Source organism: Emys orbicularis, chromosome 12 (assembly GCF_028017835.1).
Source record: "Emys orbicularis isolate rEmyOrb1 chromosome 12, rEmyOrb1.hap1, whole genome shotgun sequence".
Taxonomy (NCBI): Eukaryota; Metazoa; Chordata; order Testudines; family Emydidae; genus Emys; species Emys orbicularis.
Window position 1 is genome coordinate 28,884,725 of NC_088694.1, and position 121,896 is coordinate 29,006,620.

General features: G+C 51.4%; 1 protein-coding gene across 1 annotated transcript; it reads left to right on the forward strand.

Annotated features, from left to right (window-relative positions):
• The first annotated feature begins 56,424 nt into the window (after positions 1-56,424).
• Positions 56,425-119,163, forward strand: SNTA1 (syntrophin alpha 1). Its single transcript, XM_065414611.1, has 8 exons — positions 56,425-56,692; positions 61,794-61,979; positions 105,491-105,692; positions 108,352-108,559; positions 111,198-111,328; positions 116,179-116,375; positions 117,552-117,739; positions 119,071-119,163. Exons 1-8 carry the CDS (start codon positions 56,425-56,427, stop codon positions 119,161-119,163), a joined length of 1,473 nt encoding a protein of 490 aa, XP_065270683.1.
• The last annotated feature ends 2,733 nt before the right edge of the window (positions 119,164-121,896 follow it).

Here is a 121,896-nt window from a genome sequence, read left to right on the forward strand (position 1 = left end):
ACAACCTGCCATGCCCCCACCATTCTCAAAAGCCTGACGTCAGGCCAGCTGGTCCTGCCAGCTGAGGAAGATTGGCTCTGTTCTACTTCCATGCCATTCCGAAGGGGACACGCAGCACTTGCTGTGTGCCGCTGCCCGTGCCTGCCAAACGGAAGCAACACACCACATGTGAGCAAATCAACATCTACCTGGAGAAATATCCCCAGGTTACAAGGCCAGAGCAGAGTATAAATACGCTGAAGGCACCAGCTGAACTAAACCTTGCGTCCAGCAAGCAGGAAAGGGGAGCTCGTGTCTTGATCTCAGCAGGTAGTTAATATGTTATCAAAATTCAAGCTATGAAGGATGACAGCACTTGCCAAGGCACAGGATGCCACATGGGATAAAGAGCACAGGGTGCCAGCCAGGATAGAGGGCACAGGGTGCTGGGGGGATAAAGGGAACAAGATGCCATGTAGGATAGAAGGCACAGGGTGCAAGGGGGGATAAAGGGCACAGGGTAATAGGCAGGATAGAGGGCACAGGGTACCGGGGGGATAGAGGACACAGGGTATCAAGGGGGATAAAGGGCACAGGGTATCAGAGGGGATAAAGGGCACAGGGTACCGGGGGGATAGAGGGCACAGGGTGCCAGGCAGGATAGAGGGCACAGGGTACCAGGGGGATAGAGGGCACAGGGTGCCAGGCAGGATAGAAAGCCAAGCATTGCCCATTGTGGGAGCGGGGTGTTTGCGATGTGAAAACCCCTCCCCTGGGAAATGGCCAGAGACCACCACTTTCCTTGCACCTTCTTAAATTTGGCCCTGCAGGAACTACTCCAGGCACACCATGGGCAGCACCGACTGCCATCGTCCAGCAAGCCTGGGGGAAACCCTCTGTTTTGGGAAGCACCTCATATTTTAGCTGCTTGTCTCCAATATCTCGGCCCCTCCTCGGAGGGGAAGTGAGCCTGGCAATCTCAGAGGGCGATCAGAGCACCGGCTTCCCCTTCCTAGCCGCAGCAGTCAGAAATACCATGAGAACAGCCGGTTCATGGCTGGGCAAAGGGTCACCTCAGGTGCGGTTTGAGAGTCACTCTAAGGTTTGGTCAGTTATGTTTGTATCTGGCAGGGCAGCTTTGGCCAAGCTGTCATGTTTGACCCACTGTGCACTGCATGGGACAGAGTGAAAACGCTGCAAACAGAACATCCTACCGGCGGTATCTGCAAAACCCGTTTACAAGAACAGAGCCAACAGGGATAAAGCCGCGCAGTGTTTTCATTTGGCAAAGGCCATATCAGAAATGATCTCCTGTCAAACAGGGCAACTTCTTGTCTGTTCTCCACACCAGCCATCTGATCTCCATTATTACAATTACAAACAACCCCCAGTAACTCCCCAGCTGGGCAGCTCCATCCTAACACAACTGCAGCTATTCAAGCATGCCATATGGTACAAGAGTTTCCAAAACAGGATTGTCAATCAGCCTTATTAATTTCTGAGTCCATTTCTTTTACTTTTCAAGAATTTTTTTTAATGTGTATATATAGGACAGAGACACTGTCTGAATCTCTTTCTCACAGGCCTGTGTGTGTGTGTGTGTATCTTGAGAAATTTTGTAGTGTGCAAACTTTGCCACCTTATTGTTTACCCCTTTTTCCAGATCATAAATGAATATGTTGAACAGCACTGGGCCCAGTACAGATCCCTGGGGGATCCTGCCCTATCCATTCTGAAAACTCACCATTTTCTTCTGCCCTTTCCAGTCTTTTAACCAGTTACCAATCCATGAGAGGACCTTCCCTGTTATCCCATGACAGCTTACTTTGCTTAAGAGAATTTGGTGAGGGACTTCGTCAAAGGCTTTCTGAAAATCTAAGTACACTATATCCACTGGAAGAATCACCCTTGTCCACATGTTTGTTGACCGCCCTCAAAGAATTCTAGTAGATTGGTGAGGCATGATTTCCCTTTACAAAAGCCACGTTGACTCTTCCCCAACAAATCATGTTCATTTATGTGTCTGATAATTCTGTTCTTTATTATAGTTTCAACCAATCTGCCTGATACTGAAGTTAGGCTTACAGGCCTATAATTGCCAGGATCACCTCTGGAGCCTTCTTTCAAAATTGGTGTTGCATTAGTTATTTTACAGTCATCTGGTACAGAGGCTGATTTAAGCAATAGGTTACATACCACAGTTAGTAGTTCTGCAATTTCATATTTGAGTTCCTTTAGCATTATAACCCAATCAGTGTTTATTAGCTTTACATGCCGGAGATCAGGAGGTGATTCAGGTGCATGCAGCAGAATGCTAGCAGGGCCAGCTTCCTGTCTTCCTGATGAAACACTGCAAAAATAGAAACATGGAAATGGCAGGTGTTGGCACCACTGGCAAAGAAGAGACACTGCCCTCACTTTGATCCTGCTGTCAGGATGACCATGCTGGTGCTAGGAAGCCATTCTCACAAAGAATACACTGATCAAAATATATGGCAAAAATCTTTTTAATGGGGTCCAGGTGTCCTCCAAATTGACCTGATCCCAAAGAATTCATGTTGCTGTACAGATTTCCCCACAGCATGGGGCAAAGTCTCAGGAAATGGATTTTGTTTTTGTAAGTTGGGCTCACTCCAAGGAATTATCACAACTTGTTTTGCACGTCAGGTAACTGCCCATGTGAGTGGCTAATTATTGTTCTGTGTCTGAGTGTAAAGAGAGAGACACACAGAATAGTGCAATGTTCTGACTTTATTCCTTCCTCCACATACTCTGTTTTCTCCTATCAAGCACTTCCTGCAAGCAGAGTTCTCTAAGTGCCTATACATATTGGCACTGTGACAATGCACCTTTTCCATCATGTCAGGGCTCAGAGTTTCTCCCTCTGGCATGGAGGAGGCTGGGGGCAAATCTGTCTCACTCCAGAGGTTTAATACTTCACGCTCATTTAGTCACAATATTTACAGGGGAGACCTCAGGGTTGGCCTGAGGGCTTCTATAAATAAAACCAAAAAAATTACATTTCCTAACTTCCACTGAAGTACTGTCTCTTCTTATGCTGGCTACCAATCTCTAGCCACCCTCTCTAACCCACACAGGGCCCAGCTATGCAGGCCCCCTCCCCAAACAGACAAACACAAAATTTCCCCTTCTAGGGAAAAACAGCTCTTCACCTAGGAGAAGCCTTTTCCCCTTGCTGCACACAACCTTTCTGCAGCTTGCTTCTCATCCCTCCTCTCTCAGCCCTCTCTCCGGAAGAGGTGTTTAAAGGTCACCAGCTGCCCTTAATTAGACTCAGCTGTCCATAATTAACCTGAGGTAAGCTCTGTCAATTCATAGGGAAAAGGGCTTTAATCATTCTAAGGCTAATATACCTGCCTTCAGTCACCTTCCCAGAGCTGCCAGGTGTGACTGTCACAGCACATACTACAGTGCACCCTACTGGGAAGCTACCTATTGTACAATCCCTTTTGTCACATTTATCTGATAGCCAAACGAATCATGAATCCCACAACCTTACAACCTGAATGTTCTGTTATACCCCGTCAAGTCAGATATACCACTTAACACCAATTCCCTTTAAAAAATCTAACTAGAATTAACTTGCTTGGGAGCTAAGGTATTTTCCTCTGGGTTTAGGAGGGTTGTTCTTTCATGCCTTCATATTGGACAAACTTTGTATATACCTTGTGGGCAATTTGATGTTGCAGTGTGTGCGAGTCTTTCTTGTAGCGACAGAAGACTGCCTGGCGCTTGGTTCTTGTGGGTGGGGAGTGTTTTGTGCGTCTGGTCCAATACGTATGGGTTGCTTATTGGCCTATGTTCCTTCCATGTCCTGCTGATCGTCTCATCAGAGGGCAAGATTTCACCATCCTCCACATGCATGGTTTTATCTTGTGTTCATAAGAGGTGAATGTGTTCACACGTTTGGTGAAATATATGCCCCCTCGCCGCTACATGATATGAATGAGGATTTCTCTCTTCAACACACGTAGCTCGCTTCCAAGGGCATGATTTGTCTCGAGGAACCACTTTGATCCTGAAAGGGTCTCCCGGTTGTAGTGCTGGGAGGTTGTTAGCTTGTCAGTCATAATAGGCTTTGGCCTTTACTTGTCTCTCTCACTTTTTGTCCGTTACTCCTTCCAGTGCTGCTGAGTAGGAGCGGCTATAGGCACCAAGGGATGTGTGCATTTAGACATCAAGCTTTGTACTAGGCTGCTATTAAGGCCTCCTGTGGGAGTGTTTCTCCATTCTGCCATCTATTTACCTTGCTCTTTGCGAGCTATCTTTAATAGAGCCTTAACAATGTTACCTGCCAGCTCAGCTTTGCCATTTGACTGGCTGTGGTATGGCAGTGATGGGCTCTGCCTGAATTCCCATTCCCAAGTAAATTGCACAAACTCAATGCAAGTAAACAGAGGTCTGTTGCCTTAAGGGTGCCAAACCCAAGGTGGCATTGCTTTCTCTGTGATGGTCACTGCTGTTGTGTCTCATTCAGATAGTTCCCAGAGTCTGTCGGCAGTAATCGTTTGTGCGGTTTGCAGTGACAAGGTCCATTCCTGCTCCGCTTCAGGGTCTGGTGGAAATAGTGTATATTTTCATTGTCTCTTTCTGCTGCTTGGCCTGCATTTCCCCATGTGTATCACGACTCACCAGGTCTCAGATATCCTTGTCATGCTTGGCCAGGATGTGATGTCTCTGCCTTTCCAGATACAAATGGCTGCGATGGATTCATAAGAGAATTTCTGTACTCAGTGATCAAGGTGTTATGTATCAATGGTCTTTACATATGAACCTATCTCGGATGCTCAGCGTGTCTCTATAGGACCGGTATTCTTGAGAGGCAGGTGGGACTTCTTCTCTGATGTTTGGCCATCCTGACAGTATGATGGATGTGAGCACTTGCCAGTCTTTGTCTTGTATGATTTGTTCTCAGATTCTTTCCAGATCCTGCCTTGAAACTGCCACATAACTGGCTCAGGTGATGCTTTCTATGTCTTTCTGTGGTATCTATATTTCTAGCAGGGTGAAGGTCTCATATTCTTGTTCAGCTGCCGTATTTTCATGCTGCAAGGTTGCTCTGGATAAGAACTCAGCTACATACATCTCAGTCCCTTTCTTGTCATAGACATCTAAGCTGTAGTGTTGCAGTTTCAGTAGCATGAGCTGAAGGTGTTTTGGGGCTGCTAGCAGTGGCTTTTAAAAAATGCTGTCTGATGATTTATGATCACTTTCTACTCTCCGTCATTACTATTTTATTAGTTAGAACCTCCCCACTGGGCTATAACAAGTCAGAGTCTCTTTTTGTCTTGAAACCTTCCCAGTGAAACGGTTGTTGAAATCAAGATGTGTCCACAAAACATTTCAGTTTTGATTAAATGGCATTTTTCAACAGAACAAAGTTTTGCTGAAAATATTTCGACCAGCTCTGATTGTAACAATGATGGTCATCTGTGTGGAGGGTTGCCCAGTCTGCATGCACGCTAGTTGACCATGCAACTTAAAAAAAACCTGTCTTGATTTGAACACACAGTTTTGATTAAGCAATTAATTTTTACACAAACAGATGCATGCACACGAGCATACACATGCATATGTGCACATAGTACTGTCAGCTTCTTGATGGAAAAGAAATGTCAGTATTATTACCATTTTATTACTTAGAACAGCTTCCCATCATTCCCTGCTCCTGTCACAGACATTCAAGTGCAACTTGGAAAGATCTGAAAAATCTATACCAAGAAACAAACCTTTTTCTTGATCACCCGAACTCTGCATCCCTCTTTTTCTCATTCATCATTTATAGGAACATTTCTATAGGGAACATCAGGATCTTGCTGTCCCACGCAGGGCCGGCTCCAGGGTTTTGGCCACCCCAAGCAGCCAAAAAAAGAAGCCGCGATCGCGATCTGCGGCTGCAATTCGGCGGGAGGTCCTTCGCTCCGAGCGGGAGTGAGGGACCGTCCGCCGAATTGCCGCCGAATAGCTGGACGTGCCGCCCCTCTCCGGAGAGGCCGCCCCAAGCACCTGCTTGCCAGGCTGGTGCCTGGAGCCGGCCCTGGTCCCACATGTTTGTCTTCTCCTGCTGCTCATTGTCCAGCTAAAACCAAAATCCCTTATCTATGACATCACAATCGGCTGCTGTGGAAACAATTATGTTGTCACAAACAGGGTATTGGCCATTCAGGTGGGGTAAAAGCAACCAAAATAGGCTAGCTTTTAAATAGGAAAGATTATGATGTCATGCAAGGGGCCTAGTAACCCAGAAAGGGGAAGAGTAATACCGATAATGCAGTATGACATGTCTGCAGAATCCAAAGCTGGGGTCATGGGCATCAGTGGCTCTTCAAGCCAGGCTAGAATTGTCCTTCTGAACTGTCCATCCAGCCACAATCGTCTCTTTTCCTTTGAATCCTGCTGCAGAAGGTTCAAGACCTGCATTTCCTGCCGCAGAGCTGTGGAAATGCCTTTGTTATCAAATTGGGTCCAGATGTGAGTAATCCACAAATATATGTAGATTCCAGATTTGTTTTGGCAGCAACTTCCCTGGAAGATGTGTCAGAATCAGACTTTCCAGGCTGGCGGTCTCGGGCAGCTGGAGCAGGGCTACGTCGCTGTGTGGGTGTATTGGGGGAGGGGGAGAGGGCACTCTGCCTTTTAGGGTAACTCTCGGAGACCTGAGTCAGCTGGAGGAAATGCATGGCGCCCGTTGCTAGTTGCAGACAATCGACCCCAGGAAAACCATGGCTCCGGCTTGTTCTCAACTGTGGGATTCTGAGCTGAAGCAATTCACAAAGCAAGGATGCCTCTACAAAATGAAATTTCCATGTGGCTGATTCTTGGCTGTTATTTCAGATGCTCTTGCTTACCACTCTTCCTGACACCCTTCTCCAGGATCCTGCAGCGATACCTTACTGCTGTGGGCAGCACTGGCCTGGGAACAGAATCAAAAGTCTCGCTAGTCCAAAGAAACATCTTTTTTTCCCTACAAGCTTTCTCTTTTGACAGCTAGGACCCACCAGGCCTGTGAACGTGTCCTTTTACAAAGGTTTATTTTTGAAGCTCCTTTGCTTATAAATCTCTTTAAAACCAGTGGGCTGCCTCACTAGAGCCCAAGTGCATTTCCAACAACAAAACTTACTGCCAGCTAAATAAATCAAACAGACTGTGGGCCTGAATCTTATTGACAGTAAGGCCCTTAGTAGAAAGGAGGACTTAAAATAGGAGTAAACATTTTTAAGGTCACTTAACAGTCCCTTTAAACTGCTATTTATGCCCAACTGAAGGGCCCCTTTTCACTGCCAATCTGATGCTAAGAGGCCCTGCAAAAATGAGCGTCTGCCCCCATGTTTGCGGTATTCTCAGGGCCTGGGAATGACTTATTTAAATGGATGCAAAGGGCTTAGTAAATGTGTTGGATTCAAACGGGCTACTCTTCGTTTCCAAGTGTGGGGTTTCGGCTGCGTTGTGGTGTCTGAGCTGCAGCCCATCCTCGGCACTGTGCAGCAGTAGCAGGGCTGGAGGCCCGCTAGCTGACGCCTCCAGAACCTCGCAGAGTACCAGGGGGGTGCACAGCCCACAGCAGCCGCTGCTGTGCCTCTGGCAGTGCAGTGTGCAAAGCGCACTCCTCCCTGCTGGGCTGACTCAGCAACACTTGCTGCTGCAGAAGGGCCATCACCTGCCCTCATCCTTTCCCCTTGGGGAATCCAGCAGGGACACTCCCTGGCCTCATCCCCAAACAGCAAAGGGACTAGGCTTTTGGCAGACCCCTCTGCAGGGTCCAGGGGCTGCATTGCCCAGCCTCAAAGGGGTCCAAAAAAGAGTGTGTGTGGGCAGGTGTCAATCATTTCCTACAGAAATGAATGTGACATCACTTCTGCCTCTCCCTCTGACCCCACTTCTGCCCATCCCCCGCCCCACTCCTGCCCGTCCCCTCACCCCTGCTTCTGCCCATTCCCTGCCCCGCTTCTGCCCGTTCTCCCTGCCCCGCTTTTGCCTGACCTCCCACTAGGATTGCCAGGTGCCCGGTTTTCGACCTGAATGCCCGGTTGACAAAGGACCCTGATGGCTCCGGTCAGCACTGCTAAGGCAGGCTCCCTACCTGTGTAGCTCTGCACGGCTCCCGGAAGCAACGGCATGTCCCTGCTCTGGCTTCTAGGCGTAGGGGCAGCCAGGGGGCTCCGCATGCTGCCCCCACCCCAAGTGCCAGCTCTGCAGCTCCCTTTGGCTGGGAACTGCGGCCAATGGGAGCTGTGGGGCGGCGCCTGTGGACGGAGCACCGTGCAGAGTCGCCTGGCTGCGCCTCTCCATAGGAGTCAGAGGGGCGACATGCTGCTGCTTCCAGGAGCTGCCTGAGGTAAGCGCCGTCTGGAGCCTGCACCCCTGACCCCCCCGTGCGCCAACCCCCTGCCCCAGCCCTGATCCTCCTCCAGTCCTCTGAACCCCTCGGCCCCAGCCCGGAGCACCCTCTGCACCCCAAACCCCTCATCCCCAGCCACACCCCAGAGCCCGCACCCCCAGCTGTAGCACTCACACCCCCACGCCCCAACCCCCTGCCCTAGCCCCAGGGGTGGGGGCGGGGCAAGGGTGTTCAATTTTGTGCAAGTAGAAAGTTAGCAACCCTACCTCCCACCTGGCTTCTGCCTGAACCCACTCACCCCTGGCTTCTGCCTGTCCCCCTGCCCCGGCTTCTGCCCGTCCCCTACCTCCCATCACTTCTGCCCCCCCATCTGCCCCGCTCCAGCTCCAGGGGTGGTTCTCCCCCTGCCAGAGGGGTGCTGCAGCGAGGGGGTTTGCTCAGAGGAGGGGGTGGGGGGCAGAGCTGCTCTGGGCTCGTTAGCGCCCCCTCCTGTGAGAAGACTGCTGGGCCTGAGGGGAGAGGGAAAGCGCTGCCTGATTGGCTGCTTACATCCCAGGAGGCGGGGGAGTGGGGAGGGTGGCCAATCAGAGGGGGTTTCCCACAAGCAGGGCTGAAATGTGCACCCCCTCAGCTGCCAGGGCCTGCTCCCACCCCAGGAGCCTCCTTCACTTTCCTGAAGTTCTCTTCAGCCATGGCCGCACTGGCAGGGCACTTCCAAAGGACCGGCTGTGTCCAACACCTGGCTCAGCAGCCACATGCTGCATGAGAGAGCAACTCGGTCGTCCCTCCTACGTCACTGAGCCGGAGCCTTTTCCCACCCATAGCCACCGGCTGGGAGCTTGGCAGCACATTGCCACAGAAGTCTCCTGGAGGGCTGTGCCCTTGCCCGGTCTGTCACCCCCACGTCTCGTCTGCGGTCTCAGGCTGCAAGGCTTGGGGGAGCCACATCACCTTCCCCCTGGGACACGGAAGCCAAGAAGGAGCGAAGCGGCGATTCCTTAGTTCTATCCCGTTCCTGCCATCAGGCCATCTAACCCGCTCACAACAGCTCCTCTGCACACAATGGCTCAATGCTGGCAGCTGGTCTACACTACACTCCTCCCCACTGTAACTGTCACAGTGGAGCTGTCACGTGGGAGTGTTTAAGGAACAGGCCAGTGTAGATGAGGCTGCCCCTGCAGAGAATGTCACAGCAAACAGCCAGACCAGGGTTAGCGAGGCAGATATTATTACCTGTGTTGTGTTGCTGCCACAGGATAGATGTGTCCTACCCCAGAGGTGGCTGCCTTTAAGCAGCAGGGGAAGGGTTCCCCACACCACATGCAGACTCACAGACCCCTCGTCCTGGGAGAAGGTCTGACTCTGAATGATTGTCAGGCTGGGCTCCGTGACTTGCTGAGTCACGGAGAAGGTGCTGCAAGGGGAGGTAGGCTGGCTTTCATTGGGTCTGGGAACATGCCTTGCTTTGAAAACTCTCCAGTGTTCTGTGATAGAATCCATTTGGAGCAAATGCAGTTCCTGAGTACCTTGCCAAGCCCACAAGCATGTGTGTGTGCTGCAAAGCATTAGCAGGAGATAGGACCCTGCTCAGAGACGGATTCCCTGGCCTTGGGAGCCCACAGGCTTGTGATGGATGTGCTTTTGGTTTGAGCTCTCCTTGTGGACTCCTGCTGACTCTTTCCTCTCTGCCCTTCGGCAAGGCCTTTCCAGGCGCTGCTCAGTCGCAGGGGTTCCCTACAGGCTCCACGAGTTAGGACAAGTCTGTTTGGTGCCACTGGCACTGCTGTCTCCATCTGTCATGGGCTCCGTGACAGCCTCGCCGGGTGTCTGTGCCTCTGCTGCTTCAAGCCTTTCTTTCCTGCCTGTGACGAGGGTTCTCCGGCAAAGCTGGCCTCAGCCACGCGCTCCGTTCTGCTGATCCCTCCATGTTACAGCCCTGGCAGCGGAGGGGCCCCAGCTCCTGGAGAGTGTGGGGTGGGTTTGATCTGTTTCACTACAACGAGAATCCCCCGGCCTACTCAGGTGGCTGGAGTCTGCATTCCCCCGAAACCCTTCTTCAGCAACCTGTGACTGGACAGGAGAGATTCCCCCATAGGGGACTCCGGGGCTTCTGGCTATAAACAGGCTCAAGTGGGGTAGTGGTCAGAGCAGGGGCCTGGGGTCAGGACTGGAGATGTGCAAAACCCAGTGGCTTTGTTTTGCCAGAATTTGTACAAACTTTGTTTTCTGTTCCAGACCCAATTCCTGCCCCTCTTCCATGGTTTGTTCTGAGTCTGAACAAACCCAAAATCCCAACACAAGATTCAGCAAAAGCCAAGGCTTAAAAAGCCCCCAGAGTTTCTCACCACCTGGCATGAAATAGGGTCCTTGTCCATTCTGCAAAGAGCCCTGGATGAGACTTCGGAGTCTCAATCAGCAGAGTGTGTCATTTATTGAAACAGACCATAAAAATCACCATCTCATTCTGGAATCATCTATGGGAATAAACCCTGCCGAGGCTGCTCATCTGTAATGGTGTCTGTAATTCATCCTTGGTGTTTGCCTGTTAAATCTCGTCCAAGTGACTTTTACAGGATGTGGTAAGTACAGATCCCCAGCCCAGTTAAGAAGAGGTTAAAGACCTCGCCGGCACAATCAGCCCAACCCTGCGCACCTGAGGCTTGCCAAGCCCAGAGGGGGCGAGTCCTTAAAAGGCAGGATCCCAGCTCAGTTTAGGGTGGCAGGCTGCGCTGCAGGAGCAGGGCTGGAACTCTGAGCTACCCAGCCCCAGCTGTTGCTGACGGTGGGGCGCTGCTCGAAAGCCCTGGCTGCCCAGGTCCTCTTCTCTCTCGCTCCTGTTTCCCCCTTTTGTTTTCTGAAGGGTCTGGATTCTGCCATTTGTGGCCTGTGGAATAATCCTGATGTCTTCGTGTGGACTCCGGTAAGGAGGCAGATTTTTAAGCAGGAGGGCCGCGCTCAGGATGCTGGGACACCCCTCTGGCCCAGGGAGGGGCCTCTGAGATGCGTGATGCCTGCTGTCTCCCCAAGGAGGTGCTAGAGAGCTATAGCCTAATACCCAAGCGTAGCCTGGAGGAGGCGCCGTAGGGTACGCTGGACTTACTAGTTCTGTATAGCTCTGCTCCTCCTGAACAGCTATTGCTCCCTCATGGGGACAGCTAAGGCAGAAAGCATAAGTAACTTGACTAATATCAGAGAGAGGCAGCCTGAGAGCTGAGGTTAGACTGCAGGAGTCTCTGTTCCATGCTTCCATCACTAAACCATGCTGCATCTCCTGCCACTCAGCTGCATCCCTCGCTAATACACCCCAGCCAGCTCCCCAGCTGGTGTAAGTCAGCATAGCTCCATTAGCTCCAGGGGAGCCAGGCCAGCCTCCACCAGCTCAGGATCTTTCCCGCTGTGTCTAGCTCATCTCATTGCAGGCTCCCCTTGGAGTCTTGCCTCTGAGACTTTCTTGTGGGTGGCTCCTGTCAGAGTCTCAGATGCAGGGATGGCAGATGTATAGACAGCCCCACTGCCCACAGCTGCTTGGGTTGGCCTGTGGGACCGATGGGGGCTCAGTTCTGGGGAAAGACCCCAGGAGATTGATTATAATGTGGCGGGCAGTGCTGCTCTGGCTGCAGTAAGTGATGGCGCTGTGAGGCCGCCACAGGCTCCCTGCCAGCTGCCTGCCTGCCGTGGAACTGGTTCTTATGCTGAACAGCCTCTGGCCACAAGGGTGCAACTGAACTCAGAGGCAGCATGGTCTAGTGAGCTAAGCAGGGCAGGGAGAGCCAGCGACTCCAGTGTTCTCCTCCCAGCTCGCCTGCTGGGCCCTCAGCCAACTGTTTATGGCCTGGGCCTCAGCGGGGCTGAGAAGCCACAGCTTTGTGGAAGCCATGGGAGCTTGTCTCCTTGGAAAATCCACTCCTTGCGGCAGCGCCCCCAGCTGTGACATGGGGAGCCCCTCCCCAGGTGGGGCGCAGATTCATCAGTGTCTGGAAAGCAGTGCCACTGCACAAGTGTGGAAACGCAGCAGCAGCATGCGCCATGCTCCAGCGGCTAGTGGCCTCACGTCCCTTTGCGGAACCGTCCCTTGTTGCTGTGGATAGGGCGTCATTTATGGTCGTGGGGCGGGGGGTAAAGGAGGCCCAGCAGAAAACACCAAGGCCGGTTCTGCAGTGAGGTGAATTAAATGGATGATTCCTTAAGGAAAGGAGTGCGGCGGCAGCGCACATTCCTCCGGGGACAGTCACGCAGGCAGCTGGGCCCCCAGTGTGGCAAGGGTCTAGCTGGCCTCATAAACCCGTGTTAAGTGGCGATTGTAAATCTATCTCTGCCTCGGCAGGGAGATCACCATGAACTCTGATGTGGGGCCTGCTGGGACAAACGTCTCTCTCGGCCTCAGGCCGGCTGACAATTGACAGGGCCCTTTGAAGGGGGCCATTGCAGAATGCCGGGGAGGTTAATATCATTATCACCGAGGGCACGGGGTCTCTAACAGACAAGGGATTGTTGACCAGATGGGGAGACTTGTCTGTTTAATCATGTGATCTAGGGCCTATTAATCACTACAAAGGAGGCGCCCCTCGTAGCAGCTGGCCACAAGGCAGAGGTTAAAGAGACACGTGTCGGGGCAAAGCACTAGAGTGGGGGGACGGCTTTGGGCTTTGTCTCAAGGGTCATTTTCCATCTGACTAGAGAGCAGGTGGGGCCGGAGCTGAATCACAATACTCTGCTTACACCTAGGGATGCAGGCGAGGGGCAGGGGCGAGCGGATTCAATCTAACCCCTGAAAAGGGGGAGCAGACAGCCTCTGGGGGCGCAGGATCATCTGGGAAATCCCATTCAGTGCACAGGCTGCCTCTGCGGTTTTTGCAGATAATGAATAATTTTTGGTGAAAGGACCGAATCCTCCCCATTGTGCAAACAGGCACCGGTGGTGTGCAGCCGCGGCTGGCCAGCACCCTGGGACACAAACGCCGTTAAATAATGGTCACACGCATAATGCAGGGCACAGGCAGTCTCCCCCCAGGGTGGGATCTGCGGGGGCAGGGAAGAGAGGGATGAGATGGGACATCAGACTCTCCTGTTCTCCTTCAAGCTCATGGTAAAATTAGGTACAATTCAGTGAGATTTTTAAGAAAACAAATGAATAAACTCCAGCCAGGCCTGTTGGGAAACGCACCCTTGATGTGCCGGGACCGTAGTTCTGCGCTGCATTTGTCGAGTGCCTAGTACCTGGAGTCCTGGGCCGTGACCGCCACTCACAGGCACGATAGTAATATGAACAGGAATTACCAGGAGACTGTGGCTTTGCCACATGTCCTGAGCAACGGGCAGTATGCTGTTGCAGAAGTGGACTGGGCCTCCAAGTCCGATCGGGTTCCTGGCTCTCCCCTAGCCCTAGGAGGGGGTAACTGGCTCCAGACCTGTCTCAGGCACAGATTACTTCCCTGGCATGCCAGTACTGCTGCATTATGGGCACACTGTGAATGGGCAGAGACTGACTCAGCCAAGTGGATGCCCCTGCCCACCCACCAGCATGGGAGTGGGGGTAGCAACCCCACAGAAGCTGCGAGTGCAGAGGAATAAAGAGGCACCTTAAATACCTTGACTCCCCTGCCTGTGTGTGCAGGATGGGCTGCAATCTAGCCCTAAACAACTACAGCAGGTTGAATGCTCTAGACACCAAGGTTCAAGGACATTTGCTCCAGTACCAACCAGCTCTTTGGTTTGGTCCTTTAGAGTCCCATTTCATGAATGTTCCCTCCTGGCCGGGTTCTGTTTGCACCAATACTTTGCCCCCAGATGTGCAGGCGAGTTGAAACTCTTCCAGCAGGACGATTATCTGTTGGAAAATGCTGATTTGATGGAATCTGTGGGAACACGTTGACTCCATCAGAACTCTGAAGGAAGCAAGTCTAGCTGACTGGCTCCAGTGGCTGCTTGCTTAGCCAGCGGGGATGGGGGCTGCCCAGTCAGCTTGCTGGTTTCCAGCTGCCTCGAATTTTTTTTGAAATTTTCCATCTTATTTCATCCCAGAAGGAATTTTCCCCCCCCCCCCCCATGTTTGTGGAAAATGTCACCATGCCAACTCTTTATTCCGGCATGGGACAAACACACTAAATAGTGTCGCCAAATTTTCCACAAAGCAGATGGTTCCTGCACAGCTCTCCTGTTCGTTGTTCCTCATTTGTAGTTCTCTTGTCCAAAGAATTTCAGTCATCAAGTCAGGGAACAGAAACGATACCATGTGATTCAGGTGGCCAGTCACATGCCACAAATTGCCAGTGGCTAACAGGAAGCTTCAGACACACTGGAGATTGAAACTTGCTTGTCCAAGAGGTTTGGCCAATATTCATGTTTAACGAAATGGTTTGCAGAAGTCAGGATTGATTCATGAACAGAAAAAAAAGGACTAAGTTAATTGGCTAATCTAGTCACAACAAATAGTTCGACAAGCGTGAACAACAACCTCTTGTTTATTATAGACCCTTCCATACAGGAGGATCCCCGAGCACTTTACAAACCCCGTCAGTGGAGTTACAAACTACATGTAGGAATCCCTTTGCGTAGGAGTGAAGTGCAGCTGCCTCTGGGTGGGGCACCCATTCTGTTGGACAGCGCAGTCCTGCACTAAATGGCGGCTCAGGCCAGGCAGTGGAGGATACCGTAGTCAATTCAGGGGAATTTAGGGAGGTTAAAATGTAATCCCCCAAATGGAATTTAGCTAGGAACACGGGGTTAGCATCCTTGGAGCTGTGGGATTCTTACTGGCCGCAAGTAGCCAGAGCCTTCATTTTCTGTCTCCTCTTCAGCAGCACAAGTGTCTCCTAACTCAACATTATCGGCAGGAAAAGAAACCCGGGTTTTCAGCCTGTAATTGAATTAAATGAGCCAAACACAAGATTTAAGAACTAAAGCTGCTGCATGGCAGAAAATCCAAGCAGGTGATGTTATTAGTCTGTGAATGTTCACCTTTAAAATGGTAACTTGACCCCACGCTGAGCAACTTGCATTCTCAAGAGGGAGAGCTGCAAAGTGAACCCAGCCCTTATGCTGTACGTTCTCCAGAACTAAACCTCATGGCCTTGCTTGTATTTGGTTAGCAGAGTTAGGGTAGGTCTACGCTTAGGGCAGCATGCAGAGTACAGACCCTGCACGCCAACTGGCACTGCTAAGGTGAGTAGACACCTAGGGTATGTACCCTACACGGCTCTCTACACGCCCAAGCTGTGCCTCCCACATCTACGCTTCTATTTTGAGAACGGTAGTGTCTGCTGCATCCCCCTCCCAGAGCCTTTCCGTGCTGTGGGGAAAGGCTCGGGCACTGGGGAGGCAGCAGGGAAGGCTACAGCAGCTCCCCATGGGTGGAGCCTTTTCCCGCTGCCATCCCCGTGCCGGAGCCTCTCGCTGCCTCATGTAGTTACACGCCACAGTGAGTGTGGACACAGCCTGCCTTTCACTGTGGCGGGTAGCTACACGTCCACGACACACCACAGTGAATGTAGACGAGGCCATAGTGCTGGGGAAAGGAGCCAAGCCAAACCAAACGGGAAGCAGGTGTGGCACAGCCCCCACTGACCTGGACCACCTCTAGGAGTGACACGGCCCCTAGCTCCGTCTCTATCCTTGGCTTCTCTGCTGTGGTACACGTGTTGGGCCTGTTATGGGGGTGCTTGAGGTTCAGTGCTGGCACCTTCCCACCAGGAACTGAACCACAGTTCAGCAGCTCTCCCCCTCCCCCACTCCACCCAAAATGAACGTCTCTGCTTGGCACAAGAAGGGCAAAATCCCTGCACTTATTCCCGGGAACGTTTCCTTGGGCCCAGCTGTATCAAAGCCCAAGCCAGATCCCGGGCTGTACAACCCCAGGCACCATAGGGGATTGTCATAGCACTGCATGGACTGGACTGGGCCTGGGTTTTCACTTAGCTTCTCTGTGCCACATGAATTCTATTCATATCAAATAATGAGGTAATCGCTGTGATTGGGGGAAATGGCTAGGGAGTTGCGCTGGTCCTGGATGAGATTTAGCAACTGGAGGGCAGAGTAAAACACCTGATTAGACAGGACCAAAAGGCTATCTTTGATGGTGTGTTTTTTATGAGGCTTGATGGGTCAATGGTGCTGTCTCCAGGCTGTGCCCAGCCAGGCTCCCTGGGAAGAGATGGGCCTGGTTCAGTGCTCACTTCTTTGGGATGTAGGGTCACAGTGCCAGAGCTCTGTGCTGGGAGGGGCCCGCTCCTTGTTTCTGTGAAAGCAGCACACACTGTAACAGGACCCAACAGGTATCATTTCAGAGAGCTGGCTTAGGCCTCTCCCCCTTGCACAGCTTTCACATCCGACCCTTTCCCGCACATGGTTTTGGTTTGAAAGAATTGGCATTTTCTTGCCAAGAACCATTTTGTTGAAAAAATTCCCAAGCAGTTCTAGTGCCCATCTCCCTCATGTAGAGAATGCTCTCAGGGAACAGCAGCACAGAGCCACAACTCCTAACGCAACAGAGTCTGCTCACCAGCTAATCCAGCAGATGTGCATCAATGCTGTTGCCCGCAAGCCTCAGGCCGTCCATGACCTCATCAGCAATGAGGCTGTAGACTCATGCCTCCACTGCCAGGCCTCAAGCAGAGAGTGGCACCAGCAGAGGGATCTGTCCTGGATGACACAAATCTTTCCCCTTCTCCTTAAATCTGCTCCGTACAAGGAATGGGTAGCACCAGGCCCCTGGGTGCGTTGTAGGCAGCAGCGATTGACCCTAACACCACTGGCCTGGGTCTCTAGTGCCTGGGCTAGGGTTATAGAGGACTAGCTGGAGCCTTATGAGACAGACCTCTGACTGCCGTCTCTTTGGGAGGGTGCGGCCTTGGTGGGTGCTTCCCAGCTAAAGGAACAGTGTCCCAAGTCAGTATAAGACTGACTCCATGATGAAGCTAAGCAGCACTGCTAAAAACTGCAGGATGGTGTTAACTTAAAAACTCTCATCTGAAGCTGATTTCCAGGAGCTGCAAACAATCATCTTAAGGAACACAGCACAGACCTCAGCCTCATTAACTATTGAACAGCTCACAGTGTTCCTGCCAGTACATGCTGCTGTTAAGCCCCAGGCGCATCTTTGTAAAGGATGTTCCTCAAGCCTCCCATAAAATTCTCCTGCCTCAGTGGCTGTCGTTGGCATCCAGTGTGATGAAGGTTATGTTTCCTGGTGATCTAGTTCAGACTCTAGGAGATTTGCATCAACTCTCAAACACCTGGAGCATGGGATCCTTCAGCTTTTGTGGTCCCTCTCTTGACTGTCCATCACATCTCACAGCCCAACGAGGAACTGACCGTATTCCCAGAGGAAATTGGAGATAGTTGAATACAGGGTTTTTGAAAGTTGGGGGCCAAGATCTTCTTCCCTGGGTCTGCTGCTGCTGCTTTGTCCCCGGGGCTTGGTGCTGACGCAGCCTTGCTTTAGAACAGATCAGAAAGGGAAGAAAGGGTAGTCGTATTTGTACAAGCTCCACCCACTTGGCATGTCCGGTACGCATAGTGCGCTGAGCAGACATTCAAAACATGGCCACATGTAGTGTTTGGACTCCTTGGCTCCTTAGTCATGGCTCCCTCTCACTAGGTTCACGTACACCCTTGGGCTCTGCAGTTCTCCTTAATGGGGCTCAAATACCATGTGGGGCCTTGCTAAACTCCTTGGATTTGCCTCCTCTTTGATTGGGGGAAGGAAATAAGTGGTAGAGTCTCTCAAGGGCCACCCACTCATGATACCAAAATGAGCAGTCAGGCAGAAAAGTTTGTGCAGATCTTCTGTAATGTGATACTTCCTCCCCTATCTTACCTGCTTTGATTTAGCAGTGAAATAGTTACCAATGTTGCCATTTAAATTGCCGTCACTGGGCATCTCACTGAAATGAATAAGGCAGTTCACACCTCTCAGATCTACTCTTTCAGGCTGTCTGCAGACTCAGGCAGGTGTAATGGTGTCAGTGGCACCAAGGTCACGCTTTCAGGGTTTTCTCTGCAACCATAAAGGCTAGAGGTGGCATCTGAGCTTCTGGAGAATGAGATTGGCAATTTAAAAGAGGTGATAGTGTGCTGTGCTACTGCATGCCCACTCAGTTCGAACTCTGGGGGGACACTTGTTTTTTTTTAATTATCCTTTGGCTGCTTTTATCAGTTTCATGACTCCTGCCAAGGCTCAGTTCTTACCCATCATAGCACAGCTTTTTGACCCTCCTTGTAAAGCACAAATAAGCGATTTTTAGAAACAGATGCCTACAAATACGCTTAGGATTGTTTGCAGTTCCCTGGCCACAGCAAAACAATGGCATTGAAGGGACCTGCCAAAGGAGAGACAAGCCAGCTGCTCCTGGTCTCTAACTTTGTACCACCCATCCCCGTAGTAGCTGAGTGCATCTAGCTTGTAAGTTCCTTAGGGCAGGGGTCATATCTGCATCTGTGTCTGGAAAATGCCCGTGCTGCAGCAATAGATACAAGCAATGCTGGGAGAGGGGAGAGCACTCGTAATGCTTCAGGATGGGCCTGAGCTGGGCGAGCAGAATGAGGGACATTGGGAGACAACGTTGTGATCCACAAGGTAGAGCTCACAGATGGAGGAGCCGGCCCAGCTCTGCTCTGTACTGGCAGGGAGGAACCACCAGGGAGCAGGATCCTTGGAACAGAAAGTGGGAACCAGCGAGCTAGAACACAGCAGAGTAAGGAATGGGAGCTTGGCATGCAGCAGCATAAGGAGATTAGCTTGGGGGTTGTGCCTGGCCCCTGAGTAGGCACACAAGGTGACGCTGAGGGCACAAGGGGATCCCAGATTACATCTCCCTGCTGGCCACAGACTCTGTCCTTGCACTCACTGTAGCTATGAGACAGGGCCACACCCGATGTGTGCTCCAAATAGCTGTAACAGCAGCTGCACTCCTGGGACAAGGTGGTCCCCAAAGACAGCCAGTGCCTAATGGCGCAATGGAGCCGGCAGGGAGTAATGAGCAGGCAACATGAAATCCACCAGTGCCAGACTGCTCAGAGACCAGAGGTTCACAGACTGCACTAGAAGGGAAAAAGGGGAAGCAGCCAATTAAGAGTACAAAAGAATCAGGCCAGGATCACAGAGAAAAGATAAGTAGGCGCCTTCTGCTCTTGCTGATGTGACTTGGACCAGGCGCCTCCAGAGCTAAAGAGCCAAGCCCTGTAGCTAGGGGCTGTAACAGCTCATGGCCTCTGGGGACTGGCACAGAGGGGACCTGTACACACATGACTAGTGAGGTACACTTGTACCTGCAAAGTCAATGGAGCTGCACGGCTTTAAATAAGAACAGACTCTGGCCCAAGGGCAGCAGAAAGCCAGAATGTGTTCTGCTAGGCAGAGGGGATCCGCAAACCTTTCATGCTGTAACAGCCGGGAAGAGAGAAGTAGGCCATCTAAGAAGTGTGGAGGGGGCTGAAATGAATATGACTCCGAAACGGCAAGACACTGACCTCTTACAAGGAGGGGGAAAGCATGTCCAACTGGGGCATAAGGAAAACCCAGTAGAAATAGCTCCTTCTGCAGAGCAGAAGTGATGTGAACGTGGATAAATCACCTGGTGTGCATGATATGCATCACAAATTGTTAAGTGAATTGGCTAAGAAACTTCACTGTACCACTGGCAACTGTTCCTGGACAGCCATGGAGAACAGAGGCTGTACTGGGAGTACAATGCAAGTGTGCCGTGCTGCTGAATTTCAAAGCAGGAAATAAGATTGATCCTGGTAATGACCATTTCATAGGCTGGGCTTTTCAAAGGAGTCGAATGTAGTTAGGTACTTAGATCCTGGGAATTTCAGTGGGGGTGGCCACCCGACTCCTTTGAAAATTTTGGCTCAAATTTCTGTCCCTAACATAAAATAATGGAATAAATACCAGGAGAAAAATAAAATCGCTAGCTGGCTAAAGGATAATGACTTCCTGAGCAGTGAGTGGTCTGGGTTGATAAGGAATATATCCTACCAGTAGACGTTTGACAGCTTTGCTTGATAATATTGCAAAATGAACAGATGAAGGGGATGCAACAGATGTAATTGATTTGGATTTCAGCAAAGCATTTGATATTGTGTAGCAAAGTGTTTCTTGAAAACAATTCAGAGGGGCTTGGATAAGAACACTCCTGTAGACTGAAAAATAACGGGAAGAGCTAAACTAATGGCAATGCGAATGAGCATCAAAAGAGTTGGGGTTTGGGGAAGGGAGAGGGGTGTATGCCTAAAGGGGTACAGCAAGGATTCGTGTTCGGTCTGGTCATGTTGAGCATCCTCATTAATGAGGAGGAAGTGAAGAGCGTGTTAGAACTTCTCAGATGATATACATTGAAAGGAGAGGGAACCACCTGTGAGGACAGAGAGCGTCCAAAGGGATCAGGAAAATGAAACCTGATGCATCAGGGGAGCTATGAGCGGAGACATGCCTATTTGGTGGCAGGAAGAAACCTGGGCAGCACAGCTGGAAGAGACCTAGGGGGAGCGTGGGAGTTTGCCAAGTGAGACTAGCAAAAAGGGCTTGTTGAATTGTGTGCTTCACTGGCAGAAACGTTCCCCCACAGAGCAGCACAACCGTCTGGGAATGTGAGTGTGAACAGCTACCATTGCGCAGGCTAGCCAGGTCACTGCCAATGCAAATTAGCAGGGGGCATTTTTACATCCTGACAGAGTGTGCGGTGCTGGAAATCTGAGCCCCAAAGGCCTGCTCAGACAAACAGCTCAGGGAAACCTTCTGCAGTTTTCAAACCAGCTCAATCAACTCCTGAGGGTCAGGCAGGGAGGGAATGGGACCTACTGGTTCAGCAGACGCCAGCATGTTGGGGCTCCTTGGTTCTGTTCCTGACTCTGAGTCAAGCCCCTCAGTGCTACAGCTTTCCCACCTGTAAAATGGGGTCATGCCCCTCGCTCAAAGGGTGGGGTGGGGTGCGGTGCGATCAGGCACGGTGTACGTTCAATGTAGTCAGCGCAGAGAGACACACATTGGAGCGTTTGACACAATTCCAGCCCGTCTCCCTGATGGGCCCAACTCCAACTCTGGATGCAGGAACCCCCGATCAAGGGAATGTTTCTGACTTGAGAGCCTGATTGTGAGTGTCTGGTCAGGGATGTCCTCCCAGCTGAAACCAGCTCTTCGTGGCTGGGCCAAGGCAGGTTCTTTAGGGCTCACCCCTTAGAGCTGCTGCCTGCAATGCACCAGTTTCCCCATGTTCTCAGCTCCCCAGTGCATGGCACAGTCCTTGTGGGCACACCCACCTCTGGCCCCCAGAAGGGGACTCTGCCTGTTGGAGCCCACTCTGCAGTCTGTTCTCTATTGGGCACACATCCCTCAGATTCCTGTGAGCAGACGCTGCACAGCATTTGCAGGAGATGCCCAGCATCCTGCAGATGGCCCCGACTCCCAGGGTAACAAACACTCCGATGCAAACGCCAGGCCTTCTGCTCACCACAGAACAGCTCTTTGCTGGCACCTGCTGTCAGCTTTAAATTATGCATTCGCCTTTCCATAGTACATCAATAATAAATACATGTAGCTGGATTGTCCTTTGCCTGCTAATGCAGACAGAGCAAGTGCAGGATTCCTGGAGCTTCTGTCATCTGTGGCCTGTGGCAGGACATCTCCTGGACATTGCCAGAGGTTATACGGGCCAGACTTTTTTTTAACTTTAAAGTTGTAGGACTCATCCTTTGGCTTCCTGTGGCAGGGAGGCGGAGTGGTTTACAATAGTCCATCCCAGGGGTCGGCAACGTTCGGCACGCAGCTCGCCAGGGTAAGCACCCTGGCGGGCCGGGCCAGTTTATTTACCTGCTGATGCGGCAGGTTCGGCCGATCGCGGCCCACACTGGCCGCGGTTCGCCGTCCCGGGCCGATGGGGGCGGCGAGAAGCGGCGCGGGCGAGTGATGTGCTGTCCGTGGCTTCTCGCTGCCCCCATTGGCCCGGGACGGCGAACCGCGGCCAGTGGGGGCCGCGATCGGCCGAACCTGCCGGGTCAGCAGGTAAATAAAACTGGCCCGGCCCGCCAGGGTGCTTACCCTGGCGAGCCGCGTGCCGAATGTTGCCGACCCCTGGTCCATCCAGAACACTTTAGTGGCTGCTTTACTGCAATAAATGTCAGCAGCCATCTCCCAAGAGCAACCCTACAATAACAAACCACTGCGTGTACCCCAGCACCCAGGAGCAACCCTACAATAACAAACCAGTGTGTGTATCCCAGCACCCAGGAGCAACCCTACAATAAAAAACCACTGCGTGTACCCCAGCACCCAGGAGCAACCCTACAATAACAAACCAACGTGCAGAGCCCAGTCCACGCACTTTTCTCGTTGCTTCAGGCTCTGGCTGATATGCCCCCTGAAATACAAATTCAGGGACAACTGCCCTGCTCATTCCCTGGGCTCAGAGTCTTATTAGATTCCATATCGCTTCTGCCCAGGTCTTGCCAATGGCTTGTCCCATCTACACTTGCACAAAAGCCATTTCATACAGCTCCTGGCCCCAGCACACTTGTCTATGGCTTGGGCACCTCGAGACTGGATCGGTGCAAAGAGCTCTGTGTGGGTCTTCAGTAATGATCATTTTTAAAACTCCAGCTAATGCAGACTCTGGAGGCCCTACTGTATACATGGGCAACTGGCTCCAAATTCAGACCCCCGGGTAGCTGCCCTGAGGGAGATCCTAGTGCAGACAGGCAAAGCCATCCTTTGTACCAGGGCAACTCGCTCCTGCAGGGCAGCTCTGGAGTATAAATGGCTGTGTACCCTGCCCGCATGAGGGGCTGCACCAGTGGCTGAAATCAAGGCTACTTCACCATGAAGACAAGGTCTTAGTGGCCCTTCCAGCAGGCAGCCTCCGGGCTCGGCACTGCCTTCCAGTTCATTTACAGGTGCAGATGACGGTGTTGGTTTTAATCTCTAAAGCCCTAAATGCTATTGGTCCTGCGCCCGGCCTGCCTGCCAGAGAGACCCTCCTCCCCAGGGGAGCTCAGCAGTGATGCTCCAGGTAGCGGTCCCCTATTTTAACTAGGGAAAGGCTGGTGAGGGACTTTCTGCTCTGGAACACGCCTCACCCCATGGTCTGACCTGGCCAATGCCCATTTGTCCTGCCTGGCTCTTGAGAAGGGGCCAGGGTTATGCTGGGGCCAGCAGTGGTCGTTATTTATGAATCCTGGTGGGCACTGGGGGAAGAGAGTCCAGCCTGGGTCTGTTTGTGTGCTGGAGGAAAGGACCAGGGCGTGTCTTTAAAAATCCCCAACATAAATCATTCTGCTAAGAGCTGCTCCTTGTTCTGCATAGCGGGGAATGAGATGTGATCCCCAGAGGGGTAAGCTGGTTCTGAGCAACAGGAAATGGATCAGAATCAGGATCCAAGCCAACCAGGGCATAACAACCAGCCCTGCTAATTTAATCACCTAGATGAAAATTCCATGTGAAGTCCAAGCGGTTCTAGCCCATGACGAATCCCAGCTCGCTGGCTGGCTGCAGTTCAGGGTAATTATGCCCAACAGTTCCCCCCCTCTCCTCCCGACATAGGCAGTGCGCTTGTCTGAAAGGAGAACACACCAGCTAAAAGTGTGTAATTAACTTTATAAACGAATCCAAGCAGACATTAGCCAAGGTCTGAACAGTGGAGTGAGGGTGCGCTGCGTTGCCACTTCTCTGTTTCAAGGCTTTGCAGAGCTATTTAATGGAGTTTTTCATGCACTTATCACTGCAGCATCTGGGCCCATGTCATAAATCAGACTCCACATAAACACACACAAGGAGACAACGGGCAGCCAGATGCCCCCTCCTGTATCCACCCCAGTGACCCAGAATAAACACGTGCTCCAGCACCTGTTTGACCATGCTCTGAAATGCCAGAAACCTGGGGTTTTGCTCCCTGTGAGTGGATACTGAGTTTGAGAGCAAATGGTTCCTGCTTTCGTTACCTGGGATCTGGGGGTGAGATTTTCAGTCGGGCTAAACGAGAAGGAAGCTGTTGCTCAGGGGAAGTGAGGGGAGCAGATTCTGGCCCAAGATAAGATGGGTCTCATGACCATAGCTCAGGAGAGAAAGGTGTGAGGGTCACTGATGGAGAGGAGAGAGCAGGGTCTGCTTGAAGAGGTGGGTCTAAGAGGGGTTTGGAGGAGGAGAAAAGGGTGCACAGCAGATTGGACAGGGAGAGCGTTCCAGGATTGGGGGCAGCGTGGCAGAAGGCCTGGAGCTACACATGGGAGAGAAGTCATGGGGACAGCCTGGAGAGAGGTTAGGGAATAGGGCAGGAACTTGGAAGCATGGCCTTGTAGATCCTGCTAGGTCAGGATGAGGAGCTCGAATTTTCTGTAGTAACAGACAAGTGATGCTGAAGGGACCTCTCACTTGCCATGGGCACCTGGTGGTGCAACTCCACCCAGTCGTGAAGACAGCCCCTGTGTGCCAGGCTCCTGAGTGCCCCCACCTGCTGGTTACGGCTCTGGTGCGCACTGACTTGCAGTGGGCCTGCCTCGGTGGGAGGATGCACCTTCCCTGCTCTCCCCGGAGTCTGAGCACATGGAAATCCTTCATATCGCACAAATCTGTGGTGATAGATCCCACTTCACTTTGGGCCCATACGAAGCTTTCTTCCACGGCATACTGGTAGCTCCAGCCTACTCCTCTGGTTGCTTTCTCCATGAGATTCCTTGTTCTGCCCTGGGGATAAAAAGCTTTCCCCCAGGGGAGCAGGCAGCCGTTCACAGCTGATTGCTGTAACACTACAATTCTATGATGCTGCAGCTAATGTCAATGAGATCTAGGCACCACTCGGAAGAACCTTTTTTCTCTTGCATTTGCCTTTTCCCAGTGTCTGGTACAGGCAAGGCAGCAGGCGAAAGATGCTATATTTATCCTAGGAATGAGGCTCAGTTGGACGAGTCAAAAAGAACCAGTGACCATGAGCCTCAAGGCAGGTTCTGACAAGGGATGGCTGACGTTTCTCATGGTGTCCAAATCAAGCAAAAAGTGCAGGAAGCAAACAGTCTTTCCCACGCTTGCAACCAAACCAGCAAACCAGGTCTTTCTTTGACACCAGTGAAACAGGATGTTTAAAACAATTTTAAATACAAAACACCACCATGTGAATAAGAACATAAGAACGGCCATATTGGGTCAGGCCAATGTTCCATCTAGCACAGTGTCCTGTCTTCCGACAGTGGCCAGTGCCAGGTGCTTCAGAGGGAACGAACTGAACATGCAATCATTGAGTGATCCATGCCCTCTCATCCACTCCCAGTTTCTGGCAGTCAGAGGCTTAGGGACACCCAGAGCATGAGGTTGCCTCCCTAAATATCTTGGCTAACAGCCATTGATGGACCTGTCCTCCATGTACCAGTGAGGCTGCATAGCTACAATATAAGGTGTCAGGAAATGGATTTCTTTACAGTACCTTAATGAAGTATTTACAGGGCTTCAGCGTAGTTATAACAACACCGGTTGGTGCCCTTCTCACAGGCAAGGCCACACCACACTGTAACATGGTGCCCCAGCCCAATGCACTCTGCAGGACAGCCAGGGCAAAACACTTGGGGGAGGGAGGTTAGAGGGCTGGGCCAGTGTAACAAGATAGCTCTGTAATAGTTATGGCAGTGTTGTCTGAGTACTGGACTCTACATTTCTAGGAGTCTGCTGGAGGCAGTTACCAGGGAGATTTAGGTTGGATATTAGGAAAATCTTTTGAAGTATAAGGAATAGGTTACCTGGGGAGGCTGTGGAATCCCCATCATTGGAGGTTTTAAAGAACAGATTAGACAAACACCTGTCAGGGACAGTCTAGGACAGAGGTTCTCAACCTATTTACCATTGTGGGCCGCATATGCAGCTCTCTATGTGTTATGTGGGCCACAGCCACACAATATATATACTATCTGTATGGCCCTGAGGATGTCACATGATCCACAACCGTATGCTGATTGGATCGCAAGTGGCCCGTGGAGTGTGGGTTGAGAACCACTGGTCTAGGGATACTTGGTCCTATGTCAGTGTGGGGCTTGGATTAGATGACCTCTTGAGGTCCCTTCCAGCCCTACATTCCTATGATTGCATGATTTTGTATTCAGTTCAGTGCAGACGGTTTAGAAGAGATGCTCCCTCATGCTGTGCTCTCTTATGGAGACCTTATTTTTGTTCTTTCTTGCTCTGTTTTTTCCTTAATCCATACAAGCCATTCTAACTGAAAGGATATTTGCTCTTTGCAGATGGAAAACCCAAATGGCCAGGGGACACGGGGGTGAAGGTTGAAGAGCAATAGTTGGGCAAAGCCAAAATCCTGCCTCGCAACTTGCTTTCAAAAGTATATTTAACTGAGGAAAATACCCACTGCATGTTTTCACTGTGCAATCAGCAGATGCTGCTAGCTTTGGTAAACTGCAGCCAAACTTAGCACCACTCATACTTGCTATACAGGATAAGTATGTTCTCCTGGGTGTAGTGGTAGTGGGGTAGTTCTTTTTAAGTCAATAGGGCTATGGTCCACAGGAAACCTTTGCAGAATCGGGCTCTGGGTCCACGCCAGACAGTACATCTCGAGCATCAGTCAGCTTTGTTAAAAAAAAAAAAAGAAGCTTAGATTTCAGGATGTGAAGTCTATTTGATGCTCCCTAGTCTCATGAACTCCAAAACCATAGAGAGGTTTTAGCTGAAACTTTCCGCCTTCAGGCAGAGACATAACGTGGGAAATTCCAGCCCCCAGAAAGGGCATGAGCATATGAACAAAAGGGTTGTAAAGGAAGCTGGTTAGTAACTTTAACTGTAGGAGCCACTATTGTCACTTGCTCTGCTGAAAAACACAGGTGCAGAACAAACCAAAGTATTGTTAGGGGAATTTCATAGCCCAGACGGCTCTCTTGAAATAATGCACTGCCAACTCTCAGCCAGCAGAGGGAGCCTCAGAGCCACAATGAAAATGGGACATTGGGGTTGCCGAAAACTCCCAGGCAGGCCACCTGGCCGGGCAGAGAATATTTTGCCTCTAATTTAACAGTTTTCTCCCTTAGGTATTTTTAAATGGGTTTGTGGGGCTCGGCCGCTATTTCCCCTTCCCAGCTGTCTGCTTTGGGAACACTGCCACTGGGAGTGGGAGTTAAGGAGCGGGGAGAGCTTCGTTCCTCCTTCTGTTCCTTTCTTGTTAGGTTTGGAGAAAGTTGGAGCGGGTTCGTTTCCCAAAGGCAGAATTTGACTTGTCACCTTTCATGGAAATATCTCCAAATAATGCCCAGGATCAGCACAAACCGTCACAGCCTCTAGTGCGGAGGTGGGTATTTATGGAACTTGTTAAAAATGAACTTTGGACAATGAGGTTTTTAAACTGAGCCGTAAAGAAGCAGCCCGGGTGAGTCTCTGCCCGCACTCTCCTGTGGTCACGCAGACCTGTCGTATCCCAGCTGGAGAATTTCTAGCTCCACACAGCCTGATGTGTCCTGATATAGCTGCTGATCTAACTGGGATCCATGAGTCCAGACCACAAGCTCAGTGCTGGCCTGCGAGGGCTGGATGCAGCTGTCAAACTGTGAGGTCTCTGCTTTTCTGGGCACTGCACCTTAGCACTGCAGATGGGATGCCTTTGGAGAAGAAACAGCAGCCCTATTGTTCTCAGAGTTGTTGCAGCTTGCTACAGAAGGGCTACACTGTGCTCTCCCAGGGAGACTTTGCTTTTGTGCTTTCTTGGTCTGTTCCTTAAGCTAAAATAAGTCATTTCCCACTGAACGTGCATGATTGCCCTTTGTGTGTACAGAGAAACAGAGCACAACGGAGCTGGGATGGTGGTGAATGCTGCTCACACAGGGATCCCCTTTCACCAACGCTGTACAAGCCTCCTCTGGCCAATGGACTGTGCTAAGGGCTACATCCAGCCCTGCTTTGTGTTCGAGGAAACTGTGCCTTGGTTTCCCCAGGTGTGAAACAGGGGTTGACACTTGCCTGTTTCACAGAGGTGTTGTGAGGCTTCCTTTGTTAATAACTGTCTGATGCCACAGTGACGGGCGCCAGCAAAAAGCCTCGAAATAAATACATTAAACAAGAGGTGATCATTGAGGCTCCAAATGGGGCTTACAGCCCCTCCCTTCTTCTGGGAAAACGGGAAATGTGTTCCACTGTGTGTGATCACCTGCGCAGCAGCAGAATGGCCTGCCTAACCATGGCCCCAGGGGAAGGGGGCTCATGACAAGTGCAAGCTCTGTTCCCAGCCTCTGCCGCTGACTCACTGTGCAGACTCAGCCAAGTCACTTGGGCTGGATTTTAAAGCTAGTTAGGGGCCTGAAGATGCAGATAGTTAAAGGCTCCTTGGATGATCCTGCCCTGTCTCATGACGGGGTTGGCAGGGGTACAAGGATTAGTGCATTGGCTAAAGTAGATTGAAGCGGGGGGAGGGATCTCACTGCCCCAGCCAGAGTGGGGAGGGTGGTGGGGCGGTACTGCTCCCTTGAGATCACTGTAGGGCAGGGAGGGGCAGTGGGTGTCATGTAGGTTGCAGGGCTACTACCAGCAGGTCAGGCTGCTGTGTCAGATATGGACAGAACTTACTCCTCAGAGAGAGAGACACTAGCAGTGCCCACTATAAGATCCTTTAATGCTGTGCCAAGCATGGCTATAGTTGGTTTTAATGCAGTATTTTAAACACAGTGCCACCTAGTGGCTGAGCTGTATAACACAGTTCAGTATTCCATCCTCTTCCCCTCCTCCTACATTCCTACTGTTTACCATAAGAACGGCCATACTGGGTCAGACCAATGGTCCAACTAGTCCAGTATCCTGTCTTCTGACAATGGCTGGTGCCAGATGCTTCAGAGGGAATGAGCAGAACAGGGCAATTATTGAGTCATCCAGCCCCTGTCATCCAGTCCCAACATCTGGCAGTCAGAGGCTTAGGGACAACTATAGCATGGGGTTGCATCCTGACCATCTTGGCTAGCAGCCATTAATGGACCTAGCCTCCATGAACTTATCTAATTCTTTCTGGAACAGTTATATTTTTGGCCATCACAACATCCCCTGGCAACGAGTTCCACAGATAGACTGTGCGTTGTGTGAAGTACTTCTGTAGCAAGGGGGCGTGGCCTCCCTCAGACGCAGACATGGAGGGAGCACCACAAGCCACCTGGTGGGCGGAGCCAGGAGGGCCATGCCCAGCACGCCGGAAGCAGAGGGGTAGAACAGGAAGAGGAAGTATAAAAGGCCAGCCCAGCAGCGCAGTTCGGAGGGAGCTGCTGAAGGAGACAGATGCTTCTTCCCCGCTGCTGGAGTGGGATGCCATAGAGAACCGTTGCTGCCCTGGAAACCAGCCTGAGCTTCCAGAGAGCCCTGCAACTCACGACGCTGAGGAGCTGCTACCGCTACCCTTGGCAGAGTGTCCCGGGGAGACAGAGGACGACCCTGGATGCAGGTACACCCGAGGGGGAGAATAGAAAGCAGCTCTTGGAAACCAGGCAACAGTCTGGTTGAGAATTGGCCTGAAACAAGGTTAGCGTGTTGAGCCACTGTTAGGGCTCTGGGCTGGGATATGGTGGAGTTGGGTGGGCCCGCAACCCCCTGCCACCCTACCTTTGGGGTGACCATACTCCCCCTCCTTAGGCCAGGACACCTGTGCTCCTCGGGCATCCCTACTGGAGCCCCATGGACTGTGCATGGCCATCACCCCTGCTGGAGCCCCACAGACTGGGCTGGTGCTACAGCTCTGTCTGACTGCAGGCCAGAGCCTTGACTGTTTGCTGCCCCACCCTGCTTAACAGCTGGTTGAATAAACTGCTACAGTTCTGCCTGGTTGCAGGCCAGAGCCCAGACTGTTTACTGCCCTGCTTGAAGGCCGGAGCCCATTGAGAACCGCTAATTCTCCCCTTTTTTTTCTTTGTGTGGAGAAGACTCTAGCAGACCAAATTGCGAGGAGGCATGGCCTCCCTCAGACGCAGACACGGAGGGCTGACTGTGCCAGCTTACAACTTCCTTATATTAGTTTTAAACCCGCTACCTATTATGGATGACCTCTGGCCCTTATGTTATGCAAAGGGATGAAGAACACTTCCTTATTCACTTTTTCCACACCATTCATTATTTTATAGATCTCTATCATATCTCCCATTAGTCATCTCTTTTCTAAGTTGAACAGTCCCAGTTTTATTAATCTCTCCTCATGCAGAAACTGTTCCATTACCCTACCCATTTTTGATGCCCTTCTCTGTACTTTTTCCAATTCCAATATATCTTTTTTGAGATGGGGTGACCACATCTGCACGCAGTATTCAAGATGTGGGTGTACCATGGATTTATATAGAGGCAATATGATATTTTCTGTCTCATTTTCTATCCCTTTCCTAATGGTTCCTAACATTCTGTTAGCTTTTTTAACTGCCCACTGAGCAGATGTTTTCAAAGAACTATCCACAATGACTCCAAGATCTCTTTCTTGAGTGGTAACAGCTAATTTAGACCCTATCATTTTATATGTATAGTTGGGATTATGTTTTCCAATGTGCATAACTTTGCATTTATCAACACTGAATTTCATCTCCCACGTTGTTACCCAGTCACCCAAATTTTGTGAGATCCCTTTGTAACTCTTTGCAGTCAGCTTTGGACTTAACTATCTTGAGTAATTTTATATCATCTGCAAATTTTGCCACCTCACTATTTACACCTTATTCCAGATCATGTATGAATATGTTGAACAGTACAGATCCTTGGGGTACCCTGCTATTTATGTCTCTCCATTGTGAAAACTGATCATTTATTCCTACCCTTTGTTTCCTATCTTTTACTGTACATGAGAGGACCTTCCCTCTTATCCCATGACTGCTTACTTTGCTTAAGAGCCTTTAGCGTGGGACCTTGTCAAAGGCTTTCCGAAAGTCCAAGTACACTATATCCACTGGATCACTCTCATCCACATGCTTGTTGACACCCTCAGAGCAGGGCTGGCTCCAGGCACCAGCTCAGCAAGCAGGTGCTTGGGGCGGCCAATGGGAAGGGGCGGCAGGTCGGGCTCTTCGGCGGCAATTCGGCGGCGGGTACCTCGGTCCCTCTTGGAGGGAAGGACCTGCCGCTGAAGTACCGCCGAAGAAGAAAGTGATGCGGTGGAGCTGCCGCCGATCGCAATCGCGGCTTTTTTTTTTTCCCCCCGCCACTTGGGGTGGCAAAAACACTGGAGCTGGCCCTGCCTCAGAGAATTCTAATAGATTAGTGAGGCATGATTTCCCTCTACAAAGCTGTGTTGACTCTTCCCCAACATATTGTGTTCATCAATGTATCTGATAAATATGTTCTTTACTATAGTGTCAACCAATTTGCCTGGTACTAAAGTTAGACTTGCTGGCCTGTAATTGTCAAGAAGCCTTTTTTAAAAATTGGTTTTACATTAGCTATTTTACAATCACCTGGTACAGAGGCTGATTTAAACGATATGTTACAGACTATAGTTAGTAGTTCTGCAATTTCATATCTGAGTTCCTTCAGAACTTTTGGGTGAATGCCATCTAGTCCTGGTGATTTATTTTTGTTTAATTTGTCAATTTGTTCCAAAAGAACCTCCACTGACACCTTAATCTGGGAGAGTTCCTCATATTTGTCACCTAAAAAGAGTGGGAATTTTCCTAATATCCTATGCAGTAAAGACCGATGCAAAGAATTCATGTAGCTTTTCTGCAACGGCTTTTTCCTCGAGTGCTCCGTTAGCATCTTGATCATCCAATGGCCCCATTGATTGTTTGGCAGGCTACCTGCTTCTGAGGTACTTAAAACATTTTTTTTTTTTTGCTGTTAGTTTTTTGTTTCTTTTGCTAGTTGCTCATCAAATTCTTTTTTGGCCTTCCTAATTATACTTTTACACTTGACTAGCCAGAGTTTATTCTCCTTTCTAATCTCCTCAGTCAGATTTTACTTCCAATTTTTAAAGGATGTCTTTGTCTCTAACTGCCTCTTTTACTCTGCTGTTTAGCCATGGTGGCTTTTTTTTTTTTTGGTCCTCTTGATGTTTTTTATTACTTTGGGATTACATTTAGTTTGAGCCTCTATTATGGTGTTGTAAAAAATTTTCCATGCAGCTTCAAGGCATTTCACCCTTGTGACTGTTCCTTTTAATTTCCGTTTAACTAGCTTCCTCATTTTTGTGTAGTTCCCCTTTTTGAAGTTAAAATGCTACTATGGTGGGGTTTTTTTGGTATTTTGCCCCTACAAACATGTTAGATTTAATTACATTGTGGTTGCTATTACCAAATGGTTCAGCTATATTCACCTCTTGGACCAGATCCTGTGATCCACTTAGACTAAATCAAGAATTGCCTCTCCCCTTGTGGGTTCCAGGACTAGCTTCTCCAAGAAGCAGTCACTTACAGTGTCTAGAAATTTTATCTCTGCATCCTGTCCTGAGGTGACATGTACCCAGTCAATAGGGGGATAGTTGAAATACCCTGTTATTATTGGGTTTTCTGTTTTGTAGCCTCTGTAATCTCTCTGAGCATTTCACAGACACCATCACCATCCTGGTCAGTGATCAGTAGTATACCCCAACTATTATACTCTTGTTATTCAAGCATGAATCGTTACACTATCATGTTGTCTTTGACATCCAGTATATATCAGTCTGTTTAGTGTCTCTGAATCATATTGGTTTTCTAATTACACGTCTCAAACATGTAACAACTTGGTCACCTGGCTGTCCATTAGTTGCCATGACTGGGTGTGGTCGGTTTGGAATCCTTGAGTCATCTTCTCATCCTGCATCTCCATCTGTAGAACTGGCTCTGTTAATTGTTCTCTCTGAGGAACAAACTGTGGATTTTGATGGTTTCTGTTGAACTCTTCACCGTCGGTCTTGAGCACATATGATCTGGGCTCTGAATTATTTTTCTTTAGAACAGCTGGAATTGTCCATCCTTTTCTTCCATCCACTTTGACACGAACAGTCACCAGGTTCTAGATCCAGCAGTGCTCTAACTGAGTGATGTCTGTTGTAAAAGTGTTCAGAAGCTCATTAGCTCTTTTATCCGATTTGGTTACTCTCAATCATGTCTGGCCATGTTGAAGATAGATTCTTTTCCAAAGTTGGAACCATAGTTCTGAGTTGTCTTCCCATCAGGAGTTGTGCTGGACTAGATCCACTAGCTGCTGTTGGTGTTAATCTGTAAATCAAAAGAGCAAGGAATGGATTTTCCTACTGTAGGATTTTCATGGAATGTGACTTCTTAGACTGTGGGGGTCACTGAAACGTGTAGCAGCTCTGAGCGCAGGCTTGACCAGCGGCATAAGGCCTATGTTGCCCAAGTCACCATGGGAGGGTGCACTATGCCCAGGCTGGAGGACTCAGGATGCTCCCAAAGCCTCGTTCAAGGGTCCCTGCTTGACCTTAGCACCCTCCAATGTGACCGCCCCTTGAAGGTGATGTGTGTGCATGGGGATGTCCAGTTCTACCCCACGGCTTGGGTACAACTGAAGGTGGGTGATCATGAAGCAAAAATTCGGGTCGGCATAACAAAATGCCTTCCTTGAAGGTTATAATTGGGAGAGATTGGCAACAGTTCCCCTCCTTGCTCCTCCCCCGATCAGGACCTTCTACTCCAGCTGAACCGATACCCCAAAAGCTGGATGATATATTTCCAATACTGAAATCTGACCTTTTGGAGGGGTCTACTCAAACCCAGAGGATTAGGAAATCCCAAAGGCAACACCAAGAAGAAGGGAGGGCCTGTTTACAGACCCGTCTGGCTGGGGAAACAGAACCAGGGGAACCATCTCAGCAGATGAACGACACCCAATCCAAAGGGGGAGAAGTGCCTTCTGATCCAGGAGACCCTCTCCAGGAGGTTTGTCCTCCGGCTCCCGACATAGACTTAGCCCATTTAACCCAGACTACGACTTCATACGTGGGCAAAAGGAAGATGACACTTTAAGCAAGTCGTATGCCCAGATAGCAGTGATTGATGGGACGGCTACCCAGGAGGCCGAACTGCCCAATTTCCCCATTTTGAACTAAAGAATGATATGCTCTATCGAGTTGACCTTGACCTAAAAACAAGGGAGACCTGCTACCAACTCCTGGTGCCCAGGAGGGAAGTTTTGCGACTGGCTCATTCAATACCATCAGTTGGCCATCTTGGCCAGGAAAAAACATTAGCCCACTTATTGGCTCGATTCTTCTGGCTGGGGATCTATAAGGAGGCTGCTAATTTCTGTGCGTCCTGTCTAGACTGTCAGCAGGTTGCACCAAAGGGTTCAGGGCGGGCTTCTCTAATACCCCTACCTCTAGTATGTATGCCCTTTGAGAGGATAGGGATCAATATTGTGGGCCCCCTAAAGAAAAGTGCCTGGGGCCACCAACCCATACTGGTTGTGGTGGACTACGATACACGATATCCAGAAGTGATCCCCATGTGCTCAATAACAGCACGAACTGTAGCAACAGAACTAATTCAACGTTTTTCTCGGGTGGGTTTACCTACTGAAATCCTGACTGACCAAGGGACAAATTTCATGTCCCAGTTGTTAAAGAAGGTGTAGACACTTCTCAAGGTTAAGCCTTTCAGGACCTCCGTGTACCACCCCCAAACAGATGGCCTGGTGGAGAGGTTCAATCGAACCTGGAAAAACATGTTAAAAATATTTGTAAACACTGACCCTCGCAATTGGGACCAACTCCTGCCCTATCCTATGTTCGCAGTACGAGAGGTGCTGCAGGCCTCAATGGGATTTTCCCCGTTTGAGATGCTTTATGGCTGGCAACCCCAAGGAATACTGGACCGTCATAAGGAAACATGGAAAAAGCAACCTTTCTGAGCCCAAAATGTAATTCATATGTGTTACAAATGTGTGAGCGGCTAAACCAGGTGGCCACATTTGACCGAGAGAATCTGGAACAGGCCCGACAGACCCAGGCTCACTACTCTAATAAAGGAGCCGGGGAGAAAGTCTACCAGTCTTGTGACCGGGTCTTGCTATTGTTACCCAGCTCTGAGAGTAAGCTCTTGGCCAAATGGCAAGGGCCCTACAAGGTCATAAGACGAATAGGAGACATGGACTAAGAGATCCATTGCCCAGATAAGAGGAGGAAAAAACAAATTTTGTTAAACTTGTTAAAAGCATGGAAAGCACAGGAAGGTCTATTTATAGACTCCTGGGACCTGCTGGATGACTTGGGACCAGAGGTGCAATCCCCAGCTGGCACTGCAGATGTACCCATAGCAGAATGCCTCCCTCCTCACCTGCAATGACAGGCCAGGAACTTTCTGGGATACTTGGATGATCTCTTCTCCTCTCAGCCGGGTTGGACTCATCTAATGGCCCATCAAATCCGGACGAATCCGACGGCCAAGCCCAAACACAAGATCTACCAAGTTCCCGAAAAGCTCTGTGAGGCTCTAGAACAAGAGATTCAGGCAGTGCTGGAGCTGGGGGTTATTGAGGAATCCCAAAGTCCTTGGTGCAGTCCAGTGGTCCTAGTGCCCAAACCAGATGGTGCCACATGGTTCTGTGTGGATTTCAGGGCCCAAATGGAGCCTTACAGTTGACGAACTCTTGGATCAGCTTGGAAAGGCAAGATACATAGCAACATTGGACTTGACCAAGGGGTATTGGCAAATACCCCTTAAAAAAGACTCCTGGGGAAAAAACTGCATTTGCCGCCCCCCTAGGGCTGTTCCATTTTATAACTATGCCCTTCAGATTACATGGGGCGCCAGCCACTTTCCAACACCTGATGGATCAGGTACTGCGTCACCATGGCAATTTGCAGCTGCCTATTTAGACAATGTAGTGATCTTCAGGGAAGATTGGTGGTCACACTTAACACATGTAGCATCCATTCTGCAGTCACAGAGAGGCTGGGCTCACAGCAAAGCCAAAGAAATGTAAGTTTGGTATGCAAGAGACCAAATACCTTGGGTATCTGGTAGGGAACGGGAAGATACAGTCCCCTCAAGATAAAACTGAAGCTCTAGAAAAAACTACAGTTCCAGGAAGAAAAAAACAGGTTTTGGCCTTTTTAGGCCTGACCAGTTATTACCGTCGGTTTATCCCCCATTTTGCAACACTAGAGGCACCACTGACAGACCTGACCAAGACGTTGGCACCAAATATGGTACTATTTATACAGGAACGCCAGGTGGCATTTCAAAGCATAAAAGACATTTTGGGGCAGCAGCCAGTGCTCCGATGCCCCGACTTTTCCTTACCATTTATCCTGCACACAGATGCGTCCACTGTAGGCTTGGGGGCTGTACTGTCCCAGGACTTCCAAGGGACAGAAGACCCAAACCTCCAGAACATGCATAAACTACTACACTTATCATAGAATCATAACACTGGAAGGGACCTCAAGAGGTCATCTAGTCCAGTCCCCTGCACTCATGGCAGGACTAAGTATTATCTAGACCGTCCCTGACAGGTGTTTGTCTAACCTTATCAATAGGTAGGTTTGCAACTCACCCTCCCCCCGCCAAAAAAAAAAAAAAGGCTGTTGCAGAGCTGGCTGGCTTCACAGGAACCAGAATCCAAGTTTTCATGAGAACACTTCTCTCCTCCCAGCTATCTCCTCAGTGAAAGAATACAGAGTACCTTACCTCTTCTGCGGTATTTGGAAACAGTCTTTTGTCATAGACTGGGTGAAATCCTGTCTTGTTGTAATGTTTGGTTTTTTTGCATTCAAGAGATTTTGATTGTTTGCAGGTGTCTGGTGGTTTTCCATGGAAAGTTTTGGGATTGAGCAAGGCTAAACAACTGAGCCTTGCATTGCATCACCTGCTAAACAGAGCAGGGTGACAATGCCCTCTTGCTGAATGGGCCATCCCTGAGACATATTGTTCCTTAGTGGGTTATGGTTTATGATTTTGTTTTGTATTGTAACCACTTGTGACCACCACTTTCTTTTGTTTCTAGTTAAATCTTGATTCTTTCTTAAATAAACCGACTTTTGTTTTATTATAAGGGCTCACAAGTGCTGTGTTTAACCAGGAACTGTGGTTCAATGTAAAACTGGTAAACTGGGGTACACTGCACCTATGAGGCTCTGGGATTTCTGTGAGCAGCTAATGTCAGGAGCTGGATATCACAGAGGAATGATTCAAAGGGACTTGGGGACTGTGGTGCCACTACTGTTAACCTGCAAGCCAAGACAGGCCTGGCGTAGTCCAAGGGCAAGTGCTTGTGCGGCTGACAGTCCATTGGTGTTTGGAATCTGATACCCAGTCAGGCACTGGCAAGACTCCCTCATGCTGCAGGCAGGGAGTAACAAGGTAAATCACAGTCCTGGGTATCCTGAGAACCATCACAAGACTTTATGCTAAGATGCTGCCTACACTAAATGTGACAACTTCCTCCTCCCCTTCCCCTAAATAAGAATTTAAACAGTAACACCTAGGAATCAACACAGTCTGTCCTCCACGCAGGTTTCCATGTTTGTCTGCCTGCTTGAGGCCTGTATTCAATCATGGATACCTCCCTTGTAGCTGGATCTAGATTATCAGCATGCAAAGTTCATGTCCTCTAGGTCAGGCCTATCCATTGTGGACAACCTGTCTGTTGAAGGCTGTGGTATGTGGAGGTCCCGAGAACACCCCAGCAATTCTTCCTCCACAATCAGTCCCCCATTACGAGCCAGAGGAACCTGCTAGGATACCTCCCATTCCTCTTCTGCATAGGGCTGCCCAGAGGATTCGGGGGCCTGGGGTCTTCGGTGGCGGGGGGCCCCTGCTGCCGAATTGCCACCGAAGACCCGGAGCTTCGGCGGCGGGTCCCGGAGCGGCAGGACCCCCCGACGCCGAATTGCCGCCGAAGACCCGGAGCGGAAGAAGCTCTGGGGCCCCCGGAGCGAGTGAAGGACCCCGCTCCAGGGGCCCCGAAAAACTCTCGTGGGGGCCCCTGCGGGGCCCGAGGCCTGGGGCAAATTGCCCCACTTGCCCCCCCCGGGCGGCCCTGCTTCTGCATACCTTTGGGATGGTGGTAGAGCATCCTCAGTGTTTTCCCTCCCCTTTCTTTCAATGAATCTGTGCACCAGTTCTCCATGCACTGCACAGGGCAAGTGTGACAGAATGTACCCCTGTGTCCACACCCTACACACTAGTGTAATAATTTTTGTACAAAATATGCCTTGTGAGGTATCATTTAAAAAAACTCATAATTTGCTGATCATTATTGTCCTGGTAAGATATATGTGGCAAAAGTGTAAGTGATGTTATAAAATTCCACTGTATGGTGTTATTAACACACGTTCCAAACTGAGGTTGGCAGACAGGTCTGTCCTAAACAAAGCAACCTGTGCTCTGCTTGATTTGCATTTGAGCAGTATACAGAGTCATCAAGTAGGGAGGGAAACAAAGGAAGCTCAAAAAGGTGAGAAAAAAGCAACAGGGAACATCCTTCCCCACAGACGCTTTGTCTCCTGGTTCCCAGCTGGAAATGTTTTTCAAAAGGGGGCTGGAAACTATAAAAAGGAGGGGCAAATACCGCAAGACACCCCATCTCTCTCTCTCTCTCTCTCCCTCCCCCCATCAGTTCATGGCACCTGAAGGCACAAAGGAAGCATCCATTGGATTCTGGGAGAAGGGATCCTGACCTACAGAGTTTGATCAGTAAGACTGCTGAAAGCATATGGTGAGAAACTTTGCTTGAAACTAATATAGTTCGTTAAATTAGGCACCAGTAACATTTTAACCTTATTTTCTTATAATTATTTCTGACTTTTATGCCTCATTACTTGTACTCACTTAAAATCACTCTCCTTGTAGTTAATACAGTTCTTTTATTGTTTTATCTAATCCAGTGTTTTTAAACTGAAGTATCTGGGAACTCCATTGGGGGTGGCAAGTTGTGTGCATATTATTTCTATTAAAGAAATAACGGTGATGGCTGGGCAGTACAGGACATACATTTCTGGGGAAAATCTAAGACTGGGGTGTGGTGGGGTCACCCTGCAGTATAACTGAGGCTGGTGAGAGCCAGAGTTAACCCAGGTGTAGCTGTCACGCTGCAGTTACACACAGACAGTCCAGTGCGGCTTGCATGCTGGAAGGCTGTTTGTGAGCAGCCCAGGTGGGAGCTACTTCAACCAAAAAATTGTAAGTCATCCAAGCTAGCTGGGCAGGGGTGACACAGCTGCTCATTCGTCTGGATTGCGCCCTGGTATGTCATAGCGAGCTCTTGCTTCAGCAAGGGTAAATTGTTTCGTTTATTATAATCACTGTGTGAGGTCTCCTCCAAAGAGGAGTACATTGTGGATTTTTGCCAGGCTGCTTTTTCCAATTTTATAGCCACAGCTTCTCTCCTTCCTGGATGAGCATGTCATTCTTCTCTTTTCCGGCATCTTGTGCCTAGCACGATTGCTTCTGGCTCATCTGTTCCTCCATCTTCCATCAAGTCAACCCTTAGCTCTTTTACTGGCTGGGCTGCTTCACAGTTTTTGATCTTTGCTCCATGAGAGGCTTTGAGTCACCATCTACATTGGACACTGTCCCCAGGGTCTGATGTCTCACTAGCTGCACTGCCTGCTCTGTCACATGAATGGCTCTTACCCAGAACGCCCCCTTTGGTCCAGCTCTGCACAGAGTTCTGCTACCCAGCAATCCTGACTGGATCTTGGTAGCATCAAACACTCCCACGGGCTCGCTGCGGCTGTCCTTTATCCTAGGGGTATTATTGCAGGATGACCTGGCTTCACCACCACTTTATTCTGTGCCACCCCAGGGAACAGTTCATATTCATCACCCTGTAGCCACAGTAGAGGCTCCTCTTAGGTGCCAGGAGTTGCACCCCAGGTCCACACTTCCTCCTATCTACACCCAGCAGGGGGACCTGAATGCTGTCCATGGACAAGTGTGTTCTATTAACACCCCAGGAGTTCTCGTGATGGCTTCAGATCCAATCCACTCCCAGTACAACGGCAGTAGAAATACTAGTCACCACAACAAAAGTCCATTTAGTATGCAGAGACCCCAAACTCAGTGGTAGCTGGATTTCTTCTATTGTTTGCAGAGACTGATGACTAATAGCCACTGATCTAACTTCTGACGTATACATTTTCTTCCCTTTCAGCCCTGGGTGTTCACCAGGGATCAGACTTATTTCAGCTCCTGACTCCAACAGCATAGTGGTTTTCCAGCTGTCAGTGTCTCCTGACACATGATAATAGATATCTGGGCAGCTCGTCACAGGGAGCATTCTAATAGCTGCTGGTGGCAGCCCTACTGCATCAACAACTTCTAGTTTCCCTGGTGTGCCTTCCCTCTGCTTGGGCCATTCCACCTCCAATGGCATTTGCCTCTGCATCACATGAAAAAGGTGTCAGGCCTGGGACCCACTTGGGAGACAGACTCTCTCTCTCTTCTGACCCATGGGGCCTCTGTGAACACCTTGCACTTGGGCCTCCTCCAGTTTTTTAGCCACTTCCCTAGCAATCATTTCTTGAAGTGCTGCATCTGGTATAAAGGAGGAACCTTGAGGCTGGGAATTAGCAACTGATACCTTTCAGGAAACCCCAATTTCTGCTTCCACATTTTGAATGCTGTGTATAATCTGGCCTACTGGTTTGTCCTGTATGTTATCCTCCATCACCAGCAGGTTCCCCAGGGAGGAGGGATGGCTCAGTAGTTTGAGCATTGGTCTGCTAAACCCAGGGTTGTGAGTTCAATCCTTGAGGGGGCCATGTAGGAAACTGGGGCAAAAATCTGTCTGGGGATTGGTCCTGCTTTGAGCAGGGGGTTGGACTAGGGTCCCTTCCAGCCCTGATATATTCTTTGATTCTAAACAAGCCAGAATGACTAATAACCTGACTTTTCACATAGCATCCTCTCATGGCTTGCCACCGGGCATATGCCCTCTCTGCATTGCCAGTTCCAGAGTCAGCACAGCAGGTTCTGCTCCTCTCGAGCCATCTCCTGGACAGGGTGGTCCAGAGAAAGCCCTAGCAAACAGTCTCTTTAATGCACACAAATAACTATGTAGGGGTTTCTCTTTCTGCCCCCTCCTGGCTTGTTATTCCTTCTGGTAGTTCAAAAGGGCCAATCCCCCCTCAAAGCAGTCGTATAAATATTTGTCTCACTGTCTATAAGACGCATGATCTACACTGGGAAGCTGCTGATGAAATGCTCTGGCATCATTATGCAGAAACACTGCTACATATTGTGCTGCTTTCTCATCAGACCACTCATTCACTGAGAGCAGCAGCTCAAGGTCTAGCAAGTGCTCACAGATCCCAGTCTTAGCCGCGTGGCCAGGAAATTTCTTCTCAGGTAAAAGTGCTTTGAAGCTGCTGACACCAGATGTAATACTTGTTTATAGAATCACACACAGAGATTTATTGGGCCATTGCAAGTATCCAACTTCTGTGCACACAGGCAGGACTAACCTTGCTGCTGACCGCCCAGGTCAGATCAACAACATAATGACATACAAGACAACAATTTAGCACTAAGATAAGGATATGCCCCACCCACTGGTGAAGGTGCTGTCTGCACTGATCATTACAAATATCTCTGACTAAAACACATAAATGAAGCTTAAAAGTAAACAATTTCAGCATTCTTCTTTCCATGTTCCATTACTAGCACTAAGAACCTGCCCCCACACCCCATATATATGCAAATTCAAAAGCAGATTTTGATTCATCTGTCTTTGTGACACTTTTGTGCTCACTTTCCATGTGCACTAGTAGGCTTGTACTTTAAGAGAGCAAATACTCACCCATTTTAAGCTTGAGTGCTCAAATACCTGCAAGAAGCGAATTTCCGAATTTTTTAATGGATTGTAAAATTCGCAGTTTGCTAGTTGCATGTCATGTAATACTTTCTGCTCTCTGCTTGAGCCACATGCTCCATCCAATCAGCACAGCACACCAGGGCCGGTGTAACCACTAGGCGAACTAGGCGGCCGCCTAGGGTGCCAAGATTTGGGGGTGCCAAAAAGTGGTTTGGCTGGGGTTCCATCTGCCGGCTCCTGCCAGCCAGGGTCCCAGCCGCCAGCCCCGCTCAGCCCGCTGCCGGTCTATCTGGGGTTCTGGCTGCCGGCCCCTTGCCAGTCGGGGTCCCAGTCGCCGGTCTCCCTCAGCCTCCTGCTGGCCTGGGGTTCTGTTCACCCAGGCCAGCAGGAGGCTGAGTGGAGCCGGCGGCTGGGACCCCGGCTGGCAGCAGGCTCAGTGGGCTGAGCAGGGCCGACAGCTGGGACCCCGGCTGGCAGGAGCCGGCAGATGGAACCCCAGACCGGCAGCGGGCTGAGCAGCTCAGCCCACTGTCGGTCTGGGGGCCCAGTCGCCGGCCCCGCTCAGCCTGCTGATGGTCTGGGGTTCCAGCTGCCAGCCCCTTGCCAGCCAGGGTCTCAGCCGCCGGCCCCGCTCAGCCCCCTGCTGGCCTGGGTGAACAGAACCCCAGACCATCAGCGGGCTGAGCAGGGCCGGCGGCTGGGACCCCAGACCGGTTCCTGGCAGCTGGGATCCCGGCTGCCGGGATCCCGGCCGCCGGCCCCCCTCAGCCAGCTGCCTGCCTGGGGTTCGTTCATCCAGGCCGGCAGGAGGCTGAACAGAGCTGCCGGCTGGGACCCCGGCTGGCAGCGGGCTGAGCGGGGCCACCGGCCTGCTCAGCCTACTGCCGGCCCCGCTCAGCCCGCTGATGGCTGAGTGAATGGAACCCCAGGCCGGCAGTGAGCTCAGCAGTGGCCGGGACCCGCAGCCTGCCATTAAAAAAAAAATCAGCTTGTGTGCCACCTTTGGCATGCGTGCCATAGGTTGAGGACCCCTGTTCTAGTGTATACTGTGTGTACTGTACTTTATGGTAATTTTCACCATACACGATTTTCCTCTTACGCGCTGACCTTAGAACCTAACCCCCGCGTAAGATGTGTCTCCACTGTATTCATTTTTGAAAGTTTATAATAAGCGATGCTCCGGGAGGGAGGGGAAGGGGCGGGGGGGGGGGCGCAAGCTGGAAGTTTCGCCTAGGGCTCAAAATATCCTTGCACCAGCCCTGCAGCACACACGACAAACAAGACAGTGGATTTTACAATTTGCAGTTTATACACTAACTTATTGTAACTAACTCATGTAACTGAGGTCACCTAAATTACATAAGGGCTTGATTTAAGTCAATGGGAATCTTTCCACTGATATCAATGGGTTTTGGATCATGTCCTAATTACAGTCCGAATTGCATATTTGATTTTAATATGTGACGTTTGAATGACATGCAGGCCAAGAATTATTCGCTGGTGAAATTAACAGCTACATTTGAATAGCAAATGAATCTTACAATGTCATGATCCGATAATGGGTAATTCACAAATAGAAAATAAACAATGAAATGTTGCATCACTCAGCTCTTTCCATTACAAAGGCTAGTTGCACTCACAGGCTTATCTTCTCACTATCCGATCTCCTCGTCTTTGATCTCCTCGTCTTTGACGAATGTCGCCCTGCACTGATGCCATCACGCTGTCTCTGTGACATCAATGACTTCATTGCAGCATCCAGTACAAGGAGAAACTAATTCGGGAGGGAGAAAACTCTTTACGAGCACAAATTATCCTCAAAAGGAAACCAAGTTCTGTCCAAATTAATAGATTCATAGATGTAATCAAATTTAAGGCCTGAAGGGGCCATCTAGTCTGACTTCCGGTATAACACAGGATGAACCAAGCAATCAGTTTACGGTTACCATATGTCTGGGTTTTCCCAAACATAACCTCTCTTTTGGTCCTCCAATCTCCATCCGGGCGGATCTTTGAAATATGAACAAATGTCTGTGATTTTTCCTTGCTTGTCCTTTTTCCAACATCGATTTTGCTACAACTGCAATTCCCGGTGTGGCCTAATAGTGGTGTGTGTATTTACTGGTTTGCCACAATTACCTCTGTGTTGCTGCTGGCGGTGCGGCAGCCAGAGAGCGGCGGCTGCTGGCCGGGCGCCCAGCTCTGAAGGCAGCATCGCCATCAGCAGCAGAGCAAAAGTAAGGGTGGTCTGGTATTGACTGTTGAGTCGCTGAAAGGGATCCTGCTTGTACAGTGCAACTTCAGGCAAACATCTTGAAAAGACTTTCATGGCTACTTAATGAGCAATCAACCACTGCTGAGAAAGATATGCTCTACAGAGAAATATGCATGGGCACAAACAACTGGAAGAAGCACAGTAGGAAAGGACTGACGGCATGTAAGAAGATACATTTAAATTTGATTTCTATATAAAATTTTGAGGCCATTACACTTATTATTTATAAATGTTAGATATTCAAAGTAGAAAGAAACTGTACAGTAGAAACTGTATTCCTCCCCTTCCACCCCCTGGCAGTGTCCTCTATTTGGGAACATGAAATCGGTAACCCTAAGTCAGTTGAATGTTTATTGAAATTCTAAATCACTTTGTCTATTTTCCTAGCCATCCAGTTCAGCATTTTTACATGGCTTGATACTGCACCACTGGTGTTAATGGGAATATTGTCACTGGCTTTAGTGGCAGCAGGATCAGAGCCATAGTCCCCTTTGCTGGAAGAGCTAAGCACATCCCGCAATCAGCCCGTAGGCCTGCCTGTGCTCAGGAATAGCCCTGGCTTAGCAACTGCACTGGCCGCACTGGTGCAGACCATAAAGTGGAGCCAAGGTCAAGCTGGGGTCATGATGAGAGAGAGAGGGTGTCAGCATTTCACCCATCACCTGATAGCCAGGAGCTGCTTGCTTCCTGTTTAAGGCCAAGCCGAGACGGGCACGCTGTTCAGTGTGCTTAGTGGTGGATCCTGTGGTTTGCTACACCCAGGCACTACTGGGGCTGAACCCTGGAGCCAAACCCACAGACCTGCGGACGTGAATCCTTCTCTGCACCCTCCTCATACTAATCGCCCCCGTCCTGTGCTTCCAGTAACAGACCCCATTCTCTTGTGCTTATCTGGGCCTCTCGGATTCCAGTGCATTTGCTTGGGGCAGACAGGAGGGCCCAGGAACGCTCAGCTGTGTGCTGAGGATGAATTGCTCTTTGCATGCACAAAGCCCTGTATATTGTTATCTGAATCCCCGCAGGTAGGGAATGTTATTCCACTCTCTGAGCACGAGCTTTGTTGGGCTCTTATTTTGCTTCGGTGGTGATTAATTTAATTAATGCGACTTGAACAAAACGTCTAATCACACCTCTATAAATAGACCCCTGGGCTTCACTACAGCTCCTCTCCATGCCAAGAGCCCCGCAATGAGCTGAGTCTAATAATATCTGCTAGGAGGTGAAGTTGTGGGGGGGGGGGGGGGGGGAGATAAGGACTTGTTTACAATGACACTATCTAGTAGTGACAGGGAGAGGAAATGTCAGCCCAGACTCACCCTGGGGAGGAAAATAAGCCTTGAAAGGAGTCTCTGGGAGTCTTGACAGCACAGTTGTTCGTACCCAGAACACTGGTGTGGCTGCTGCTAGGAGGAGCTTTTTGCACACAGGGCTTTTCCAAAGGCAGATCAGCCTCAGAGAGACTGGGCTCTTCAGCCTACATTCTCAGAGGGAGCTGGGCGCCTAACTCCCTTTGGTCCTCAAGGAATCAATTCTGAAGCACTTAGAGGAGAGGAAAGTGATCAGGAACAGTCAGCATGGATTCACCAAGGGCAAGTCGTGCCTGACTAACCTAATTGCCTTCTATGAGGCGATAACTGGGTCTGTGGATGAGGGGAAAGCAGTGGATGTGTTATTCCTTGACTTTAGCAAAGCTTTTGATACGGTCTCCCACAGTGTTCTTGCCAGCAAGTTAAAGAAGTATAAGTTGGATGAATGGACTATAAGGTGGATAGAAAGCTGGCTAGATTGTCGGGCTCAACGGGTAGTGATCAACGGCTCCATGTCTAGTTGGCAGCCGGTATTAAGCGGAGTGCCCCAAGGGTCGGTTCTGGGGCCGGTTTTGTTCAATATCTTCATTAATGATCTGGAGGATGGCGTGACTGCACTCTCAGCAAGTTTGCAGATGACACTAAACTGGGAGGAGTGGTAGATACGCTGGAGGGTAGGGATAGGATACAGAGGGACCTAGACAAATTAGAGGATTGGGCCAAAAGAAACCTGATGAGGTTCAACAAGGACAAGTGCAGAGTCCTGCACTTAGGACGGAAGAATCCCATGCACCGCTGCAGACTAGGGACCGAATGGCTAGGCAGCAGTTCTGCAGAAAAGGACCTAGGGATTACAGTGGACGAGAAGCTGGATATGAGTCAACAGTGTGCCCCTGTTGCCAAGAAGGCTAACGGCATTTTGGCCTGTATAAGTAGGGGCATTGCCAGCAGATCGAGGGACGTGATCATTCTCCTCTATTTGACATTGGTGGGGCCTCATCTGGAGTACTGTGTCCAGTTTTGGGCCCCACACTACAAGAATAGAGTTTGGGCCCCACACTCTATTCGACATTGGTGGGGCCTCATCTGGAGTACTGTGTCCAGTTTTGGGCCCCACACTGGAAAAATTGGAAAGAGTCCAGTGAAGGGCAACAAAAATGATTAGGGGGCTGGAGCACATGACTTATGAGGAGAGGCTGAGGGAACTGGGATTGTTTAGTCTGCAGAAGAGAAGAATGAGGGGGGATTTGATAGCTGCTTTCAACTACCTAAAAGGGGGTTCCAAAGAGGATGGATCTAGACTGTTCTCAGTGGTAGCAGATGACAGAACAAGGAGTAATGGTCTCAAGTTGCAGTGGGGGAGGTTTAGGTTGGATATTAGGAAAATCTTTTTCACTAGAAGGGTGGTGAAGCACTGGAATGGGTTACCTAGGGTGGTGGTGGAATCTCCTGCCTTAGAGGTTTTTAAGGTCAGGCTTGACAAAGCCCTGGCTGGGATGCTTTAGTTGGGAATTGGTCCTTCTTTGAGCAGGGGGTTGGACTAGATGACCTCCTGAGGTCCCTTCCAACCCTGGTATTCTATGATTCTATGATTCTGTGACCCAGGCTTCATCCCCAGCAGAAGCCAAACACCAGTGGGGATGCAGCCCAGAACTCTCAGCCCCAATACAGTTCATGCCCCTGCTGCCACGTGAGCTAGAGTTAGCTGTTAGCACGCAGCAGCTGCGTGAATCTCAAAAACGCATTTCCACAGCAAGGCCTCACTGACCTGGGACTGGAAGGTCCCACCCTAGCAATCCCTTCGCTGTCTCCTCTGTCAGTAATGAGACGGGGCTGCTGTTACGCTGTACTACCCTGGTAGCCAGTGAGAGGCAATTGTAAAAATGCTTGTCCTGGTGTTACTTTGCCTGCAAAATCCAGAGACTCTAGCCATGACTGTACAGCAGCAGAGGCAGGATGACTTTGCTCGCTGTCTATCGAGCTCCCATCTACCCTTCTGTATCTTGTTCTAGGTCATATCGGTGCAGGGTTTAGCCCTGACCACATGCGACCATTAAAAATTCATCGGCACTTTCGACAAGCATCCTACTTCTGACTCTTGAGGTCCAATTAGGTAATTAAACTCTGCCTCTAAAAATTCCATTGTCAACTGGAGGCAAGTGCTCTTCATTTTCTGACCTGAGCTACTGTATAATGTTGCTGTACACTGACAAAGAGCTGCTACTTTCCACCCCAGAAGTGGCTGCATTTTAGTGAAAGGGTGAAGCGATCCTTGACATATGCTTTGTACAGTGAGTGCTTTGGGATTTTTGGACAAATGGTGTCATATCAATGGTAGTTTCTATTATCAGCCCTTTCGGCTCCCCCACTCAAGCCTGCACTGCAAGGTGTGCATTTGTTTAAGCACTTTGCTGAATTAGGGTTCTTGTTACCAGCTCCTAAGTTGCATTAGAAGAAGCTAACTCACCTGGGAAACTTTCCTTATGTTACTTTCCCACACAAACAATTGGTACGGTTGCCACAGGGTTGTTACGTTATTGCAAATGGGAGAAAGGGTGGTGCATGTGATCTTGAGTGGGAGGGCAGGTTTCCATGAGACAATCTTTCTACCCATATGAGGACACGATGACAAGTTCCCTGTTGGGAACTATGCTGCACTGGGCAAGGGATGGGCCGGATGCACTAACAGGTCTTTTCCACCTGCAGCCACTGTGATTCTGTGAGCAAGGCTTATGCAACAAAGTGTCATGTGTGCCATGGGTCTTGCATATCCTCGGACGTGTAAATGTTTCAGTGCTAACACAGATGTGCAAAAATTGACTAAAACCTAACTGAGCTAGAGTCTGGGAAAGATTTAATGGTGGGGGCGGGGAGTGATGGGAACAGAACATGACAATAATGTCTGCAGACATGGAGCAATCTCATCTGAGGGCAGAACAGCTCCCTGTTTGTCTCGGTGGAGTTTATGAAAACGTCATTACTCAAGGGTGAATAAATCCTTCTTTTGATTAGAAGCAAGCTGCTGCTGGGGGAGGGGTGGCAGCATGGCTTATAGGTGCATATGAGCCTGTCAAAACTCGTGTGTGTTTGTGGGGAAGACAGCAGTGGCAGTTATTCCATGGAGTGCAAACTCCCAGCCAAACCTGGGATATGCTCTGACCCTAGCTCTGATAGCAGCTGCTGCCTTATCCACCTGAGTGTTAGAGAGAGGGAAAAGAGAGCCAGAACTTTGCCCTTGTGGTGCTGCAAAAGTCCAAATATTTCCTTCCATAAAGGGCATATTAGTCCTTTAACACTGGCATCTCTGCTGCCAGGCAAAGGGAAGGCCAAGAAAGCAGGGGAAAGAACTCCTCATGACATTATGCAACAGTAAAGAGGTGCTTATGACTCCTCCTGTTTGAGGCAACAGCACTGTCCGCAAAAGAGTGAAACAGCTGCTTGGATGTGGCCTTAAAGATTCAGTGCTCTTGAAAATAATGAGAACAGCTATGGGAAGGAATGAAATAATTAATTCAAGCCACCGATCCTAGCCAGCTGGCTAAAAGAGTGAATATTTTGAATGCTAACAGCACAACTGGGACATAAATTAAAGGGGGAAAAAATCCCTGCCTGAGCTTTTGGACAAAAAGGCCAAATTCAGCCCCCATGTAAACAGACACAATCCCACTTGGTATGTCTACAGTGCATTGTAAACCTGGGCTCAGGCTCAGGTTTGAGCCCAAACTCCCCTACCATCCACACACAAATTACGGTTGCCAACTCCCCAGCATTGTCCTGGAGTCTCCAGGAATTAAAGATTAATCTTAAATTAAAGATTATGTCATGTGATGAAACCTCCACATGGCAGGGATGGTGTCCCGAGTCTCTATTTGCCAGAAGCTCAGAATGGGCCACAGGGGATGGATCACTTGATGATTACCTGCTCTGTTCATTCCCTCTGAAACACCTGGCATTGGCCACTGTCAGAAGACAGGATACTGGGCTAGATGGACCTTTGATCTGACCCAATATGGCCATTCTTATGTTCTCCAGGAATACCTCCAACCAAAATTGGCAACCCTAACACAAATTTGTCTGACTCAGGTAAGCAACAGGACCCAGATCCTAGGACTCACCCAGAAGTGGAAGGGGTCTGTGCCTGTGTCTCTGTGACTTAGGTCCAAGTCCTGTTACTTTGCAGTGTTGACAAAGCTCAAGCCACAGACCTGAGTCAGAAGACCTGCACAGTGCAGTATGAACATGTTAACACAGGTTGTGAGGCCTGGGTCCAGCAATTGTAAACTCAGGTTGACAATGCAGTGTGGATGCTCAAGTGCGGCTTGGAAACACCATGTCCACTGTAGTGAGATGGGGTGGCCTCCCTCTGGACTTGAGAGTGAGGGACCATTACACTACTCCTGGTAGGTGGAGACAAACCCACCCCGTCCCCCTCGCCAGAGGTACCGGGGTGGGACAGGAAGTATAAAGGGAGGGCCCTGCAGCTCAGTTGAGCAGAGAAGGAGATGGATGTCTTCAGCTCGCTGCAGAACTCTGGAGCTGAACCTGCACCGAGTAATGCCCTGCCCCCAAAGGAGACTGACCTTGGAGAGGAGTTGCCAGGACTGCCGTCCCCCATGTATCCTGAGGAGACAGAGGACCCATGGACTACGGAACCCCTCACTGGGACACTGGTAGGAAGTAGCCCAGGGAAACCAGACTTTGGTTCAATGTAGGTGGGGCGGCTGCCACCCGAGGGTCAAGTTGGCGGAGGGGGTAGGGGGACCCAGGCCCACCCTACTCCACTGAGTCACAGCCCAGCGTCCTAACAGTGGTGGAGGGTTCCACCACTGGGTCAGCGGGGATCCAGCCGCAACACACTGACTTGGGTTCTGATAGCAAAACTACATTGTGCTCTGTGCTATACACACACACACAACAAAAACTGTCCCTGTCCCAAGGAACTTATAACCTAAGTTGCTAGTAGAGCTGTAGAAAATTTCCATCAACACTTTTTTTAACAAAAAAATTGCTGTTTTATCTAAATGAAAATCTTGTTTCATTTTTAACTTTCCAGTTTTCTTCAATGAAATCATCCGTTTTTGAATTTTCTGTTTTTCTGCAAAAACCTGGAACATTTTCACAAAAAGTTTTGAAGCTTTTTTCTCATTTCTTTCAAAAATTTTGGTGGAAAATACAAACAATTTTTTCTTTGCATAGACCGGAAATACAGTGGATAAGCTAAGAGGTATTTTCTAATTGCTGTCACTCTAAGATCTCAGCAAAACACAATTAAAAAGAAAATTCATCAGAGATAACAACACATTGTGTCTCTTCGGAGACCTTATATCAAGCCAATCAACAAGAGAAATCCTTGAATTTCTCTAAGACATTCCTCTTTATTTTATCCTGCCTCTAACAGGAGCAAAGTTACCCACAGTCCCAGGGGTTGTTCCTGGCATTATTCAGAGATGTCCATCCCAAAGTCATTACAGAGAAAACTGGTACATAATAAGGACTTGATTCTGCAACTGGATCCATGCAGAGAGACCTTGACCACTTGTCAATCAACAGAGCTCTGCAGGGGCTTAGAGGCTCACCAGCATGGCTCTCATTGCAGGATCAGGGCCAATAACATTTAATTAAAAAGGGGCTTCCTTGTTCACATTTTAATGTTCAGATTTAAAACTGGTCACTGAAATGCAGCCACCTCTAGGGTGAAGCATAGTGGTCATTCCGTGCTGGCAACACTTCACAGCATTGGTTTTTTTGATGAATGGACGTGAAGAATAAGATCTCCATAGAATATTTTTTCTACATAAACAAATCATAACACAGACTAACGAGACTTCATGAATTTATACTCACACCTCCAAACTTGTCTTTTGTTCTGATACAACATCATTAATAGAGTCATCAATTTTAAGGCTGGAAGGGACCACTGTGATTATCTAGGATACCCCCTGCATAACACAGGCCAATGAATTTCACCCAGTCATTCCTGCATTGATCATAGAATCATAGAAGATTAGGGTTTGAAGAGACCTCAGGAGGTCAGCTAGTCCAACCCCCTCCTCAAAGCAAGACCAACACCAACTAAATTATCCCAGCCAGGGCTTTGTCAAGCCGGGCCTTAAAACCTCTAAGGACAGAGATTCCACCACCTCCCTAGGTAACCCATTCCAGTGCTTCACCACCCTCCCAGTGAAATAGTTTTTCCTAATATCCAACCTACACCTCCCCCACTGCAACTTGAGACCATTGCTCCTTGTTCTGTCATCTGCCACCACTGAGAACAGCCAAGCTCCATCCTCTTTGGAAACCCCCTTCAGGTAGTTGAAAGCAGCTATCAAATCCCCCCTCACTCTTCTCTTCTGCAGACTAAACAAGTCCAGTTCCCTCAGCCTTTCCTCATAAGTCATGTGCCCCAGCCCCCTAATCATTTTTGTTGCCCTCTGCTGGATTCTCTCCAATTTGTCCACATCCTTTCTGTAGTGGGGGCCCCAAAACTGGATGCAGTACTCCAGAGGTGGCCTCACCAGTGCCGAATAGAGGGGAATAATCACTTCCCTCGATCTGCTGGCAATGCTTCTACTAATGCAGCCCAATATGCCGTTAGCCTTCTTGGCAACAAGGGCACACTGTTGACTCATATCCAGCTTCTCATCCACTGTAATCCCCAGTCCTTTTCTGCAGAACTGCTGCTAAGCCAGTCAGTCCCCAGCCTGTAGTGGTACATGGGATTCTTCCGTCCTATCCCATCATCCAGATAATTAATAAAGATGTTGAACAAAACCGGCCCCAGGACCGACCCCTGGGGTACTCCGCTTGATACCGGCTGCCAACTAGACATCGAGCCATTGATCACTACCTGTTGAGCCCGACAATCTAGCTAGCTTTCTATCCACCTTATAGTCCATTCATCCAATCCATACTTCTTTAACTTGCTGGCAAGAATACTGTGAGAGACTGTATCAACAGCTTTGCTAAAGTCAAGATATATCATGTCCACTGCTTTCCCCATATCCATAACTTGTGGTTGAAATAGAGTAAATCTAGACCAGGGGTTCTCAAACTTCATTGTACTACAACCGCCTTTTGACAACAAAAATTACAACATGACCCCACGATGGGGGACCGAAGCCTGAGCCTGCCCGAGCCCCGCTGCCACGGGCAGGGGGACCAACCTGGAGCTGAAGGGCTTCAGGCCCGGGCAGGGGGCCTGTAACCAGAGCGCCGCTGCCCAAGGCTGAAGCTGTAGATTGAGCCCCACCACCCAGGGCTGAAGCCCTGGGCCCCAGCAAGTCTAACGCCAGTCCTGGCAACCCCATTAAAACAGGGTCCCGACCCAAAGTTTGAGAACCGCTGATCTAGACACTACATGCAACAATGCACTCGGAAAAAGTCCTATATGGGGGGCATCCCTGCCTTACCCGGTGGGGGTGGGGTGGGGGGGTATTCCTATTTGGGCACCTACATAACAGCCAGATTTTCAAAATTGCTCAACAACCAAGCTGCACCCTTTAAAATAAAAATCTGGTCACTTTGGTGCCTAAATGGGAGCTGAACTGTTTGAAAATATGGCCCATGATATGTAATTCTCTCTTACCAGAAGACGCCCTCTCCTTTCTGATATTTTATCCATCTGTGCACCCCGAGCCCTGACTGGGAGTGGTTTTCTACCTGGCGGCACAGGAAGGGAAATCAGTTACCTACCGTCTGTCCCACCCAGAAGTCACACCTGCTACTGCTCTTTGTTAAAAGTACACTTGCCACCACATTGCTCACTGCAGCAAGTGGTTCCTGGCCTGGTTAGGGTTAGATGTTCAGAGAACACCTAGTGAGCAGCACTATGGCAGGGAACTATGGCTGTTTGGCAGGACCACTTGAGGCTATCGCTTTGGCTCTCTCAGAATCATTTCCCCCCTACATGTTCACTGCACCTTTTGCAAAGGTGGTTGGCTTTAAATGCACCCTGGGTTTATACAGTCTCTGTGGGATTCTTGTCCAGAGATTTCTCCAGTTCTCACACAGTTTTATGGAAGACACAAAAGCCAGATACAGTCACACCCTGGGCTTCCTACTTCCCAAGTTTATTCTGCTTTGTTTTCCAGTTAAATGGGTCTGCTAAGGGGGCAGAGAGGACAGTTTGCAGCAATAGGATCCTACTGATATTCCTGTTTGTGTTCAGGCATAGTTCATGATTCCTGCAGATTCTCCTGTGGAGCCAAGAATTATTTGCATCCAAAGAAGAGGGAAATCTCTGCTCCTCCACATCTAGTTCTCTCTTCTCTCCATGCTTTGGGGCAGGCCTCCAATGTACAGACACCTTGGGGACAGGCATGGAGAAGTGGCCAGACCAACACATGCACATGGCATTTTTCTAAATACAAGGTTGGTCCCTAGGGTTTCCTGTCCAAGGGCCTCAAAGCACTGAACACACATGAATGAATTAACCATAACATCCCAGTGAGGTAGGTGATTATCAACCTAATTTTACAGATGGAGAAACTACCACACAAAGAGGGGAAGGCTGAGGTCCTCAAAGGTATTTAGGCACTGTTGTATTAATTTAGATGGAATATATGGGCCAAAGGTGTTAATATACCCAGTCACTGTCCAACATTAAACAGTTTCAGACAAGGTTTGGGGTTTGATATACACAGACCTTAGCCTGCTTCCTACCCTGGCAAAAACACCAGTAAACACTTTTTAAATCTTTTATTAGAGATATAGAAAAAAAGAAAACCACGTAAAGTATTTGAAATATAAATAAGGCTTTATTTTAACCATTTTTGTTGCTGTTTTTTCTTTTTAATCTGTGGAGAATTTGTAGAAGGGAAATCCTCTTTGTGTCAGAGTTTTTTAGATGGCGTTAAAAATGGCAATAAATGTCCTTTGGGGGAACAGAGAAGAACTTAGTGAAGATGGGCTGCAGCTGTTGTTAAAGTCCGATCCTGTTTCATAACAGACAAAAGGAGACAAACACACACAAACGGGAAGAGAAAAGAACAGCCAAGATAGAAAATACAGCTTTTGTCTCTGGTGTTGACTTTCACTTGCAACCTTGCTGCTGGAGAAACAGAGGCCCAGCACACAATCTTATTAGCCACTCCGAGGCCTGGCAAACTTGCACCAGCATCGGGCTGTTTAGATCATTGCTTTTAGCTGCCTTCTTTTGGTCACAGGCTTACAGCAGTGTTGCAGTCTTGGCCGACGAAGCCAGACACTTATTAGACAGAAGGAAAAAGGAGAGGGACAGGAAAGAGAAGAAATAAGGTGGGAAAGGAAAAGGACACATAGGGGCAGGGGAAGAGAGACAGTCTCCCATTCCAGGTGTTGGCTGGGATTCAGCTGGAGGTGGTGTTGTCATCTGGGACTGGGTTCCTCTCCCTGGTCCCATCTGGTCAGGACATCCTTCAGGATTAGGACGAAGAAGTTCCGGGTCCCAGGTGACCATGAGGGGTGGCAGTCATGGTGGAGCTCATTTTTTGCCTTTCTCTCATCTCTCAATCTGCCAGCGTTGCGACAGCCTCCATCTGTTTGTATTGTTTCCCCAAAGTCTCCATTTTTAAAAGCCCCCCCAAGGGAGCGCTGGGTGAATAGCCCATTCTTTTATTATTTTGTTCACCAATAGGCCTAACTTTTGACACACCAATTTTGGCTTATTGCTTTTTGGTCTTACACTGTCTTATTTACTAGGTTTGAGTTTAATACAGTCCTTGAGCTATATTAGTTGGCCTTTTGGTTTGTATTGAGGTTTTTTTTGTCTCCCTTTTGCAACTTTTCCCATTGACATTTATTGCCGTAGGTTACTGTGACACTCCATCAACTTTCACAAAAACAACGAGGAATCTGTTTTTGTGGATACAGACTAACACGGCTACGGCTACCCCTCTGATACTTGCCATCAACTTTCACTTCCTTTTTACATTTGAGTTTACAATTAAGGTAAATTTGCTGGCCCAATTATGACAACAGCACCTAAGGTACCCTGAAATCAGTGGGAGTGGATAGTGTTTCCTACATATTTTTAAGGATCTGTGTTGAAGTGACTGGCCCAAGGCTGGACTGGGAGCTAGAGGCAGAACTGGCATGAGGTCCTTGGAATCCTAATTCCCAGCCCCCTACTCTGACCACCCCTCTCCCTGAAGAGCTGGCAATCCTTTGTCTGCTTAACTGATTTGCAACATTTGGACAAGCTGGGCTGGGTATTTCTTCATCTAGCCCTAGTGGCCACATGCTGATGGGAAGGGAACATAGGGAGAGGGAAGATGGGGGCAAGTGTATCTGATGTGCTGGGGAAAGAGAAGTAACTGGGCCTCTTGCCTTGGATCAGGGATGAACCCCGCTGTTCCTGGCCGGGAAAGAGATCTCCAAAGTCTGCAGGGCGCCCCAGCCTGGGGACCGGCAGGCACTGGCCCGGCTAGGAGCTCTGCCCCTTCTGCCGCGAACCGAAGGCTCCTCCTGGCCCGCAGCCGAGATTCCGGCCCGGCTCCGCAGCTGGCGCCCCCATCCCTGCGCCCGGCTCCTGGGCAGGTCCCTGCCCTGATGCCCGCGGGCGCTGAGAGGCGGCTCCGAGGGGAAGGTCTGGGCGGTGCCCATGTGTCCGCCGCAGCCCCGTGCGCCCCGGGGAGAGGAGAGGCTTGTCGGGGGGCGGCTCCCTGGGCGGGGCGGCGGCTCGCTGCCCCTGTGCCCGGCAGCCCGCTGTCCCTCCCGGGGGAGGGCCCGGGGGCGGCGCCCTGGGGGTGGCTCAGTGCCCGGTGCCCCCGCTCCGCGCCGTGCGCCCCGGCCCCTGGCAGGCGGGAGGCGGCGCAGCAGCAGCTATCCCAGGAATGCGCTGAAGATGGCGGCCGGCAGGAGAGCCCCGAAGAGCGGGCTGCTGGAGCTGCGAGCCCCGGGCGAGCAGTGGCTGCGAGTCCTGGTCACTCTGGCCGAAGACTTCCTGACCGTGAGCCCCGGCAAGGGCGCGGGGGCCGAGGAGCCGCCGCCCGCCCCGGCGCAGCTGAACGGCGGGGAGCCGTGCGCCCAGGTGCCCGAGTCGCTCACCAACGTGAAGCGCACGGTGCGGATCGTGAAGCAGGACGTGGGGGGGCTCGGGATCAGCATCAAAGGTGAGGGGCGCGGCAGAGGGCGAGGGCTCGCCCCGCTGCTGGCCTCGGGCGCTCGCCCCCCTGTCCACGTTGCTCCGGAGAGCAGGGTCCGTGCCCCGTGGGCTGAACCTTCCGCTTGGCTCGAGGGTCCCAGCGACGGCACTGCCGGGCTCTCCCTGGTGGGCACCTTGCAGCGCCCAGCGCCGAGGCACAGCTGGAGGCGGCCGGTGCCCTGTGGCACCTCGGGGAGTTGGCTGGTGCCTGACCAACTTCTGCGCGCGGCCGGGTGCTAACTCCGTGTTTGCTAAAGCGGTTGGGGAGGATGCCCTGGGGGTGGCCACAGCCCCAGCCCCCCATCTCCCGCTCGCCCTGAGCTGGAGGGGCGCGTAGCACGGCTCCGGCTGAGCTGCCGGGAAGGAACCTGTCACTGCCGCTTGTGGCTGTTGGGGAAGTTGGAAATGGACAAGCGAATCCACCGGAGGCCCCCATCCTGCACTTGCCCGGAGGAGCAGAGTGAAGTCGCTCACGTGTGTGTTTTCAGGGTTAGGCCGTAGGAATGTAACCCATGCAGAGGAGTGACAAGAGTGACAGGTTCTGCTCCTTAATTTCTAAACTCCAAATGTCATGATTTTACAGAGCCCTGTCATATGCAGTGGTTGAAAGTTGCAGCCTTCTAGCAGTGTATTTTTAGGTCTGTTATATCAGTTACACAGGCTGCATCAGCTCCCAGTTAAAATGTTACCTTTACATACAACTATAACTTGGCACTGCTCCTGCAAAGACTTACATACATACTCAATGTCCATGTGGTGAGCAACACCATGGAAGCCAAGTGGACTACTCACAGTGCATGAAGTTAAACATGTGCATAAACCTTTGCAGGATTGGAGCCATGGTTTCTTTAAAGTGCTTTTTTATGAGAGTTGTAGGCTGGCAGGTTTACATGTGCTGTGTGTGCATGCTGTAAATCTAGAATGCAATATCTTCCTACTGTATTTTCCACTGCATGCATCCGATGAAGTGGGTTTTAGCTCACAAAAGCTTATGCTCAAATAAATTTGTTAGTCTCTAAGGTGCCACAAGTACTCCTGTTCTTCACGTGAGATCAGTTTGTGAACCTGAAATTGCCCATCACTTGCACTGTGCCTACCTAACCTTAGGTTAGCCTGAGCATACAGAAAAAGTGATGCCTCTGAAGAAGTGGGGGTTTTTACCCATGAAAGCTTATGCCCGAATAAATGTTAGTCTTTAAGGTGCCACCGGACTCCGCGTTGTTTTTGAGAAAAAGTGAGTGGGTCTAATGTGTCTAAGCAGGGTTGGGTGGTACTGAACAGAAAGGTTAAACTGGATGGGGAGGGGAGGGAGTTATTCTATAATAAATTATTCCATGAAAGTGTAAAAAGAGCTGAGAATTGTTCTCCCCTTATGTCCCACATAATTTAGTTCATGTCATATTCGGTGTCTTTTAATTGTGAATTCTGATGGTTGTTTGCATTTGCCCACAGGCTAGGCACTGGCATTGCATTTGTATCGTCCTGTCACTGATGTGAAAGGGTGTTTTCCTGTTCTTTTATTGGCATTCCTGCACATTAGCCTGCAGCCTGCAACAGAGTTTTGTTCCAAAATACCATCAGTCTTACCAAAATATATCTAAATAAAAATCTGCAGTCCACCGCACTTACTGAATTAATCTCAGTGAAGGCTGCACTGTAAACGCACTGCTATCCTCATGATCAGCACAACTCAAACGACCTCATTTGTGCAACTTTGCTGCTCAGAGGAAGTCAGCACAGTGGCTGGAAGAAGCTCTGAGGAATAGACAGTTTTAGCACAAAATGAACGGGGCTGTGAAGGTATAATTTTCTTGCAGCTGTAGGGCCCAGTTGTTTATTTTAACAATTGATGCTTCACAAGCCACACCTGGCAGACAGGCAGCTTTGACCTTCAAAATCCAAGGCAGAGATAATGCACCTTGTGGGGAATCTGAGTGAACTCAGAGAGGGTTGACAGGAGGAGATGTTGGAAAACTGGTCTATTACCAGGCTGGCTTTGGCCCATTAATACACACTGGGTGTGGTTCACATTTCCACCGACGCAGGAGCCAGGTCGGTCTCTTTCAAATGTTAAAGAGTTGGTGTTCTTGCCTCTAGAATTTACGTGGGCTGGGGAAGAGGAAAGGACAGGGCACATCTGGGAGCTGAATAAAGCAGAAAAAAGCTAGCAACTGGCCCAAATGCACCATTCCCCCATTTCCTTCTTTAGAGAAGTCTTTAACTTAAGTGGCCTGTACATCTAATAATAATCTGATTCTTTTGTGTCTGTTTTGCTCTTAATCCACATCCCCCTCTCCCTCTCTCTGTTTTGCAGTTGAGATGACTCCAGCCTTAGAGAGCTGTTACCGTATATTGATCTTTTCCAATTACAGATTTTTAATGTTGGTGGTGCGGGGGGATGCTGAGGAGATTCCTCATTCCTCATTATAGAAATATGGAACTGGGCCCACATTGTGAGTTCAGTCTCTTGAGGGAGGACTCTTTATCCAGGCATCCCACAAGCCCTTGTTCAATAAAGTCCGTACAGCAAATTAAAAACAGAACTTCTTTCAATATAGTCACAAAACTAACAGAGCTCAGTCTGGTTCAGTGAAGTCTAGAGCTCTGCCCCTGTTCTGCCTCGGCTGAGTCCTTGCCGAAATGTTCCTATTCATGCTACCAGTGGCAAAAAATGTGGACCTCTAGATCCAGATACTCAAGAGTTCATTTGGCTGCCAGATGGGAGATGAGCTCTTTGGAAAATGTGGCTGCTGGAGCGGTAGCATAACCAGCATCTGTTTAGAGCGACTAGGCTGATCTAATTGATTCTTCTGTGCCTTCTTCTTCATGCTTTCCCCACTGCTGGAGGGGCTTCTTTCTGGAGCATACCGTGCAAAGACCATGTGTTGCACAGAAACGTGCTCTGATCCCTTTACATTGCCCAGATACGGGACTCCCCTTTTGCCTTCAATCTACTGATGAAATATATAAGTGCTATTTAAGAGCTAGGGATAGTTAATAATCGTAATAAAAAGCCACTAAAACCTTCAAGATGTGCATTTTTGTAAATCTTGAGCATCAACATGGCCTTGTTTTTGTAACCTTTGTCCTCCCTTCCTCTATTCCAGTCCCACCGTTTCTCTGCTCCCTTTTCTGTGTCTTGTCTGAATTTTAGAGTGAATTTTAGCTCTTTGGCTATTCTGGGGTGGGTTTCACTGGCTCTCTTCCATCCTGGACCTGAGAAACCTTTTTGTTGAAACTGAGGGTATCCGCAAATCAATTCGGTATCGATGAATAGGCACTTTCCAGCAAAAAAATTTCTGTCTAAAAATTCTCACCCAGCCCTCATTAGCACTAAGGTGCTCCTTCCTAGGAGAAATGTTACTCCGTTCAGTTAACGCTTCATTTTTGCAATGACACGTGCAAAAGCAAAGTAATAAAAATCCAAACTGGGAGCCATAAACCGGTGCAGCTGGTCATGCAGGTGTGAAGGTGACCATTAGCGCCTCGGAGGGTGGAGAAGGCGTGGTGGGAAGGCACTACAAAGTGACACTTTTCCATTCAAATGCAATAAATGTCATATTTGAACGTCAGACTTTCCTACCAAAAGAATGAACACTGACAGGAATCTCTAGGTGGCTTCCATTTCTCCGAGGAAACAAGTGGAACTCCAGCAGCCTCCCCGGAAGCACACACCTAGGTTTATCCCAGTGGTTCTCACACTTTTTCGTGCTGTAGACTACTTCCTAAGACAGTGACGCTTCCTGAGCCCCTCTCCTTCCAGCTCGGAGAGTGGAGAGCTGGAGACTATTACTCCATCTGGCTAGGTACTGTTGCCACACTTCTCACCAGAGGAGCCGAGGCCCACATTCTCAAAGTTAGGTAGGTACCTAACTCCCATTGACTTTGAGTTAATCCTGTTGATTTGAGTGCCTTAAAAGTTTTACCAAACAAACACAGAAATGCCCCTTTCCAATCCCCTCCTTTATTGCAGTGCTGGAGTGCCTCACAAACTGAAATGTATTTCCCCTCCCAACCCCATTGTGAGGTACTGTTATCCCCATTGTACAGGTGGGGAGCTGAGGCTCAGAGAGAAACTAGGTGACTTGACCAAGGTCACATAGCCTGTTGCAGAGTCGGGAATTTAATCCGGGGTCCCAAGTATCAGGCTAGGGCCTTAACCTCTCTTCCCCTCCAGCTCCTGCTGGGCTTTTGTTCACGGTGGAAGAGCTCAGCCCATGGCTCTTAGGGATTGAGAGCTACGTCCAAGACGCGCGCTCTTGCAGTCCAGCAGGGTCGCTCTTTGATGCCTGCAGCCGTCTGTACTCTAAACTTTCTTGGTCATTTCCCAGTTTGACCCAGGCCACCTGTGTATTTGTTAAACTTCGTATTTCGGTGTCATCCACAGACATGGTAGCAGTGGCATTTCCACTAAAGAGACGCTAATGAGAGCCGGACGTGAGATAGCCGTGTAGGGAGCAGATCTGTGCTTCCTTTCTTTTGCATTTCACTTTATTGATGTCTAGTCAGAAGAGCCTCTAGAAACTCTCAGACAGGCCTGGACTGGGGTGGAATAAGCAGCAAGTATCAATGCTGGGAGACTAACAGATGCTTCATCCATGTGGCAGGAGCTGCTCTGTCCTGCTGCTGCTGCACAGAGCTAAGACTAAGAGCCATCTATCTATCAATCATACATGTAGCAACTGGCTGAAACCGAAATTGAGGAATCTTGTATTTCCAAGAAGGGGGCCAGTATCTGGACACTCTCTTCCATGAGCTATGTGGCAGAATGTATATTCTGAGATTCAAGCAAGAAAAGGACAGTTGCTAGGATCTCTGGGCGGAAGTGGGGTCAGATGCTTACCTCCTCTGATTCATGCTCCTCTGCACGATGATAAAAGTAATAAAAATGATTTTCTACCCAAAAATGACACCAGCGGTTGCGAATGTGATGCATTACTGGGGAAAGTGAGCTAAATCTTGATATATTGGCACTCAGATTTGTTTAAGCAGGATGCTATCTAAGTAGTACTTTCCGCCTTCTCTATATAAATAGTATCTAACCACTTCCTTTTTCCTTTTCTTTTCAGGCGGCCGAGAGAATAAAATGCCTATCTTGATTTCCAAGATCTTTAAGGGGCTGGCTGCAGATCAGACAGAGGCGCTGTATGTAGGAGACGCTATCCTCTCCGTCAATGGGGCTGACCTTTCAGAGGCGACGCACGATGAGGCAGTGCAGGCACTGAAGAAGACTGGCAAGGAGGTGGTCTTGGAGGGTAAGTACCAGAGCAGACCTGTGTATGAATGTGGCGAACATTGCCAATAAGACTGTGTGTGCTTTTCCCATGGCTGAAATACAGACCCCATTCCCTCACCGCAGAGGTGCTGCTGGGCTTGTAAAATGGCCATTCTGCTACCAAATGGCATTTGCTGTTTGTTTTTATTTCTGCACAATGCATCTAGGTTCAGTGCTGGGAGGTGCCACGGAGGGTTCTCTGGGGGTTCCCCTCCAGATGCCCTGGAAAGGGCCAGAAGTGTCCAAAATGCAGGGCATATGGGGCTCAGCTGGGCCATGCCTGAATCAGGTAACAAAGGCAGAGAGACCAAATGATGGACCACGGTGAAGGAAGTTTCCACTCGGAAACTCTTAATGCTGAGGAAAGTTTACATGCCCCCTTTGCCATCCCGAACCCATCGGGGGTTCTGCTTAGCCTTGCCAAAGCCATGAGGGCCAGGGCTGAGGCTCCCTGCTGGGGGATGCCCACCGGAGCCAGTCTGACCAGCAAGGGATTTTACATGCTAGATGGGCTGCAATATGGAGGCACCCGCGGTGCCTGCTCTTTGCAATAGTGAGGGCTGCGCTGGCAGTTCGCCAGAAGCCTGAGATCCAAATCTGCATATACATTTACATACCGTTTTTAATTAAAAACAAAATAGGCACAAACCATTCCATCCGCTCATTCTGAGAGTGGGAAATAGCGGCTGGGATCTCCCTGAATAGATGGACAGAACCTGCTTGTTCTGCTCAGTCTCCAAGGTGGCTGTGGGGCAGGACTCTGAGCCACCTTGGGGCTGCACTCTGGGTTAAATGTGGCACTTCAGTTCAGTTCTGCATTTCAGTTCAGATCTGGCTCACCCCAGATCTTAGTGTGCGCCACTTCGCATTCTGGGGATCACAATGCTGATGCTACTGGCTAGATCTGGCGTAGGTGCAGTGCAGGCTTTCTTCCCCATGTGCTCTGCCGCTGTCTTCACCACAATCCTCACTTGTGTTTCCCCTTCAGCTCCATGCTTGGGTCTCCCCCACGGCTCGGTCCTGGCCTGCAGCATCCCCGGTATTACAGTGAAGGGCCTGGTCTGATCAGACTCTGTTAACAGAGTGTGACTGGTGCTTTCTGATAGAGATAAATGTGGAGAGTGATGATATCGCATTTCAGCTTCAAATGCTTTACGGACATGCACTGAGACCTCCGCTGGAGGTCCCTGGGAGCTAGGCTCCGATTGTGCTCTCCATTTCACCCCCAGATGCACTGAGGCAGAGTGGAGATGACTAGTCTCGGAGGGAGTCAGTGTCAGAGTGTAGGAACCTAGGCCCACGTTAGACCTGGGTGATCACTGGTTTTAGACTGAGTTTGGATCTTAGCATGAGCCGTGTGCTCAAAGCATGGACCAAACCAATAAGATCATGAGAGAGAAGAGTTGTTTGTGTTGTATTCGTAGTGACCCTGGAAATACCAGTGTTACCTGATTGAATGTCTGGGCTGAAGTAATAGAAATATAGAAAACAGCGTTAACTGGGCATCAGGTTCAGGGTTTAGCCCAAAAACTCCCTTTTTTGTCTTTGGCTGAAGTCCATTAATCGGCAACGACATCCGTTGTTTGTTATTGAGTGTGAAGAGCAAGAGTTTCTAGGGCTCTTGGGCAGAGCTTTTCCTTACCCCTCAGGAGCCGTGCCATGATAGGAAGGTGTCTCCTGGGCCTGAACTTGTTGCAAGTTTTTTGGCCAATGCTTATAACTGTGTTGCTGCTAGTGTATAAAATACAAGAGTGTATATGGTTATATTGGTGTTTGGGATGCAACCAGCACCAAGTGGCCCTTTGGGACAAATAAAGGCAACTGAGTGCTGTGAAACCTTATAAACGTATTAGGAAAATAATTTCCAACAGGTAGCGGAGGTTAAACTCAGGACTTGGCTGAGGCCATCATATTAATCTTCATGTGTGTCTTGCTGAGATTTGAACCCAGGTATTCAAAGATGAAAATCCAGTGAGCTGGGAAATCCGTTCAGCTCCCTGTTCTAAGCACTAAAAGAGAGATTTTAAGCTGTAATGTTGTTTGTTTTGTGTTTGAAATTCCAGTGAAAGCTCAGGCTAGCCAGAGCACAGAGTGTTCCGGTCACATCTCTTCCTGCCTCTGGCATGCTGAGAACCTCCTCCCCTGCCCACAGGAGGGGCAGCTCCCCTATGGGATGATTTGCCCCCTTTTTGGCCCCTGTAAACTACCAAAGCAGCATAAAGGGGCCATAGCAGGGGCTGGAATCTGGCTTGCAGTTAGACAACATGGACAATTTGTTCTGTGTAACCCTGAGCCTCTGGGGCATAGGGTGTAAATATGTCAAGTTCTAAACCCTTGAAAGCCAAAGTTTAATAATGGACGTCAGAGTAGCCTAGTACTTCTGCAGCAACTTTCCTCCTGGACTCATCCTCACCTACAGCAGCATGAACAGACTAGATTTGGTGCCTGAAAAAAATAATGACCATTAAAAAAATCCCATCACCCAGGTCCCAGTGAGAGGGGAGATCTGGGAATACTGATCTGGTGGTTTTGGAAGATGTTAGTTTTAAACCAAGCTGTTTCCCAGGATCACAAATCTGAGTGATCTGTAAAACTCGACTGACTTGAATAACGGCAGAGACATTGTGAGAACCATTAAAGCTTTGGGGACTCTCCCAGCAGGGCGATGAGAGGTGTCTTGTCTTCACTGATTGCAGTTGTGACTGCCTGGCACATCTCAGAGCTATAGGAGAGATGAAGTGTTATGGCCAGGTGAGCTGGCAGTGAAGGACCGCGGGTGTCTGAAGGTTTCAGGAGACCCACTCAATCCAGACGCCTGGGAGGAGACTCTCACACTGCCTTGCGTCTGAACTGCTGGGCACTGGGAAAGGTTGACCCTGCAGTCACTGGCGAGAGGCTCATGTTAGTGGCCTGACTGCTCTGTTGTGAGAGAACTCCTACGTCCTCTGCGAAGTGGAGATGCCAGTCATGCTGTACCGAAGGAGAACCCGTAACTGGCCAAAGGAGACAGTCACAGTGACTGGGCTGGGAGAGATGAGATAATGGAGATTAGTGGTGTTTGTGCTCTGAATCAATTAGCCTGGTCTGCCTGTCCAACAAGCGGGAGAGTTTGACATTGCGCTCAGCTGCCCGAGTCCCTGCTTCACCCGAGCAGGCCCTGCCAGCCTATCAACCCCGGGTAGAGCGGAGGTGGACTGGCACAAGAAGGGCAGACTGCTAGAGAGCTAACGTCAAGTTTTAGTGGGGAGCGCAAACATCCTGGTTGTGACCTGTCTCCTCCTCCTCCTGCCAGAACAGCCACGAGAACGAAAGAGCCAGCCCGGGATCCCCCTGGGTTCTGGCCCTACCCCCAGAGAAGCCTCTCTCGGTCAGTCGGTCAATGGCAAATGGTTTAGCATCTCCCCAGTGTTTTGTTTGAAAGCCAGGGCAGAGGCTCAGCTGGCGGATAGCCGCCTACCCTATTGATTTCTGAGTCGCTGAGCAGAGCTGAGGCCTGGCCCTGGGTGTAAATGCTAACGCTCTCCCTTAGCTGGACACATCCTGCATTCCTCGGGCTGAATTTAGTGCTGGTGAGAGGTGCTGAGTTGACATCCCATGAGACGGAAGCACAGCTGGGCAGTACCAGCTCCCCCCATGCTGCCTCCCTCCAGCATGCTTCAGAGACAGAAGAACATAAGAAGGGTCAGACTGGGTCAGACCAATGGTTTACTTAGCCCAGTATCCTGTCTTCCAAGCGTGGCCGGTGCCAGATGCTTCCGAGGGAATGAACAAACCAGGGCAGTTATCAAATGATCCATCCCCTGCCCTCCAGTCCCAGCTTCTGGCAGTTGGAGTTTTAGGACACCTAGAGCATGAGGTTGCCTCCTTGCTATTTTAGCTAACAGCTAGCGATGGAGCTGTCCTTCATGGACTTCTCTTGTTCTTTTTTTGCCTCCTTCCAGGGTGACAGCAGAGTGCTCTCCTCGCCCCCAAGCCCCACTGACAAGTACAGGCCTTGGCCTCTCTGCTGGGGCCCTGTAGGGAAGGGGACAAGTTGTTTTGTGTAGGTTTTTGTGGCCTGCGCACCAGTCTGCTAGGCCCTGGGCTGAGACCAACCCTCCATGTAGCCTGTAGAACAATGGCTAATCCTGAGGGACCAGGCTGTCGCCCAGCTAGGAGGACCCACGCAGGGGACAGCCTTGTGGAGTTTCCTACTAGATCATTCCTTCAAAGGGTGGGTCAGGCAGAGGGGTCACAGCCAAGATCCGGTGGGTCCCCAGGGATCCATCAGAGCCTGGGGCGTCCCGTTGGAGGAGCGTCTCTCCCTGGAGGCAGGTTCAACGGCACAGACAGAAGGTCCTGGAGCCAGAGCCAGTGCAGCCCTCTGCCAAGATTTCCCTTTGCTTTCTACAGGAGACAATGCATTGTGCACCTCCTGCCATTGTAGGGAGTCCTGCCCACTGGAGAGCACTCCAAGGGATGCAGCAGGGACACTCCTCACTTCCACGCAGGCAGAGGGGAGAATCTAGGCATGGAGCGGCCCCTCCCTGTGTGCATCCTGACAGGGCACTCTGGCCCGGGTCAGTGTTAAATGCTTTTAGGAGCAGCCTTTTTCTTTTGCCCTTTTGGGCTCCTGCAGGGATCGGGGAGGGGGAGAGCGTCTCTGGGGCTATTGGGACAGGGAGAAAGGCCAGGTCTAGGTATAATGAATCCAGGGGCTGCAGACATGGCTCCAGGAACATAGGCCTCTCTGCCATTGGCCCGAGTAGGGCTGCCTTAACTGGCAGCAGACTTGGTCATGCTCAGACACAAAACTCCTACCCTGCAAGGTGTCACAGAAGCAGGGACAAGCTGGCAGCATGAGGCTGATTAATAATAACTTCTAACTTCCATCCAGCCTGGCACCTTGACTCTGGCAGTGGCCAGTACCAGTTGCTTCAGCAGATGGTGTAACCTCATCCCCTCCTTTTGTGCCTCTATAAAGGACAATCGGACAATGACTGGCCTTCAAGGCAATCTCTCCCTAACCCTGGGAATCTAGTCTTTGATTTCTGTCCTGAACCATGGAGGCTGATATCTCTGATACCTTTTTAATCCTAGCTAGTGGAACCGTGGGTATTATTATTATTATTCATGTGTGTCCAGTCCTTTTCTGAAACTTCCTTACTAAACTCTTTGCCTGAGCAATAGCTTGTGGCAGAGAGTTCCACTGACTAATTGTGTTGTGTAAAAGAACGATTCCTGTTTGATTTTATTGTGTCGCCCTTGTTCTTGTATGCTCAGAAAGGGTTACTAGGAACCCCCGATTTACATTCATTATACATTCATTATTCATTCTCTCTCATATTTTTCTCCTCCCTTAAGTAATGGTCCTAACCATTTAAATCTGTCTTCGCATTGAGTCTTGCCAGGCCTTCCGCTACTTCTCCGACACTTCTTTGTGCCGTTTCTATCTCTGCTGTATTATTTGGAGGCACAGAGGTGATTTGCCCAGCACTGTGCAATGATTCAGTGGCAGGGCTGGAAATAGAGGCCAGGAGTCCTAACTCTCAGCCACGTGCTTTCACCTTAGCGCACAAATGACGTAACTGAGAATTGGTTTCTGTCGAGTGGGTAGACGGGCAGTGGAGTTGGTACGTCTAACATCACAGCAGTTAGGGAAGGGCTGGAGACCTTGCGGAGGGGGAGTAGAGGGAGATTTTATAATGTCTTTGCTAAGGGGTCTGTAGGAGGGAGGAGCCGTTCTCTTGCGGAGTCTCAATCCACTAACAATAAACTAAACTCCACCGTTTCCATTGCTGTGTCCCATCAGCCCTACCGCTAGGAGTGCAGAGCAGCAACTGCCCCAGCTGTGAGGAGGGAGGGAGGGGCCTTTCCTCAGGCACAGCTAAACTCGCCCTCCCCTTCAGTTCTGCTAATCACCGGAGCCCAAAGGCAACAGATCCGTAGAGTACTGTGGCCCTCCAGACTTGGCCTGTGTGAACAGGAGAGCTGTTCTCTTTGGCTCCAAATGCTTCCTTGCCCTCTTCTTTGGATCTGAAGGGTTTTCCCTCCCCCACCCCCTGCCCCAAACTGCATTGTCTCTAAACTCTTTTTAGCTTTGCTCAGCCCTTTCTGTGGCTTGGTTCCTCCTCTCTCCGGAGCCTCCGGAACCACACATCATCCTGTGGAATGTGCTCCTCTGCACAGTTGCTGGAAGTTGATCTTTTTAACCAAAGAGAAATGCGAGAACTCCTTTCTCGCCAGGCCTGTGAAATTCCTTCCTCAAACCTCTCGCTCGCTTGCTTGTTTTTCTCTCTTTCCTTTGGCCTGGGTTTGTTTCCTTTTCTCCTAAAGATTATGGATGAGGCTGGGATGAGCTGCCTTGTGTCTAGGGAGAGAGATCAGAGGAAGCCCCTCTTCCCCGACCTGATCTGTTTACTCGACCTGCTGATTAGAGGGCAGTGCTGAGAACACGGATCTGCAGAGAGGGCTTCGCTGTAGTTTGCTGGGGCTCAGATGAGACCCAGCAGGCTTCTTTAATAAATTAAAAATCCCAGCAGGTAAACTCCAAAGGGAAGCTGGCAAGGTTTGCTCCTGTGTTCAGAGACTTGGTGTCTTCGTTTGATTCCTTTGCAGCCTCACAGGGGTTAAGCAGCAGAAAGTACTGGCTTCCCATCGCTCAGTGTGGCTGGGTGCAGGTAACCTCACTCGAGCGTGGCAGGGCCCTGTTCGTTTCATTGTGGGAGAGCCAGTTCAGGTGTCTGGGCCAAACTGAAAGGAATTCAGATGTCCTAGCTTGGCACATGCTCATTTCCTTGGCTGTTTCCGTTGCTGAGATACCAAGGCAAGATGTGACGGCTCCAGCACTATGAGTTCACTAAATAAACATGTCTTGCTCCCAGGTTTTGGGGTTGGGATGGTACCTAGCCTTCGTGCAGCTCTGCTCCCCTCTGAGCAGTGATGATGGCATGGGGGAGGTGGCAGGGAGGCGAGGGTCAGGACGTGCCTTTCCTCACCTGCGGTGTTCCAGGCTCTCCTAGCCACGCTATGGCACAGCACATTCCTGCTTAGCTGATTGCAGCCTGAGCTGATGTGGCTGCAGACAGAACATTGTTAAGCAAAGAAGGTGGGGTTGTTTTTTAAACTCTCCTCTCTGAATCTTTGTTCCACTGGCCCTTAAAGGCTGGGGAGGTGGGAGAGGTGGGGGGCATTCTGGCTCTTGCTGAAGAGCAGGTCCCCTGAGCAAGGGCCTGAGTCATACAGCTGAGCAGCTGGGTGGCCGGAGTGCTCCAGCTGTGCTCGACAGCACTCTTGGGAGCCATCCAACATCAACAGCGGGGTGAGCTGCGGGTTTCCCAGCTCGGGTCTCTCCAATTCCTCAGCTTTCTGGGGGTTCTTTCCTCTGACAAGCCTAGGAGCCTGTGTTCCAGCTTCGTTCCCGTTTCCTTTTCCAGCCGTGATTTGTTTTGCAGGCCACTTGGAACCCTGACTTGGAGCATTTCACAAAAAGACCAATCCATTGTCTGGCTTGGTTCGCTCAGGTCAGCATCCTTGTGCCTCAGACGTATCCCGGCCCTGCCTCCTTTCTCAACTGATTCCAGCTCACAGCTTCTCCCGGGGTTCTGACCTCTGCATGCGCTCTGGTTTGCCTCCAAAAATGTTAACTGGAAGCAGGTGGGTGAGCACTAAGTCCCTGGGCAGTGAGTGGGAAGCAAGGAAAGGGGCTGACATTGTAGACAGAGCTGAAGTCTTTTGCCAGTCAATCTCCTCCCTGGATACCTGAAAGTAGGTGGCTTGAAACTTGGGATTTTCCTGGTCCATCCAGGGACATTTTTCTGGGCAATCTGAGAGACTGTCTCTGCTAATCTGGCTGATACACTAGGGTTAGTCAGGCTACACAGTGGGCCAGATGCTCTGCTGGTGTGACTCCATTGAGTCCCGACGAGAGCGTGGCCCCACCTGCACCCCTAACTAGAGTACCCCAACGAAAAGCACTTGGCACTTCTGTAACTCGGCCCCCCCAGGATCTCCAAGCACTTCATGAACTTTCTGTTGCCCACCACAAACAGAAGCGAGACAGCTGGCTCGTTCTACACTATGCCCATCCCCAACCAGACTATACCAGCTGTGGTGAGTCGGTGGGGTGGCTACCCTGCGATGTGGGGTGGAACTGCAGGGTGAGCAGACATACCTCAGCTAGCTTCAGTCTGGCTCGCTCGGGTATCAGAGCAGGGAAGCCCCAGCCCCACGGGTTGCAGCATGGGCTGTGCTTTGTAGGCAGAGCCTAGCGCTAGGCCATGCAGCTTCTCTCCACCCCGCTGAAGGTGAAGTTCTGCTTTTGGTGGTGTCGCTGGCTGTGCCTCAGAAGTGTGCCTGGGCTGGCACCAACTAGGGCAGCTCTGCTCAGGCCTGTGCCATGAAGTAGCCCCCTTTTCCAACTGCAACATGCCAGGCTCTGTGCGGGGGAGGGACGCCCAGAGCGGGGGCGGTGAGCTAGACTGGCTCAAATGGCTGTCACAAGGGCCGGTGAGCGGCAGTGGACAGACGAGGGTTGAAGCAGGGAGGATTCTGGTTTTACAGCTGTGACCTGTATTCGTTCCAAGGCCCAAAGAAAAGTGACAGTGAGTTTAATATCATGTAAGTGCTTTCAGTCCTCCAAGCCACCCTCGGCCATAGCCTCACAGCTGGGAGCTGGCAGCCTTCTCAGAGGTGTCCTTTGTGCAGAGACAGAGTTCAGAGTGCTGTCTGCTGCTCTCAAGAGGGAGTAGAGGGAAAGCTGCTGAATCAGTCAGCACTGCCAGGAAACCTGCTCAGCCTGGACTCACGGAGCACAGAAGGGCTGGCCCTGGCCATGAACGCTCAGATTATTGCAAATGCTGAGAGCGGGCAGAAGGGGATGGGGCGAGAAGGCTGGGGTTCAGTTTAACTGCAGGGCTGAACTTGCTTAAATAAGTGGGTGCTGGAGGGTAGAACAAAATCACGAACCAGCCCAGGGCTGTTCCTGTGTGGGCTGGCAGCGCTGCTGGCAGAGCCGTTCTTGTGCCGCTTCTCCCTAGGTCAGGGCTGTGCAGAAATAAAAATTAACCAGACTCTTTGGAACCTCAGAAATGTTCCCCTTTGAGTTCTGAGCGAAGGGTTGTTGTCTCAGGGCTGTTTCCCTGCCCAGGGTCGGGGCTCTGTTAGGTTTGCATTAGTCATTCTCTACCGCTTTGGCCCCTCATTGCTTGCGCCAGCAGTTTTAATTCTCCTCCAGTACCAGGGCAGGTCCTATACCAGCCAGTGGACTGGCGGGCCAGATGTCCTCTCTGCCATGGTAGAACTGCTCAGGACCTGGCTGTTTCGCTGTTATTCCATCCTTACAAATACAGCAGATGTCCCACGGAGCGATTTCTGTGAGCCTTGATTATCAAGTGATACAAAAACTGCCTGTGTCATTGTGACGCCACCATCTGGGGTGACCTCAGGGACTCCAGAGCTAAGGGTGTGAGCTGCTACAGATTGAACTGAGGAACCGGGTCCCGCTAGCTGGGGCTGACAGACACACATCTTCTGTGGATTGGGCACTGCCACGCAGCGACCAGCAGAGGGTTTCATCACATCCTGAGCTCTCAGTTACGGCTCCTCGCTGGGGGCCAGACACTGACGTGGATTTTAGCCAGTTGGAAAATGGCATTCCTCTTTTTGTACCCAGATCTGCTGTGTGGGCACTCTCCATGTCACCACAGCTGAGAGGGAAACCAGGACCTGTAGGGGCGACCCTCGCCTGGCAGAGACAGCAGGAACCACAATGAGATTGACTCTTCTGGGAGCGGCTCTTTGTACAGCCTCTTGTCTAGACAGTAAGGCCAAGCACCTGACTCTTCTGGGACCTTTCAAGTGGGGCCAGGATTCTCTTGGGCAGCCCCCTTGGCTTGTGGCTCTGGGTCAGGGACTGTAAGTTCCCTGCTGTGGCCATGGAGTTGGCCTAGGTGTTAAAATTTCAGGTAGCTGCTTTGAAGAGGCTGCTCTTGGAGTAATTTCTCCTGCTGTGTGCCTCCAGCTTCCACACCTTTTTAGCTCCAAGAGGACACTCCCGAACCCCCTCTCCAGCACACTGTGCTGCTCCTGTGCCAGCCCCATGTTTTTTCAGTTAGCTTTGAAAATTTTCCATAGGCATCCAAGACCACAGCGTCTCCATAATGATATGCACCAAGGCAAAAATAAGGCTGAATCAGCTCTCTGCAATTTCTAATCATGTCAGCCCACACACCAGGGAGCCTGACCACTAAGGAACAGCGCTGCCTCCCTGCTCAGAACCAGCCTCTTGCCATTAAAGAGACAGAGTGTACATGTTCTTGCAGCATAGACCTTCTCTCTCTGAGTGCGGTCATACAATAAGGCATGATTTTTCCAGGTAGAAAACTTTATTCTGAGTGAGCTAAGGTGGTAGGTAAATATAACATTCTTAGAACGCTGCCGTCATATATTTTTAAAAAGGTGTTTGAAATGTAGGAAATTCACAGATATATTTCCACGAACAATCTTAATTCTGACCCCATGTGTCTGCCCACTGCCTCCCTGACTTGTGTTCTCTGTTTGCATCACATTCGGAGAGTTCAGCAACATGGAGAGTTCTGGCCTGTGTATATTTTGGGTTGTGGATGAAGCACATTAGGCTCAGACACAAAGTGGCTATTAGACAATGTTGTGTCTAGGCATGGGGAGGGGTGAAAGGTGAGGTGTTTGTGTTCTTTGCTATCCACAGTGGCAGAGGTGAAGTAGGGGTGTCCAGGGCAGTGGCCTCTCTGTCCAGAAGTGGGTGAATTTGTAGATTTGTATTTACAGTGTGCTATAGATGATGGTATTTCCAGCCTGAGGTAACCATAACCGACATATTGTGGCAATCTCTCTCTTGGTACTTGCTGGTTTTGCTGTATGTGTGATAATTAAAGGTTTGCAGTAGTCCATACTAGAAGTGTGGATGAAGAATGGTGATTGGGCAGGGCTTTGGAGCGGAGCCCGGAGCTGGAGCGCGGAATAGCTCCGGAGCAGTGGAGCTGCAGGTTTTTGCCTGGAGCTGGAGCGAAGCCGGAGCACAGCTCCAAAGCCCTGTCAGATTGGGTATAATGGGTTAATAGTAGATAGGCAGAGGATGAGCATTGGTATGGGGTCAGAGTTAAGGTGATTTGTGAAACTTTAGCTATAGATTTTTGGGCTTTCCATTTTTTTAATAACTACAAAATTTTAATAATGTTTTCATTTAACTGATGTCTATTTACAGCCTTGATTCTGTCTTAGCAAAGTTGTTTCTTGGAGAATTTTGTTAGCTTTTGTGTGAATATCTTTTCAAGAGGTAACAACAGATGATTGTCTCTTCTGATGTGGAGATTACGTATTTAGGTCTATCAAAAGACAACCTACATTCCATGAAACACAAGACCACAAAATATTCAAATCAGGTGCTTCACTCATGGAATTTGGCCCCGAGTGACTCAGCAGAGTGCACGATCCGTGTGAACCCAAGCCGCATAGCTGTCCTGTTTGTGAACTCCTGGCACAGCCATAAATTTTACACCTAATCTTACCAGCAACATCCTTGTGCACTAGACCTCCTCCTGACCTAGACTGTCGAATTCAGCTTCAGACTTGAAGTTTTTAGGCCAAGCCATTCTTGAGATATATGTGAGCCTGTGTGTGTGTGTGTGTGTGTGTGTGTGTGTGCGTGTGTGTAAACATTACCTCTCCCCCTCCCCTGCCAAGAATGTTGTGGGTGTGTCTACACTGGAGCTGGAGGTGTAATTTCCAGCTTAGGTAGACATACCTGCACTAGCTCTGATCGAACTAAAGTGCTAAAGACAGCAGCATAGCCGTGGTGGCACAACAGCAGGGGTGGGGGGCAGCCATCCCAGCTAGGATCCTATCTGAGACCCTAGGTACGTACTCGGGTGGCTAGCCCCTCCTGCCACTCCCGCCATCGTGACTACACTTGTGTTTTTAGTGTGCCCACTCAATGAGAGCTAGCGTGAGTGTGTCTGTCTGAGAGGGAAACTGCACCTCTAGCTACCCTGGAGGTGCAAATTGACCATCCTGTTGCTCTCAGAGAGTTTGTAAAGGTTTGTTTACTTTTGGTTTTGCATCATTTTACTTCATCTTTTGCCGTGATTTTGGTGTCTTGCATTGTGCCCGAAAAGCCTTAGCAGCAGTGGAAAGGCTTGGAGACATGCCTCCAAACTGCACTGAATGTGGAATAAATGTAAGGAGCAATTTTTCGAAGATGGGTGTTTGAGTCGTGCTTGTGAGATCTGTGCAGACTGTGTAACTGCTCACAGGAGGGGTGTTTGCAGGCCGCGGTGCAATCAGTCACTTGCAGGCACAGATCTCTGGAGGTGTATAGCAACTGCATGCTCTTTGTTGCCAATTTCTGTCTCTATTTGTGAAACTGGGGCTCTCAATGTCCCTCTCACAGGATCTGTTTGTTGTAAATGTGCTGCAGCAACACAGCTCTCCCTACTCAGGCTTCCATGTGATTGCTCACAGGTTTCGGTGACTATCTCCACCAAGTGCTAGCTGGTCATAGGGTGACCAGATGTCCCAATTTTATAGGGACAGTCCCGATATTTGGGGCTTTTTCTTATATAGGCGCCTATTACCCCCACACTATGTCCCGATTTTTCAGTTAACTATCTGGTCACCCTAGCTGGTCAAAAGTTCAAAGCGTGGGTGAGAGTGCAAATCTCTCAGGTTACTCGGCTCTGCCTGGCTGACTGGAGTGGGGTTGGGGATCCCAGGTTTCATGGAGAAAAGAGGGGAACATGTGTCTTTAAATTTAAAATACACATTGAATACAGATTTCATTGAAAGGAACAACAAGGTGTGACTTAAACCAAGAGTAGCCAGGAGGTTTCAAGGTGAAGCAGCTACTCCTGCTTTCCTGCCTTCTGTTGCACTGAGACCTTTCAGAGGAGTGTACGGAGTTCCATTCCCATCGCTCTCTCAATGCGGGGAGTGGGTGTGTTAAAATTCTGCCCCGCCCGATCCATCACTCCTGTACAATGAGGCTGCGGTCCACCTGAACCCAGATCGCTCTGCTCTTGGCCTGAATCGGGGCTGGAATCCCCTGGAGGGGAAGAGCACCTCATCCCTTGCGCAAGGGGGTCCAGGATCGGGCCCAGTTCTCACCTCCTCTTGGTGTGGCTCCCCTGCAGGGGGCAAGCTGGGCAGCACCCCTCCTCTGCAACAAGTATGTCTGCTGCTGGGAGCTGCAGCAGCCAGGATCGCGGGTACCATGGGGGTCAGCATCCCCTGGCTGAAGTACAGAGCCACCTCCCTGCCTGGTGCATCTTGTGCGCCCTGCTCCGACTGCTCCATGTGCCTGCTCCGACTCCCCCAGCGGGGCCCTGCCAGTGGCGCCGAGGCCACTTCTCAGAGCTTCCCTCCTGCCCTGGTGCCCAGTTCCCCCTGCCCCACACTGTGCCCTAGCTGCGTGGTCACTTCCCCAGGCCCTGACACCTACCAGCAGTGGCGTGTCTCTGCCTCCTGGGCCTCCCAGGGGCAGCGGCCTCCTCGTGGGAGCCCCCCAGAAAGTGAAGGGGTGCTGGCAGAAGTGCTGGTGCGGGCATCCCTGGCCCTGAAGGACTCGCTGCCCAAGACACGGAAGCTCAGCTTGTGCTGATTTACCTGCAGCTGTACTCGCTGGGTGTCAGGCAGACTCAGCATGCTGCTGGCCTTGTGCAGGCGAGGTGGCGGGTGGGTGAAGCGGCTGCAGCCCAAGCGTAGAAAGGGGTTTCCGTGGGAGAGGGAGCTCTGGCTCCTGGGATCAGTATTCATGCCAGGGAACAGTAAGAGGGCCGTGGAGATGTATTGTAGTAGAGGTGAAGTAAGTGCAGCAATCAGGTAACTACCTACACACTAAGAGCAATCAGAAAGCAAGACATGTCCAGAGTGCAGACAGCTCTCTGGCTACGCAGCCGATGAATGAACCACTGGTCCAAGAGCGGGACCTGAGCAATCCCGACGTGCGACTTGCCAGCAGAATGCAGGAGTCTTTCAGACCGTGTTCCATGAGTCATGGGGTAGAGGTCCAGGTTCTGAACACATACACATGTGCTCAGAATAACACACCTGTAAAGGCATGTGCACAATGACAAATATAAGTGCAGGTGTCTAGTTAGTTTGCCGGTTGCAGTAGCTGTCTGCACAATCACAGGTGCATTGTGTATGCTAATTATTTGTGTATGGACCTCAGGCCTCTGCCTTGGAAAATTTGGTCCTCCAAGTGGCTGTCAAGAAAGTAAACCCCTTGTTTAAAAACACCCAAATGAAACAGGGCGTTTGCCGTACTTCCACTCTGAAACTTCCCATCTCTTGTAGTCTGATCTATAGATTATGTATTAATTATATTGATACTTAAGAATTCCCAGTTATCACTCTGAGGGTTGACAGGTTCTCGTCCCAAGATCAGGCCCAGTATGATTAAAATTACTGTTCAGTTGGGAACCCTGATGTGCACAGTTACCCTACTGTATTTACAATAGTTTGTTAATACATTTAGCAAAGTCACAAACCCTGTAACCTGCCAGGTAGATAGAGATAACACAGAACGTACATCTGAACATCCCTATACTCACCCCACCCCTTGCAGAGTATTACCCGTTATCTTCCTCATCACCACCACCTTCCTCGTCATCACCAGTAGCCATCCCCCTGGCACCTCCCAAACGCTACACCTCCCTCTCCTCCCGCACACCGGCTGGGATACAACTTTTAGAATATGTTACGCTGACGCCACTATGCCAAATGCGTATTCAGTAGGGGGTTCTCCCCTCTTCCTTATTTGTATTTCCTCACCCTACTAACATTGGGGAGCCCTTCTCCTATAGGCTGGTATATTAATGATCTCAACTTATTACCATATACGTCAATTTGTTGCCATGGCACTCTTGTGGTCAGACAACTGCAGATGTTCCTATCCTAAAATATCCAAAAGCTGGTGTTAGCTCATGTTGCTGTGGCTGGCTGGTGTCGTTATGGACAGACTTCCCCCTAAAACACTCTGTTCCCAGGCCCCCAAAACACAGGGATAACTGTTGGTCCATTTATCTGTGCCAAAGTTCATAGGCCTCAAGCCTTATGCTAACTGCTGCAGCCAGTGTCTTACAGGAGACAAGCTTGGAAGTGCTTTGCGTTAGTGCTAAGTAAAATAAATGCTAAAGCTATCTCTATGGACTCCACTCACACGTATTCCAATGCTGAGGTGCCAGGCTATGCCCTGAACTCCAGCACTGGACTCTGAAGTTAGCTGCTTCCTGTGTGATTGTTAATTCTTCTGTTTATTAATAATTTCTGCTCAGTGATTTATTCTCCCTTGTAATTTGATGTAGTAATAAGGAAATGTTACAGTCTTCTGGTATTTTTCCTTGTAAGGAAGAGTCGACCGTCATGGCTAGGAGAGAAAGGGAGGCACTGGCCTTTGAACGAAGAGTGCTGTTTATACAGAGTCCAGCACATGTTCCTTTCTCTGCCGAGTCACTTGAGTGTGAGGGGCCACGAGGCCAGGGCAGGGAGTCGGGAGGGTAGGGGAGCTCTGGAGTATTGATCTCTGATCCAGAGAAGAGCTCGTATATGCCTGTTGTTGCTCTGGCAAGCTGGGCAGCCATTTGGAAAGGGGACTCCATTTGTCCCAGCTCGTCCAGCAAAGGAGCATGCCCTAAGATAGAGCAGAATGTCCGTGGTGAGGCCTGAAGCACTCGCTCTCCTGTGAGTGAGGGCTACTGTCAGGTGCCACGTTGCAAATCTCGCTCACCCAGGGGAAGTCCTCTGCACTGCTCCTAAGTAGAGCTGTCCTGGCCCAGCCCACTCACCCAATACCCCCCACCCCCGGCCCTTCCAGGCACACTGTTGGGTTGCTATAGAAAGAGGTTTGGTTTATGTTCCATGTGCGCTGCCTTCTTCCTGTGGATTGGTTCCTTTCTGGCTGCTCTTAGGGCTTCTGAGAATCTCCAGGCCATTAGAGAAGAGATTGAGCCCCTTCCCTTCGAAGCTGGGAGACAGGAGAGTCATTAAAATCCCCACACCTAATTCTTGCTTAGAAGATGGTTAAGGTTGAAAGGGATGCGCTATCTATTCCTCCAGCAAACACAGCCACGCTCTAATGCAGATCCCTAACTCTGACCCCAACCTTCCCTGTGTGCATGCGACCCCTCGGATCCCTAAGCCATGCAGGTGCACCCATAGCTGCTGGGCTAGGAGGCCAGGCTTTGTGCCTGCATTCCAGGAGTTTGGTACGTGCACTGTGTGTTTGTATCCAGTGGAATTGCAAGGGATCTTCCTGAGGAGAGCAGTTAATGCAGTCTGTGGTGGTTAAAAGGAAGACTCCCAAAACTAGACAGATCCTTGGTTTTTCAGGGATTTACCTAAGCAACCTTAGTTCTAAGCCAGCAAAGTTTTTGGTGATGGAAATTTCCATAGGATAAAATGCAGATGCACCTTAACACTGCCATGAATACATTGTCAGTGTAACATGTTGATGAGACACAATCCATTGTGACCCAGTACTTACGTTATCACACCTGGGACATGATACAATCCAAATGGAGTAATGTGAAGATCAAATTAAATACTCCAATTTCACTCTGGCAGGAATTGCCTTCCCCTCTAGTGGCACATCTCTGGGTAATGAAACTCATGTAAATATTGAATGCCAAGGGCCTGCTCCTGCTCCTACTGATGTCATTGAGATTTTTGCCACTGACGTGATTGGGAGAAGAGTCGGGTTCTGAGACCCTATTTTTAAAAACCTTAAAAAAATTTTTTTTTTTTTAAACAGTATGCATTTTACAGCCAGCACACGTATTCGCGTCTGTGCGGCCAACACCATTGCTCCGTTAAACTACCAAACCCAGGCACGGAGCTAAGGCTGAAGGGGTGTCGGGATTAGATTGGTAATAGTCAGTAACTGAAAGTGGGATATTGGCTGGTGGGTTCCTTACTTAGCACCTCCAGACTTGTATATGTGAGATAGGGAGGTTTAAAACTGTGCAGCTGGGCGTTAGCTGTAAGTGTTAACACCTTTCAGCCTCTGACAACTTGTAACAAAGTTGTTGAGTGGGGATTTCCCAGATTGTTGAGTTTTTATATTTTATCCTATGTTAATATAGTCTAGCATTGAAGGTAAGATTGTTCCCCTTTGATCCAGGTCAGGATCTCTCCCTCCTCTCCTGGATGGCTGCCTAGTCCTGGCATCTGTGCCGGGCAGCAGAGGTGGGAGTGGGGTCATGTGAAACTGGTAAAGAATCACAGAATGAGTCGCTTTCTTCGAACACTGAACAAGTGACTCTCTCTTTCTCCCCCCATCCGGCTGCTAGGGGCAGGGAGGTTTCTCCTTTCTCTCTTCCCTCCCTCCCTGGCTGCTTGGTGAGACAGTGAAGGTTCCTGATGTCTCAGCAGGTGTATTGGGCAGCGACACACGGGCACTATTCCTGCGGTCAGCGGTGTGCCCCATGCAGAGCAACAAGAAGCTCCACAGAGACTCCTAAACCCCTCGGCTGCATGCGGTGCCCGTGGGGAGAACCACAGGCTGCTGCACAGTTTGCAGTGTAGTCACAGCTGTGTCGGTCCCAGGCTATTTGAGAGACAAGGCATGTGAGGGAATAGCTTTGATTGGATCAAGTTCTGCTGGTGAAAGACACTGTACAGAGCCACGAAAGCTTGTCTCTGTCACCAGCACAAGTTGGTCCTTCCCCCGCCGTGTCGCTGCTGCACAGTGTGGCATTGATGGTGCTGCGGGAGGCCCTGGCTGCTGCCTGTCTGGGGACTCAGCTTCACTGTCCGTCTCCTCAGTGCCCATCTGGCTGGCAGCCTGGCAAGGCGCGCATGGGAAGGGTTAATGTCTGTAGCCTTCTTCCATTGTCACTTCCCCAAGTGTGACATACGTTTCCCCTCTAGTTTGTGTGCCCCTGCCAGCCTGGGAGAAGCCCTGTTAATCAGAGCGCGAGCGGCCGCCTCGTGAATGGGTTAAAGCCGGCACTCCCGGCTGCCTGCACCCCCTCATTCTAGCTGCTGAGCACTGGAGGGGCTGCCCGTGCTGCGACAGCCATGGCTCCATCCTCTCCCCCGAGACAGCCTGCGCGCTCCTTTCCACAAGGCGGCATGCACCTGTCCCTGGGAGCCTCATCCCGGGAAGGGCTCACTCCCTGCAGTCGGTTTGGTTTTGAGTCAAAGCCGAACTGCGTTTTCCCGGCAGAGGAGCCAGGGCTGTTTGTGCTGATGTGCGGCTGAGCTTTTCCATGCCTGTGAACATCCACGCCAGCTGCAAACACTGCACTTCATTACTTACATCCGCACAGGGGAGCGTGTTTACTTGGAATGAAGAAGCTAACCAGGGGACACTTCGAGGGCAGTTTTTGCTGCATCTTCTATCCCAGGTGGCTGGAGGCATTTACATGAAAACACAGAGATGGGAAAGCGAGTTCCTATTCCACACGCCGTGTTGATCAAGGCCAACACTTTGAAAGTGACTGGTGATTTGAAGTGCCCAATGTCAGACACCTGAAAGGGACCTGGTTGTCCGAGGGTGAGGGACAAAAACAGAGGCACCCCCGAATCATAGCTCAAATTTTCAAAAGGGACAGTGTAAATATTGTGCTAGCAGTGCCCAAGTCCTGGCCCAGCATGCACTGGGCATAGCGTAAAACCTTTGGGTGGATGTTTTGGCACAGTCTCCTCTTCGGGTCTTCCAAGTTCTGGGGCAGAAATCAATGGGCGTTAGGTGTCTAGATGCTTTCGAAAATGCCTCGAGGTGCCAAAATACCTTTGAAAATCTGGCCTGTAAGGTGGAAGGAGCAGTCTGCGAGTTTTGCAAGCCTGGGTGAATGTGTGAGCTTTTGCCATCTGGTCCCCTGCATCCCCCAAATCCACACAAAGGTTGAGTCCCCGAATAAACTGTGACTGGGCTGAAACTAGGGTGCTTTAGACTAGGTCCTGGCCTGGCTTAAACAGCAAACCTGTCCATCCCCAAATAGGAAGCAGCTCAGCGGGGTCCCTCTCAGTGCAGGGCCCAGCCCCTGGGGAGCACCAGAGGTTTTTATTGTGTACTCAGATGTGTGAAATCCTACAGCACCTGACAGGCAAACAGAGGAAATAGAGTTCAGTTGTCAGGTCTGACCCACCCTCAGCAGGTGAATGCGGCATTGAGTCTTTATGTTTCACTCCTCTCGCTGTGCCCAGTGATTGCAGGGCATGAGGCCTGGTTGACCCAGCTGCCTGGGTTGGGGTGTGAGAAATTTACTTCCCTGAGAGACGCAGTTAAGCCGACCTAAGCCCCGGTGTTGACACCACGAGGGTGGCAGAAGAATTCCTCCATCAGTCTAGCTACTGCCTCTCGAGAGGTGGGTTAACCACAGCACTGGAAAGGCCCCTTCCATGGCGGTAGCACATGTCTACTCTATGGCGCTAGAGCTGTTAAAAAGTCTGGTTGGCGGCACAGCGGGGATAAGGCAGGCTTCCTGCCTGCCGTGACTCCGTGCGACTCCCGAAGCAGTGGCATGTCCCCGCTTCAGCTCCTAGGCGTAGGTCCTTGATTTTTCTCTGCATAGGAGCCGAAGGGGAGACATGCTGCTGCTTCCGGGAGCTGCCTGAAGTAAGCGCCGCCCAGAACTTGCACTCCTCACCCCCTCCCATGCCCCAACACCCTGCTCCAGCCCTGATCACCCTCCTGCCCTCCGAACCCCTCGGTCCCAGCCTGGAGCACCCTCCTGCACCCTAAAACCCCTCATCCCCAGCCCCACCCCAGAGCCTGCACCCCCAGCCAGAGCTCTCACCCCCCACTGCACCCCAGCATCCTGCCCCAGCCCGGATCCTCCCCTACCCTCCGAACCTTCAGTCCCAGTCCAGAGCCCCCTCCTGCACCCCAAACTCCTCATCCCCAGCCCCACCCCAGAGCCCACACCCCCAGTCGGAACTATCACCTCCCCTGCGCCCAAACAGTCTGCCTCCGCCCTGATTCCCCTCCCGCCCTCCGAACCCCTCGGTCCCAGCCCGGAGCCCCCTCCTGCACCCCAACTCTCTGAGCCAGCCCGGTGAAAATGAATGAGTGAGTGAATGATGGTGGGGAGAGCGAGTGACAGAGGGAGGGGAATGGAGTGAGCAGGGGCAGGGCCTCAGAGAAGGGGAGGGGCAGGGGCGAAGCAAGAGGTGTTCAGTTTTGTGTGAGTATGAAGTTGGCAACCCTAGTGATCAGTGCTCCCCTCCCCAGCACTCCCGGGCCTGTGCTTTACAAAGTCACTCTACAGCTCTGAACCTTGGTTTGTATTCAGGGGCAGACAAACAGCCATGTGCTTTCCCTAAGGTGCTTTTGTGGGTCTATATGAGACCTGCCAAGCTCACGTCTGCTGATAGCCTGAGGCAGGATTTGAACCCAGGTTCTTGTACTGGTGCAGTAGAGGGTGATTGCCACCCAGCCACTCTTTTCCTCTAGCTCTAGTAGAGAGAAGCACGTCCCGCTGGGGACGTGGTCAGCAACGTGTTAGGCCAAAGGAGTCTGGGGTCTGTCTGCAGCAGTCCAGCCCAGGAGAAATACCCACTGCTTTGAACATCGGAGCGTTGGGCTTTTTTAATTCATCTGACAGCTGGATTCTTGCTCACCTGACCAAGCATGTGGGTTATTTGGAAATCCCTGTAGGCCATATTGCTATGTACGTTATGAATAATTCAACAATCAGATTAACAGCGCTTTCTTTATGGCTCAGCAATGGTAAACTGCATTACGGTGAGCATGTCTGCGTAGTGCCCTGTAACAGGTGCAGGCACCTGTAGAATGATTTACAGGTGTCACTGTTCCAGGGTATAATGGCTCTCATCTGTTGATTTAAGAAGATTGGTTTCCATTGATCATTGATTAATTATTGATTTTAGACGTGTTCCCTGCATGACAAGTGTTACCTAAAGGTACCTCAGCTCATCCAAAGGGCTTCCTGGACTCACCTGTTAGCAGCCTGGCAGTGTTTATTTTGTAGACTTGGTCTTAACTGCTAAGTAAGCTATTAAAGAAGATTTAAGGGAGTCCTGTGGTTACGTTGTTTCACTGGGCGCTGGCATTTTGGGCTTCTGGGGCTTTAGTCACAGAGGCAGACTGCTCTGTTAATAGGTTTTACTGCCAAGGGAAGAGAAAAGCAGGCACTCCAAAGCACACAGCCCTACTAGCTGACATGGGCTGAGTCTCCCCAACTGCTCCAAAGTTCTTCTTTCTTTCATGAAAAAATGTGTCTATGGCACTTCATTCACCCCTAAATCTGTTTATCCACTGCCGGCCTGCGACAGGAGTGTCTAGCATTGTGATATGGGTAGTTTTACTGTAGTCGAGAGGTGGCATTTTCAGAAGTGCCTAAGAGACTTACACCATGTCTATACATACAGCACTGCTGCAGCGTCTGTGCCTCCCTCCCTCCCCCCTCCCCCCCGACAATGGATCAGGGTTCCCTGTGCAGCCGAGAATCCTGAGCCATGGGTATTCCCTGACAGGAGCTCCCAGGCCAGCTGCAGCCAGGGCAGGGGGGCTGAAAGAGAATTGTGGCTCTGGGAATTTGGCTGGAAACAGGAAGTGCAGCTTTGGGGCCTGGAAACAGACCCCGTTAAACCCAAGCCTCCAGATGTTCTCGGGCCCCACAGAATTGCTGATCCAGGTTCTTTCCTGACCAGGAAATGCTCAACTCCCGTTCCATGGGACACCCTTTGCCCATCCCAGCCGCTAACCCCTTGCAGAGAGTGGGGAGAAGAGAAGAGTCATTTGTGTTTATATCCTTAAAAAGGTTTGATTAGCCGAGAGACGTTAACTGGCAACACGAATGGAATTTTAGTGTTCTCTGGCTCCTTTTTCTGGAACACAGAGGGAAAAAACGATGCCTGCAATGCAATAGGCAAGACAAATCTAAGCCCTTTGATTTACCATAACGATCAGTCTGCAGTGTGTGCTGGCTCACAGCTCATTTCCAGGGGCAATTCACTGTTGGACTGTATGGTGTACATGGCTATATTAGAGAAACCAGGTAGGGGAGGTTATAGCTTTTATTGGACCAACTTCTGTTGGTGAGAGAGACGAGCTGTGTAGCTCGAAAGGTCCAATAAAAGCTGTTACCTCACCCACCTGGTGTCTCTAGTACCCTGGGACCATCACGGCTACAACAAGGCTGCATACATAGCTATACAACAGGTCTGATTTTTGTGTGTGTGCTGTACCTTTAAATGCTTTGTTGTGAGCTCTCTGCTGGATGGAGCTGCCGTGTTCAGTTCACATGCAGCCAGTGACAAAAGATGCCCCAAGTTCTTCCCTGTTTCGTTGTTCTCCCATAATCTAAAATAAAATGGCCCTCCGCAGAACCTAGCAAGCCCTAACTGACTGGGGTCCTGGCTGCCTTGAGGCTAGCTCTGTTCTCCCTGATACTGCAGAAGCTGAGATTGGCAGAGGCACTCAGACAAACAGCCCCAGGTTTCCATGGGCTGGGAGAATAGGCTGGCGCTGGCTGGAGGAGGATGGGGGAAGAGGTGGAGAGCAGGAAACGGGACTAATGTTCGAAACTCAGGCAAAGAGACAGTCCTTGAAGTTGTCCCACTGCCCTTCCTGACTGTGACACGCCTGCTGTTTTTGATGATAAAGATCACTATGGCACGAAGCCAATGCCAACATATTAACTATGAGCATTTATTTATTTAGGTGACCGGATGCCGCATTAGCCATATACCGGATTTTCTGGGGCATTGTGCCCTTGGTTTGTGCTAGTTTTATGGTATTTGGTTTCAAGTACAATATGCAGCGTGATCTTGGACCCCTCGTCAGGTCTTCTCTGAGGAACTGAGAATGAAAACAAACCCTTGTGTAAGTCAGATGGGTAGGAAATAGCATTGCAGGCTCCACCTGTGTTGATTCATGTTCAAGCTAAAGAAGTCATGGTGGGATTTATACAGAACATCTTCAAATGCTGGGAAAGCAAACCTATTTTATGGCAAGAGCTGCTCTCACAGTTGGGGGGCTCGCTGCTCCACGGCCCGAGCGTCCCTTTTTCAGCTCTTGGGCCTCTTGCCCGTATCTGTCTCAGGAAGGAATCTTGCGATTATTCCACTCTCAGGCTTTGTCTTCACTACCCGCCGATCCGGCGGGTAGCAATCGGTTTATCGGGGATCGGCTTACCGCGTCTAGTGAAGACGCGGTAAAATCGATCCCTGATCGCTCTGCCGTCGACTCCGGAAATCCACCTCGGCAGGAGGCGGCAGCGGAGTCGGCGGCAGCGCGGCAGCGGTCGACTTTCCCGCGTCCTCACCGCTAGGTAAGCCGACCTAAAATACGCAACTTCAGCTACGGTATTCACGTAGCTGAAGTTGCGTATCTTAGGTCGGACCCCCGCTGCAGTGTAGACCTAGCCTTAGACTGGGACCCAAGTACGCTGCTCTATAGCTAATGCTTATTACCCTGCAGGTCCGCTGGGTTTCGGCCACCTCTAGGAGCTTGTAACCAGTGCTGTAGTCGACTTAACTGCCCCCTCTCGGAGAGCTGGATTAACGACACTGACAGAAAAACGCCTTCTGTCAGTGTAGGAAGCGTCTGCACTGTGAGGCGCTGTAGCTATGCAGCTGTAGTGTAGACATGCCTTAAGTTAGATAGGGTTCTTCTTAATCTATAGGAATGGACCAGAACTAGCTGACTTTCTCCTAGCCAGCCAAGCACCTGTGTGTCTGTGGAGCTTGGTCTACTCTTCAAAGTGATATCGGCATAGCTGCATCGGTCAGGGGGCTGTAAAACCCACACCCCGACCGACAGCTCTGCCGACCTAACCCGCGGCGCAGACACAGTTATGTTGATAGAAGAACATTGCCTTTGACCTAGCTACCGTCATTCAGAAAGGTGGTGTTCCTGCACCAATGAAAAAAGACCTTCTGTTGGTGTGGGCTGCGTCTGCACTACTGGCTTAGCTATGCCAACGTAACTGTGCAGCTATAGGCCTACAGTAAAAAGGTCTACAGTAAAAAGTTAGGTTGACCCAGCTACGTTGCTCCAGGTGTGAAAAATCCATACCCCTAAGAGACCTAGCTATGTTGACCGAACCCCCAGTGTAGACAGCGCTAGGTGACGGAAGAATTCTGTCCGCCATAGCTACCGCCTCTTGGAGAGGTGGCTTCACTACAACGACAGGCAAACGCCTCCATCAGTGTAGATAGTGTCTGCGCTGATGTGCGACAGCGACACACCTGCTGCAGCACTGCAACTGTGCCACTGTAGCATTTTAAGTGTAGACACAGGCACAGTCTCTGTGACAGTGCAGACATACCCTGGAACTCTCAGTCTGACCCGCCCTGTTCAAAACGGTTTGGGCTCCCCCCAGGGAGAGCGGGTAGAGCAGTGGTGGGCAACCTGTGGCCTACGGGCCGCATGCGGCCCATCAGGGTAATCTGCTGGCAGGCTGCAAGACACTTGGTATACATTGACCATCCGGAGGCACGGCTGCCCGCAGCTCCCACTGGTTGCGGTTTGCCGTTCCCGGCCAATGGGAGCTGGGGGAAGCGGCACAGGCCTCAGCCGCTTCCTGCAGCTCCCATTGGCTGGGAATGGTGAACTGCGGCCACTGGGAGCTGCGGGCAGCTGTGCCTGCGGACGGTCAATGTAAACAAACTGTCTCGTGGCCCACCAGCGGATTACCCTGACAGGCCACGTGCACGCCGCAGCTTGCCTACCACTGGGGTAGAGCCACTGAGCCTATACTGTGGCATTGTCTTCTAATGACCGTGACATGTAAATTGTTAGAAGACTCTTACCAAGGGCCTCCTCCCTTTTCCCTTAGGTGGGCAGACCGTCTCTGCTGTCACTCAGACTCGTCAGCTGAAATATCCATCCCTGTGTGTGGTACAGAAACACCACACTAGTGACACTACATTACTGATCACTATTAAAGAGCGCCCCCCCCCCCCCATTTGTCACACCAGCGTTGTGAATCTGGGGCTGCTCAGCAGCCGAGGCTGGGGGATTGGAGAACGCAGTTGGAAAGGAGACATTTGTTTCAGTGACAAGCCCTTCATTTTCCAAACATCGGCTGCATTCTCTTTTACATTGGATTAAAGATGTAGCTGTCTTATTTCCTCCGAATAATTCGTAACTCAGTTAGCCTGACTAGCTGTAACCATTAATTATACTGTAACTCAGAATGCCAGATCGCTGCATTGCACAGTGAATCTCCTGCGTGGTGCTCCGACCCTCTGATATGGGAGCTGATTACAATGAGGAAATTGGATAGGCGCTAGTCTCTTCCGCTCACAGCCGCCTCCTGAGATTTGTATTTAGCGAGCCAGCCGGAGTATCTCGGCCCAGTGCTCAGCCCTCATGCCTGGCCTGCAGGGGCGTTTGTGCCACAAGAGGCTATGGATGTATCTGGCTGGAAAAGACCCACTGCACTATAGACAAGTGTTAAATTCTTAGCTACTCCGCCATGACGGCAGGGTGAGGAGTGGGTCACTACAAACAGGCCATGTTCAGTGGGAAAGGTTTGCAGCTTTGTGAGCTACACATGCCCTGGATGGCCTGTACCACAGGTGTTGTGGCTGGCTGCCCTACCTGTGGGACAGATTGCCGTGTTGTAGAAGGCCAGAAAGGGGGTGGAGTGGGGGAACAGCTCCCCCATCTCTGCATGTAGGGAGTTGTGCAGCTAGGCGGATAGGAAGGAGATGACAACTCTCAGCTCTGTCCATCTCCTCCCTTCCTTATCCTCCCGCTGCAATTGCTATTGGCCTGGAACTGCCCAAATGCCCAACCCTTGTCTATGACCCCAAGAACAGAGACAGATGGATCCTTTTAAAATTAACATCCCACTCCAAATCTTTCGTTTGTTTGGGGGCCAGTTGTTCCCCTGAACCTGGCTGGCTGGCTGGGGTGGAGTAACACGCTCCACCCATGAGCAGGGGATGAGCCCAGGCAGGTAGGGAAGGCCGTGTTTGGTCTTCCGACACTGCTGCCATGGAGGAGGTATTTCCTCGGAATAGGAGGCATGCGCCAGAGCTCCTGACGACTGCCGAGCTTTGGGCCAGCAGCCACAGAGAAGGCTGCTTTCTGCTTGGTTAGACCTTCAGTCAAGAGCACTGACGAGCTATTTCTGCTGCGTGATCTGTGAGTGTTACTGATGAGTCAGAGCCCAGGCCTGCCCCGAAGAATCCAAGTGTTCTACAATTGTCATTAAACCCCCCCCAGTTTAAGAATTTGAGTTGCCGGTAGCAAGGATGCTGCATAATGTGGTTGGAGTCGTTTGTTTTAATGAGATGTGCGTAATTAATTAATCCATTCAATAACAGATGATTTCAACGGAGAAAAAAGGACTGGCAGAGGCTTAAATTAATCTGCTGCAAAACAGAAACATGGTGTGTGACGTTCTCTAGTATTTTATATAGGAAAACAAGGGCTGGGCTGTGTAGGCCTATCGCCGAATCATCTTGAGCGAGCGCTGCACTGTGGTGGTGTCTGGAATCTCGGCCTAAATTCAGACACCTGCGAATACTTCTTCATTCCCTACTATGATACACGGTGAATAAATCCCCAGGAGAGGTGCAGGATTATCACTGAAAACATGCCAAATATTCCCTCCGTATGTTGGCAAACACCGGCTGGCAGGTTTGCACTGCCCCTCGCAACCCCCACACGCACCATCGCAAGTGCGCACAACCCGCTGGGGTTCCCTCCGCATGGGGTATGTTTCTACACAGCGGGCCCCCCAACCCCCGCACTGAGGGGTGGGGGGAGGACTCTGCAGTCCAGCCACATCCCCACGGAGGAGTCTAGGGGTGGGCTAGAGCTGTGCCCTATGGATCCATGGTGACACAGATCCCTCTGCCACAGCTTCTTGCAGAAGGGCCTTTAGCTGCTGCAGAATCATGCAAGTGAGAGCTGGGAGGAAGGATTAGCTCCTCTCTGCCCATGGGGGGTCGCTCCCTAGTTTTCTAAGGCTTTGTCCATGCTAGCGTGAAATGCCCCAAGCGGGGGGTTCTCCACCACTTGCCCTGGGAGACTGTCCCACAGCCTAATCTCACACCCCAGAAGGTATTCTGGCTCGTCAGCCCATGTCGTTTTTCCTTTCTCCATTTCATCCCAGGGCTCTTAGCTGTACCCGCTGGACCACATGAAATAGTTCCTCCCCTTCCACGGTGGGTTAAAGTTCACAGATTATGTGTCTGCTCCTGCTCCCATTTAGAATAGTGGCAAAAACTCTCACTGAGTTCAGTAATGGATGGAGCCCTGGGTTTCCAGTCTGGAGGTGTGGCTGCCACGCCCTATAAACTGGGTCTGTGGGACCCCGGCATGTGGACACGGCGTTTCCAACCCTGTGCTTGGGCATCCACACCTGGGTTTACAACTGCTGGCCCCAGGTCTCTCAGCCATGCTCACTTGTCCGTACGGCACTGTGCAGACCTTCTGATGCGGGTCTGCGGCTCGACCTGTGTCCACTCTGCGAAACAACAGGGCTTGCACACGAGGCCCAGCGGGACCCAGGCTCTGACCCGCTCCCCGGGCCCTGAGTGCTTGCTGCTCCAAGTCAGTCTGATTTGTGTGGGGGTGAAAGGGGTCTTGGACTCAAACCTGAGTCAGACCCCGGGCTTCGCATGCAGTGTAGACATGCCCTGCATTGCCTCTCTGTCCACCCTGGTGTTCACCACTCCTCCCAACTTCATAGCATCGGTACACGTCACCACTGTGCTGCTCATGCTCCCCTGCCACTGCCATTCATTTCACACCATCTCATTGATGAAGCTGCTAAATAAATCTAGACCTAGTGCTGGTCCCTGGGTCCCACCGCTAACCCCTGGAGATGGTGCTCTGTGCACTGTCTGTGGCCCACATGACAGTTTCCCTAGGCAAGCCTTTTTCAATGATAATTTCATGAGACACTGTATCAAATCCTTTACTGAAATCCGGTTATAGTGTGCCAACCCCAGTGCAGTCATTTTTTAATTCTACTTAAAAACAGTTGAGTTTATCTGGTTAGTAGTAACTGCAGAGTGGTCTGGCGCTGCACAGCCTGGGGAGGGATATTTGGCTCCCCCCTCCAACCACCGCAGAGCCCACATGTTCAAAGGTTTTGGGGCGACGGATTAGCCCTTAGCCCAAAGCCAGCCTGGGATCTGACAGAACAGATTTAGCGAAGACGAACAGCTGAGAGCGGAGAGGTGCAACCACGTCTGTCCCCACGCGCCTCACAGATTGGCTAGCTCTGAGCCCGAGAAAGAGGGAGAATATTGGCCGGAGGAGGCTATGGTTTTCCATAGCACTTTTCAGACTTAAGGCAGCCTGGGGTATGACAGGGAGCTGGGGGCCCTCTCCGATATAAGTCTGGGGCCAGTGCATGTTCTAACAGCATCCGAGGCACCTGTATTCTAACAGAGCTTTTGGCTTGTAGCTTGGAAGGGACAACCCTATTATATAACAGCGCTAGGGAATTGTGCACCAGACTGTGCTTGGGGTGAGAGACAGAAGCAAATCTTTGTGCTTGGTACGTGTGTTTTATGAGAGAGGACTACAACTAACCCAGTAATCGACTTAATTCCGATTCTTTAGAATGCAGCACAGTTCCAGAAGTTTGTGTTTCAACCAAAGGAAAAGTGAGGCAGGAATCAGGTCGGGGTAAGCTGTCTTGTAACAGAGAGAGCAAGCGAGAGACAGCCCCAGCCCCTGGTTCCCAGGAGTGGCAGCGTGCCAAGTGGCTACATTCCCACATTGTAGCAGTGGCATTTCTGGCAGTGCACAATATTGCGCAAACACGGTCAGTGTGGAGAGAGGCTCTTCCTCACGTCACTTCATCTTAGCGTGTGTCCCAGTGAGACGCATCGACCCGGGGTGCTTGCTAACAAATAACAGTCTAATGGGCAATGATTTCCACGCAGCCCTCGTTGCTACGGAGATGCCGAAGGCCGGGAAACACATTTTGGCCATTGCGTTCTCAGCCTGCTGCTGAGCGTTCATGAGAAGCTCTGTGTTTGCGTGATCTGAGAGGGGTCCCTGCTGCTGGGGTTGTGCCTGCAGAAGGCTCTCTGTCAAATCACAGAGCCCCATGCGGCGTGGACTGGGGGAGCTGTCTCCAGCAGAATGGAGGTTAGGGGTTGCCCTCTGAGCGTCGCTTTGATACAGTACCTATTACCCCCAGGAGAGAGGGTGGTGTTGGAGGCACAGGACTAGGAGCCAGGAGACCTTGGTTCTGGTTTCAGCGCTGCTTCGCTGCCCCTATATGACCGTGGGCAAGTTGCTGAGGCTGTGGTGAGGGCTATAAAGCATGATAGGGGTGCAGCAGCCGGCTCCGGAGGCCTTAGCATTGAGGCAGCCAGAAATGCCTCTGGGAGTGCACGTCCGAGCAGCCACAGTGTTCCTAGCTTCGTATCCAGGCTGCAGCATCCCAGGACACGCTCCTGGCGGTTTCTCAGGGGGGATTGTTTTGCAGATACGCAGCCACCCCCTCCCCCAAACTGGGCAGAGTCCCAAGCCAAGTGGGGGTTTTCAGAGCAGGAGGCCAGTTTTGCTGGGTCAGTTCACAACAGCCCCACGTGTCTTCTATAGTTTCCTTTGAACTAGGCTGTGTAACGACAAACTCCCAGCAGCAGATCTCGCTCAGCCGCCACATGTTCAGGGCAAACAGGATGGCCAGTTCCCCCGAGCAGAAATCTCCGCCCGAGGGAAAACTGGGGAATCAAAGGGAAAGCAACGCTAAGTGACTCGGTCTGCCCTTGCCACATGTGATTCTGCCTCTCCCCAAACCATCAGACAGATTTCACTGTAACACACGTCTCTGCAGATGGGTCATGGTGACACGGGAGCCAGGCTAGGGCTGGGAGCCCTCAGTGTGCCAGCTCAGATAAAACTTACCAAGAAACGCTTTGGAAATCAGCTTTTCCCTGACTACGTTGGCGCCAAGGGGATCAGTGATTGCACCCAGGGGTGATGTGCCCCACCAGGGCAGGTCATGTTTCCATCACGACCCCCTCCTGGGGTTTCCCCGAGAAGGGAGCAGTGTGAACATCCCCTGGTGCTCTCTAGGAGCTGCAGAAAACAGGTGCAAAACCAGTGATACCCTGGTCATGCCCCCTCGTCAGCCACCCCTGCCCATTAGCCCGGCAGCTGGGAGCCCCCTGGCAGAGGGGAGGACGTGGGTGTCTCGTGCTGCCCCATCATGCTGAGATCCTGCTGCCAGGGGCCCTCATCTGGGGTATGCCCCTGCTCTGGCCTGGGGTCCGGTGTCCTGGCTTTCGGTGCTCTCCTGAACACTCTGAGGGAGGGATGGGGGTTGAGCAAGGGGTGTGCATGCTGCCAGACATGGGCAGCTCATGGGGGGGTGGGGGGGAGGGTGGCTGTTCCCAAGACAACAGGCAGGGAAAGCCAAAGCAATCGCACTGCACAGACCCATTCTTCGGCTTTGTCCTTGAACCCCTCCCCCCAGTTTGGCTCTCGCTCTCTCACTGGGGGCAGGGAGGGTCTCTCCCTTTCCTCCTAGTTTGCTCAGCATCCCTCACTGTGCCTGGTGGGGGCACTGCTAGCTCACGCCCCCTTTCCCTCCAGTGGAATGAGCATTCTCCAATCCAGGCCTGCCAGGTGAGCTCTCCATCTCCAGGGCAGGTTAGAATGGGCCCGGACGGATACTGGGGCCCCGTGGGGGCCCAGCATAGTCTCTTCTTTAAGGGCAGGGAGGAGGCTGGAGTACCTGCCCCTAGACCCTGCAGAATTGGGTCTGGGGCACATATCAGGTGTTCTAGGGGGTCTTTGCCATCCCACTGTCTCCTTACAGTGACTCTGCACTGGGAAATGAATGCAGCTTTCACTGCGGCCCTTGGTCCGTGTCCCTCACTATTGGACGTCGATGGCTAACGTCGATGAGGCTTCCACTTAGAACTAGTTGATCATTTATTAAACTACATGGCACTTTATAAGCTGCTTTCAATCATTAACAGCTTGCATTCAAGAGGCCCACGCATTGATCTAACTACATCAGCAGTTGCCGTTCCCAGTGACAACGCGCTCTCTATGTGCTGGTTAGGGAATCGTTTATTAGAGATCTGTTGCTCGTACATTTTCTAACCTGCTTTACAATGAGCTGTTGAAAGGTGCAGCAGACTCTGGCACGTGCTGATCAAATAGTAAGGAGCACCTAGGTGGAATTGGTGTGTAAGCAGGTGTCCTGCAGCAACCAGTAGCACTGAGGATTTGAATGTTCCTCAGATATTTCTTCTGACAGGTTCAGCTAATATTTTAAACTCAGCACCCTAGCCCAGCAATGCTGGAACCCCCGCCTGGCCCAACGGAGTCTGCCAGACCTCTGAGACCCAGAACAGACGCCAGGTCCCTCGCCTGTTGCTCTGCAGAGCTAACATGCTTGTGTCCATAAAGCCAGACCCAGCAGCTCTGACATGAATACACACATGAGCCAGCTGTGGTGAGGTCCCATTTTTACAGTCCTGTTTGTCACCCTCAACTTTATTGTGGATTTAAGAGAGCGCTTTTTGCAAGTACCAGTAATGGAAGCCATAAAGAGCGCCAGAAAATAGTGAGTCCTCAGTCCTCCTGAGGATGGGGACATCATGAAGCAGAGGACAGTGATGAGCTGGTTAATGGTAAACCTGAAAACTATCCTTCAGCCACTCACAGGATGCTTCCTGATCATGGCCTGAAACGGGAAACACAAAAGGGGCCTATTTCCAAAACGACTCTCTGTTTGTGTGACCATCTGTCCAGTCTGTGCTACCCTCAGTGCTGCTCTCTGTGCCCTTCGTAGTTCACCTAATTTGCACATGTACTTACTACACCTGCCTGCTCAAATAGCTGCACAAATGGCTGTTGGCGCATTCAGCTGTAGCATTTGCATGTGCAAATGGATGTAGGCAGTGGTGCTGGCATATTTGCACATGAAACGGCAGCACACAGTTATGAAAATCATATCCCAATATCTGGGTCTTGCCCTTTGTTTTCCTGTCTGGGAGCCTGATTCTAGTCTCACACCAAAGTACTGCTGTTGGCCTCAGTGGAACGACTCCTGATTTATGGCAGCATAAGGCAGAATGAAGCACTAGTTTTCCTCAGAAGCCAAGCTGTTCTTGGGAGCATGCTCAGAAATCCAGCCTGCATTTCGGAATCTGTACTATCTTTTTGAAACCCAGTTAGTTCCCAGGCACTGTAATTGTTGGCAGGTAGTCTCTGCCGAGATTAATGACTCAGGGAGAAATCGGAGAACAGCTCAAATGTCTGAGCGAGGGAGCCTACTATTTATAGCAAGAGGCACAGAACATGAGGATCCCATCCTGGTCGCCTCCTCCCCCTGAGGCAGTGGGACTTGACACTAGGTTTGTGTAACTCGATCCACCAGCTTGGTTGGGATCCTATCCATTTATAGCTTGTCCCTGTCTCTGGCTATGTGTGTGTGGGGGTCAGGCTGGACATGTCGTTCCCAAAGGTGCCGTGCCTGGCACGCATGCCTTGCTGGGAACGTCTGCATCACACGGGGAACAACTTGCCCTGGTTTAAATGAGAAAAGGGCAGCGTGCCCTCCATGGCCTCTCTTGCTCTTTAGCCAGAGATTCTCCCAGAGAGCAGTAACCCAAGGTGACCCATTGGGACTTTCCTGGGACGGCTGTGCTGCTGGGACAGTGGGGTCTAGTGGCCATGGTTGGGGATCCAGGCCCCATTGTGCTAGGCACGGTGCACGCAGATAGAATTAAAAGCGCTCACCCCACAGAGTTTCTAATCGATGCATGTGATGAGAGACAACAGGGAAACAACAAACTAATAGGGAGCGGAAGAGGATGAAGTAACCAATGACCGATCCTGAGCAACATGGTGCAGGCAGTGCTAGCACGTCCCACTGCCCAGCGCTGCCCGGGAGTTGTACGTAGCAGAGCGGAGGTGAGCTGTAGGGTGGGATTTGCAGGACAATATCTCCCCCGAGTGGATTGTTATGGGCAGCCCCATCTGCACACGGGGGGGTGGTATGGGCGGAAGTGCAAAGGGGTGTGTGGGGAGGAAATGGGATGGAAGCACAGCACTGGATGGCTGGCCTTGTCAGCAGAGCAGAGGCAGGGGCCGCAGTTCGGTAGGTACCACAGATAAGTAGGGCTGGGCTAGGTTGTGGGGGGGCTGAAAGACAATGACCAGTAGTTTGTGCATGGTGCAGTCGAGGAAGGGGGGAGCCAGTGGAGGGGAGCAGAGAGGGAATGTTGTCATAGCGATGGACAGGCACACGATGCTCCTGAACAGCAGCTTTCTGAATGGGTTTGAGGGGAGCAAGGTCAGTATATGAGCCCCAGGCCCAGGTGTCTGTGCAGTGCCCTGCAAAATGTGGCCCTGGTCTAAGCTGAGACCCCTATAAATGAATAGTAATAAAACCAGAGTGGAGCTTGCAGTAGTCTGGGAGAGCTGGGCTACTGTGAAGAGAAGGACCATACATGTTCCTGGATGGATGGATGGATGGTGAAGATGTGAGATGATGAGAGTTTCAGCTGTGAAGACGGAGCAGGAGGGCTGGATCCTAGAGCATGTCTACACAAGGGAAATTTACCAGGATATCTCTTCCAGAATAACTATTCCTGTGTAATTTAGCTATTCCAGAATGTGCACGCTCTAGTCCAGTACAAACGTGAGTTTGTGAGTGGAGTAATTATTCTGGAATAAAGTCACTTTAATTCCAGAACGGAGTGTGCACACACAGAGCTATGCCAGAATAGTTGTGACGATCTATTTCCCCATGTAGACAAAGCCTTAAAGGTGTTGTGACGGGAGATTTAGACACAGTCTTGAGGTGGGGGGCTGGAGGACAGGCCAAGTCAAAGACACAATAGAGCTGACCCCAATAATTAAAAAATCTTGAGTTAGACCCTTAAAAATCCTGAGCAGGGATTCAAACCTGCCTCTCCCATATCCTCAGGGAGTGCCCTAGCCACATGGCTATTGGGCATTAGCACCTTCACCTTCTCCTCCATGATTTTGAGAGTGGTGCCTAAATCTCCTTGTGACTCTAGCCCGAAAAATCAGAGTGTTTGGTTTCGATATTGTCAAACGGCTCCAAAATGTTTTGATTCAAGCAAAAAATTGGTTTCCACATTTCTGAATTTTTTTTCTTTTTTGTGTTTTGACCAAATCAACTTGCTGAATCGGAGTTCATCACAAAATGTTCCAGTCGACCCGAATCCGCATTTTTCGTTGAAAAAATGTTTCAGATGAACAATTTTGCCCAGCACCAGTGCTGAGCACTGCTTCCGTACAGCTAATTCTGGCCTCTCTCCATCAGCTGTGCTGGAGATGCCAAGTTCATGCCAGCATGGTGGCACTGATGCCAGGACATCAGGCTTTGGAGGGAGCTGACTGGTGTGTGGGCAAACTTTTTGTTTGTGTTTTACATTTTTTAAGCTAACTTGTCGTTTTTTTTTTCAGCAGCAATTTGAAGGGCTCTGTAAGCTGCTGGGCGGCAGCCCTCATAGGCCCCTGCTCAGGGATGGTGCCTGGCCAGAAATCAAGACGGGGAAGTTAAGGAAAATTAACAGGAAAAATGCCCCCAGCCTGGGATTCCTCCCACTCCTGTGAGGCTTGGGTGCAGAGCTGAGCTCCCCAAAGACATTTGCCCCACAGCCACTCTGATACTCAAGCCCTGCTCCTGTGCTGGGGTGGGGCCCACCTGGGTGTGTCTTGGAGTTGTTTAGTTTGGAGAGAGGAGCGAATTAATTGGTAGGATTCACTTCAGCTTCTCTTGTTTTTCTAAAACCAAGAAAAACATAAAAAGACCAACAGCCTCCCTGTGGATTTCCTTAAAAACCAAACCCAATGGCCTCACGGGGAACTCGGGTCCATTTCAGTTTTCAGTGTAAAGTCGCAGGTGTTGAGGTCGCAAAGGGGCACGCCACTGACTGAGAACAGCCAAATCCTCGGGTGCCTTAGGCCCAGTGGGAGCAGCTCCCTCCCTGGCTGCCCCTCTTGCTCTGCTCCCTCCCACCCCATCACTGAGCAGCTTCTCAGCCCCCGTCTCCCTGTCCACACTACGCTTGGCTGTGGGGCAGGAGAGACAGCCTCCCGGGGGCTGTGTGGAACCGGCTTTGGAGTCTCTGGAAGTAGCTACGTGCCTCCAGCAGAATCCCCTGATGCAGCAGCACCCCCATGCAGCACCCCAAAACTCCCCAGGACCCAAATCCCACAGTCTTGGTGGCCCAAGGATTGTGGGATATGGTAGGGCACAGCATGAATTTTTCAGCCATTTTGCGGTCCCTGGACCACAGCAGGGTGAGAGTCGCTGGCGTACGGTGCCACTGGCTCAGCCCATCGGGATTGCTGGAGAACACATTGGGGTCCGGCTTTCACGGCTCAAACGCCAGGTGCAGTCACATCAGTGCGTTTTTCGGTGCGCTGTTGTAACCCACTCACCTTCTGGGTGTGGTGTTCTGTCCCATCTAGTGGCACCGAGACCACTTAGAGAGAGATGAATGAGTCTGCTCTACAGCCTTAGCTAAGGGCCAGGTGGCTTTTAGCTTATGCAGTAGAGGCTCACGCATTTAGCTCCAAAGGTCCCAGGTTCAATCCTACTTACTGACAACTGGGGTCTATCGGTGTTACACTGTGCCAATCTAGAGAGAGAGAGCAAAAGAAGCCTCTGGATGCAGCTTCAGGGGGTTTGCAAACGGGGGGAAGCATGATTCTGCTGCTCCCTGCCTGCAGAGCACACCAAAACCAAGTTGCCGCGCGGTCAGAGAGTGTGTGGGGTGTTTGGGTTCTCCAGGACTGGCTGCTACATGGGATCCTAAAAATGCCATCTGGGGCCCAACATGCACATGCTGGTGGCCTGTGTGAAATGAGATGGGGCCCGTGGCCAGGTAGCCATGTCACTGCAGAACCCGGCACCCTGGTCTATAGTCTAACCAGAAAGCAGAAGGGGTGAATGGTCACGGAGCCTGAACCATTTTCTCTCCCCTACAGGCGTCCCGCCGGGCAGGGGCTAGTGCCTGTTGCTGCCTGTGCTCTGCTTGCACTGTGGATGAAGGTCAGACAGTCTTTCACTGTGGCCCCGCAAAGTCCTGAGACCTCCTCCTGGCATTGGCCAAGACAGCCATCCATCAGTCCAGGAGGAGGGAACTGGACATGGGCATCTCTGTGATGGCTGGGCCTTTTCTCATTCCCATGTCCATGCACACGGCTGGGCAGAGTTCCTCTGTGCGGCATTCACTGACTCCTGGACCTCCCTCTCGGAGTGGGCATTGTCCAGGGTTCTCTGATTGGCATTCCCTCCTGGGCCCCTTGTTTTGACCCTTTGGCCTGCACCCTCATCCCTGTTTGTTCTGTGCTTATTTAGGTCCTGAGCTCTGGGCCTCCTCCCTCAGCCAAGGGAGCAGGGCCTTGCGTCCCTTCAGCAGGCTCTGCCCACCAGTCCCAGGAATTAAATAGGCTGGCACCTTTCACCAGCACTAAATTCATGTGGAAAGTAAAGAGGAGAAGGGGTGTCCTCTGAAGTGAGGGCTGAGGTCTCAGCATTCCTCTGGTGTCCTCTGTATGTACCACCTGCACTGCGCCGGAGCTGAGTATGTCCCGGTCTAGAGTAAAAGTTAGGTTGACCCAGGTACCTCGCTCAGGGTGTGAAAAATCCACCCCTCTGAGTGATGTAGTTAGGCCGACCTAACCCCCGTGTAGACAGCGCTAGGTCGACAGAAGAATTCTTGGGGAAGCGGATTAGCTATGCAGACAGAAGCGTAGGTAGTGTCTACACTGAAGCGCTACAGCTGTCTAAGCCCTTAGACACGGACTAAATTAAATGAGCAGTGGGCATGAGGGGAGAGAGGCTGGGAACATGGCTTCTAGTGGGCATGTCTCAACAGTACGTGCCAACAGCAGCTCTTTGCAATTAAGCTGTTTTCAGCCCCACTCCTCTCCCTTCCAATCAGCGAGATGGTAGCTCTTCTGCTCCCCATTAAAAACGCATTGGAGAGGGAGTTTCCGGTGGAATTAGAGAAACCATGTAACTCCAAAGGCCGTGTCTGGGTGAACCTCAGGAGAGCCTGAATCAGCCACCTAATCCCCATTCTTTCAAACACTCCATTATTATTCGGGTGAATGAACCCAGATCCGGTGTGACACATGGCTGCTCCAATGGTTTACCACTGAAATCTCTCCAGCATCCAGATTCACGGGCCAACCATATCGCTAACAAAAAATAAATAAAAAATACAACCACCTCCACCCTCCGGTGGATTCTTTCATCCTTGAATAGTAAGAGTCTAGATCTACTGAGCCCCACTGCTTTGGTGCTTCTCCTGGGCCATGCTTCCTATCAAGTAAAGAAAACCCGCCAATGAGGCCACAGCTGAATTGTATCTAGATCCGAGTTTACATTTACCCTATTAAAATGTGCATTGTTTGCTCCCACCCAGTTTACCAAGCGATCTCCTGTCCTCGTCGCTATTTACCTTTCCCCCAATTTTTGTGTCATCGGCAGACTTTCTCAGCGATGACATCTCTGCTCTGATCAGTCAGTCATTCTTGGGGAGTTTCTGCTCCCTCTCTTTCCCAGGCTGCAGGTTATAGTCTAGTTAATGATCCACCATAGGCAGGTGCTGTAAGCAGCTCAGTGTAGTGTGTAAAGTCCGACAGGCAATGGGTCTGATTCGTCTCTCCGTCAGACTGGAGTAAATCTGAAGTAAACACGGGAGGCAGGGGAGTCACGCCAACTGGTGTGAGAGCAGAATGTCTCCCCTAGACTGTGTGCTCAGAATTCCTAAGGCCTTTGATCATTCTGTCGGTATCGCTCTTTCAGAACTCCATTGTTCCCAGCTAACAAATGAGCTCTCGCCGTCTGTTCGTCCTCTCAGTGGCCCGTCCAACCCTGCCAACAACTGACCCATGAAGGCAGTGCTTTACTGGTTGGCACTGTGTGCCCACACTGGCAGTATGCTGGAGCTTATGCCAGGATAGGCAGGGTGCCCTCGCTGCTCCACTACTGGGGGCTGTCCCAATTCAGGGTTACTGCACCTGAATTCCCCCACGGTGATCCCTCGAGGGCACCCACTTGAAGTTTCTGGCTCCCAGCCGTCACCTCTCTTGGTTGGAGAGCTGCCTCCTCCCCTCGTGACTGGGGGTTTAAGGCTGCCCAGCTCCCTCCCTTTCACTGTGATATCCACAGCAAGGCAGTCTGCCTAGAGGCCAGCGTCTTCGTGTTGCTTTCTCTCCAGGCAGAGTGTATCGCTCGCAGTTACAAGGGACCACTCAGCTCTTTATGAGCAAGCACCTTTATCCATAAGGTAAAAGCCTCACAGAGAAAACACATACAGAGCACTAAAAGATCCCATATGCATCAGTGTTATGGAGCCCTCACAGGCCACGGCTTTCCAGCCCTTCTGCAAGGTTCGGGACCCGCTTGGAGAGAAGGTCCTGTCCGTTTGCTGGATCGGAAAAAAGGCTGGATTCAAACTGACTCAGAACCTTCTTTCTCAGTCTTCAAATGGACAGGCCTTCTGTGCAGCCTTCAAACCTCCCGGTCAGAAGGGAGTCGGACAAGGGTCCTTGCTCAGAGACAGCTGATGGCTGGAGACCTGAGACCTGACTGGGCCCTCCTGAAGTGGGCACCTGGGGTGAGGGGGAGGATACAGGTGCAGTTACCCTGAAAGAGTGACACGGTATTTTTATCAGGACCAGCTCCATAGAGTAGCTAAATCACTGGAGTTCATGGTTAGCTCTGTGTTTGCCCTCAGATCTCTATTGCTGGGACTGGAGACAGAGTTTCAGGCACCAAGGAAGGATTTTGGAGAAAAGTCTTGTTTCAGCTCTGCAGGAAGGCAGTGCCCAGAGGAGCTGATATCTGGGGGTGAAGGGTATAGGAGCTTCAGGACACAGAGGGAGCATCGGGAATTGGGGGGGGGGGTGTTTGTTCCTCACATGAAGCAGGGAGCAGACAGGGATAATGATGTTAAGGGAGTTGTGAGAACATAAGAACGGCCATACTGGGTCAGACCAAAGGTCCATTTAGCCCAGTATCCTGTCTTCCGACAGTGGCCAATGCCAGGTGCCCCAGAGGGAATGAACAGAACAGGTAATCATCAAGTGATCCATCCCCTGTCGCCCATTCCCAGACTCTGGCAAAAGGTGGGGCTGAGGCTAGGTGGGAAGGTGATCCCAGAACTCCTCTCCTGCGGAGTTCAACCTGAAGAGTTACTGATCAGAAAACCTATTGTATCATCCGAAGAGCAGAGCTGTTCTTTGGGAGCGTTATTAATGTCGCTATTGCCTATTGTCATTTAGTTTGTCTTCTTGCCCTAAAAGCCCCTGATACCCTCCTGTTATTGTCCTTGAGTTTGCATAAAAGTCATTCTTTGCACCTCTGTAGCGCCTTCCAGTCTAGGTTCTCCAAGCCCATTGCAAACATGACTGAATGAAGTCTCACAGTATTATTCTCCCCGTTTTGGGGATGGGGAAGCAGAGACATCAAGAGGTGAAGTGACTTGTCCAAGGTCACGCAGCAAGTCAGTGGCAGGAAGGGTACTGTAGAACAAGTATGTGGAGCACCAAGTTCACCACTGTAACCACTAGACACGCATGCCCAATGAGCAGCTCAGCATTCCACCTGGCTTTGGAGGGGAGAGGGGCGGTGTTTGATGCTATTAACCACGGTGACTTCTTTTGACATGATTATAATGTGCCAGCCCATGGAAATCCCTTAGCTTTTTGAAGTAGCCCCCCTGATCTATTCCAATTGCTGAATGTGCAACCCCCCTGCCCAATTTCTTGCCCTCCCGGCTAACGTCCTTTCCCAGTGAAAGCGAATACAGATGTACTGCTTTGCATCCACAAGCTGTTCTTCTTCCTGCGTCTCAGCCAGGCCAGTCAATCGGAGGGTTTGAGAGGCTCGGCTAGGCCATACTTGGAACAATCTTGGCTGGCGTCCCAGTGCCTTTGAACTGCCTGTTGGCTGGTGGTCTGAGAACAGCCTGCGTAGGCGAGAACATTAATCAAATATATTGGGAATGAGTGTCAGCAATAGCTGAGTTACCGGCGTGCCAGACGCTGGCCCTACTTCCTCAGTGTTCTCCTTCTCAGCCTAGCTTTGAACCGGTTCAGCGGCTCCAGGATCACAGAGGCGGTGAAGGAAAGTTTGCGAGTCCTGTCTCCTGGCGAAGCAGGGCTGCATCTTGGTTTGAAATAGTTTCCACTCGGCTTGTATCATGTTTCTCCCCCCACCCCCAAGGCTGCAGAAGCCCAGCGCGTCTCCTCCAATGTCACAGGCATCACAGCGTCCTGCTGCACAGACAGCAGTTGGGAACGCGCACACACACGGCACACACACAGTGCTGAGACGCACACACAGGTGTCAAACCGGCATGCTGCACGCACACCATACCCAGACACAAGCACACCCCGGCTAACACACAAAGGTGCTACTTACATGGGCTGCCGGCAAGAGACAGGCGAGCCCCTTTTGGCTAAGGTCTGGCCACTCGACTGTCATGGCTTTGAAATGCTTCTTGTGTGGGAGCAGCAGGCGGCCTAGGAGAGACTGGGAGATCGGGGCAAGGAAAGGAATTCAAATGGGAAAAATAAACCCAGCTGACGCCTGCTTGTGCCAGTTGAGCGGCCTAGAGCAGACTGCCCTAGGGCTGTTTAAAAAGTGAATCTTACAGGGGAAAATTTTGTGAACAGGTTCAGTAGCTAACTCACCTCCTCTGCATACTCCAACTGTGCACAGAGATGCACTGCAGCCAGGGTGGGAGCTAACTCCCATGGGCTTTGGAGCAGCAAGAGACACTGCAGAAACGTGCCCCTGTGCTGAATGGTTTGTGATTTTCTCCCACGATGGTCATGACACTGATGCTGGCAGAATTGGGAGAACTAGTGAGCACAGGCTGCTGGGTCTTCTCCCCTGGGACACCCCGACCTGATCCGAGCAGCATTAGGCAATGCCTGCAACCAGTCACCATTGGAGATTACATTACCCATTGGAGATACAAGGATGAGCAGATTTCCTTGGACACGCAGCTCCAGAGCATTACACATGGACCATTGCACATGCATTACAGCAGGGGACACGTGAGGCATCCTACATGCCACACGTGGCTTTGTTTGTCCTGCCCTCTGTGATGTGGTTGCTCATGCTTGACTTAACTTGACTTTAGCAAAGCTTTTGATACTGACTGTCTCCCACGGTATTCTTCCCAGCAAGTAAAAAAAGTATAGATTGGATGAATGGACTATAAGGTGGATAGAAAGCTGACTAGATCATTGGGCTCAACAGGTAGTGATCAACAGCTCAATGTCTAGTTGGCAGCCGGTATCAAGCAGAGTGCCCCAGGGGTCGGTCCTGGGGCCGGTTTTCTTCAACATCTTCATTAATGATCTGGATGATGGGATGGATTGCACCCTCAGCAAGTTCACTGATGACACTAAGCTGGGGGGAGAGATAGATATGCTGGAGGGTAGGGATAGGGTCCAGAGTGACCTAGAGAAATTGGAGGATTGGGCCAAAAGAAATCTGACGAGGTTCAACAAGGACAGTGCAGAGTCCTGCATTTAGGATGGAAGAATCCCATGCACTGCTACAGGCTGGGGACCGATTGGGTAAGCGGTAGTTCTGCAGAAAAGGACCTGGGGATTACAGTGGATGAGAAGCTGGATATGAGTCAACAGGGTGCCCTTGTTGCCAAGAAGGCTAATGGCATATTGGGCTGCATTAGTAGGAACATAGCCAGCATATTGAGAAAAGTGATTATTCCCCTTTATTCTGCACTGGTGAGGCCACATCTGGAGTATTGCGTCCAGTTTGGGCCCCCCACTACAGAAAGGATGTGGACAAATTGGAGAGAGTCCAGCGGAGGGCAACAAAATGATTAGGGGGCTGGGGCACAGGACATATGAGGAGAGGCTGAGGGAACTGGGCTTATTTAGTCTGCAGAAGAGAAGAGTGAGGGGGGATTTGATAGCAGCCTTCAACTACCTGAAGGGGGGTTCCAAAGAGGATGGAGCTCGGCTGTTCTCAGTGGTGGCAGATGACAGAATAAGGAGCAATGGTCTCAAGTTGCAGTGCGGGAGGTCTAGGTTGGATATTAGGAAAAATGATTTCAATAGGAGGGTGGTGAAGCACTGGAATGGGTTACCTAGGGAAGTGGTGGAATCTCTGTCCTTAGAGGTTTTTAAGGCCTGGCTTGACAAAGCCCTGGCTGGGATGATTTAGTTGGGGTTGGTCCAGCTTTGAGCAGGGGATTGGACTAGATGACCTCCTGAGGTCTCTGTCAACCCTAATCTTCAATGATTCTATGCTGCTGGTTCTTTAAGGAGGAAATAAGGCAATATGAAAAAACTCCAAACAAATGATAACTTTCCCTCCCTGGTGAAACCCATCCTGGGTCTCTAGGGCTGCCTGTCCCGAAGCAGTTCCAGATTCACGACCCATTCCCTGGACGCGTATAATCCCTCCGAAAGGACATTCGGGATTTGCTTAGGTAGGTGAGACATATGCTGCCCTGCTCTGATGGTCAGATGGGGCCAAGCGCAGGGCTCAGGATTCTTCCCTAAGCCAAAGAAAACAGTTTGTTTCTTCGGGTGTGGGGGGGAGGGAGGTCGGGGAAGGAAAGAATGAAACACGCCAGCAGCCACAGCATGTGTTTCACTGCACGAGCATTGTGAGCGGTATTGTTATAGCCGTGGGTATTACTGTAGCTCCTAGGCGACTTAGTCACAGGTCAGGGCCTCATTGTGCTATTCTTCTAACATAAAGAGGCACATTAGCTATCTGTGTGTCTGTCTGTCCAATCAATAGCCAGAGCCCGCTGGTGGCAGAAGCTAACGACACCTCCCTCCTCCCCACCTGGACAAAAGGGAGCGCACATACTGCTGGGAAGGGTTAGCTCTGTCCCCAGGAGCCCGGACTGATGGGGGCAGACTGAGGTGGCTGGGGATCAGCCCCACCACTGGACTCCTGCTGCCAGCCAGCCTCCTCATTGAAGGGGGGGACTGTCACTCCATATGTGACCTCTCAGTCCTCATCCACAAAGGAAACCTGCCCAGTACCTTCGACCGAGGAGCCTGGGAGTTTAAAATCATGGACCCCAAACCCATGGACTCAGCAGAGATGCTGGTTTTATGTCTCATTACACCACCGTGTAACCTGCTAACTCTCCTTTATCCTGGGACTGCAGAGGTGTTCATCTGCCACTTCATTTGGAATGGTTTCTGGTAATGTGGTCATGTGCTGGGGATGTGCATTGCGTTTGCTTTGGTGCTGAACCAGCGGCTGGGACAACAGAGGCTGAGTGTGATCACAGAGGCCAACCCCCTTCATTACAAAGGGGCCTTTGTCAGTGGGTGGCTGTGGGGCAGGGTGTGGCTGATGGGATTGCAAGGCCCGGGGGGCTCTGAGTGCCTGGGTACATTGTGTTCTGCCGCCCCGCGTCTACGGGGGTTCTGAGGCAGCTGTGCAGGCTGCTTGGTTCTGCGCAGTGCAGGCACTGGGGAAGCCCTGGAGGGGGGCAGTGAAGGGAAGTGCACTGAATTGGGAGGGATTTGTTCCATTGGCCCCTGTGTGTCTCTCTGCGTTCCAGTGAAATACATGAAGGAGATCTCGCCGTATTTCAAGAACTCCTCGTCCGGGGCGACCGTCAGCTGGGACCCCTCGCCGGCTGTCTCCCTTCAGAAGCAAGCCTCACCCATCCTCTCCCTGCGAGACCTCAAGGAAGGGAAGAACATGCCCCTGAAAATGTGCTACGTGTCAAGGAAATGTCTCCCCAGTGACCCAGAGAACAGGTAACCCAGCCTGCGCCCCCATTCACAGCATGACCCCGCAGGCCCCCCGGTGCTCTCTGCCCAGGGGACTGTGTCCCACTCGAACCCATGGCAGGGGACTGCCCCTGGCTGGAGTAGGGATTGGCAGACTTGGCCCTTGTTTAGACGGTCTCTCAGGAATAGCTAGGGAGGAGCTGGGGGAGTGGACAGATCATCCCCCCCCACACACACTTGATGACTGCAGATCTTCAGCTGTTCTCCTGGCAGCCCAACATGGGCCAGTGTGGCCAGGCTGCATGTGCAGTTCCCAGTGAGTCCTGTCTCTTGCCATGCGGGGCCCATACAGCCAGTGTTCCTGGCCTCTGGCCTCATCCAGCACTTCAGTGTGCTGTGCTCGACAGCCGCCCTGGCACACAGCGGGCGAGGATCCCACTGAAGTCACTGTAAATCCAGAGTCACTCCTGTGAAGTCAATGGAGCCAGGCTGGTGTGATCCGATCTGAGGGAGATCCCAGGGATTGCACTCGAGCAGGACAGTGCCATTGGCCCTTGGTTTATCGTGGACGGAGACCCAAATGTTGCTGTGCTCTAAGCTCTATCTTTTCATTTCTAAAATGCAGCCACCATGGCCGCATGCGGCCACCAGGGGATTTTTCTGTGGCCACAACATCTGGGCAGAGATGTGGGGGAGGGGCAAAGCAGTTGCCCCTCCCTGCAGAGTCCCCCTGTTGCTCCTGGATGTGCTGCCTTGGTGTTGCTGGTGCCACCAGCAGGGGATCAGCACCACGTACCGGGCAGCCTCCTGGAGGCTCCAGGCAGCGCCTCTGCAGACTTGTGGGACCCGTGTGTGTGCTTGCTGGGGGAGGAACCTTCAACTCCGCAGGCAGCTGGTGAGTTCCCAACTCGCCTTCCTGGGGGCTGAGAGGCTCTGGGGGCAGGCTTCAGGCTCCAGCTTGCTGGGGCTCCAGGAGTGGGCTTTGGGCTTCAGCGCCCCTCCCTCCCTGGCTTCAGCCCCGGGGCTCTGGGCTTCAGCCTCCCCACTCCCACCCCACCTTGGCTCTAGCCACAGGGCTCCAGTGGCGGGCTCTGGGCCTCAGCCTGAGGCGGTGAGGCTCCCACTTAGAAAAATGGTCAGAGTGGACTCCAGCAAGAGTTGGTGGCCATACTCTGAGGCCACCAAACAATTTGTTATGAGAACCCCTAGCAGATGCTTTTCTGTCTGCCCGGCTAATGGGCAGAGACCGGCGTGTGTAGGTCTGGGGTCTCTCTGGGTAATGCCTGAGAGGGGACACCCTGACACAGGATACAGTCCAGGAGAAGGAATGTCATTAGCATGGGCAAGCCAAGGGTATTGGGGCCCTGCATCTGCTGGGCTTGTTCCAGACTGCAAAGAAAAATCAAAGACAACTAATAAACTGTCCCAACCCCCTTGGAGCACCCCGCCTGCCCAGTGCCATGGGGCTCACGGGAACCCTGGGCTCCCACTAGCGAGCAGGTGGCCCAGTGGTTGAGCTGGTGGCCTGGCACTTGGTAGACCAAGGTTCAGTGCCAGCCTCTGCTACAGACTCCTCGGGTAAATCCCAGTCACGTGTGCCTCAGTTCCTGCCTGACCGTGAGGTGCTCTGGTGACGGGGCTCTGCAGGTACGTGGGACAGACAGTCTACAACTCAGGGGCCTTTCACACTGGGCTTTAGCTTCAAACCACTGCTGTTGCCCTAACTGTTGAGTTCTTGGATGTTAGTGATGGGCTGGGTAGGAAGCAGCCGGAGCCGTCACTTCCCGATGGCTGGGGGTGAGGCTGGAGCTGAGGAGAAGAGCTGCCTGTTGGGAGTGTCCCACTCATGTTAGCCCATCTGGCCCAGCCGAGCGCTAGGAGCAAGGCTTGAGTCGCTGGGCTGGGCTGGGCTGGGCTGGTTACTCCCAGGGGTTTATTCCTGCTGGACAAGGAGCCAGTGGGAATTCAGGAGAAAATTCAGCATTTTTGCCCTTTTATTGATCAACATTTTCATCAAATCTGACCCAATTGTCTCCCTGCCCTGCCCTGGCTGAGCAGCCTGACCCAGCCCTGTCAGCTGGGGCCGTTGCCAGCGGGGTCCTTCCCCTGTGTTACGCAGGGGAGTGATTGGTCACATCAGCCATGGCATGTCGAGTCTCCTCTCTGATTGGCTTAGTGAGCAGAAAAACAACCCCGAGCAATGAACCCTTTCGGGCTCACGCTCCTGGGCGGTGTCCCAGCACCCAGCATCATCCCCAGCGCGTGGCAAAGAACGTGGCTTCTGAATTCACTTGCCATCTGAGCGAATACAGTCCGTGGTAACGGCAGTGCCTTTTGGCTGGGAACGTGGCCCTGGGGGGATTCCTAGGCCTGTGTCTGGTACAGGTTTAGACTGATTGCCCCTGTGCGCTGCGCTGCTGCCTGACGCTGAAGGCGTGTGGGCAGCAGTAGAATGGGGTGGCTGACTGGTCTGCAGTTTGCATGTATTCCTGCCATCAGTGCAGCCCAGCGAGAGACGCCAGCACTTCAGGTAACTGCAAGGCAGAAGCTGAAGCCCTGGACTCTGCCGGGAAAGCGTGAACTGGAGCAAGCCCAGTTGCCTCCTGCTGCACCAGCTACCTGTGCTCCATCCCGCTGCGCGGATCCTGGCCACAAACCAGCCCTGCCGGGGGCTTCTTCTTCACAGGTACCTGGAAGTCTGTTCGGCGGATGGGCGGATTCCCCTCTTCCTGAGAGCGAAAGACGAAGTGACTGCCCAGTCCTGGTTCAACGCCATTCACACCAACGTCAACGCTCTGGTGCCCAGAGTCAAAGAGGAGCTGAGAGCCCTGCTGGCGGCAGCCGGCGTTGCAGGGAGCAAAGAGATCAAGCACATCGGCTGGCTCACTGAGCAGGTAGCCTGGCCTTTCGGGTGTGTACGGTCCTTTGGTGCCGAATTGTACTGCTGATAAGAGATTGCACATGCTTCGCCTCACAGCTCTGGCCAGGCAGCTCAGCCCTTGTCACTAGCACCCTCTGTGCTTCCCACTGTTCTCCCACAGCTCTGCCAGTGAACCGCAGTCCTGACCTGCAGCTCCCTCCCCTGTTATTCCAGCCCCGGGCCCCTCACAACTCTGGGGATGCCCTTCACTCCCATCCTGCAGCCCCCTGCTATTCCAGCCCCAGTCCCCTCACAGCTCTACCGATACCTCTCACTCCCAACCTGCAGCTCCCTCCTAGTCCAGTCCCAGGCCCCTCACTGCTCTGCTAATGTCCCTCACTCCCGACCCACAGCCCCCTGCTAGTCCAGTCCCAGGCCCCTCACAGCCCTGCCAATGCCCCTCACTCCTGACCTGCCATCCTGGTATTGCAGTACTGTCCTGTTACTCCAGTACAGGGTCCTCAACAATGCTCAGCGGATGCACCCAGTCCTGGCTTGCCACATGCCCTGTTATTCCACTCCTAGGGCACTGCACAGGTAGTCAGGTGCATTTGGGGATTGTGGCTGCTTTCCTCGAAGCATCTTGTCAGTGCGGGTGACAAGGCTTGTGCCAGCCAGTGCCACTGACTTCAGTGGTATTGGATGGCAGGAAGGATCATGCCCAGTGGCAGGCTCCGTGCGTCAGTGGTGTGATCTGGGATGGCCGTCTGCAGGATATTGGACTAGCAGGACATGCTCAAAGGCACTAAGCCAGAGGGGCTGGTTTGTGATGTCAGGGGGTCTGGCAGGATGGAGGTTAGGCAGGAGGTGAGTATCAGAGTAGAGGCACTAATGGCCTGTTCTGGAATGGCACCTCCTACAGCTCTGCTATGCCGAGGGGCTCAGTTCACTGCATACAGATTGTGGTTCTCTCCAGAGTGGTCCAGGATGAGGAGCTGCGGGGGGCCAGGGTGGGAACAGCATTGCCTAGCACAGGGCTGGGAGCCCGAACTCCTGGGTTCTCTTTCTGGCTGTGCCACAGAGTCACCATGTAGTCCTGGGCAACTCTGCACTTCAGTTTTGAGACCGGAAAGGTGAGTGGAGGGCCTGACTCTGATCTCAGTTACACTGGGGGGAGGCAGGCATCACTCCTGCATCCAGCACATATCCCAGGCTCTGCAGAGTGAGCCACAGAGCGCTTCCCCCTTGCAGCAGGTAAGTGATTGGCCTCGTTTGGCAGATGGGGGAAGCGAGAGTCGAGATGAAATGCCTTGTCCAAGGTCACAGGCGTCCTACCGCCCACCCCAGGGCTCGGTCCTCCAGGCCACGCTGCCTCTTGCAGGCCCCGTGCTGCCCTGGAAAGCTGCCCTCCGTAAGGTCAGACCGGCCTGTGCCACTCGGCGACACGGCGCTCTGCAAGCGCAAGGGGTTGTTATTCCCTGCTCTCTGGGAGTTCCGCCTCTGGCTGCTTTCAATCGGGGAGGGGCCGCGTAGCCCTCGTGCTGGCCGGGATCTGCTGAGTTTACACAGAATCTCGTTTTCTAACACAATGTTCATTGTTTGAACGCCTGGGCGGGGAGGCTGCTGAGCCGGAGTCTCGTCACCCCACTGGGTGCTCGCCCGAGGCCGGCGCAGGGAGGCTGGTGAGCCGGAGCCTCGTCACCCCACTGGGTGCTCGCCTGAGGCCAGCGCGGGGAGGGAGAGGAGGTGGTTCTCGTGCTGCTCCAGGAGTTTAATCTGAGCCCAGTCGTTCTGGGGCGTGAGGCAGGGAGGAGCCGGCTGGGTGCTCAGTGCAGGGGAGGGAGCGGAGGAGAGCCCTGTTGCAGCTGGATCCACTGCGAGGCCCAATCCCCAGTGGAGGGGGCACATCTGCTGCAGGGCCGGTGGAGGGTGACACCAGCAGACATCATGCGGTGGCGTAAGTGAAAGGCGCGTGAGCTGGTGCCTCTCCGTCCGTGCCCTGGAAGATGGACGTGTTCACGTCACAAGACCACTGCAGCCGTGGGCCCGACTGGGCCCCCAATAGGCGTCTCAGAGAGAGAGAGGCCAAGCAATGGCCAGGCCCTGGAGCCGGAGCAGGCCAACGCTGAGGTAGCTTGGCAGGAAAGCCCATGCTCTAGGCCTCCTGTGGGTCCGGAGAGAGTTTGGCTTCTCCGGGCTGCCAGTCCCCAGCCCAGCACGCACGACAGACCCCACCATCATGGCTGTGCTCCCTGCTTGGAGGGAGGGTTGCTGGGTTCCGGTTTGGTCTCGTGTTCCTTGCTTGGCTTATGCAGCGCGGCGGGATGGAGGCATTTGCTGAGCTCTCTCCTCATTGGCTCTGACACTTCCCTGCCCCTGTCCTGGCTCTGAGAAATGCCCTTTCCACTCACTTAGCACTAGCCACCAAGCCCTGGCCTGGGGCACTGCCCCTTCAGTGGGGCATTGTGGGAAACAGCCTGTCCCCTCATTCCTGCCCCCCCTCTCGGCACTCCTTGACCAGTGGGCTCCCTCCCTTCCATTCCCCTGTGCCCACTCTGTACAGCCTCGCCCCACTCACAACAGGGGTCCCTCTGGCCAGGGGGAGGGGAGCTCTCCTCTGAAGACGCCCTCTGCTCTGGGGCCCATTTAATCACGTGCCCTCTGTTTTCCAGCTCCCCAGTGACGGGACGAAGAACATCCTCACCATTCTCACGGAGAAGGATCTTCTGTTCTACGGCAGCCTCCCACAGACCAGGGATGCCCTGAATAAGCCAACCCACAGCTACCCTCTCATCGCCACCAGGTGCCGTGAGCCAACTGGCTGCACTGCCTCACGCTGTGGTGCAGGGAGCCGCCCTGCCTTAGCCAAGCAACGTGTGCTGGGACAAAGCCCCAGGCAGCCACCACCCAGCAAGCCCTTGCTTTCGTCTAGCACCTTTCATCACTAGATCTCTAAGTTCGGGCAGTGCTATTAGTCCCATTTTCCAGATGGGGAAACTGAGGCAGAAGGTGGGGAAGTGACTTGCCCAGGTCATGCAGCCGGCCAGTGGCAGAACCACCGCCTCTGCTCCTCACCTGGTCCATCACCGGAGCTATTTTGCCCCACATAGGTGACAGATTTGTCAGCAGTAAAGGGGTTGGTTGTCCCCATGGCAGCACCACAGCCAGTTAGGCCTGGAGTGGGGTTTGCAGTGTTCAGTGCTGGGAGGGGTGAGTTTGGGGACGGGCTGAGTGTGTTCATGGGGGCTTCAGGCATGGCCAGTGGGGCTGGCCACGGAGCCCTGGAGCCGTGATCCTTGGGCGCAGTGTCACAGATCAGTCTGAATGGCCACAATCTGTGGGACTGGCCAGGTCTTGCTTGAAGGTCCAGATTCAGACAAGGCCTGAACAGCAAAGCAAAGTGGAGCAGAGACCTGGGTTTGGGTCCGGTGTGAAACCAGCAAGGGGTGACTCAGGCTGTGGCCAGAAGTGGGCCATGCTAGAACTGGTTAGTGCCAATGAAGCAGAGTTAACTAGCGCCATTGTGAATCTAGGGGGACCTTCCCCAGATGTGTGTGCTGGGGGTAGGCGGTCAGATCCCCATAGTGTTTGGCATTGAGCTCATGTTTCTGGCAGCTGTGTGCAGGCTGGGGCAGCTGTCAGCGTCTGACACTTTGCTGGTGGCAGATCAGTTCCTCAGGAGGCGCTCGGAGCAGGATGGTGCAGCGTGACAGCCTGGATTACCAGCTGATCCCTTCTCCTACGCGAGAGAGCGCACCAGGGCTTAGGCCAGGGTTTCTCAAACAGGGGTCGCTGCTTGTGTAGGGAAAGCCCCTGGCGGGCCGGGCCGGTGTGTTTACCTGCCCGGTCCGCAGGTCCGGCCGATCGCGGCTCCCACTGGCCGCGGATCGCTGCTCCAGGCCAATGCGAGCTACTGGAAGCGGCGCGGGCCGAGGGACTTACTGGCCGCCGCTTCCAGCAGCTCCCATTGGCCTGGAGCAGCGATCCGCGGCCAGTGGGAGCCACGATCGGACGGACTTGCGGACCGGGCAGGTAAACACACCGGCCCGGTCCGCCAGGGGCTTTCCCTACACAAGCGGCGACCCCTGTTTGAGAAACCCTGGCTTAGGCAGCTGGGAGACCAGGCAGCAAAGGTTGCTGTCCCGCTTTGGGATCCCTGCATCCCCCACAGGCCCCCTGGGATCTCCCCTCTCTCACACCTGCGGAGGAGGGCTGGGAGCTGCTAGCGGGGCTCATTTGAGCACGACTCGAGACACTGCCCCCTCTGCAGGTGGTATCACTTCCCAGTCCCTCACAGCCGGGAAGCCTCAGCTGGACCCCGGGATAGGTCTCTGCGTAGCCTTCAGCCCACCAGCCGGCTCCACATTCCTCTGTGCAGCCGCATGGGGCATTCGCCAGCTAGGAGCCCGCATGCCTGCTCAGCAGCACCCACATGGCATTGCAGGAACATCTCTCCAGGGTTCCAGAGCCCAGTGGGCAACAAGATCCATGTGACTTGCAGCCAGTGCTCCAAAATCTGCCCTCACTCCCGGTGCAGTGGGTTTGCCCGACACCACTTTCCCAAGGTTATGCTGCTCCCTGCTGGCCAGTTTCCTAAGCAGGAATATTGGCCCAGATCCATTGATATCAGTGGAAGTTAGGAGCCTAAATACCTTTGAGGATCTGGGCCATTCTCCCTAGAGTAAAATGATGCAGCCTCTCAAACCCCAGAGTCAGCTCCCAGGATAACGGCTCCCTGCTAACGCGAGTCCTTCCCCGCCGATATGGTATCGCCGAAATGAGCTAAAGCACAGAGCACGGCAAGGCCTCGGTAACGCTCTGCAGTCTGCTGTGTGTGGAGTCCCCTTTGTGCTGCCAGAATGAGTGAGAATCGTTTCTACCGGGAGCCGTGTTCTCCCTCCAGGGGCTGTTAGCCTAGGGAGCCACAAACAAATCTTCACTTCCTGCTTAAAACATTCCCAGCCTGGGCACTTGGGGGTGGAAGGCGAGGGGGACCAGAGCGACCCTGGGCTTGAGTGTCTCGGCGAGCGGGTGAGAAAAGAGAACAGAAAATCATTACTGGACCCCGAGGGAGAGAAGCAAAGTGTCTCCCCCCGAGTGACCGTATAATGGGGGACTCAGGGCTTGGAACAGGGGATAGAACAAACCCAGCAGGTTTAGGAGCTGGAAATGCTACCAGAGGGACAGCAGTGAGAAACGGTGCATCTTAGACCTCTTCCCCTGGTCTCCACTCAGTAACCCCGACCTTGGCCGCACCTGCCTTTTTTTTTTAACTACAATAACTCCTCACTTAACGTTGTAGTTATGTTCCTGAAAAATGCGACTTTAAATGAAACGATGTTAAGCAAATCTAATTTCCCCATAAGGATTAATGTTAATAGGGGGGGTTAGGTTCCAGGGAATTTTTTTTTTGCCAGACAAAAGGCATTATGTACATTTTAAACAATTTTAAACAAGCAATTTAATACAGGTACCGACTTTGCCAGGGGCGGGGGGGCTCAACTCTTGGTCCGACCACTCCACCCCTTCCCCCAAACCCCCACCCTTAACCCGACTCTTTCCGCCCCCTCCTTTTCTCTGCACACCATGTCCTCGCTCCTCCCCTCCCCCCCGCCTCTTGAACGCCGCAAACCAGCTGATTGCTGCGGGCAGGAGGCAGGGGAGGGAGGGGGAAGGCGCTGGTCCGTCGGCGGCCGGGAGGCACTGGGTGTGTGTGTAGGGGAGCTGATAGGGGGGCTGCCAGCCCACCCTGATACAAGTTGTGCAATGCTGTCTTATACAGTGAGACTAGACCTGTCACTGTCCCCGTCTGTATCTAGTCAGGGTCACTCTCAGGCATTCGCACCATGGCTGCTGTTTGGGAACGCAGACAGGGAATTAAGGTGAGCCAGGGTTTTGAAAGGGGACTAGTGATTTAACTGTCCAACTTTTGCCAAGTCAAAGGGGCCTGATTCTCAGAAACTGAACACGCCCCCTCGGCCAGTCACACCACTTGCATGTAAAAAAAATCAAAGCACGTCTCTGACATTTGTTAAAAGTGCTGCTCATTTTAAGGTTTGCGAGACCCTCGCTCTTTATTAGGGATTCTGCATCTGGGGCCTAAACCATTGCTGAGGGTTGCCACTTGGCCATAAAGGTTCCTGGAATTTCAGTTCATGATTCCACATTTCTGAAATCCAGCCAGATGGAGTGACTGCGAGGGTGTCTGGGTGGGACAGAGGCAAGTGCCCCCCAGAGAGGAGCGCTCACGGAGTACCAGGGGCAGGGCCGGCTCCAGGGTTTTGGCCGCCCCAAGCAGCCAAAAAAAAAAAGCTGCGATCGCGATCTGCGGCGGCAATTCGGCGGGAGGTCCTTCGCTCCCAGCGGGAGTGAGGGACCGTCCGCCGAATTGCTGCCGAATAGCTGGACCTGCCGCCCCTCTCCGGAGCGGCCGCCCCAAGCACCTGCTTGCCAGGCTGGTGCCTGGAGCCGGCCCTGACCAGGGGCCCAGAGAAGTCAGTCCCTGTGTATCTCAGCAATACTCTAGCAACGGGGGCTGGTGTGGAGAGAGAGACGTACATGGTGCTGCAGTGGCCTCTGCTGGCAGATGTGTCATATTGCAGGGACAATGAAAATGGGTGGAATCTGGGACCATTTGAAAGGGGAGCCCCAAACCCGAGCAAGCATGGAGCGTGTGCTTGAAGGGCTCTGCTTGCGTAGAGTTACAGTGCCGGTGCCCCACTGCGTTCCGGGGAGACAGAGCCTGTGTGCACATCGCACGCCCCTGCGCTCTCTCCCAGCGGAGGGCAGCCGGGTATTGTTACAGACAAGTTTGCAGTGTGGAATAGAAGGGGCTGAAGGTTCCCCCCTTCCCCCAAGACATATTAGGCCTCACGCCTTTTGCAAACCCACTCGCATGTGAATCGTATTTCATTCCTTCACCGTATAAACCTCAGCCAACCCAGGTTGGTGCTGGATGGGACCAGGGTACGGAAACCCTGACACCAGCTCCAGCAGGGGCCAGCGGGACTGGAGCTCAGCTGCTGGGCTGGCAGTCAGGACACCTGCATTTCCTCCCAGGCTCCGCCCCAGACACCCTGTCCCATCCCTTCTCAGAGGGCAATGGGAGGGGGTGTTCGTTGCCATGTGTGAAGTGCTTTGAGATCCTAGGTGGCAGGTGCTAGAGAAGGACAGGGCATCGTGAACTGTCATGAGCGAATCCAGGTTACATTTCAGATTCCACCCCGTGTGAAACAGAGCAAGGAAATCACCAGCATGAAGGGTGGAAGAGCTCTGCCACCTTACCGAGAGTGTCTGTACTTCTGGCCCCCGTGAGCGCAGTGTCCGAGCACCTGCCAGTCAGTCACATGGGCCCCCCTCACATTTACCAATGGGGAATCAAGGCAGAGTGGCCAGATCCTAACTCCCCTGGGAATCCGTGGAAGTTAGGCACCTGAACACTTGTGAGGGTCTGGGCCAGAGGGATTAAGTGACTTGCCCAGGAAGCAGGTGGCAGAGAAGATCTCCTGCAGCTGAGGCTAGCGCTCTAACCACTAGGCCACACTTCCTGGACAGGTGGTGGTGCTCTCTCCATTGCACTAGTGGACAGTGGTGCTGGGGGTTCTTCGTACGACTGCGTTTCATGCTAACCAGTCTTCTGCTCACCTTCTGTAGGCTTGTGCACTCCGGCCCATCCAAGGGCTCCCACCTCTACGACTCGGAACTCTCCTTCGCCTTGCGGACGGGAACCAAGAAGGGGGTGGAGACGCACCTGTTCAGCGTGGAGACACACCGGGACCTGGCAATGTGGACGCGGATGCTGGTGGACGGCTGTCACAGCGCGGCCGAGTTCACGCAGGAAATCTCAGCGGGTCAGGAACTGGGGAGGCCGTGGGAGGCGAGTGTCAGGAGGAGGGAGGGAGGCAGAGACTTGCCTGCAAGGGTCAGGCAGTGGGGGGAGGGAGGCCAGACCCCCCCCAAAGGCAGCGCTCTGCCCGTTCTCACAGGGATCCTCACCTCGCCAGCTGCTGGGGCTCAGAGTGAGTCTGGCCTCTCCCCCATTGGGAATTGCTGGTGTCGTGAATAGTGATATTCTGTGGGGTGAAGGGGGCGCCAAATACCATAGCACAAGGGGCATGGCCAGTGGGCAGTGGGCAGTGGTATACATGGCAATGGGTACCTGGCAGGGGGCGAGTGGGGGGATCTGGAGGGAGGGACACAGAAGTGGGAGTAACACTCCTCAGGGAATGCCAAGGTCTGGTGCTATAACACAGGGAATATTCGACGGCCAGGCTGGGAAGAGCCTGCCAGCTTCAGCTCAGGAGCTGGGCACCGTGCAGCGAGCACCCAGCCCTATGTGGGCATCCGTGGCGAACCACAGGGCAGCTTGCTGCCTGCCCTGCCCAGGTCTAATCAGAGACGTGCAGACAATTCCTCCAGCCCCCTGGTCTCTGAGAGAATCAAGCGCAGGCAAGGCTGCCCCAGGCTGAATCCAGCCACAGCCCCGCCCAAGTGGGATTTGCTGGGGGAAGAAGATGGGATGTGAAAGTGTCCAGCTGACAGGGTGGCAAAGCAGCACTCGGGACAGAGGCAAGAGAGAGCCCTGGGGAGGAGACTGGCTGGGGCAGGCACGTTTCAGAGTTGGCTTTGGCTGATGGAGTTGTAACTTTGCAACACATGGTGGGCCATGTCTGCCGCCTGGCTCCACGCAGGGCAATGGAGCTGTGCCACTCCCCACCAGCAGAGGCTCTCGGTTTCACCCCACACCTGGGGATCATCAGTGATATCAGCTTCACTTCGCTCTGAGCTTTGGGGGCAGTTTGCCCAGCTGGAAGCCAGTGGGGGCTGTTGTCCCATGTACCCTTCAGGGCCGCGTTTCACCTGGCTCTCACCACTGAGTGAGGTTCCAACCCCAGCTGCCCCAAGGTGCCCTGTAATGAGTAGCAGCTCCAGGCCCTGCACCCAGAGGGCTGCAGGAGCAGAGGAGACTTCAGGGGGAAAGGGAACACTGAACCTGGGTGATGCCATTCTGCCCTGGTCTCTTTCAGCCTGCACATGGAATGGGCGGGACTGCACCTTGTCCATCCACATCGACAAGGGCTTCACCATCTTCACCACAGAGCCTGGCATCAGCAGGACCATCCTGCTGCAGCAGCCCTTCGAGAAGCTGCAGATGTCCTCTGACGACGGGGCCAAGATGCTCTACCTGGACTTCGGCAGCGCAGAGGGAGAGATTGTGCGTTGGCTTGGTGCTTTGCTTGTTTGCTCAGATCGCCTGCTGCATGCTCCCTCCGGGACCCCCAGGAGGAGGAGGGAGGGGTCGGCGGCGTGTGGGTCCTCTGACAAGGGGTCATGGGAATGTGGCTCTATCTCAGAGGGCAGGCACTGCGCAGGCAATGGGCAATGCAGGATCCTTGCACCCTTTGAAGAAAAGATAAACCAAGCTGGTAGTATTCAGGGCTGTCAATACCTCCACCAGGCACGGAGTGCAGCGTGGGGAGTAGGTACTGGGTGGGCTCAGGGACAGAGGGATGGGTGGTCAGACCCGTATTATGTCTAGAAAGAGATGAAAAGAACGAGGAATGGATCCTGGGCTGGAGTTTTGTTCCTTTAAAACGTTGCTCTGTGTGGGTTCTGATGGGGCCAGGTCCTGTCGGGCAGGGCAGCAGGTGAGGGCAGCATGCAGCTTAGAGGAGTGGTGCTGGGACAGCAAGCAGGCTGCTGCCAGATATCCCCGCAGGCTTCAGCTCCCCATGCCTGGGTTCGTTGCTGTGAAACGAGGCAGGCGGTGTCATTTCCAGCCCCCTGGGTGTACACATGCGCACTCCAAGCGAGGTAGCGCACTGACCATGGTCATGTAGCCATGGCAGGCCAGGTTCACTAGCCTGAGCGTCATCCCATCGGAGACCCCATGCACGCACTCGGGGGGCTCCCCACCCTGCTGCTGCAGCTACACTCCAGCTCACTGAGACCTCGCTCCGGTGTGTCTGCCTCAGCTGGAAATCACACCTCCAGCGTAGATGTACCCACAATGATTTCAGACCCTTTCCTTCCACCCCACATTAATAGCCAATAGCAAGTGGCACCAGCCAGCCCTGTTCACAGTCTCACCCAGATGCTTCGATGGGTATGTCTACACTGGAATTAAAAACCTGCAGCCAGCCCAGGCCAGCTGACTCCTGCTCGTGGGGCTCGGGCTAAGGGGCTGTCTCATTGCGGTGTAGATGTCCGGGCTCGGGCTGGAGGCCAGGCTCTGTGAGGGTCCCAGGCTTGGCCTATGTCTACATCCCAGTTAAACAGCCCTGCAGCCCAAGCCCTGTGAGCAAGGGTCAGCTTGCATGGGCCGGCCGCGAGTTTTTAATTGCAGTGAGTCTGAGCTCTGCTGTCCCCTGGGAGACAGCGTCTGGGGAGGGTGGTGAAGCAGCTAAAGAGAAATCCCTGCTCCTGGGCTCTCGCCCCGCCCACGTGACTTCACGGCACATTTCACCCCCAGCCTCCACCTGCAAAGCGGAGGCTGAGAGGGCTGAGCAGAGCACTGACCATTGCAAATATTCCCCTTTATTACAGCAACTGGACCTTCACTCCTGCCCCAAAACCATCGTCTTCATTATCCACTCATTCCTATCCGCCAAAGTGACCCGGCTCGGGCTGCTGGCATAGGGATCCAGAGAGAGAATTCGAACCCCACAAGATCTATGCACTATGGCGATTCCCTCCTGGCCAACGCCAAACGAAAGCCATTCAGACAAGATGCGAATGACTGGGTAACACAGCCACAGCCAAGGAAAACCACTCAATGTCCAGGACACCTGACATAATCCCTGCCACTGCTGGGTCTGCCTCCTGCCAGCAACGAGACAGAAGGCTCTGCTCCCAGCCCGCTTGTAGTGGGCATTCTCTGCAGCGTCGCTCAAGAGCTAACGACATTCCCACTTTGACAACAGCACTCGAAACAAGCTTGAAAAATACCCAGGCAAGACAAAACACCCCCCCAGATACACTGTCACTCTAGTGCCTTGTGAGATGATATTTTCTGTACAAAGAATCAGTTTGTATCAATGTTTTATATTTATATAGCTCGGTTCTAAAGGCTCCCCATATTTTAAACCCCCTTTATCATAAAAAGAAGCTGTAGATTAGATACTTAAACAAACATCTCTGTTCCCCAGAGGCCCATTTTGGAAACAACTGGTCTGGAGACCTGAGCCAACTTTGTATTCTTTTGACCGATGTGAACTAGAGAGTATGAAGTATATTTGCTGATTTATTCAACTCTGTAACTAGTTAGAAGAGCCATAATTTAAAACCCCTTTTTATTCATTAGATTTGGATGGTTATTTTTCTTTTGCTAACTCCCAGCCCCTTGATAATTTTATTTTTTTGGTTTAATTTTTTGCGGAGGAGGGGCTGTCAGGTAGGGAGCAGGAAAACAATTTGTTTTATGAACCAAAAGTTCATGCATGAAAATCTTTTTTTGCTTTTGTGAAATAAACATCACAACAATGCCGGACGATATTTGTTTCCTGATTTACGTTGAGTAGTAGCAATTCTGTATTTCAAGTCACAAGTGGTCTGATGCTTTGATTTAATTTTGCCAAAGGATGATGTGAAAGGGAACCAACAGGACTGAGAGGTTCTGACTGGTGAGGATCGAAACAATAGGAGAAAGTTCTGCAATAATGTCATTGACTTTTTTCAGACTTTGAAATTCTAGCAACGTTCATCGAAACTCAAAACATTTCAGCTGATAGGAAGAGAAATTTCATCAGAGGGGACATTTCTGATTTTAACATTACTGGTGCTATTTAGGATTTGGGAAGAAGGATTAGTTGCTCTGATTGTATTGTAAGTGCTGTGCTCTGCTAATCTTCTTTCTCTCAGGCTTTGGCCCCATGGAGCTTGCCCAGACCTTTTCTTTATGGGCAAACGTGGGTTTTGTAATTAATAGTTGTAACTCTACTATCTTGGGCTGACTTCTTGTCCAGCCTGCCAAGCCAAGCAGTGTTAGACATGGCCATCCTTGGATGGGAGAACCCTGGAGAGCACCCAGGTGCTGTTAGTAGCTCTTTACATGATGTCCTTGTCTCTGAACCAGTGGCTCATCATAGTGTTTGGGTGTGCTGGAGGCATTGTCTGTTGCTTGTGACAAGAGAAGTGGCTCACCTAACCAAAAAGGGGAAGAGCGTCTTTGTAGCCAACTCACCAACCTGGTGAGGAGGGCTTTAAACTAGCTTCAGAGGGGACGGGCTACAAAAGCCCACAGGTAAGCCCAAAAAATGCAACCTTAACAGAGGGCTAGATGTTGGGGGCAGGCGGGAGGTTTGGAGCGTGGAAAATTACAATAGGGTAACAGGATCAACAAGAGAGAAATCAATGGAGGAATTTGCTCAGCATCTTAGATGTTTATTCACAAATGCAAGGCTTGTAGGGAATAAACAGAAAGAATGGGAAGTATTAGCACATAAACTAAATGATGACTTAATTGGCATCTGAGAGACTTGGTGGAATAAGTCTCATTATTGGAATATTGGTATAGAGGGTCATGGTAGGGGTCTACTACAGACCACCACATCAGGAAGAGAAGGTGACTCGAGGCATTTCTAGAACAAATAACAGAAATATCCAAAACACAAGGCCTGGTAGCAATGGGGGACTTTAACTACCCAGACATCTGGTGCAAAAGTAATATGGCAAAACACAAAATCTCCAGTAAGTTCTTGGAATGTGTTGGGGACACATTTTTGTTTCATAAAGTAGTGGAAGTAACCAGGGGGGCAGCCTCTTTAGACTTGATTCTGACCAACAGGGAGGAGTTGGTTTCAAATATGAAGGTGGAAGGCAATTTGGGTGAAAGTGATCATGAAATGATAGAATGCATGATTCTAAGGAAAGGAAGGCGTGAAAGCAGCAGAATAAGGACAATGGAGTTCAAAAAAGCAGACTTTAACAAACTCAGAGAACTGGTAGGTAAGGTCCCCTGGGAAGAAAATCTAAGGGAAAAAGGAGTTCAGGGGAGCTGGCTGTTTCTCGAGACAATATTAAAGGTACAACAGCAAACTATCCTGATGCAAAGGAAAGACAGGAAGAATAGTAAGAGGTCAATATGGCTCCATCAGGAGTTTTTTAATTACCTGAAAATCAACAAGGAATCCTACAAACAGTGGAAATGTGGACTGATTGCTACGGAGGCATATAAAAGAACAGCACAAGCATGTGAGGACAAAATCAGAAAGGCTAAGGCACACAACGAGTTACACCAAGCTCAAGTTCTGAGCACCTGGGTCATTATGGATCCCAAAGCACTTTCTGCTAAGATAGGGGGTAACCTCAGACAAGTCCAGTGCTAGGAATTATATTCTGCCTCTAACTAACCCTTTTGGTTTCAGTTGGAAA

Coding starts and splice junctions, on each gene's coding strand:
- SNTA1 (XM_065414611.1), top strand. CDS start 56,425: ATGGCGGCCGGCAGGAGAGCCCCGAAGAGCGGGCTGCTGGAGCTGCGA. Junction 105,693..108,351: donor CCCAGTGACCCAGAGAACAG/GTAACCCAGCCT, acceptor TCTTCTTCACAG/GTACCTGGAAGTCTGTTCGG. Junction 111,329..116,178: donor TACCCTCTCATCGCCACCAG/GTGCCGTGAGCC, acceptor CACCTTCTGTAG/GCTTGTGCACTCCGGCCCAT.